Genomic DNA, 103915 nt, shown 5'->3' on the forward strand with positions numbered 1-103915 from the left:
TAACTTATATAAAATATAATTGGAAAGATGAGTACATCAAATGCTATATAATTGTTGTTGTTGATTAGGCAAACATGTTAACTGTATCATCAACTAATAATTAAAAACATTAGCGTTTACAACAAGAAAATATACTTTAAGAGCATCTCCATTGGTGAACCCCTCTTGGGGTTCATCTTTTTAATTTTTAATTATTAAATTTTCATTTTTTTTATTTTGAAAAAAAAAAAAAATAGACCAATCGTGGACCGCCGCGACACGTGGGGCCTACGCTACAGTGATGAACTTCAGGAGAGAGGAGTTCACCGGGAAGAGTTTCGAGGGAGAGAAGTTCATGAGATTTGTTTATTTTAATATTTTTTTTCTTGAAAAATGTGTGAATCCCCCTTAAGAGTTTTCAATGGAGATGCTCTAACAATACTAATACGAATCTCGTGAAATAACACAATTCAGAAAAATCTAAATGATTTTTTATGATACTTATTTTTATTATGTCTTTTATAAATAGATATAAAAAGAAAATGGAAACTCATTATACATATAAATTTTATATATTTGATAGATATTTCGTTTTCATCATTTATTAAAATGCCAATTAGAAAATTTTAACAAGGAAATTTAAATTGAAAAGCCAATTTTAAATTAAAAAGTAAAAAGGAAATTAAAAAGCAATTAGATATTATTCAAGAAAAAAGGAAATAATATTTTTTAATAATGTCGATTATGTCTAATTTATAATTTATAAGATTAATTTTGTAATTGACGACTCTAAAAATTAACCTGATAATGACACACTGAAAACAATAAAAATGATTTCTCAAATAATATTGTACACATAGTTGATAAATTATAATTTTTATCAAAATAAAAAGAACGATGACTTTTTTTAGATAGAATAACTAGATTTTCTATTTGAAATTTGTAAGCTGTATAACATGTCAATTATATATATTTATTAGTATATATATTTTCTAGAAACTTTAACAATACTGGAATCTTATCAGTTATAGAAATGCCACTTAATTATCATTGTTTCTCATAATATCCAGGCTTTCAAATTTGAGTATTACTATCTACAAAATTGTTTACATATATCCCAAAATAGCTATTTTCATTAACTTTCTATTTTAATATATTTTGTTTTGATAAAATGGAAATAAATATTTGATGATAAAATCTAAATCTAATTTGATTGGTATGTATTGGAGGAATATTATTTTACTTTTTCTGATATTTTATATGATAAAATGAAAAATAAAATTACATAAAAATAACCTTTAAATATAAATATGAAAAAAATACTGTCAGATTCGTAGTACCAACAAAATTCTCACAAATTAGTAGTTTACGAACCAAGGACAGTTTAGTCTCTTGCTTGTCGTCAAAACTCAAACTTAAAACCTAATTTACTTTCCTCCAAGAAGGTGCCCCTTGAACTTACATAGCTTCTCATTTCTAGTCTCTCTCAAACTCACTCCTCTCTCTCTCTCTATTTATTTATATAGCATTCTTCCTCATTTTCTCTCCATTTAGACGCACTGCTTCACGTGAAAATGCAGCCGTCCGACATTTCGGCAAAAGTGGCCGAGAAGAAGAAAGAGAAGAAACGGCCAAGTGTATCAGTGTTCAAGCTTTTTTCCTTTGCTGATTCCTACGACTGCGTTCTGATGACTCTTGGATCCATTGGTGCGTGCATTCACGGAGCCTCCGTTCCAGTTTTCTTTATCTTCTTCGGGAAACTCATCAACATCATCGGTCTTGCTTACCTCTTCCCCCAAGAAGCTTCTCACAAAGTCGCCAAGGTCATATCTATATTTTCATAATTATTTATCCAAAACTGTTAAGCTGTTAGGTTTGTTACATTCAAATCCTTCCATCTGCCTAAGAAGTTCGATATGTTATATGCAGTGAGTACTGAGTAGTATTATTTTAGAACTTGGAATGAGTTGATTCGAATCTTATTGACCACACCAGAGTTAAAATGACGATTCACAAAATTCCGGAGAGATTGAGATCTAATAAATCCAAAATTTTAGAAATAAATATGATTCTTTGGGTTCAGTGTATATGAATCTGAAATGGAAGATCAAAATTGGTCAAAAGCTAATTAATTTTATTTGGAAATATATCTCTACTTAATATAATTGGATTGCGAATAGGTAATAATTTTTATAGTAACATTATTATATTACCCCGTTTAATTTGTATTTATTTGACTGTGCAGTACTCGTTGGATTTTGTATATCTGAGTGTGGCAATGCTCTTCTCATCATGGCTAGGTAAAGAACATGACAAAGAATGTATAAAGCAATCATAAGAATAATATTTTTTGAAGATACTATGACTAAGAATAACAATAAAATGAATGCAAACAGAGGTTGCATGTTGGATGCATACGGGAGAGAGACAAGCGGCGAAAATGAGAAAAGCATATCTTCGGTCTATGTTAAGTCAAGACATAAGCTTATTCGACACCGAATCTTCCACCGGAGAAGTCATCTCCGCCATCACCTCCGACATACTTGTCGTCCAAGACGCTCTATCCGAGAAGGTACACTAAACCGAAATCTAATCGGTATCAGTTTGATAACCTTAGTCCGGTTTACGAATATATGATAACCGGTGCAGGTGGGAAATTTCTTGCACTGCATGAGCCGGTTTATAGCTGGTTCTGCAATCGGTTTCGCTAGCGTATGGCAGATAAGTCTTGTGACTCTCTCCATAGTCCCACTCATTGCGGTCGCCGGTGGCATCTACGCTTATGTGAGCACCGGACTCCTCGCTAGTGTCCGTAAATCATACGTCAAAGCCGGCGAGATTGCGGAAGAGGTCGGTAACTTGTACAACAAGAAAACTATATAATGTGATTATTTATTTAAAAATTAATGTCATATAATTTGTTCAAACTCAGGTGATCGGGAATGTGAGGACCGTACAAGCATTCACAGGAGAAGAAAAGGCGGTGAGATCATACGGAGAAGCTCTGAAGAATACTTACACGTACGGGAGAAAAGCCGGTTTAGCCAAAGGACTAGGACTCGGTTCGATGCACTGTGTTCTGTTTCTGTCATGGGCTTTGCTTGTTTGGTTCACAAGCATCATTGTTCACAAGGGCATTGCTAATGGCGGCGAGTCTTTCACGACCATGCTCAACGTCGTCATCGCTGGCTTGTAATATAAAAAGTTATTTCCATTTTGATTGTTTATTCCTCTGTTTTATTGATTACATTCTGTTTTGGTTTTGTGTTAGGTCTCTTGGCCAGGCAGCGCCAGACATCTCCACATTTGTACGAGCGAGAGCTGCAGCGTATCCTATCTTCCAGATGATCGAACGGAACAAGGAGGTGAAAACAGGTCGTAAGCTCGGGAAAGTAGACGGAGAGATTCAGTTCAGGGACGTGACTTTCACATACCCGTCTCGCCCTGACGTGGTGATCTTTGACAAGCTGAACCTCGTGATCCCTGCTGGGAAAGTCGTGGCCCTTGTCGGAGGAAGCGGGTCTGGAAAAAGCACGGTGATATCTCTGATAGAGCGGTTCTACGAGCCTAGCGATGGGGCAGTGTTTCTTGACGGGAACGATATTAGATACCTTGATCTCAAGTGGCTTAGAGGACATATTGGTCTGGTTAATCAAGAGCCTGCCCTGTTTGCAACCACGATTCGTGAGAACATTATGTATGGTAAAGATGACGCGACGGATGAGGAAATCACCCGTGCAGTGACGCTATCGGAAGCTCTTTCATTCATCAACAAACTCCCAGATGGATTGGAAACACAAGTCAGTTGAAAATTAGATAACTTGGAAGACAAGAAACAAACCCTAAACTTTACTTGTTATCCGGTTTTACAGGTGGGAGAGAGAGGTGTTCAGCTATCAGGTGGGCAGAAGCAGAGGATCACGATCTCGAGAGCCATCTTGAAGAATCCATCAATACTGTTACTCGACGAAGCAACAAGCGCACTAGACGCAGAGTCAGAGAAAAGCGTGCAAAAAGCTTTGGACAAAGTGATGGTAGGGAGGACGACGGTTGTGGTGGCTCATAGACTCTCCACCGTAAGAAACGCTGATATCATAGCCGTTGTTCATGGAGGAAACATCATTGAGTCTGGAAGCCACGACGAACTCATCTCTAACCCAGATGGAGCTTACTCTTCTCTCCTACGTATCCAAGAAGCTGCAAACCCTAACTTAAACCACACTCCTAACTTACCACCAGTCAGGTACTAATACTTAAAGTTAAATTTTCCCAAATCCGGACCAATCTCACCATCTCTTTGTTTCGTTTCTACAGTACAGAACCCCTGCTGAAACGAACAATAACAAAGACGAATCTGTCTTCCATGGATCAATCAGGAAACCAACCAGACACAACTAGACAAGGCAAAGTAACATTGGGACGTCTCTACTCTATGATACGTCCTGACTGGAAGTATGGACTATTCGGGTTGTTTGGTTCCTTAGTTGCCGGGTCTCAAATGCCACTATTCGCACTTGGGATCTCCCAGGCTCTAGTTTCTTATTACATGGACTGGGAGACAACTCAAAAAGAAGTGAAGAGAATCTCTATCCTCTTCTGTTGTGCCTCGGTCATTACCGTCATCTCACACGCAATTGAGCATACCACCTTTGGTATCATGGGTGAGCGGCTCACTCTCCGCGTCCGTCAAATGATGTTTTCAGGTATGCACAGAACACAAAACTGCGGTTTCAATCTTATCAGTGCCGGTTCTGGACACATCAAAAATAACCTCAAATTTTAGGAGTTCAAATTGTCAAATTTTTAATAAAAAATATTAACTTCAAACAATTTATATAACTCCCTAAATCTCATATATGTCCATGAATTCTACCATTTCATTGTATTCAAGTTGATCTAATTTTGATTTTTTTTTTTGTATATATAGCGATCCTGAGGAATGAAATTGGATGGTTTGATAAAGTGGATAACACTAGCTCAATGTTAGCGTCGCAGCTTGAAAGTGACAGCACTTTGCTTAGAACAATTGTGGTCGATAGATCAACGATTCTATTGGAGAATTTTGGTCTAGTTGTGACATCATTCATCATTTCTTTTATACTTAACTGGCGTCTCACTCTTGTTGTCTTGGCAACATATCCATTGATCATCAGCGGACATATTAGCGAGGTAAGAAAAGGCAGTTAGTTTTACGCGCGCTTTCTTACTTTCATATTTCAGTAATTTCGTTTTTATATTTTTTGTTGTTGTTATTGTTGTATTTGTTAGAAACTTTTCATGCAAGGCTATGGAGTAAACTTGAATAAAGCGTATGTAAAGGCCAACATGTTGGCCGGAGAGGCTATTAGCAACATTCGAACCGTTGCTGCCTTTTGTGCCGAGGATAAGGTTCTTGAACTTTATTCCAACGAGCTTTTAGAACCGTCGGAACGTTCTTTTAGGCGTGGACAGACAGCTGGGATACTGTACGGCGTCTCTCAGTTCTTCATTTTCTCCTCCTACGGCCTTGCCCTCTGGTATTCATATAAGCAATTCCACAGAGAGAAACTAAGTACATATAATTGATAAGTTAGGTGTATTTACAGGTACGGATCGGTTTTGATGGGGCAAGGATTATCAAGTTTCGAATCGGTGATGAAAACATTCATGGTTTTGATTGTTACTGCGTTAGTGATGGGTGAAGTTTTGGCTCTAGCACCTGATATACTGAAGGGAAACCAGATGGTTGCATCGGTTTTCGAGCTATTGGACCGAAGAAGTCAGGTCGTTGGAGATAAAGGCGAGGAGCTGAGTGATGTGGAAGGCACAATTGAGCTCAAAGGTGTTCATTTCAGTTATCCTTCACGGCCTGATGTGACTATCTTCAGCGATTTCGACCTGATTGTTCCTTGTGGAAAAAGCATGGCGCTGGTGGGACAGAGCGGGTCCGGGAAGAGTTCGGTTCTTTCTCTTATTCTCCGGTTCTATGATCCTACAGCCGGAACAATCATGATAGACGGTGAGTGCCAGCTCTTAACTTAGTTACTTGAGATACAAGAAACTTTGATCATAGGTATCTTGCAACACAAGAAATCTGTTTAAAATCAAAATTGTTACAGGACAAGACATCAAGAAACTGAAACTGAGATCGCTGAGAAGACACGTCGGTCTGGTTCAACAAGAACCGGCTCTTTTTGCAACAACTATCTACGAGAACATCTTGTACGGCAAAGAAGGAGCTCTTGAATCTGAGGTCATGGAAGCAGCTAAGCTTGCAAACGCTCACGAGTTCATCAGCTCTCTCCCGGAAGGCTACACGACACAAGTCGGGGAACGTGGCATTCAGATGTCAGGCGGCCAGAGACAGAGGATCGCTATCGCTAGAGCCGTCCTCAAGAATCCAGCAATTCTGCTACTTGACGAAGCCACAAGCGCCTTGGACGTTGAATCAGAGCGTGTGGTAAGCTTTCTTCTTAGTATTTTTTTAGGGTTTGGATCAAGATTTCTAACAAAGACTTGACTGGTTTATACTAGGTACAACAAGCATTGGATAGGCTAATGAGTAACCGGACCACGGTGGTAGTGGCTCACCGGCTATCGACGATCAAGAACTCAGATATGATAAGTGTGATACAAGAAGGTAAGATCATAGAGCAAGGCAGCCACAACAGTCTCATTGAGAAGGAGAATGGTCCTTACTCTAAACTTATCAATCTTCAGCAGCAGCAAATCTCCTGAATATTATAACTGTATTAATTGTTAGAATCTTGTTCATTTCCTCTTTTCGATCGTACTTTCATTGATGATCTTTCATGATGGTAAGATCATATTCTTCACATTTTATCTATCTTTGTGGGTTTATGTATCTCCAAATAATGAAATGTTCTTAGGCTCACATTAGTCTTCTAATTTGTAGTTTGCTACTTACAATTTTCTGGTTTCCTCATAAAACATAAAATATAATGTTCAAACTTCAAACCCACTGTTCAAATAATAATCTTATGTGTACCAAACATCTAATATTTTACAATACTTATGTAAGTATATACTATATTAGGAACAGAAATATTTATTTGATTAACAACTTATTGGACTGGTAAGAGACTTTGCAGCTACTCTCCTTCCCTGGAAAAGCTGGTGGTTGTTCAGAGTATGACACCTAACTTGTAAACCAACGTTTCAGCTTCACCCATTTTGATTTGTTATAACATATTAAAACTTATTAGTTTTCACTGTAACCATTTCCCATAATCAATTGTTTAACCAAAAAGAATAGAGAGAGAGGGAGAGAGAGAGATTTGTCATTTGTTTTCTCTTTTAATCATAAACTAAACAAGACCTAAATTATGGTTTGTACTTGTAAACTTGAGATCCATTGACTAGCCTCTTATCCACTAAGAAGGTTTGACTTTTCCTGATTTTGTGTTTGACTTTGGACCATAAGTCCTCTCGACAGTGGTCTCCCCTCATGTCTTATGACGCTGTAGCAAGGAACTCTTCATCTTTATGACCAAAGCGAAGACGGCAAAGCACGGTATATGCATCACTGTCACTCCCAAGTACCTGCACAAACATTATGAAACGATCACAATTGTCTTTTTTACTGAAACTTTTATGCGAGACATAGTAGATGTGAAGAGTTTATGAATGTACCATAAGGGTGCGTAGGGTGAAGAAAGACTAAGAAATTGATATGGCCACCTGCACAAAAACATGTATGACAAAAACTCTCTTAAAAACTCTTTATCAGCCTCTAATGAAGAAAATAAAAACACGGTGGAAGAAGTGTGGACCATAAGTTCTTGAAGGCATGGATTATCCATTGGTAAGCCACGTAAATGCAGCTCCAAAGTACAAAGTAAGAGATCCGGAACAGAGGGAACCGCTGGAACAACAGTGAAGAAACAAGATTTTTTTTTTGTTTGTTAGGCTCTAAACAAGAATAGGCAGGAGATTCATTGTATCCGCACACTTTTTCTTTATTGAAGACTTACCAGTGAATTTAGACATGTGTCACCGAGGAGAACTACAGCGTTGAGAGAATGCATACAAACATCTAGCTGAAAATCCAAATAAAGATAATGTTAAGGGGAAAATGATCATTGAAAATGAACCCAAATCAGTCTAGAGAATAGGAATCAAAGGTAGAGCTTACAAAACTCAGCTTGTAACCACTAGTAAAAGGGTAGATAATCGCCCAAAACACGATATCTGTTAACACAACAGCACCAGCACAAGTCTGCCACAACATAAAACTTTGTTAAGTCCTTCTGATGGCATTGTACAGTCTTCACTCTCTGAAGTCTCAAGAAGATGACTTAAGGGAGAGAAAAAGAAGAGACTTACTTGGAACTGGACCTGAAAGACATAAACCCAAAACCCTGCTGCTTCTCGGACGGGTGACTCTGAATGTGCAATGGGAGATTTTGGTAAAGTTCCAGACTCATCACGGGTGATTGGTGGTGGTCTATAAGTGCCTTGTTCTGCATCATGTATGCTTGTATAACTCTCTGTGTTACCACCAGCTTCTTTATTGTAGATGCAGCAACCGTAAATAGATAACAACGAAGCATACTACAGAAAAAAAGGAATCAGGGATTCAATCAGTATATGAAACTAAGACAGTAACCTCAACATGTAAGATATACCCCAAAGTAGAGTGTGACAAGAGTAAACGTCCACCTGTTTCACCAAACCAACAAAAGTTTGAATCTTTTTTCATTCGCTTCAAAGGAAAGATTCAGAAAAGTAAAAGTGAAAAGATTTAAAAACTCTCACTGAGTATAGAAGTAAAATATGCCACTTCCATCACGAACAACATTTGAAACGAGTAGAGTCAGCATTGCAGCAAACGAGAATACTCTAAAGACGAGCAACCAACGAGGGTGGACTCTTTTATGACATGTGGTCCAAGCTTCGTCTTGGAACAACGTCCCAGGGCGTTCTCGTCCTTGTCTTCTTTTGCCTTCGTATCTCCAAATGAGAATCGCTGCTAACACCAATGGAGCTAATAGGATTAATCCGCAGAGGAGAACCCTCCAATTCAACCAGTAGCTTGAGGCTGTTGTATCGGTTGCCATGGTCACGGCCAACAGAGTCCCTAAGATTCCAACACACACACAAAAAAAAGCAAAAGATGAAACCTTTTTTTGAATAGCCACTTCAATTTTTCTAAATCAAAAACATTCCACAAGAAATCATATCGAGCAGATTGTATGTGTATATATATAAAGAGAATTGAATCCTAAGAACACTAGATACCCTTTTGTTCCGATGATTCAGAGACTCTTCGAGATGATTCAGACAAGACTCTCCACCACATGCTCTCAAGTCTAATGAGAAAACCAGAAGAAAAAGAAAAAAATAGCAAAGATCTTTGTCGTATTAGTAGTTGGTTGACATAGGTAGGAAGAGGAAGGTTGGATAACCCTTTTTTTGTCTTCTCGTGCGTCTATCTTTTTAAAGGAATCTCGGAACCGCCCAGACCAATCGCAACTGTTTTGTTACAAGACCGGTTATGTTCGGTTTTAAAACATAAATTAGATCTTGATCCGTACATCCGTGCGAATAGTCATTTTATTTTTAAATAAATGTTTTTAGTGTACAAATAGTAATCTGTATTTTGAAAAATTATCGTATGAAATAATTGTTTCATATGGATCTTTTAAACAAAAATATAGTTTATATTGAGTAATTTTGTTTTGGTTTTTAAACTGTTATAATATGAATTAATCGACCGCAAAAATGTATATTTTTTTTGTATAGATAAAGTGTAGAACACTTGTGCGGTCGTTTGGTCAATTATATATATATATATATATATTTGAATTTAGTGTAGTATATTATATACTCTTCCACATTCAGCATATTTGATTTGCATTAGATTATTATTTATATAAAAGTATACACAAAATTTTGTATTTTTGTATATGCGGTTTGCTTATGTAAATCAACTATTTTTTTTTGTTTTAAGTATGTTGTGTATCAAATGTGGAAACAATACACTTGAGTTATATATATATCACTATTTTATTAATATAAATGTTAAAATAATAAATATTTTTTATTTTAAAAGGATATTTATAAAAAGTATTAATTTACCGAAACAAATACCTTGGATTAATTTACCGAATTAGAATGAAAACTACAATTAGTAAAATTCATCATAGCTACTATATTATAAAACATCATTTAAGGTTATAAATTTGATAAATATAAAATAAAAATATATTTTTTTAAGTTAAGTTGGAACTTTTGCTACACGGAAACTGAATAGCTTATAGGAGATGAAGAGGGATGTGTTAAACAAAAATTATTTGAAACCTAATATTTTTGGATTCTTTGTTTTGGATTCTTTCTCAAACAAAATTGAAATATAGTAACCGAAAACAATGGTATTATCAACTTAAATTAGAAATAAATGCTAAATAGATTTTTAGGAGATTGCGATATCTTTCTAGTTAATATGCTGTTATGTCTTCATTGATATTAATAGTAAATTATTAAATGCTAAAAATAAATGATTGTGTTAAATCAAACATATCTACTATTCATGTTGCCAAACATATCTCATTTCTCCTATTATTCTTGTTTCCAAACATCTCCAATTTGTACTTTAATTTTAATAATATAGACGCTAACTTTCGTTTTCTTCTGTTGGTTCAATCTCATAACAACCATATCACTTAAAACCGGACTAAACCAGGCTTGCGTGTCTAATTTTTTTTAAAGAACTTAGAGCATTATTATCGCTAACTTTTAACTAGACTCTTAGGATAAATATAATTAAAAAAATATAAAAGAAGAAGAAAACCCAAGACTCGCCTCTTACGTAAGGCTTGAAAGGGATGACTCTTACTGGCCACGTGTCAAGAAATGAGAGGACAAAGGAGAGGTGTGTCTTGTCGTCGTCTGGTTCAGTTCTTTCTCTCTTCTTTGCGACGAAAACGGTGATTCTCTCTCCGTGGCTGCTCGACGAAACGTCCACTCATCCTTCCGTCAATCACTTCTACGAACTCTCTTACGTCACGCTTCTCTTCTCCGTGTTCCTCAACAGGTTTCATCTCGCTCTAATCCGATCTTTTTTAGACGGCTCATGTATTATGATTCTCAAGCTCGTATCGTATTTGTTTCTAATGATGATTCGCTATAGTGTATCAGATTGATTTTTTACATAAAATCACGATTGGATTCTATTTGTTGCAGGTTATAGCAGTGAACGGAATATTCCCAGGCCATGCGATTGATATTTGATGTCTCCATTTTTTTTCTTAAAAACCCCCAATTAAGAACTTACCATTTGAGCAAAAAAAATAGGTGTCTCTTAAATACAACCTCTTAACTATAATTAATTACTAAAAATCATTAAGAGACCAATTTAAGCTCTTAGGGTTAATCATGCTCTTAAACCTTTGTTTTTTTTGAAACAGTAAAGAACTTCTGTCTGTTGAGCAAAAATGGAACTTTTTTTCACAAGAATATACAGGAATCACTTTTTATTTTCCACTTATAAATAATAGATATTTGAAATAAAATATCCATAATTCCATTAGTATATTTTGACGTATGAATCTTGGACTGCTTTTTGTTGCCAAATTTCTAACATTATTGGATTTCGTAGTTTTCAATGAGTTTATTATAAATTCAAGATGCTATACTGTACTTATGCTTCACAGATCTTAAGTGTTTTACTCTGGTATCATACATATTCCAACTGAAATTCAGATGCGGATTGAATTGGTTTATTCTTTGTGTTATAGTTTATCTAAGCGATGTAATCACTTGAAGCAAGAAAAACAGCAGCTGAAACGGTAAATAATTCTTTATTAAGGGTTTTCAATTACTAGACTGCATCTAGACAAGCAAGCTTAGAAATAGATCACACAATAAAAGCTTATTTGCGCTTGATCTGATAGAAACTTTTTCACATAAAAGGTCTACATAAAAGCGTGACTAATTCATCTTAGCTTTCTATAAGTAACCTATGTTTCAAGCTTTTTCTACTACATATATCTAGAAGCCTAAAGCAAAGTCTTCACTGTATCCTTCTCGCCAACCTCGGCGATCTCCGAACATATCCACCTGATCAAAAGTCATGTCAAAAAATGAGAAAAAATAACTCTTGTAAAAAAAATCTCTTAAACAATATTATGTCTTCATGTTTGGTAGATATGCTGATTGAGAAATTAATTTGGAATTTATTTACGATTAAATCTTACTTAAGCATGGCCTAGGAGAGACGAAATTCCCATACGTTTCAAAGAAATCCTTATTTTCCCTTTGAAGTCCTCTCCAAACTGCAAACAAAACAAAATCATTTGTGACGTTCTATCAATAAATGTGTCGACTGCCGATATAAAAAACGACGAACATGATCCAAACGTATATCTTGGAAACCTATATCTAAAATATCACCTTCGCTCAAATTTAACCAACCCTTAAAACATTTTGATATGTAGATTGTGTACAAACAAAGTCTATATATGTGTAATGGTTATAAAGACTAACTGGTGAGCGTAACGAGCGGTAGAATGCTTGCGTGTTGGTCTAACGCCTTGATGCATTCGTCACGAGTCATACGGAGTAAAATGCATCTCTCTATCATATTTTGAACCTAACAAAATCGACCACTGGTGTTCAGGATTATTATACCAAATAAAAACCGCATAAACTATGTATGTATATATACGTACCATGCGAATGTATGAATGTGGTTGACAATGGAGACAAGGGAGGTTGTATTGTGATTGGTCATCATGATGAGTACACATTTGAAGATCCTTCTTCTTCTTAGATCTCCAATTGATTCGGGGACAAATCCAAGAAATCTGGAAGAGAATTATGTGAGTTATAACGGAAAGATACAAAACATGAAGATATTTTTTTGTGACAAGATTATGAAGCCTTTAAATATAGATACACATGCATATAAATACGCTGATACACATGTGTGTATATTGGATAGTGTTATTTAATGAGTTATCCAAGAGAAATCCAAGTGAAGGGCTACAAATAGAGGAGAGGATCCAAAGGATAGATTCTCTATCTGTCACTTTTTCAAGTTGATCACAATTTTTTTAAGTTGAGACTTAATTGTCTTTTGACTATGACTTCACAGTTCACTTTTGTTTTTCTTTTCTTACTTTGTAGGAAATATATTATCTAGCAAACCTTAATTAGGGTTTTTGTCAGTTTATTTAATCGGGTAATGTGGATTTCAAAGACTAAATAATCAGGCCAAAAAACTTTTGGCGACTTCTAAACTAATCAAACTGATACTCAAACATGAACCAAACCCATTCAAAACTTATTTTTCATTTGTTGTGGTCGGTCCTACCATATTATTGTAAGAAAATCGAAATATTATCTTTAGATATAGTGGTTATGTGGAATATAGTGCCAACTCCTGGAACAGAAGTGAATGGTTCCTCGTAAACGTTTCCCTTTTGAATTGTGTGGCCAACCAAATGCCACTTGAATCATGCATACACGACAAGTTTGTGTCTAGAGGCAATTTGAAAGTTAAACTAATGAGGTTATCCGCAAATTTAGAAGATTAGTGTTTGAAATTTGGTTCTTGTGAGTTATGACTGATGAGTGTATGTATATGAATTCAATGGGCCTTAAGTCTATACCTACCAACTCTTGTGCAATGGCAGAAACTACTCTCTAATGTTACATGAATTTTGTGTGGCCAACTTAATGCCACATGAGTCATGTATAGACGACAAGTTTGGTATATAGAGACAATTCGAAAGTTGAACTATGAGGTTCTCCGCAAATTTAGAAGATTAGTGTTTGAAATTTGGTTCTTGTGACTTATGACTGTTGAGTGTATGTATGTGAATTCAATGGGCCTTAAGTCTATACCTACCAAGTCTCAACTCTTGTGAAATGGCAGAAACTACTCTCTAATGTTCATGAATTTTGTGTGGTCAACTTAATGACACTTGAGCCATGTATACACGACAAGTTTGGTGTATTGAGGCCACTAGAAAGTTGAACTATGAGGCTCTCCTCAAATTTAGAAGATAAATGTTTGTGATAACTGACGAGTGTGTGTATATGAACTCAATGGGCCATAAGTCTATCTACCAAGTCGTAACTGCTCTCTAGTGTGGAAAATTACGATTCTTTAAGATCCTTCCAAAACCCAACATAATACATTAATATATTTGATCTTCATGATCGCATTAAAATGGCAGTGTTACTGAGTTTAAATATGAGCAGCAGCGATTCAAACATTTCACATGCAAAATAGAAACTACCACCATAAGGATTGGATACGACGAAAATCTTGTGTGTACAGTTGAGCACTGATCAAACATATGGAAAGATTCTCTTAGTATAGTTGTAAACTTGTAATAATATGGAGAAGATATGTACACGAAACTCCATAATAATGGGGAGACTTAGTAATAATAAGATTATTTTTCTTACATCATGTAAGAATGAAGTACTATAGCCGGTCCAGAGCTAGAAAGAAACATAATACTTTTAGAAAATCATGCATCTGCATTTGACTCAAATACGATGTATGCAAATTATCGTCGTAACTTTGAATCAAATTATTTCTAAAATTAATTGAAAAGCTCAAAGGTTTCTTAAATTCCTTTAGTCTTGGTTGGTTCAGTTCAGTTTCTTTGTTACAAGAAGTTCAAGAATTGTATTTAGAGCTGAATAGAGAATCTATGTGTTGAAAGGAAAGCAAAGGTTATGCAATGGAATAACAAATCGTACAAGGCATAACAAATATTTTTGTTTGAAAATAACAATTCTTCAATCAAATATTAGTTGGATATCGTGTAAAACGTTACCAAAAAATAGTACAAATAATAATAAATTGATCGCGTCGGTGTGCTTGCAACCACTAGAAACCTTTAGCTTTTTCTTTTTCAAACACACATCTAAATGATATTCCCACTAAACAAAGGTCGTTTGTACATAACCAAAAGTTTTTTTTTGGTTCAAACATAACCAAAAGTTAAACCACAAATACTACAAAGTACAAATACACAAATCTGAGTTATTTTAAATCAAACCAACCGAATCATAAACCAAAACTAATAAAGCTTTGTAATTTCAATTGTATACTTATTAAAATAGATTAAGGCTAGCAATACAATATTGGTGGATTTAAAAATTTGAAATTTATTAGCTAAAGTGACTACTCTCGTTTCCTTGACGAACCAATGGAAGCTAGCCTGTCCATTACATATTTTTCATAATAATTTCGTATTTTAAATTCCCACCGCTTACTTCCTTTTCCAAATATCCAGATTTTATATTCAAACATTACGATTGATTATTGCAATATTTTAATAAGCTATGGCAATTATTTTCGTCATCAACCAAAAAAAGAAGAACAAATTTTTCCTCCGACAAACCTGGCGTGCGATGGTTTAGTCCGGTCCAAGTTTCCAGAAAGTCATACGGTAACTACCAACTACTACCTCCTTTCCCCGCCAAAAACATACCCGCCATATTTGCCCAACGACCAGGCGCGTGGGTCCCACTCGTAATTAAACGGCTCTTTCTCCTCTTGAATACACCGAGATCACGGCGGACACGTTCTCTCCTTTTGATCTCTTCTTCTTGTTCCGTTACCGTCGCATGATTTTGGGGTTAAATTCGAATGAAAAGACTCAAATAACCCTACAGATTAGTTGACCATCACTCTTCTGGTACCATAATTTTCCCCTACTCTGGAATCCGTGTCCTGACTTTGAACTTGACGTGAAGTTATTTATTCATTATTTTATCTCCATTTTCATACCTCTCTCTGTATATTCGCACTTACATTTCTTATTACTAAAATACAAATATGGTTGCCGAATCATATGTTGAAATAAAATTGAATTTTCCACATGTAATCGTCGTTAAAACATAAAAAGGTTCAATGATTCGATGGTTATATGTGTATTCAATACTTTCATACATTTAAAAAATTAAAAAACAACTGATCGCTGACGTCGTAGTTTATATACATATGGTCTAATTACTAGATACATGTGAAATCATGAAATGATGAGGTTTCTAATACAAGTTTTTATTGCTAGTTTGCGCTTTATATTAATCATGCGGTTTCAATAAGTTATTGCTCTCGTACGCGATCACACAGCTGTGTTTAGATCTAACTTAGCTTGATGACACTAATCATGTTCCATGTTTTTCACCAACAATTTTGAAATATAATCTATCATGTATTAATTTTTTGTCAAACAAATCCAGAATTAAATGTATTGTTATGTGTAGATATTTAGATTTTTAAAAACGCCTTGCTTTTCTACTAGTCGTCAATAAGAAAAGCAACAAGATAAAGTAAAACAACTCAAATTAGCTAATCTCATTATGTCATACTTAATCATAACAAAGTGGTTATGAATACTTATCAACTATGCTTATATTTTAAAAACGTTTAACATTAAAACAATAAATCATAATTTTACGTTTATAAAAGATGACACGTCAAATAACATAACTAAAGAAAATAAGAGATCAATAATCTAATTTAATAACCATTTGTTTTCTTATGGTTATTGGGAGAAACGTATTAAACAAAAAAGGCTGATGGTAATGAATAGGTTTTGTTAAATTGAGTCAAACCTTCCATCTTTAACCAGAAAGAAGGGAAACTGAAAAAGCTGGCTTAATTAGATTATGATGATAACACCAACACAACTCACGAGAGAAGAAAAAGCAGCACCACCGGTTCTTGTTTCTTTGGTGATTTTAATTTACATTTACTTCTTCTATCATCATCATCAACCATTTTTTTTTGTTTTTTCAAAAATTTAAATAAGAAAAATAGTTACTGTATTTTTGTCATTTAAGTAAAATATCGAAACCATTCTTCCACCACTTTCTTCATCAGTTCTGTCCTGCTCCATCCCACCCGCTCTATTACTCATAATAATCCATCATCATTCATTTTTCTTTTGTATTCTTCCCTTCACTTTTCTTTATTCAAAAATATTTTTCTTTTCTTGTGGCTTTAATTTAAGTTGGATTTGTTTTTCTTCTTCTTCTATAGCCGTTTCATCTCAACATAAAATTCTTAAACAAGATCCTCATTCATCGGTTCGTCCCCCTATCGATTTCTTAAACTGTCTATTATCAGTTTAAAATTTATTGTCCTGAGTTATTTGATGAAATAACAGTTTTTTCAACAAGAATCAAGGTTTTTGTTTCTTCCTATATGAGTCATGATGATGATGATTTTGTTTCTTCTTATGCAGGATCTGGAAGGAAACAAAGGATTGCTAAATCTCTGAAAAAGGGTATCATTTTTTTCCTATTTTCCTCTTATTCTACTTCTCTATCTTTTTTGGAAAATTACAATTTAGCTAAAGACTCTGTTTCTGGCTTAAGGATCCTTCTTTGAACTTTTGTATATCTTTCCATGTTCTCACAGATTTACCACAAATCAATAAGCTAATAAATATGCAACTTTGACTATTGACCAAATCAATCTCTCTTATTTTATCTTACTTCATCAGGCAAAACCAAAAGGTTATATATATTGTTCTCTTAGATTGTGTTTGATTATAGATTCAACATCAAAATATTTGATCAAACAACGTCTCCTTTTCATTTCTTTGCTCTGCAAATCTAGTTGGTATATGGAGTCTAAACTTCCAGTTTGTTATATACATATATATGCTTATGGTTCATGTTCTTGATGTTTTAGTAGACTAAATTTGCCAGGTTTATCTTGGCTAATGACTTCTTCCTTAATTGCAGGCTCTTATTACTCTAATTCCACCTAGAGATTCCAAGACTTTACCGTGTCTATTTAGTTTACATTACACATTCACTAAAGAAGAAGATGCTAAGTGGAAACAATGGAAACACCGTACCACCGGTTTTCATGAACGAGAACCAGTTGCAGTACCAAACCAACACTCAATCCAATCAGCTTCACCTTCACGGAACCAGTAAGTTTCTTCTGTTGTAATGTCTTAATCTCAAACTAAAAACATAATTAAACTTGAGAAACCGAGAGTCATGTCTTTCTTTATTATGTGCAGTGGGAGGAGGTGGATGCACTACTGTTGATCCTGTAAACTATTTTGCTAATGATAATAATAATCTCGTTCACATGGCTCGGCCTAACAAAAGAGGGAGGGAAGCAGAAAGCATCAGTAATAACAACAACATCCAAAGGCAACAGCAGCTTCAGATGTCTTTGAACTACAATCATAACAATTACAATGTTCAAGAAGAAGCTCCCAAGGAGAATCTAGTCTCCACTGGTCTTAGACTCTCTTATGACGACGAGGAACGCAACTCTTCCGTGACTTCCGCTAGTGGTAGCATCATGGCTGCTTCTCCATTCTCTCAGTCACTGGATGATAGTCTTCGGATCCACCTCCATAGACAAAAAAATGAGCTTGACCAGTTTTTGAAAATCCAGGTACTGATCATTTCTGTTTTATGTTCTTCTGTCTTTTGCTCTTTTAAGGTTCTCTGTTTTGTAATGTGTATGTTTGGTGTTTTTCAGGCAGCTCAAATGGCGAAAGGAGTGAGAGATATTAAACAGAGACAGACTGCTTATTTTCTGAACGCAATAGAGCAAGGAGTGAGCCTGAAGCTTCAAGAGAAAGATCGGGAGATTGAGTCCATGAACAAGAAGAATAAGGAGCTCGTGGAGAGGATAAAGCAAGTGACGACGGAAGCTCAGAACTGGCACTGCAGAGCAAAGTACAATGAGTCTCTGGTTAATGCCTTGAAGAACAATCTGCAACAAGCAATGTCACACAACAACAACAACAACAACAACAAGAAAGTGATAGCTGGTGCAGATCAAGGTAGAGAAGGGTTTGGAGACAGCGAAATAGATGATGCAGCTTCATCATACATTGACCCAAACAACAACAAGAAGAAGATGGGAAACGAGAGGATGAGATGCAAAATGTGCAATGCGAAGCAAGTATCAGTGTTGCTTGTGCCGTGTAGGCACTTGAGTTTGTGTAAAGAATGTGATGTGTTCACTGGTGTTTGTCCTGTTTGCAGGTCTTTGAAAACTTCTAGCGTTCAGGTTTTCTTTTCCTGAGCTTTTGTGACCAAAAAAAAATGGAGCGAAGGAAAAAAAAAGAAGAAAACAAAAGAGTCCTTTATATAAAATTTTCAACTTATAAAAGTTATTGTTGACTAATATATTATATTGAAAATAGTTTGTATATGAGATGATTCTGCATATGTTTTTGAAGAGAGCCCATGCGGTTACGGAAATAAGCTTATGAAGTTATCTTTCAGCTGATCTTCCTCTTCAGTTGATCTCAAGAACTTTAGCTAAGCTAATAAAAATACTCATTGAGCTACAGTACCAGTTCCCCTTTCTTATCATTGTAAACAGTTTTCCTAAACGGGGGAAACAAAACAAATGTCACCAGTAACGATCTAACTAAAATATTTTAAACAAGTCAGTACATAAGAACCGATGGTGACATGCTAATAACTCACGTTGAAGTTAATGAGCTCAGGTGTCTGAATTAGATTCCACATATATAGCTTCCATGTAGGCTCGGCAGAGGGTCAGGAAATCAATAATTCGCGTGATGCAAAATAAGTCTAGCAGTGTCACATAACTGGACTTGCTAAAGTCTTGAATGTACAAGAGTTAAAATGATACAAAACCTGCCACAGTTCTCTGTCGGTGCAAGGTTTTGTACCAGTAGGAGGCAGAAAAATCTTTTAAAAGGGTAAAATAATAATTAACATATATTATGTGGGTCAATTAACTTTATTTTGCATTATTTCTCCTGTTTCTAAAAAGTATTTATACATGTAAAATTTAATTTATAATCAGAAATCCACAGTTTATTGACCCCTTGTCAACACTGGCTGAAACTGGTCCATTCCAGAAATATAATGTTTGCGGGTAACAGAGTGGTGATTCTTCCAGAACTGAGGTCATCAAAACCTGCCATCATTGCATCAGTTCTCATAAACTACGATAAGCGAGTTGACGATTCCCTGTTCATTCTCAGTGAGAACAATTCCTTCTTTCAGAACAACACAAGCATTGTTAGAGGAGAGTTACATTTTCCTGTCAAAATTCAACAAATATTGATTTAACAAGCCTTATGTTATGGGCTTATTTTTCACTCTTATGTATTCCTTTCGTGGGCTTTTTCTTCTCTTTAAATTTCTAGTATTCCTTATAACAGTCTTTTTTTTAAACTTGGCTTTCCTAAACAGTTTTATTCAATGTTTTGCTTAGAACCGTCAAATGTTTAAGACCGCTGGCGATAGGAAAGAACGACTTACTGTTGTTGTACGCAACTAACACAAGGTTAGTTTGGGCGGATAATAATTCTCGTCGAGAATCATTGGCTGCTTCTATGGTTCAACATAAATATTATACATGTGATATCATCATTGATATTTGTATTTATTTGACATACCGTATATATATGTCTTAAATATGCATTTATAGGTGTAACTCTTAATATAGTTTTAATCATATGGGTCCACATTTTTGTTAAAACATTTCTCTCTCTCCTCTTATGCAAGAGGGAAGTCTTAAGCTTTTTGAAGGTTCCACTTCTCTATTCTTCTTCCTGATTGGTTAAATTTCTTTTTTTTTTAGTCAAGAAAAAAAGAAGTTTAAGAGTCATTTTTAGAGTTACACCTATAAAGATGCTCTCACGCAAATATATGAAGTCTACCATCGAAGTGTCAAGTGGTGATTGGATTGCGTAATGAGAACAAATTGTTTGTGACAAGAGAATGGGGAAAAGACAAATTTTGTCAATATGAATTTATGTAGCAACATAACAGTACATACCCATGATCTCTATGTTAGCTGTAGGCATTATTTTAGAACAGGTTTGTATAATCATCACAATGATTTTGAAAAAAAAAAGTTGACATGACAGTAATTTTTGTTTATATTTCTAGTAAGTTTTTTTACAATATGGTAATAATTTACAGATCATATGTACTATAGTAATAAATAATGTAATAGCAGAACTAGAAATATAATATTATTTTATAATTTTCGAGATATTATTTAATTATATTTTTATAATTCTATAAGTTTTATTTCTAAAAAAAATATTTTCAGAATTATATGCAGTTTTAATTTTCTAATCCCAATACCATCACTTTCTTTTTAATATCTAACTAAATTAAATATCTAACTAATTTTTTTCTTAATTTATGGAATGTGATTTAATATATTGTAATCAAAAGAAATAAAAAAATCTTTCCAGGATTTTTCCTATAATTTAAATATATATATATATATATATATTAAATATAAATTTAAATATCATAAGCAAATAATAAATATAAAAATTAAAAATATATATATTTAATTTTTAAACATCAGGTTCATACATCTATACAGATATGTAAAACTAAATAATATTTTACTATAACACAATTGGATATTTTACATGGACTCGTTTTTTTGACAATTTCCTTTTTTTTTGGGGGAATTTTCAAAAATACCACTTTCAAAGTACCATTATTCATCTTTACCACTACTAAAGACACATTTTCAATAATACATTATTTATTAAAATGGTAAAGACTCTTATATCTTTGTTTTTATATGTTTTTCAAAATTCTAATCCCAAATTCTAATTCATAAACCTCCAATTCTAACCCTAAACCCAAAATCTTCAACTATAAACCCTAAACCCTAAACTATATACCCTAAATTCAATATCCTAAACCCTATACCCTAAAGTCTAAACTATAAACCCTAAATCCTTAACTCTAAACCCTAAATCTTAAACTCTAAACCCTAAACTATATACCTTAAACCCTAAAACATCAAATCTAAACCCTAAATCCTAAACCTTTAAATCTAGATCCTTCATTAAAAGTAGTGGTAAAAGTAGTTAGTGTAAACATGAAAAGTGGTACTATGAAAATGGTATTTTTGGCAATTTCTCTTTTTTTTTTAAATAACTTAGTGCAGTTACCGCAGTTTACTACCTGATCATTTAATTTTAGAGCAACGTTAAGTTCTACTTATTTGCTTATTTTTTCTGGATAATAAAATTAGCCAATAAAAATATGGTTAGATAGCTTTTTTTTTTTTTTTTTTGAGCAAATATGGTTAGATAGCTAAAAAGGAAAAAAGAAACAAAACAAAGTAGAAGGTAGACAAAGGAAGAGAATGACATTAATGTAATTGGCAAGGACGTTTGTATGGAGTTCACGGGGAAGCCAATAAACACAACCAGATCAGAGAAAAAGATTCACGAGGGACTATGCGCTTGAAGACGGCATATATCTAGAAATATATATGTAGAACCTTATAAATTTTGTAAAGCCAAAAGATAAAACAAGAAGTTAACTAATCCAAAATCAAAGAAACAATAGCCACATGAAGGGACTTTGGTAAGGAGACAGAACATATATAACCACGTTTCAGAATTTGATATATCCAGTACACGAAACTAACTATATTGCTCTTGAATTATGTTTAATGATGTAAACAATTGCTTTCAGCCCATTTAAATAACTGAAAAGATAATGTATCCATAAACTGCACTTTTTGGACTAGTGTAGACTTTTTCATAGGTTTGGAAGATCACATATTAGTAAATAAAATTAAATAACATGTTACAAATGTTTAATAAGAATATTAAAGTAAACCATTGTGATGGTCTAATGCACGAGGAAGCCCCTTGTTTGTATAGGTTAGAGATCAATTTTCTTCTAGTGCGAAATTATTAACACTATATAGTTATACTGATATGGATATATTGCTTGCATCTATTTAAATATTCAGTTAAAAGATCTATTCGTGGATTGCACTTTTTCCTATATTCAACTTGGTTTTTTTTTTGCTAAAATATATTCAACTTGGTTAATTTTTTTTTTTTTGAATATTGAAGCTTTCCTTTGAGTAATGCTCAGATATATAATATGAGTATATATATCATCTTGGTCTTGGTTGATACTTGATACAAGATGACGACGATTACTAATTAAAATTTTCGTGTGTTTTAAGCAAAAAATAAAATAAAAGAAGATTTGTGTGTGTTTGTTGTTTATATGGATACTAGATTTTGACCCGCGCTTTCAAAGCGCGGGTTTATGTTTGGTGAAAATTTTATATAATCACATTTATATAATCCATCTTGTATATGTATTTATATAATCCATCTTATATATGTATTTTATATCCAGATTTATGTTCGGTAAAACTATATTATACATGTATTTTTAGGTTTTTAATTTTGAATTAGATATTTTAAATATAAATCAACATAACAGTTTTATAGTTTTGATCGGTGTTTTGAAATTCGATTGAGACCTGCGGTTGAACGGATTACCGGTTGATCAAAGATAAATTCAGTTCGGGTTTAAAAAAACAAAATTTAAAAATCCAATAACAACTACTAAAATCGAAATCCAGTTACCGGTTGAACCAATAAACAATTTTTATTTTTTATAAATAATTTTTGTTAGATAGTTGGGATTATATTTAGGAAAAAGCGGTGTAAAACCAAACCATTAAATAGTTTGAGAAAAAACGATGCAGATTCAAACATGTCCGGTTGGAAAAATATTAAAATGATACAGTATCAAACACATAATAATCACATACCAAAATTGAATTAGGAAACCGGTGGTTAATGACAAACCAAAAACAATTAAAAAGAAACCAATGCAAAATGTCTAAAATGTCATTAATGAATACAAAAAAGCCTCTTTAATAGGGTTAAACAGAGTAAAAATCCAAATGTGCTTGTACTTTAATAGTATAGATATCTGATTTCTCCGATTCCTCTCATTCATATAATGTATAATTACTCGTACTTGTCTATGTGTACTACCATGATTAAACATATATACATAAATGTGCCTGATCTTTTTCTTTTCCAAATGCGTGAATTTAATTAAAAACGTAGAAAACAGGTAACCTTGCGTATATGTATGGTTGGCTTATGTTAGAGATATCAGATATGGTCCGGTCCACAAAATATAAGTTACGCTTAATCAAGAACAGAAAAAAAAAAAATTGGCACGCGACAGAGGATCGCGCTGTGAAGTCAAAGGCATATAATTTTGTTCTTTTTATCCAATAATTACAAAAGTCTCGTGCACCTTAGAGATTCGTCTATTTTATTATAAATCTACTAGATAAATATAAAACAAGATCGATAATGTGTAAAGAAAACAAGATCTATAAACATCCACGTATATACTATTCCTTGATTATCTCTGTTGAGGTAATAACGAATGTAGTACGTACGACTGTTTAACGATGTGTAAGAAGTTTTCGAAGATTATTGTTTCTTACCCTCTCGTAAGTTCGTAACTAAGATAGGCAACATGTTTCTTACATGCTTTGTGTTCTTAAAGATGTGTAAGAGATTAACCGGTATTCTGGTAGTAATCTCTTAGAACTATGTATACTTAAGTTTGATTCATGCTGAAAATTAAATCGTTGTTTGATCAGTTTATTTTTGGATTTCGGTCCAAATGATTAAAATAGTATACATTAACAGATTATTATTAGTTGGAAAATATCAAAATTCGCGACTAAGATGATACGTTTTCAAATTAATTCACTCAGTATCATTAAGTATGTTTCTATCGAATCTTAACAGATAATCAATAAGATTTATTTTAAAACAACGATGTGTAAAAAGCACCAACAAAGATATGCAGGCATGTTTTTTTTTTTTTTTTTTTTTGTAACTGGATATGCAGGCATGTTTTGTCAACCTATAAGTCTTCGATGACATAAACGCAACTTTAGCTTAAGGCTTAGTTTTAGGGCCTGACTGGTGTAACCGCAGCGATTGCGGTTGTGGGAGTTTTACGGGTACGGATGGTTGTGATTTTAAGCGTTTTCTAGAGATTTGTACGACTGGTACAACTGTTAAAAATTGTTGCGTTTGCGAGACTCTTATGACTGGTAAACTACCAAATGCGACATCTGTTAAATAATAATTTAACAATATTTACATTTTATGTAATTATAAAAATATTAAAAATTATAATAATATGATAAATATAAAATTTATATTTATAAAATCATATTATTCAATTTTAAAAATTTATAGAAAATATTTTAGTTTTGAATTTTTATAATATAAATTGAAATATAATATGAATATATTTTACAATTTCTATTATTTCAATTGAAAATTTTTATTGGATATTTTTAGTATTATTTTTATTTATTCTGTTTTTAAAGAAAAAAATTTACCCTCCCGCAACCGCCCGCAACCGCAAACGCTAGTTGGAACCATCTTTTGATTTTAAGAGGTTCGAAGCAGTTTGAAGAGATTTGTAGCGTTTTCTGTGATTGTTTCGAAACACCAACAACTGCTATGAACCGCAAAAGCTGCGTTTGCGGGTGGTAGCGGGAAAACCAGTCAACACCTTAATAAATGATTTGTCTAACGCATTTCTGATTCTTCAGAATTCTTTCCTTAGATTTGATCAAATTATTTGTTTTTGTACTTATTCGTCTCGTGCAACAATGAACAGTTGTGTTTCGATAATTTCAATCATGTTTGCTGAGTAAGTAAAACTGAAACTGTAAGTGCAAAGACGACACAAACAATAGTACTGGAAAAGGTAAATCAGAGAGATAAAATACACAAGCACACACCAATAGCTTTATTAGAATCGCCTTGTAAACCCTATTACAAGTTCTGTTTAATCAGCTTTACACGTCTAGTGTTACACCCTAACACACACCACTGAACAATTTCTAAGCTACCCGTTTATGTCTTTCCACCGTCAAGTACTTCAGCCCCTGCTTCAGCACGATCCAGAACACTTCCAAGCGCTTCTCTCTCTCTATAAGATCAGCCTCTGTGTCTCTATCTCTCTACAGACGACTACATAGCTATCTTATACTAACTCCACGTTTCCGAAACCCTAGTCTCCAAGGAACCACAATATGGACATCTTCCATATCAATAAGTGCAACTTTCCTTTTCTTGGAATGCACTTATTCCTCTTCCCTTAAGTCATAAACTTTCTCTCCAAGTTTATTCTTCTTTGCCTTTTCTTCAAGATACTCTCTTGCTCTCCAAGTCTACACGACTCCAGCTCAGCATCTCGACTCCACATGGTCTTCATCACTCACCATGACGTCTGCTTCAGCAACTACGTCAGCAACTACGTCAGCGACTACTTCAGGGCGGACATCTTTACATCAACAATCTCCCCCTTTTAGCTTTGTGTGCCGGTCAAACACAATCTTCTTCTGGTTTAACAACCACGTTCCCCACCTGGAAACTTTCACGCCAATTGTGCTTTTCTCCCCCACGAGATGTGCACCACACTATGCTTTTCTCCCCCATGAGACAAGCATCATCTACTTCAGGACGTCCATCAATATGCTCTTCTCCCCCATGAGATATGCACTCCTTGGACCCGAACGTCACAACTCTCCCCCTGCTTGATCGCATACTAAGCTAAAACAGATGCTTAGATGTCAAGCCTTACAAACAAACCCGTCTGCTACTCCATGCGTAATCATGATACATCCTTTGCTGCAGCGGAATAGATTACACTTACTGCATCACGATCTGACGCACCTGTCGAGCTACCTCTCGACCCACTTCTGTTGAGGACCATGCTTCCTTCATGCGTCGTCTCCTTGACCATGAGCCTCTTCTCAACCACCCCGAGTGCCCTCTGCACTCGTTGCTATTGTCTTGGAGTGATTTCGCTATCACCCTCCTGAAGATCCTCTCGCATCACTTCCTGACGCACTTCGATCTTCTTCCCCTTTGTGCTACGAACAACTCCTTGTTCTGACTCCATACTTGATGCTTCTTGATCTTCCTCAAGATCACTCCTACCAGAGATGCATCCATCTTTTGATGTCTTTTCCTTGATCTCATCAAGTAAGCCACTCTTGGCTACAGACACCTCTTCAACCCTCTTGGGTTTAGTGAACGTCTTGTTCACCTTCTTGGCCATGTTTCTGCTCTTCTCACGAGCAAAACACTCCACCTTCTTGTGTCCAACCTTCCCACATAACCAACATCACACCCGATGTTCTTTCTTGTTTCGCTTGACACAGTTGCTGATGCACCTATCAGCCTCCTTCTTCGTACCAGCTGCACACCCATGTTTCAGACCCTCCTGTCTGGACTTCATGCTGCTGCACTGATGTACCATTTTCGGCTTGCTACTCACAGCCCCGCGTTGTAGAACTTCCTGCCGTACTCCTTGTCGCACGTCCCGACGTACTTCCTGACAAGCTTCTTTGGCTCCACTTTTTGATGTGCTCCTATGCACGAAATGTGACAGCTCCTTCTGTTGTACTTCTCCAGTAGCAACTTTCTTCACCTTGCTAACCTTCTGCTCAAGAGACTCATATTTCTCATTCACAGCCGCAAGTTCTTCACGAAGTTCTTCAAGCAGCTCGCTCTGTTTCAGAACCATATCCTCTAATCTCAGATTCTGATCCTTGACTCTTAACCACTTGTTTAGCAGCACGTGATACTCCTTATCATCTGTGCTGAGATCTGAACCAGAGGATTCACTAGATCCCTCCTTGCGTGCACCGAATGCAACAAGATTCACCTTTCCATCTTCTTCAGACTCTGAATCATCAGACGACTGCAATTGACTACCTTTACCCTTCCTTGAGTTTGGACATTCACGCCGTGTGTGTCCAACACCTCCACACTCAGAGCACTTGAGCTCTCTTCGTTGTACCAACGGACAGTTAGCCCTTATATGACCAACTCCTTCACACTCATAGCATCTGAGATTTCCTCTCCTTATGCCATTCCCACGATCACCTCCCTGGCGACCATATTGTTTTATCTCCTCAGGGTGATTCATCATCTTTCCAAGATTCCTGACTATCCATCCCAAGGCATCTTCAACCTTCCGAAGTCTATAACCTTCTTTGTCAGCTACAAGGGCTATACTCCCTGGCGTACCTCCTGATGTAGACACCGAGCCACTACCTGTCTCCATCTCTTCCGCCTTCAGCATACCCACTAGCTTGTCAAACTTGAGCTCATCCGTGTTTGCAGTCATATTCAGGACCGCCTTGTGAGCTCCAAACCTCACTGGAAGACAGCGTATCAGCTTCTTCACCAGCTTCTTCTCCTTGTACTTCTTTCCAAGTACACATGTTCCATGCGCCATAGCACTGAGTTTGGCACTGAAGCTCGCCACCGTATCCGCATCTGACCACTTCAGATTCTCAAACTGCGATCCAATATGATCCAGACGTGTCCTCTTAACACTATCATCTCCTTCAAACGAATTCAGCAGGATCTCCCATGCCTCTTTAGCTGAAGTACTCCCCTGAATCAGCTAGAACTGCTCTACTTCAACAGCTCCGAAAATCATCGAAAGCGTCTTTGCATTGAATTTTGATGCATTGCGCTCTACCTCTGACCAATCCTCCTTTGGCTTAGGCTTCTTCCCATCTGCTGTGACTATGGTAGGCTCCTCCCAACCAGTCTCCACAGCTGTCCACGCATCTTCATTGATTCCTCGAATCAACTGCTTCATGCGAGCCTTCCAATGACCATACTGGTCCGCATTCAACATGATTGCCTTCTGCACAGAAATAACCATGTCCATCTTCACCTCTAGGATCACACCAGTAACTTAGGTGACCCGCTCTGATACCACTTGTAAGTGCAAAGACGACACAAACAATAGTACTGGAGAAGGTAAATCAGAGAGACAAAATACACAAGCACACACCAATAGCTTTATTAGAATCGCCTTGTAAACTCTATTACAAGTTCTGCTTAATCAGCTTTACACGTCTAGTGTTACACCCTAACACACGCCACTGAACAATTTCTAAGCTACCCGTTTATGTCTCTCCACCGTCAAGTACTTCAGCTTCTGCTTCAGCACGACCCAGAACACTTTCAAGCGCTTCTCTCTCTCTATAAGATCAGCCTCTGTGTCTCTGTCTCTCTACAGACGACTACATAGCTATCTTATACTAACTCCACGTTTCCGAAACCCTAGTCTCCAAGGAACCACAATATGGACATCTTCCATATCAATAAGTGCAACTTTCGTTTTCTTGGAATGCACTTATTCCTTTTCCCTTAAGTCATAAACTTTCTCTCCAAGTTTATTCTTCTTTGCCTTTTCTTCAAGATACTCTCTTGCTCTCCAAGTCTACACGACTCCAGCTCAGCATCTCGACTTCACATGGTCTTCATCACTCACCATGACGTCTGCTTCAGCAACTACGTCAGCAACTACGTCAGCGACTATTTGAGGGCGGATATCTTTATATCAACAGAAACTAACTGTAATCTCAGTAGAGAAGCCAACGTATGTCTGGTCTCTGAGACTGACTTTTTTTTGTTCAACTGATTTGATTAGAGAGCTTAAAAAGGTTCATGCAAACTAGGCCCAGTATGTTCAAAAGAGAGAGCAGATTTTGCTAGGCTGACTATCTTGGCATTTTATAAGACGTAGCCAAAACGATTTTAACTTTTATGCATATTCGTGTACCGTGAAGGCATGAACTATAATAATAATAAACATTATCGCAATTCGCAACTAGTATTATTGGCAATATTGACCATCGTATTATATAATATCTATTAGCAATCATGTTTGCAAAACATCTTTGGTCTTATGTTCTTTTAATTTAAGAAAGCCTTTTTTTCAAAAAAAAAGAAAAACAATCATGTTTGCACGCAAGATCGTGTTTGAGCAAAAGCAAACACAAAGAGGCGTTTGAAGTTTCCCTAAGAGCATTTTCAGCCTTATTCTATTTATTATTTTAAAATAAAGTTTGAAATAAGAAATGTAAACTTTTTTCTTTGGCATTTTTTTCATCTCGGATTAAAAATGAAACTACTCTATAAATAAAATAATGATTATTTTTATTTGTTATTCTATATTTTAAAGAAATAAAATATAGTTAAAATAAAATCTAATCCCACTAAAAGTTACTTTATTTTAAGAGAAAATTGGGTTTGTTAGATTCGGGTTTATTATGAGCTTCCAACTTAAAATCAATTGGCAATAAGTGGATTAACCCTAACCTTTTATATAGTAGTAGATTAATTCTTATATTTTTGATGTGAGATGTTTCTCATCAATACCTTCCCTCACGCTCAGAAATCTAGCTATGAAGCATAGACAATGTGGAAGTAACATCCATAGATGGCCCAACATCGATATAGTAGTAGTTATAGTAAATTAGGTCAAATAATCTTATCGCTCTAAAACCATTTTAGATTCGAGTTTATTATGGGTTTCTAATTTAAAGTCAATTGGCAATGAGTGAATTTGTCCTAACCATTTATATAGTAGTAGATTAATTCTTATATTTTCGATGTGAGATGTTTCTCATCAATAGGATTAATACATTGGAAACGCTATAGTTTCACAAAAAAAATAATCCATGACAATGTTCAAAGATTACGGTTAACCACCAAGTATAAGACTAAGAAATCCGCTAGCCATTATAATTTAGTTTGTAGAAAATAATACAATGAAGTTATTCGAATATTTGTTTTTTAACCATCAATATCAACGTGTGATCCTTTAAAAAAAGATCAACGTGTGATGATATTTTTTAACAATATTCTCTATTTTGTTATTTATTTAAAACAAAATTAGAAATATTTAGATAGGCAACAGCTTTTTGGCTGTCAAGAAGAGGACTGTCGAATGACTTATATTATATGTGTTCATCACATGAATGCTTTACTATTTTCGTAATAGTAAATTAATATTCCCTCCATTTCATAATAGATGAAATTTTAGGAAGTTTTGATGTTTCAAAATAGATAATATTTTCATTTTTCAATGTGATTTTTTAATTTATCAAAAACTGTGTAACCAACGATATTCTATGTTGTATTTTTTAATTGGTTAAATTGTTTTCAATTTATATTTTAATCATATTTTTAAAACTAAAAAATAATTTTCTTAATAATTGTGCATAACCTAAAACTTCAACTATTTTGGAAGAGAGGGAGTATTCTTTTTTCAGCAAATCAATATTTAGTTACTTATGCATCAGAAAAAGCGTTGTGCGTGCATAGTTACTTATGCATTTTTTTGGTTCTATTAGGACAAAACAACTTCCATTTTTCTAGCTTGTAACAGATGAAGTGAGCAATCTATTGTATTATTCCTCAATTTTAATTTTATTTGACGACGAAGAAATTGTGTAAAACTATGAGCGCACAACGCTTTTTCTGAAATCCCAAAAGATGGTTTATGCTTATCAGTACATGACTGCACAATTGCGTGTGTATATTAGTTCTGCATATTTTTCTACAGTTAGCTCTGTGAATTAATTTATGTGTTTGTTAAGCCGTTTGTAGTTGTTTCGGAAAATATGTAGCTAAAGCCGTTTACGAGAAAACATGGTTTAATATTCGAAAAGTAAAAGATATGCCCGCTTGGATCCTTTATTGAAGATGAACAGAGATGCATCACTCCTGCTGCACTTAAAACCCATATTAGTCACAAATTAGCAAAACAAGAGTTCCATGCTCGCGGGGCCTGCTTCAAATCATATATAGCTTTGTTGAATTTGCAAATGTAATATGGATGTGTTTTGTCTGTGTAACCGGAAGGCTAATGCATATAGATTGTTTCATCAAGCAGGCCATGAAAGAATGCATTCTTTACATCGAGCTGATGTATTGGCCAGCCGTTTGCAAGACTTACGTCGAAGACAGTGCATATAGTGACAGCAATTGAAAATAGTTCAATCAGTGATAGAATGTTCCATTATTCGTTTCAATTGCATAGCAACTAGTTTATTTAAGAGCTAAATGTTTAACCAAAAAATATGAGTACATAATTTTTTTTCATTAAGAATAAACAAATTTGCATAGGGAGTACCTTAAATTTCTGTGCATGGAAGCTTTTCTAAAAAGAAAAAAAAATTGTCCACCGGTAAAAATCCATTATTCATTGATATCTGGAAGATGCAGAACTGCAGACATATCTTATGGTTTATGAAGATTACTTTTTTTAAAAATAAATATGTATTCTTTATATGAAAAAAAAAATGGTGTTTTGAGCTTACTATAAATACGGATCTATTGTAAAATTATTTATTCATATAATAATTAAAAAAAACTTAAAACGTGTATTTGTTTCAATATTTTTTTGCTCTTAGAAGAATTTCTTCGAGGTTAAACTTGTGTTTGCTCATAAAAAAGTATAATTTGTTCTTCTCCGCATTTTCTAGAGCACCATCTCAATTCCAAACCATTGTCCCTTTTCTAATTAACCAAGTTCCATTATTCGTTTCAATTGCATATTTGATTAGAAACCCGTGAAACATTTCAAGTCCATTTTTTCAACTAAAACTATTATTCAATGTTAGACTAGTCTGTAAAAGAATAGCAATTGTTAATATGTGCTCAATCAAGTTTCATCGGAGGAAATACTTATTGAGACATGATGGCGTATCTTCCATATATCTACAATTAAGACACAATTTGTAGGTTTTATGATCAAATTTGTCAGACACAATAATAGCATGTGGCATAATACGTTAGTTTGTCTAAACAACCATACCAATAAGAAAACGACCATACCAGCAAATGTACAATCTGAGCTTTTTCATCAATGCGCTTAACGTATACACTACTATTACTAGTTAGACCCATTACCTGATGGAAGTAAAATGAGAAAACTGTGTAGCTAGCTAATATCAACAGAACGCAGTTAATGTAATGTGAAAACGTTATAGTACTATCTTGCATGAAATTTCATTAAGTGTTGATTTATATAACGACATAAAACCATATTTCACGCCACACCATTTGTATGCGGTTTAATATGAAATTACGACCCAATTACTAACCAATAGTCTGCAGGTTCAAGTAATCTCACACAATTCATTCATATTCACATTTTAAGATATTTCGTCAATTGTCAAACATAGTTACTTTTTTTTCCAAAACATGATTGTTCGTAGAGTGATACAGTATAACTATCTGACTATGTCAATGATTCGGAATATCTGATAAATTTTCGTCAAAATTTTATAAATCATTTTCGAAAATATGTTCCTATTTTTGTTAGTTTTTTTTCTTTTGCAGTTCTTTCAATAAGGTTAGTAATCATCCAATCCATTAAGAAATATGTTTCTTTCATTGCCAACAAAATCTACTACGATTACCATACACTGTAGCGATTTGATATATTAAAAACAATTTTACCATTCACAAGTAATGCCGACAGCTCGTAAATCAAAACAAGAAAAACAGTGCCGACCTCATTTTGTTTCTTCTTTTTTTTTTTTTTTGACCTCATTTTGTTTCAAACTTTACATTATAGTTGTTGTACATATTTTTTTTTTCTTTTGAACACAGTTGTTGTTTTTATATATATATATTTCTTCAAAAAAAAGGTGAGAAGTTATTGTACATATAAATATGAGGACGTAAAGAAAAAAAAGCTTCAGTTACTTTCTGTTTTCCGTGTATGCTCCTTCCGTTAATAGAAGTTTTTTTTCTTGAATAATAAATGAAAATTAATCTATAAGGAATTCAAAATAAAATAAATAAAAACTAAGAAAATAATTAAATAAGTAAATAATAATTGGGCGGATTTGTGAATAGAAAAGCAATGCCCGTGAAGTTGTGCATGTGAGTACCAAAAGAGATGTTAAAATCAGTGTCCCATTGACAATATATAGACCCACTCACGAGTCTCTTTCATTTTATATATTTGATATTTGATATATACATGTTCATATATTTATACATTAACTTCTTATATTACAAATGAGACAGACAAAATTGTTTTAAAAAGTAAATATATATATATATATATATATATGAGACAAATAAAATTCTCAACATACTTTAAATTATGTTATTATCATCCATTTTCCTTTGGTTAACGTTTTAACCACTTCAAATCCTAATTTTTATCGCGTTTAATTTTGTTTACTAGATTTCAGATTTTCGAAAATCTTGTTATTTTATTGGACTTTTATATGCTCTAAGAATTTATATGTTCTATTAGACACATAGTTGTCCCACATCGGTAGTTGAAAGGGATCCTTAGTAATATATAAGGTGAATGTGCCACTCCTCTTATTACCAATTGGTTTTAAGTGTGAAGCCCATCTAGCTTAACATGGTATCAGAGCCCACGATCCACAAAGTCCAACCCGATCCACATCGATCCGTGCCCAAAGCTGGCCCATCGATCCTTGCCCATAAATTCCGAGATTGACGCTCAAAGAGTCATCATCTCGAAGGAGCGTATTAGACACAAAGTGTCCCACATCGGAAGTTGGAACTAATATTCACTAGTATATAAGATAGATAGGTCAATCCACTTATCACCAATTGGTTTTAAGTGTGAAGCCCATCTAGCTTAACATGGTATCAAAGCCCGATCCACACAGTCCAACTCGATCCACATCGATCTGACCCAAAGTTGGTCCATCGATCTTTGCCCGAGCATTCCGAGATTGACGCTTAGAGAACCATCATCTCGAGGGGGCGTATTAGACACATAGTTGTCCCACATCGGTAGTTGAAAGGGATCCTTAGTAATATATAAGGTGAATGTGCCACTCCTCTTATTACCAATTGGTTTTAAGTGTGAAGCCCATCTAGCTTAACATGTTCTTGGCCGAACTCTATACTCTCTAGCATGGTGTTTTTTTATAACATATTTTTTATTCATCTTTCTTCTCCTCTGATAATACATAGCATGGTGGTGTTGTTGATAATGACTGAAATATTAATTACAAGTTACATTCCTATGTATTGTTTTAAATAGTTATTTTTCTACATGACCACTCGAATTTGGACACCACACTATGTGTGAAAATCATATGACAATATTATCGTGCCAATACGACAGATCCAACACATGCCGACGTTACATATACATTATACACGCATGCTTCAATGCTTCTATATATCAAAAGAAAACAATAAGCAAGATCCTATAACAAAATAGACACCACATTTTCAGTATCCACACTTTATGTTGCCCATATACATGTGCTTGTGTATATGTGATTATGTAAAGTCTTGGCCATCCATGTTCGAAACCAAATTAGATGAGCTTTTGACCAACCAATTATATCCACTTGGCGTACATATAGTCACTGGCCAGTATTTACTCCACATGCAATTCAGGTTTTGGCAGTTTGGAATTTTAACCACGGTGAAAATTTCAATTGTACTTTTGGCATATTCGACTCATAACTCCCAAAAATTCACGAGTAACAACTATACATCACTGTCAATATCATCATTATTTTACAAAAATCCAATTAACATCGAACTTTATGTCTTATTATCACATATAGGTAACTTATTATACAGAGTATACTTGGACTTGTTCGTTTATTTAGTAACTTCTGAAAATAAGTTTGCCACTCACAATATAGAAAATAAAGGGATACTATTTGATTAAATTTCGTTTAAATAGCTTAAATATAAAAATTCCATGAGAACCCGTGAGCCTCTCTAGTCTCTACATTCTTGGACTGCTTCCTTATTTAAATCCCCTCAAAAACGTTCAAGTCTCGACTCTCAACTGCAACAAAACACTCTCGTTTAGACAGAGAAAGTGAGAAACAAAACCCACAAAAAAACATGATAATGAGAAAAGCTCTAAGGCTAAGAAGCATCACGATGATGGTGTTAATGGCGGTTTTGGTCTGGTCTGTAACTCTAGAGACCTGCATTGCTAGAAGAGGAAGACATTGGAGACATAACCACCGAAGCTCCTCTGACTTGTCTGATTCCTTGTCAAGCAAGAAACCGAAAAGCCATGGGAACAGTCACCGCAGCTCTCACAATAACAACAACAATCATCACAACAAGTCTAAACCTAAACCGAAGCCGAAGCAGAAAACGCCGCCAAAAGCTGACGACAATAACTCACCAGTGGTTTCACAACCACCACAAGTCCAACCACCGTCTCTTCCGCCGCTAAAGGGATCTCAGGTCTTCAATGTGATGGATTTTGGAGCAAAGGGTGATGGCAAATGTGATGACACTAAGGTAAAAAAAATTAACACCAAATTCATTAGAAAGATTTTTTTTAAAAGCTCATCAATTTCGTAATCCGTACCGCACCGTACATGTTTCAACCCTAGTGTTAGTATTTTATTTGATTTAATTAGAGCATTTAATACTCCGTTTTCATGAGAATTAGAAAAAGTATAAATTACAGTTGAAAGATCATTGAGACAGAACACGAGACAGAGCTAAGAAAAAGGTTTCTCTGTAAAGTTACTTTAGAAAACTTTTAGTAATATTTTTCTTCCTATCGTAAATGTTAAATTGCGCCAAAAGAAAAAGACAAACGAATATAAAGTGAGTGACAACAGAAATAACAGATTACAAAATGGGACCACAAATCACAATAGTGATTAAGGTAATTAAAACAGCGTTTCATCATGTTTGCAGGCGTTTGAAGCGGCTTGGGCAGCGGCTTGCAAAGTAGAGGCGTCGATGATGACTGTACCGCCTGGATACACTTTTCTTGTTGGTCCAATCGCATTCTCTGGTCCTTATTGTCAAGCTAACATTGTGTTCCAGGTGAGAGTTTATCTTTTCAATACTAAAATTGTATCTCTTTGGTTAAAATATCTAAAACGTTATAGTGTTGTTGAAGCTTGATGGTACGATCATAGCTCCAACGGATTCAAAATCATGGGGAAAAGGGTTATTGTGGTGGATTGAGTTCACAAAGCTGAAAGGTATTAAAGTGCAAGGGAAAGGTGTGATTGATGGAAGAGGCTCTGGTTGGTGGCAACAAGACTACCCTTTTACTGATGGTGAAACCGAACTCATTGTTCCCTTGAACAATTCTGTTCACCAAAACCTTCCATTGCCGGTATGCTCATCGTTTTCTCAACCTACTAATTATTAAAAAAAAAGGAAGAATATTCAATTATTCATCCAAGATCAAACCCATTTTCTTTCATATTTGACAGATAAGAAGTGAGCTTGATTGGAAAATGCCAAGTATCAAACCAACGGTGAGCAAGAAAGAAACGAACAAGAGAGTTTTGGCATTAATTGTGAAACTGTAAGCATTGGTTTGTTTTAACTGACTTGTGTTTCTGTTTTATTATAGGCACTGCGATTCTATGGGAGCATTGGCGTGGAAGTGTCTGGTATAACTATCCAAAACAGTCCTCAATGTCACCTTAAATTCGATAACTGCATCGACGTTGAGGTACATGACATGTCCGTTTCTTCACCCGGAGACAGTCCAAACACCGATGGGATTCACCTTCAGAACTCCAGAGATGTCCTCATTCACAGCACAACACTCGCTTGCGGTATGAATCTTGAATTCTTGAATAATACGAATGTTAGACTAATGATGTGTACTCTCTACGTGTGTGTATGTGTGTGTGCAGGAGATGATTGTATCTCCATCCAAACAGGTTGCTCGAATGTATTCGTACACAACGTGAACTGTGGACCAGGTCACGGTATCAGCATCGGTAGTCTCGGTAAAGACAGCACAAAAGCCTGTGTTTCGAACATAACAGTGAGAGATGTGGCGATGCACAACACGATGACAGGGGTCCGGATCAAGACATGGCAAGGAGGAGTAGGATCAGTGAAAGGGATACTCTTCTCAAACATTCAACTCAATGAGGTCCAGCTTCCAATAGTCATAGACCAGTTCTACTGTGACCACAGCAAATGTAAGAACCAGACATCAGCAGTTGCGGTGGAAGGAGTGACATACGAGAGGATCAAAGGCACTTATACCGTGAAACCGGTTCATTTCGCTTGCAGCGATAACTTCCCTTGCGTAGATGTGCAGCTATCTGCGATCGAGCTTAAGCCGGTTCAAGAAAAGTATCATATGTCTGATCCTTTTTGCTGGCAGACGTTTGGTGAGCTCAGCACTCCTACTCTTCCTCCTATTGATTGTTTACAGATTGGGAAGCCTCCGAGAAACAGAGTACAGTCTGATCATGATGTATGTTGATGGATCTTGGAAGTTGTGTGAAACATGTAGATGAATGAATGTATATCTTGTCTAAAAGCCTCTATTACCACTGCTTCATACCAATTACAGTTTAGTTTAAATTGATGTCTTTTCCCTATACTTTTATTGCTATTTAAATGCCTCACTTTATTGATCAGAAGAACCAAGTGATGATAATCCATATTGAGACCAGACAGGGGAAAAGTGCCTATTCCGACCCGAACAATTTCGATCGTGCCAAATACGACCTGAGCAAATGGTCAGTGCCAAATACGACATGAACTTAATTAAAATTCAAAAAACCTACCCGAACTTCTTAAAACGTGCATAAATCAACATTGACTCTAACAGAATTTAGTCAATCGTTAACAAGATAAAACGACGTCGTTTTGATATACAGGAAAAATACCTATTTCGACCCAAACAATTTTGGTGGTGCCAAATACGACCCGAACACATGATCGGTGCCAAACACGACCTGAACTCAGTTATAATAAAAAAAATTACCTGAATTTTTTAAAATGTGCATAAATCTACATTGATTCTAACAGAAATTAGTCAATTGTTAATAAAATAAAACGACGTCGTTTTGATATATATATATATATATAATATATGTTCATTACAGGACTTAAATCCGTGTCGTGGTACCCTTTTAAAAGGGTACATTAACGACTAGACTAAAATAACTTTTGTGATTGTTTATATATATTTTAGTTATTGTGTAATATGTCTAATATATTTTGAACAAGATATCTTAGTGAAAGAAAAGTAAAAGGCCTATTAACATTTTTGAACAAAATTTCAAAATATATAATATTAACTTTGAAAAAAATCCACTTAAGTTTAAAAAATAAAAATAATATATATAAGAAATTTTTATAAATAACTTTAAAATTTTAGGTATATCTAAGATTGTGTAATTATAAATATTTTATTATTTATATTTAGTAAGATATAAGTTTATTAAAGATATGATAAGTAAAAACATGTTATGTATTTATATAAATCAGAAAAAATTATCAGCAAAGTTTTAAAATTGAATACGATGAAGAAAAAATAGTAGTTTATATAAATTTCAAATTTGTAACAATATTTCAAAAAGTTATTTTATCTAGTTGTTAATGTACCTCTTTAAAAAGGTATCACATCATTGTTTAAGTCGTGGAATAAACATATATTAAAAATATATATCAAAACAACATCGTTTTATCTTGTTAACAGTTGACTAATTTATATTAGAGTCAATATAGATTTATGCATATTTTAAAAAGTTCAGGTAATTTTTTTAATTATAATTGAGTTCATGTCGTATTTGGCACCGACCATGTATTCGGATCGTATTTGGCACCACCAAAATTGTTTGGGTCGAAATTAACACATTTCACCGTATATCAAAACGACGTCGTTTTATCTTGTTAATGGTTGACTAACTTCTATTAGAGTCAATATAGATTTAGGCACATTTTAACAAGTTCGGATAAGTTTTTTGAATTAATTAAGTTCAGGTCGTATTTGGCACTGACCGTTTGTTCGGGTTGTATTTGGCACGATCGAAATTGTTCGGGTCGAAATAGGCACTTTTCCCGACCAGACAGAGTTGCATATATATATATTCTGCAATGGTGTAATCAGAAGCCTTTCTGCTTTGACATTGATGAAGAATACACATTACTTAAAACATTGATTATCATAATAATCGCTAAGTACGAAGTTAGTTACCATTTACCAAGATTGTGTGTTTAACAGGGAATGCAAAAGTATTTGGAACCACACAAACATAGAAAACAACAAACTAGCTAGAGACAAACTATAACAAGCACCTAAAGTGATTAATTTGTCTTTGCAGTGGATAAGAAGAGAGCATGACTTGACGTTTCATTCATGAATCAATCATGGAGTGATCTCCGGACGTAGACAACACCGAGAAGTTCAAAACTATGTTACTCATTAATACTAATTTGAAATTCAGACCTATAGTACTCAGTTAGTCGGAAGTTTATATGCATGGAACAACATTTTGTGAACTATTTGTTGAAAGAATTAACGGAAAAGCTTATCATATAATACTTTTAAGAAAGAATAATTTACGCGGCAACCCGACAATGAAGCTGAAGGGTGAATCTTCCAGATATTGGTACTTTTCTTTCCTACAGTTATTTACTGTAAAAATAACAATCAAGTGAATTTTTAGCCTATTTTCTCAGTCATTTTTAGAATTCAATTTGTTGAGATTTAGGAGACTTTCTATTTTTACACCAAAGGAAAAACGCGACAGAAGAAAAAAATTCTCAAGGAAGAAAAAAATCATCAACTAACAAAAACCTGATCATCTCAATTTTATAGAAACTCTCTCCCTATCATCCTTGAGTCACAAGAAACCCTATAAGCTTGTTTTTTTCATCTCTCTTTCGTTAGTTTCCACCAATCTTGTTGATCTCATGAGAGCACATTATTGTATCTGAATGATCTGAAAATAAAATCTGGGATTTTTGCGGGATTTTAGCCGATTTAGATTGGATCTCAAAGTAAACAGATCATTTCTTGTTCTCTACGGAACCTCCTTTAAGAGCAAATTCAAACATGTAAAAAAAGAAAGAAAGAAAGAAATAGAACAAGCAAAGGGTGAATACAACAGATGGACAAAGTCCAGGAACAAGCAGATATTATCGGAAAGAAGATATCTCCGTTTGTTTCTTCACATCAACCAAACCTCGCAGGATTCACTGATCACAAAATCCTTGGCGGTTCCCAAACGACACAGCCTCCAGTAACCTCACCTCCTTCTCCTCCATCCCCGGACAGTGCTGGTGGCGGCTCACAATCATCTCCCCCACCTGTAACTGTTTCTCCTCCACCATCGGATCAACCTCCTGCTACAACTGATCCACCTCCAAAGCCTCCTTCTTCGCCTCCACCTTCTACAACACCACCTCCTTCACCTCCTCAGCCTCAACCTCCGCCTCAGTCCACCACATCCGGAGATTCTCCCGTGGTGATTCCTTCTCCAAAGCCTCAACTTCAACTTCCTCTTCCTGCTCTTCTTCCTCCAACCTCAGTTACTCAGCAACCAGAGGCCAGACCTAACGATAACGGCCAAGAACTACCCAACAACCCTATTTCTCCACCGTCTCCACCTTTAAACCCTTTATCACCGCCGTCCGGTAGCCAAGACTCTCCTCCATTTTCATCTCCATTTCCTCCGGTTATCTCGCTAAACCCTAATCTCCCAAGAAACCCTTCACAACCTTTGGACTCACCTCCCGCAGGAGGATCAAATCGTGTGCCCTCCTCGTCCTCTTCTGTCCCCTCTCCTGCTTCCCTCTCCGGCTCAGACAACAACTCCGGAGGTTCTAATAGACATAATGCAAATATTAGTGGAAATGGTGGCAACAATGAAACTAACTTCACCGAGAAGACATTGATCGGTGTTGGGATCGCAGGTGTCTTGGTCATTATAATCATTGCTGCCATCTTCTTCTTTAGAAGGAAACAAAAGAAATCTTCTTCCCCTCGGTCTAACCAGCAGTATTTGCCACCAGCTAATGTCTCCGTTCATACAGGTAACAAGAATAAATTATGTATAATTAAATTTACTTTTGGTCTGGTTCTTGATTCTTGTTTTCATGTTGTAGATTCTTGATTAATTTCTGTTTTGATATTTCTCTGCCTCCTAATCTTGTTCTTAATCCTTAGTTCCATGTTCATGATTCATGATTCTTGATTTCTTGAATGTTGGTCCATGTCTTTATTTGTGACTTTTTTTCTTGATCTTTACCTTGTTTTGGGCGCAGAGGGATTCATTAACTACAGGCAAAAACCTGGAAATGGGACCAGCTCGGCGCAGAACTCTTCAACGAATACTAACAACAGTTTAGGGAATCAAAAACCAGGTCGAGCAACCCCTGACTCCGCAGTAATAGGGACTTCAAAGATTCCTTTCACCTTTGAGGAGCTAAGCGAGATAACAGAGGGTTTTTGCAAGAGATTTGTCATAGGAGAAGGTGGGTTCGGGTGCGTCTACAAGGGTATCCTTAGCGAGGGAAAGCCAATCGCGATTAAACAGCTAAAATCCATCAGCGCAGAAGGATACAGAGAGTTCAAAGCTGAAGTAGAGATCATAAGCAGAGTGCATCATAGGCACTTGGTGTCTCTTGTGGGTTATTGCATCTGTGAGCAACATAGGTTCCTTATATATGAGTTTGTCCCCAACAATACTTTGGACTACCATTTACATGGTACTTCTTCCACAATGTATTCTCTTTGATTATCTTAATCGATTGTTAATTAACCATTGGTCGTGTGTATTTATTTGCATTATTTCTTAATTACAGTTCGAATAAAGATCTGACATTTGAACTTGTCATCCTAAATAAACCATTTCTTTATGTTTGTTGTCAGGCAAAGACTTACCGGTTTTGGAATGGACTAGAAGAGTGAAGATTGCAATAGGCGCAGCCAAAGGACTTGCTTATCTACATGAAGATTGTGAGTACTCTCCACTACATTTTAATTTATTTTTCTTAGTGAGATGTAAAAATATATATTTTTGGTAGAAAACTATATATATATAACTAACTACTAAGGAACGTATTATTTGGATTTAAATGTTTAGCTTTGTATCAATTTAATAGGTCACCCGAAGATCATCCATAGGGACATCAAATCGTCAAATATTCTATTGGATGATGAATTTGAAGCTCAGGCAAAGTCAATATCTCATGATAATATTGCAGTGTAATTCGTATATTATCATTATGATTTTCGACCGAGCATTTGATATAAGTTACGTACAGGTAGCAGATTTTGGACTTGCCAGACTGAACGATACTGCACAATCCCACATATCGACACGTGTCATGGGCACTTTTGGGTACAGTTTGTTGGGTCAATTCACAAAAGAAAAAGAAAAAAATATTTATTCATCGCGTATAAGATAAGTTTTTACTGAAAGACGTTACAATATAATATTTGCATATGCATGCAGGTATTTAGCGCCAGAATATGCATCAAGCGGGAAACTAACGGACAGATCAGATGTGTTTTCATTTGGAGTTGTGCTACTCGAACTCATCACCGGCCGCAAACCTGTTGACACCTCTCAACCTCTGGGTGAAGAAAGTCTCGTTGAATGGGTATTTTTCATGTACTTGATTTAATAAAATTGGATTTAAAAAAATGGAAATAACGAGATATGAGGGGTTGGCAGGCACGTCCGCGGCTAATCGAGGCCATTGAGAAAGGTGACATCAGCGAAGTAGTGGATCCACGGCTGGAGAAGCATTACATGGAAGAAGAAGTCTATAGGATGATCGAGACGGCAGCTTCTTGTGTTAGGCATTCAGCACTAAAACGACCTCGTATGGTTCAGGTCAGAACTAGATAGAGACGTATTAAATAACTTCGGTTATAACTAAAGAAAAGTGATGCAGAGTATCACTTTCACTTTTTACAAAAAAAAAAAAAAAAAAAACAGGTTGTAAGAGCTCTGGACACGAGAGACAACTTGTCGGATCTTTCAAACGGAGTCAAAGTGGGTCAAAGTACGGTCTACAACTCTGGTCAATACAGTAATGAGATTCGTATGTTCAGAAGAGCCTCTGAAGATTCATCGGATCTCGGTACTAGTAACGGCTACTACAACACAAGCCAAGACTACACGAGCCGTGAACTTGAGAGCCGATCCTTCAACACAAGTCGCCAAACAAACCTGTGAATCAATTTAGCCGAGAAAGTTGTCTTGTTTGTTCTTAACACTGATCATTAGAAACTTTGCGAAGGCCTTAATTTAAAGAAACTCAAAATTCAACACCGAGGTCGAGTTTATAGTCAATCAGTTAAAGTTGGGGAGACATATGGAAACAATCAATTAATCTAAAACATATAAATTTATCACTAAAAAAAAAAGCTTTGTTAAACAGATCTTATAGGTAGCTTGTGGCTCAAGCAAACAAAACATTTGACCTTGTTTTAGTTGGTTATGCACATTTGACCTTGTTTTAGTTGGTTATCATCATCTTGAGCAGCAAATCTCTCAGAATTTCAATTGTAGTTCCATCTTTGTTCGCCTATAAAAAAAATACAAACTTTGATCAGAGATGTCAACAATATTTTGTGACTTACGTTAGGAGGGAAATGAGATGTAATTAAGTTAAACCTTGACATTGAGAACGGTCATGACTGTGAGACCGAGTCTTGTGAAATTGACGTCTATGATCTCAAGTCCACAAGAGTCTACAGCTTCTAATAACCTTTTGAATCCATCTCGTTTATGCTCCTGCTCAACCCGGATCAAGAAACCTCGCTCACCAGTCTCGTACACTTCAAGATTCACCTGAAAGAGAGACCAGAAAAACAAAGCGAGTTATGTGTGACAAGTTGGATTATATAAAATATGATCATAAAGACTCATTAATTCCACAATACCTCGTTGTAAACTTTCTTGTTGAGTCCAGATAAAACTTTTCCAGCTTGTGAATTAGCTACTGCAGATTCTTCCACCTCTGCAGCGATGATTCCTCTGCATTCAACCTCGTTGAATCCTCTCAGCTCACCTTCGAGTTTCTGCTTCTCTACTAGAAGTTGATTGATGTAATCAACCGCATCACTGATAGTTCCAGTTTTGTTCATCTGCATATTAGCACAAAGAAACGATCCCAAATCAACAAGAAAACCTGAAAATGAGTTTTTTTTTTTTCAGGAAGAAAAACCTTTGTAACGTTAGGGACAACGGCTCTTAAAGCATAGATTCTCTGATTGATCCTCTCTCTTCTTTTCCTCTCTGAATGAAGATTCTTCGATTTGAAGTTTTCCTTTGGCGCCATCTTCTTGTTACTACTATCTGGTACGTCCATGGCGTTTTGCATCGCAGCATCATCCTCTACATCCTTGTGCATTAACATAGATTCCTCTGCTCTAGGAATGATCTTAAATGGGAGTGCTTGCTCGGGGAATGGTTCAAAGAAGGCGTTACAACGCGATATGATCAAATCAACCATGCTTTCATCAACCGGTTTCTGAAACAACCAAAAGAAGAGAGGACAACATTGGTATGAAGTTATCACCAAACAATGTGACCGGACCTTCATAGCTAAATGCTAACATATATGTTTTTCTTTACCATTATGAAGGAGAAAAGCTCAACTAGACCATCACGTACTGGGACAAGAACCCTTGTGCTGAATATATCCTACAAAAAAAAAAGAACATCCAGATCAGATTGTTATTATGATCAAATCCAATAGTTGTAATAAAAGAATAAAAGAGTCTTAAACCTGTTTAGATCCTGGAGAAGAATTAACCAACCATTTGGGAGTTTTTGACATGACTACTTCTCCATGAATCCTGTAAAATTTGAAGAAGCTTTCATATCATTTTTTTAAAGCTTAATTATAAGGAAAAGATCTGGAGGTTAATTTGTATTATTGGATGAAAGAAAAACAATACCCGGGATAGAGAGGAACGAAGAGAGGAAAACGAGAGAGAGATTCACAAGCTAAGGTTCTTATATGATGCTTGTTGTCTTCATCTCTGCAAAAAGAGCCCACCTTTTGTGTTGTCTCTTCTTCTTCCTCGTGTTCATGCTTAATGTTCTTATCAATATAACTACCACTGCAGCAGCATCCCACCCACTCAATAAACCTGCGGATTAGAAAACGGAATCAGGGAACCACAGTAGGAGCATACAAAGAAGACATGTAAATATCGAAACAGAGAAACTCGGAAACAGAACAGAAAGCAGAATGGTGGAGAGTGAGGGTAGGTACCTAGAAGGATCATCGCCGAGTTTCCAGATAACGCAAAAGTCCCACTCTCTAGAATCGACGAAAGGTCGAAGAAACTCCTTCACTCTCTCGCCACCTCTCACCATCTCTCTCTCTCTCTAACTCAAAAGAAAAAAAAAACAAAAAAGCCTGCAACTTTTTGTGATACTCTTTTGTTCTTACTTACTTATAAACAGGGGACAAGGAGAGAGAGAGATGTTTTGGCATATACACATGAGGTACTCTCAACGCGAATATTACGATCGTACAAGGACAATAGTATTAAGTAACCGACTTCTTCACTTTTTGAATTAAAACCCCAGAGAAAGAGAAAAGAAGATGAGTTGAATCGTCCGTCGTCTGTACCAATCCAATGACGTATACGACTGACATATGTAGAAAGAGAGAGAAAATGGGTCTTACTCTGACTGTACGGAGATACTTATCATGTGCTCAAATAAAAACGGCCATAAAGGTCCCAAACAAAAAGAAGAAAAGGACTTGTATGGTTTTTTTTGATAGCTACACTTAACAACAACAGAGAAAGGATCAACCTTTTTGTTTTTTTTGTTTCTTACTTGATAAAATCATCCTCTTTACCATTTATTTACGAAGCTTGAGAACTTTAATACTTCAAACAAAAAAAAAGATCTGGCCTTTGATTCTGTTTTTGGTTCTTCAGTAGCACCGAAGGTAACATTATTATATGGTCAATAAAGTAGCAAAGATACACTCGTTTATACAATTAGTATGTACAAGGAAGCAAATTATTCACTTACTAACGTTGCTTAGCTTAATACAAGGTGACTTTGTGTTCATAACCTCAATAAGACAAGACTTTTTTAGATATAAAATATACAGTTCCGGTTAGGTTTATGGTTTATTTATTTGATATCTTTAGCTCACAGTGGATCAAGCTTGATCCTTTTTTTTTTTTTGACTGACAAGGCCACTGAAGGGGTTGTTTTACCTCAGCGCAGATCGAAAATCTCGAACCTAAGGTTGGAGTTCTTGTAGACGTTTGAGCAATGCTCATAAACCGGGTTTCCATCTTCTGGTTCTTTGTGTGGGTGGAATCCTGTCTCCGAGCAGTCTCTCAGTATCTCCATTCCTCCCGGGTCCGTTAGCTTAAATATCCCATGACTTCTGCAAAAGAATCAGTATGAGAGAGTCCATAATTTGACTCCATGGTAATGAGTTAAGATTGGCTTTGGAATCACTCACATACCTGGAGCTATCGGTTGGAGCCACGACGATTGCAAAAGCCTCTGGCACCATTACCTTAAAAAGAACATGACATAAACTGAGAAACTGAATTGTCTCAAACCTTGTAAATATAATATATGCAATAAATACAGAGGAAACAAAAATCATAAATATATTACTGGGAAAACTGGAGTAACCTGATACGAGTAATGGGTATGCAGATCAACTGACGACATGAAACAACCCTGAGAAGGATGAGTCTGTAAAAAAAAGCACGCATATACAAGTCATTATATAGCAAAGCCCAAGAACAAAAGTAGATCAAAACATTGAGGAAGGGAGAAGAGATAAAAATAAATGTGTACATGAATCCATCCAACGGGATAAAGATCTCTTTCGTTTTGTATGGAAAACACATCCACTTCATTCATTGCTTGACACTGCCTCCTCCCCCATTATTTATTAGTACTTAAGCCACCACAATACGAGTAAGAAAGTCTCTAATGTAAGATACACTCACAGAATTAGCAGTTGATTCTTGCTTAGGTATTATCAAAGTGGTCACATAAAAAACTCCCCTTTCCTAAAACAAGCATGAATCCATATGAACTTATTAAAAAATAAAGACTTTTGAACTTGATTAAAAATATATCATCACAAAGACGTAAATCTTACGAGGAAGGCAGCGAGAGTTCCACAAGTCTCGAGGTCCTTCTCAGTGTTCTCTCTCGCAAGCTCAGTGAAATCCTCCATCAACCTCTCTGACTAAACCCACACACAACACAACAAAGAGTTAACCCAATTCTCTAAAATAACGTAATAATCAATTCGATTAAAAAAAAAAGCAAATAAAAATCGTTCCTTTTTGAAGAGGAGAAAGTCTTACTATATGAACATCTCTGAGTATCTTCTTGGGTTGAGACGATTCTCCGTGAAGCTCATCAGGACCAGAGAACAGAACCCGAGATACTTGAGGCGATTTACACGTCGTCCCGCTCTCTACGAAAGAGAGCGAGGGAGATGGAAACGACACCGTTACCATCGAAGCAGACAAAGCATCGAGGGAGATGATGAGTTAGCTATTCCGCTCGCTCGCCTCGGTGGTGAGTGGAAGATGATCAAACAAACGAGGTCATCGTAGTAGAACCAGAATAAACCGGTTTTGAAGGTTTAAGAAACCGGTTCGGATAAATGACAGGGTGTAATTTGTAACATTATTAAAAATCCAAAGGCCAATCTCAAATTTCTACAAAATACAAGGATCAGATTGTTTATACACGTGTCCAGGTCACTTATTTAATAATACGGTTAGGTATTTAATAATATGAATTTTAGACAAAACACGCCGCGTCTTTGTGTTTTTATCATCATCGAACAGATCTGATCGCCCCGAGTCGTCGTCTCTTCTCTCTCGATTCCAACAAAAAAAACGTAAGCTGAGTTCAAAAACCCTATCCCTTTTTTTAATCTTCTTATAGTGAGTTTGATCTTCTCGAATCAGAGTTTTAATGAATGTCTAGGTTTAAAAAAGATTACATTTTTATGTGATTGGCTTTGACCTTAATATCGATATGTTTGGATTGAATAATGATCTATGAGATTAAAGTCCAGTCCAATCCAATCCAATTGCTGTTTGTTTGTTTTCGATCTGAGCAAAGTGTGTTTCTTTGTTTTGAAGAATGGCTGAGGCAACAACAGCTTTGAGGAAGCCTGTGTTCACCAAGGTTAATGAGCTGAGACCAGGAACCAATGGTCACTCTCTGAACGTGAAAGTTGTCAGCACGAAGATGGTGATGCAGAGAGGTGGTGGAGGTCGTCCCAGTGGTCCTCAGGCTCGTCAGATGCGGATTGCTGAGTGTCTTGTTGGTGATGAGACTGGCATCATTATCTTTACTGCCAGAAACGATCAAGGTCAGACAAATACAAATACACATTATTAGATTGCTTATCTTCTCGGTTAGCATTTTCAGTGGGACTTGTTAAATTAAAGAGTGAAAACTCAGATGTTGTGATTCTTTTTTTTTTTTGTATCAGTGGATTTGATGAAAGAAGGCAAGGTTGTGACCCTGCGCAACGCCAAGATCGACATGTACAAGGGATCTATGAGGCTTGCAGTTGATAGATGGGGACGCGTTGAAGTCGCTGAGGAGGATGCCACAGGCATCACCGTCAAGGAAGATAACAATCTTTCCCTCATCGAGTATGAGCTTGTGAACGTTGAAGCTTGATTTAGTTTCAGCCAACTGAAAGAAAGCAGAGTGACTCACAAGACTTATATTCTCTAGTTGTAGAAGCAATAGCATCTCTCTCTCTCTAGTCTCTACTCTGCTTTGAGTTTTTGCTTATCAGAATTTGCAGGTGGGGTTTGTTGCTGGTTTGAGTCTTTTATGTATTATCTGGCTTGCCTCTGATTTACCCTTTCTCGTTTTAAATATAAGGTTGCTGGATCATTCTCATGTTCTAGTTTTGGTTTCTCTCTGTGTTGTCTTTGGATGCTATAAATAAACGTATAAAGACGATATATGTAACGACGAGAACAATAAGTTCTATTTTATTCCTACCAATGAAAGTGCCTCGAGACGACAGTTCAAATTGTTTGTATAGTGACATGTATTAGTATTCGTCAAAAATGTTGGTGGAATATATTGACAATTGGGTTTTGACTAATGACATTTAAGATTGGTTTGCAATAATGATATACATATTTTTCTTAAGTATGAATAGCAGATTTATGGTCAATGAAAAAAAAAAAGAGGCTAGATTCGAGAACTAGTCCTCGTCTATCTAAGTCGTCACCGAGGAGAATACAAAAGCAAGAATCAGAATTGACGAGACTGTGCGCAGCAACGGTGCTAATTCAACATCACCAGATGTTGTTGGGCTCGGATGAAAACAAAGCTGAGAAAAGTAAACCTTGACTTGATCTATTTTTGATTTTATTAAACCCCACAATTAGAGATTGGGAGATGTTAGAATAAAGGTTATATATGGTTTTAATGTCAATATCTCTCATTCTTTCATATATTAATCACTTTATAAGTTCACAATTTTTATTACATAAATCAAACATAAGTTGTAAGTATTATTTTCATACACATATATCAGGCATATTATACTACGATGATCTAGAAAAACATGTTCAGGGACATTTGGGTCCGCCTTTGGAGTTTTTTATATCTCGGTAGCAAGGGCACTGGTCTTTGTTTCCATACGTGCCAGAGGGCACACAACCTTTACACTTTTGGCAACATATATTGCAATCTTTGATGCATAAGTCATGTTGTGATGCCTTTGAGCATCTCACGTTGCACTTTCCACCACATGCTGTGAATTCATTCATCATCACATATAAAAAATTATGTTATAATTTTAGACTAAGTAGATCACCAAATGATAGATTACTTAAAACAATTAACTAAATCAAGTACACTTACACGAATCTGCGGTTGAAAGTACGAACAAAGAAGATGTGAGGATAAGAAAGATTATGGAGAATTGTACAACTACGAGCTTCATCTTCAATTTTTTTGATTAAGATGAAAAAATAAATTTAAGTTTGAAAATTATTAGTAGTGATGACTTGGAGATGATAAAACTATGGCTACAAAAAGAGGATACTTATAGTGAGCTAAAAAACTAAAATTAAATATTTGTTATCTGATGTTTTAGTTTAAATGAATAAATAAAAAACTATAAATGCAGATTTCCTACTTATTGCTTTTATTATTTTCAGTTATATTTCACATACAGGATATAGCATGCATAACTATAAATGCAGATTTCCTACTTATTATGCCTTTATTATTTTCAGTTATATTTCTTGTTAACTAAAAAGATCTAGAGTGAATCATAATTAACAGCATTTATTTATATAACTGTTATTAGAAACAAAATCAGCTATATATATGTTATTCGCTTATAATAGACCATGGAATGAATTAATGCAAAATAATCCAATCATATTTTTTTCTTTTTTGAACATTGTTACATAATTTTTAAATTTTTGTCACATAAGTTTTTTAAAAAAATTCGAGTTTTAGCTCAATTATCCTCTTATAACTGTTTTTATTTAAGTTTTCCATAATTTTCTCTTTAATCCAGAGAACATAAATATTTATAACTTTACTCTCTTAACTTATATATAAATAGTAAAGATAAGTCACCTAAAACAATATTTTGTATCTATTTTACTTATGCTAATTGCGTCTTGGTTGATTTAAATTTTTGTCCGGACGAACCAATATGATTACAGATTACCATGATGAGGAACCAAAGTTCAAATCTATGACTTGTCCAATAGCGACTACTTTCATGTGGTGGTATTCAAACGTTTGAAAAAAAAACACGTGGAAAATGCATACCAAGGAAAAAGTTAGCACTTATTATAGCTGTGTTTAAGAACACGGCTAGATGACAGATGTACAGTCGTTATACAGTCGTTAAATAGCTAGTTCTTTTATTTTCTTTTTGCGGCTAACTTTGTTTTCCATCAATTTTCAAATGTTACACTTTAAACTAAAAATATAAATTTGGACTATCAGTTAGGGCAAAAGTCATTCCAGTATGTGATTTGGGTACTAAAGGCATCTGTATCAATGAGTTATGACATATGTTTTCAACAAAAAAAAAAAAATCAAAGATAATTAAAACAGAAGAGAAGTAAGAAGACGTTAGAAAATATTTTAGCAAAAAAAAAAAAAATGTAAGAAGACGCTCTTGGGAAATAGCTTACAAAACAAATTTTGAGAACTGATTTACCATATGTGTCAACAACATAGTGGTTCAACCATTTAAAAAATTACAAATAATCAAATAAAAAATATTAATATTTTGATTTTTGGAGAGACTTAGACATATTCTACTACTAATGATGTTCTAATGAGTTCATAAAGTTATTTCAGAGAGAAATGTGAAAATAATTTTGGCCGATTTGATTAAGTTAAAATATGCTGAAAAGTCAAGGATGCAGTAAAATTAACAATAAAAATTCTACAAACACAGAATTGGTCGAATGATTTTGGTTATCAAAAACGTGAAAAGAATTAGAAATCACAGATTTAATTCATGTTAGAAGGATCTACTGTGTGAAAAAAAAGGATTTATCTAATCTCTTAAAAGGAATTAATTACATAGTTTGCATGTACAACAATAATTCTTTCTCATTCTATACGCATATACTTTTGTTGTTATTTTCTACATATAGATTTTAGAAGTTCCAGGTCCTTTTCATAAGCAACATCACCAGTGACTTATGTTCAACAATTTTGCCATGATTGGTTTAAGTATTGGCAGTAAGGAATGGGTTGGTGTACCCTTTTCTAGTATGTCGAATAATGAAAGTTGGTGACGTTCAATAACCACAGCTTATGACCGGTGTCTGTATGTTAACTTGGATGATAAATGTGTGCTGATCATGTGCACCTAAGTGGTTGAAGATGGCTGTTTGTCTACTTGGTCTCTTTCAATCGGTATTATAGAAAACAATTTTTCTTTCTTTTTGTCGATTTGTAATATTGCACACTTGCACACGGCATTCATTTCTCTATTAACATAAGCATTGGTTTATCATACCTTCTGATTTATTTTATGCATTTGACAAGTTTTTTTTTTTTTGCAATAGTTTCCTACAAACCCAATACAATAAAACCTAGAGTTAAATGTATAGCAAAAAGTTTGTGCACATGTAAAACTGAATCTATGAAAGCTAGATCATGGTACCAAATACATATGTAAAAAAGATTATGCAGTGTGTAAGCTCACGGGCGCAATTACTAAAGCCATGACTTTCTTAGGTGGGGATATCACTTTCTACTACAATTACGCATCTTGTTCTCACAAAAGTGATAACTACAACTCTCTCTCTCTCTCTCTCTCTCTCTCTCTCTCTCTCTCTCTCTCTCTCTCTCTCTCTCTCTCTCTCTCTCTCTCTCTCTCTCTCTCTCTTCATATATATAGAGAGATCATATGGACTGAAACAAAAAAAAAAGAGAAACATAGTAGCATATATAAAAGCTTAAAAGAAAACAAAATAGAATGGAGAGGGAAAGAGAAATAGGAGAAGGAAGCTCATTGTCGTTGAGGGAAAAACGAAACCTTAGGGAGAAAGGGAGACGAATGCGTATGAAAGATCTCTTCTGCTTACTCTCTTCCCATGTTTCTCCAACTCGTAGGGTTTGATTTTCTCTCTTTCTCTCTCTAGCACATTATACATGGATTATATTCTGTCTGTAGATAGTAGAAATTATTTGATAGATGTATATTTCAGTGGGTTTTGCTATGTTAGTCTATGCTAAAAACTAATATGACACTTCAGTAAATGCCTATAGAATCCATATATGTATTTATGCGACTTAAAAGTGAATGCACATAGCTAGGATTTAAGCTTGTTTTATTTTTTAAGGAACTCGTGCGATATCACACGGGAACTCATTTTATAAAAATTAAAATTTTCATATACACATTCAATCAAAAAATAAAAATTGTTATGTGACTTGTGATTTTTATTGCCACCAGCAGTTACCAGTGCCTCAACTTATAGATCAATCGACATCATACATGATCCAGTTGAAAGAGAAAGTAACGTATTTGAAGGAGAAGAAAAAAACATTGTTAGGAGAAGTCAGGTGTCGCTCTGAAAGATCGTCGTCACTTTTGCCAAAACTCAGTATTCATTCACGGGATTCGATCATAGAGATGAACCTCATTATCAGTGATAACGTGAAAAGATTAGCTCTACATGAGCTTATGAGAGTTTTTGAAGAAGAAGGAGCTCAAGTTATGAGTGCTAATCTCCAGAACTTGAATGATAGGACCGCTTATACAATCATAGCCCAGGTATATGAATGAACACATCTACACACAAGTATGTAGGTATATACATATGCAAGCACATGCATGTGTCACGGCGTATTATTGACTATATAGGATTTTTATTGTCTAAATGAATATTTGCAGGCAATCATATCTCGCATCGGCATTGATCCATCAAGAATAGAAAAGAGAGTAAGGGAGATCATATACTGATATGTTTTAAAAGTGTTAAAGATCCCAAGTCAAATGATAGAAAGAAGCACAAATTTTCAAAGTTCAAATATTGTAATCGAAAATTTTACAATATTCTTAATCCTAGGTTTTGTTTTAAACCTAACTTGCCTGCATACCATATTGTCTACGACTCTACATACATTAATATCCCTAATTAATAAGCTGCCGATGTTTTTATATGAAACTGAAATATGATGCAGTCTAAAATTAGAATAACTATGCTTTATTTTTCTCCTTTTGGCTGATCACATGGAATAACTGTTCAGTATCTACATATCTTAATTGGGTTTAATTTCCAGAGTTCATCAAAAATTTCCCTTGAAATTAATTAGAAACAAAATTTTGATTTATAAAGTCGCTAGGGCCGGATTCTCTTACTATATCCCTTAGTTTTATGCTTGGCATTAATTTGATGTTTTGAGTATAATCAATCTCATAAGACTACTTTTCTAGTAATTCTGAAAACGTGAACTACAATGTAACGATTAAAGTTCGACGTGCACAATATGTCAATACTCAATATATATCCAACATGTATTAATTAGTACCAACTTAGTCAAGAATGGATTACGACAATGTATATTAATTGACTTTACGTGGTCCTGATCAGGTCCGTTGTTGAGTAGGCCTATTTTTCTATACTGCTACTAACAATTTGTGGCGAAATAATAAGACGACTTAGCACTCAGCAAATAAAGTGACCAGACGACTAGAAGATATATATACAAATGAGGAAAGACGACTTACAAATGAGATTCTTCATTTCCTTGCGGCTAACATGTTTTTCATGTTTTTAAATGTTTAAATATTTTTAATTTAGTTCTGGAAACACTCTAGCTTTATTTCTGCGCATTGTGTCGTCGCTATAGTGTTCCAAAAAAACAAGTAAAGTGTCGTGGCTATACATTCATAAATTGGACCAAGTAATATTATGTCAGTTGCGATTCACTGCAACGAGAACGAGAACGTCAACCACGAAGTTGTAGTGACCAACCATACTTTTTTTTTTGTAAAAAGTGACCAACCATACTTTCTGAAAAATTACATCAAACATCATATAAGTTTCCTTATATTTTTTCATCATTTTAAAAATATATAAGGAATTTTCTGTTTATCACATTGCTAGTACTATTACTAGGAAACAATCCCGTGCGTAAACGCTCGGGAATATTGAATTTTTATTTTTTATTTCATATATAATTTTTACTTTATATTTAACTTTGTAATAAATGTTAAAAAGTTAAATTGATCTGTAATATTGTAATTATTTTATAAATAAATAATTATTCGTCAAACATAATACTTATATAATGTATGAATATTAAATAAATTGTGTGATTGAGAAATGTAAAAAAATTAAGTAATGATGTGGCATTATAATATTAAATAATATATTTATCTTCAATTTTTTTTCATTTTCCATATTAGTCTTCTTATTTATTTGGTTGATTCTTTCTTTGCATTTAGATTGTCATATGACATTTTTATATATTTATAGCTATCATTGCTAATTTGTTTTTTCTTGTATAATTAACTTCTGAAGAATTTACCATTGCACTTCCTGAAGCTTCGTGATCACTTACATAAAATTTATTGATAATCTCTTTTATAACATCTTTCATAATATTTTTTGTATGTCTTTAAAATTAAATACCAAAGTTTGCATATTAATCATTAATTAAAAGCATAAAGTTTTTTTTCAATTGTATTGTACTTCTTCCATATTAATTGGATTGGATGCGATTTATGTAACCATTTATCCAACTAAATTAACTTATAATTAAAGGATGTGACTTTCACCATTGACTTGCATGCGATTGCTCAGTTCATAGTATTAATATATAAACTTATTTGTCATTTCTTCATTGGCATAAGGTTGTGAAAAGATTAGGTATGTGTCTATTTGTTTAAGATTGCCTTTTCATTTAAAAGAATTTCAAATGGTCTTTATTTTTTATTAAGTTTTATTCTTAATATTTTCATAAATTTTAAAATTGTGAGTTATCATTCTAAAAATGTGTCATTTCATTCAAAAAAGTAGAACTTAAGAATTTGTATCTTATTTAATCATGAAATTAGTTAGCAGTGATAATTTTGTTTATTTATTAATACTTATAACAAACTGTTAAGAAACTTATAATTTTTTCATATATTTTATTTTTCCTCAATATGATAATAGACAAAAAATTATAACCAGTGATAGAAAATGTCTTTCAACGTCAAATATACACCTCTTTATAATTGCTGTTTTAAAATCTATAATAATTGTAATGCATTATAAATAAGGAAATGACAAAAGTAACATCATTATATAATTAACAATAGTTATAGATAAGAAAAAGTGAAAAGTCACAACAAAAGTTTAATAGAAAAGAAAATCTATCACCACTTTCATATTTATTTCTAACTTTCCTAAATTTTTTGCTAGTATATTATTTTCATCGAGCCTTTTTATTAGAGATGATAAAATTTGTGTATCTGTTGAGTTTGTTCCTTCTCAATTCATGATTTAAAGTCTATTTTTTATTTTTTTAGATGTGTCAAATACAATAAAAAAAAGTGATTCACTCATCCCCCAACGCAGTCCCAAGCATTTTTCTTTGTTTTGAAAACTCTGTTCCTTGAAATAAAATAACAAACACTGGATTGATTTATTTCCCTATAAATGAAACAATCTGTGAAATCGGATTAAATTCTAAAGATTAATACATGCACGAAAGAAGAACAACAATGGTGACGAACTGTACGAGAGAAAAATTCATACAGCAAAATATTGGATAACGATGATGGAATAATCAAAGGGATAAGACTGACAATAGAATATGTAAACGGATGAGAAATCTGAAACTTGCATATATAGATGGACTATAGAGCAGACTCCAAAAAGGTGTAATTGCTGAGACGCGTTGAATCTGAAAGGAAGCAAATGTGATGTCCTTTGCGAAGAGGGGGATGTAGAAGGGGTGCATTGTTCATAGAATCTTTGGTTGAAAACGTCTAGGAAAACAAATCCGCGCGAATGACAGTTAAATTCTCTACTAAAACTAAACTGTCTGATATTCATAGAATATATATATCATCTTTTAATTTTCATTTGAATAGTGAATATATTAGTTTAAAATAATAAAATCAATATCATAAGAAAAAATATGCAAAATGTATGTAATAAATTAACTATAAATTGACTAATGAATTTAAAGAAAATAGATATACATGTTTATCAAGAATATCGAGTTGAGACGCTGTAAAAGACTGGCCGAGACAAGAAGCTCATGCTCAGTATCAGGAATATCAATCTTTTATATTGAATCAAAGATTTGTGTAAATAAAAAAATATCTGAGATTTGAGTAAATCTTAAAAAAATTTGTTACAAGTTTAATGAGGATGTGAAGAAAATTTAGAGCTTTTGAAAAAATGTTTTCAATTTTAATTATTTACTTAAATAATATCTTACTTTTAAATTACTATAATTTAAAAATTTAATCATTTATGAAATATATAAAATAAATTTATAAATCGATTTTTCAAATAATTTTTATTTAATTTTTCATTTCGAACATTTTAATTTTCCTTTTAAGAATGTGAAGCAAATTCTTTGCCTTTCTTAAAAAAAAAACTCAAATACCATCACAGCAAGTGGTTCACTGACACCTTTTAAAAAACTCAAAAACTCAAATACCATCATACCTTTTTAAAAACTGCAATCTATTCACTGACACCTATGAACATCACATCACTGCGTTAGGAAATTTTCGTCAAATCAAACACATATCTACATCAAGTAGTTATAACAGAATTACTAATGCAGTATCAATTACGGGAGTTCAATTTAAAATTCATTTTAAAATACAGATTTTCATAGGTAAGAAAGGAATGTGATTAGAGAAAGACATACATATGCTCCGGTAGCCTTCCGATCCTAAAACAGCAAAGCTTTAAGAGACGAAGCTTCCAAATTGTTGTTGTAGTTGAACCTCGACATCAGATGACATGATCTATGCTTGATATCTTATTTTCTCGACTTTGCTCTTCAGTTCCGTTGATGGCAGCATCATCAGCGCCAAAACTTTCTTCTTCTTCTTCTTGCTTTTCTCTCTGATCAATTTTATAATGTTGGTTTCTCGTCGTAAACGGTGACGGCGGTGGTGGTTTAGATTCTCGGCGAGATCTATTTGAAATCAATTGTGGCTGTCGAAATGGCCAGTTAGTGCAGATCATAACGATGAACCAATGCTTTTCCTTAGAAATTAAATTAAGCTTTCTCAGAACAACACACAACAACTCAAACCACCACATCAATATATTAATCAGTTTAAAAGGTGTATCCTTCCGTTATCAAAAGAGGTCACTAGAAAAGATGCGTCGTTCTGTTATCAAAAGACACCGTAAAAAGGTGCGTCGATCAGAGAAAAGGAACATTTGTTAAAACAGTTGGATAACGTCAGACTTAGTGATTAAAGAAAACCATGTCCGACAGATTAAGTGCAGAGACAAAATTCAACCGTTAGATAGATTTTTTATTTTCCTATAAAAAAATAATGATGTCATAGGAGAACAAAACAGGTTTGCTATTATATATAGATTCTATAATAAATAACTATTTAAGTAAAAAATAAAAAAAATAATTTTATGTTTTTGAATTATACCTTTTCAAATTCGAACTTTTTATAAAAAAAAATATAATTCCTTTTCAAATTTTCATTTTGAAATTTGGAAATATTTTTTTTAATTATTTATTTATATATTTGTTAGAATCCTAAACTATATATTCCAAAAACCTTATATCACTTTTTAAATCTAAACCTTAAATCTATATTAGTTAATTATAGGATTATAAATATATTTTTCTCTCTTTAAAAAATGAAGATAAATTGATTAAGATAAACACGAAAAATAAAATTAGAAATGTGGTATTTTGGTAATTTTTCTTTCTCAAAATCTTTTGAGTAACCAGGAACCGTAGTTAATTATGTTGCGATTGGATCATGAATCCCACTCTTAAAATAATAATTAAATCAATGACATAAAATTTAGGAAAAAATTGGAAAATTAACCTTAAATGAGATTATATTTTGAAAACGGGAAAATCGCATAAAAACCTTCAAAGTGTCACTTACTCACACTTTAAACCTTGAAGTTTTTTCACTAACACTTTTAACCTCGGAAGTGACATTTGTGTCATAAAAAACCCCCAAACTAAAAAGTTTACCTGTTTAACAGGTAAAAAGGTGATTTGTCAAAATATTTTTCGAAAAAAATATTTATTTAATTCATAAAATAAATAAAAATTAAAGAAAAATATAAAATTAAATAAAAATTCATAAAATTAAATAAAAATTCAGAAAATTAAATAAAAATTCAAAAAATGAAATAAAAATTCAGAAAATTAAATAATAATTCAAAAAATAAATAAAAATTCAGAAAATTAAATTAAAATTTCAAACAATTAAATTAAAATTCAGAAAATTAAATAAAAATTCATAAAATTAAAACTTAGATTGCTAGACTATCCACCTAGGGTCTAAGTTCCCTTAATTTTACGGCAATTTTCAAGAAATTTTCATTCCTTTCCTACGAAAAATTAAAACCTTGACAAAATTTTCTAAGTCGGACGTATCTTAGTCTCGTTAATGATCCGAGATTGTCTCTTCTTCCTTCTTCTTCTCCTCTTGTCTTCTGACCTGAGTTTCAAATTTCGTAACATTAGTTTTTACGAGAAGTAGTGTGTATTTCGTCGAAGGCTTTTTGCGAGTAGTAATTTATCAAAAGTTTATTACGCGTTTAGGAATGGCCACTTTCGATTCAATGTCAAAGGACTTCAAAAAGTCAGATACTGAATTTCATATGAATTGGTTTTCGAGAAAATACGGACGAAAATATCGGAATTAGTTATTTATTTATTTGAAACTTATTTAACTTCTGATATTTATTTAGTTTTATGATTATTTTTAATTTTCTGAATTTTATTTTATTTTTATATTTTTACTATTTTTTGAATTTTATTTTATGTTTATGATTTTTTACTAATTTTTTGAATTTCTATTTAATTTTATGAATTTTATTTAATTTTCTGAATTTTTATTTGATTTTTTGATTTTTGAATTTTTATTTAATTTTATGAATTTAAATTTAATTTTATGAATTTTTATTTATTTTTCTGATTTTTATTAATATTTATTTATTTTATAAATTAAATAAATATTTTTTGGAAAAAAAACCGACACATCACAATTTTTACCTGTTAAACAGGTCACTTTTTAAGTTTGGAGGTTTTTTATGACAGAAATGTCACTTCTGAAGTTTAAAGTGTTAGTGAAAAAACTTTAAGGTTTAAAGTGTGACTAATTGACACTTTCAGGGTTTTTTATGCGATTTTCCCTTTTGAAAACTAAACTATATTTTATTTTTAAAAAATGATATCTATATTACTTGTTTGATATAGTCAAAAGTGTAGAACAAACGCGAATTAACTTCGAAAAAAAACAAAACAAATTGGGCACATATTTGTTTAGGATTTTTTTATTATTGCGTGAATAAATAATTTTATAAACTTTTAAACATGTATTTATAGCTGCCTCAAAAACTTCAATTTCCTTTTTTCTATATGAATACTTATTTATTTAGAAAGAAATAAATTTCATATGTCCTATCCAACAAATGCTGGACTTTTACTGGTTCACGGAAATTTTAGACACATCCAGATGCAACAAAAATCAAATAGTATGTATTCTTTATTTAACGGAAATCATAATCCATTCCAAACCCATACGATCTGGCCGATCCTATCAAGCAGCAGCGATTTGGTCGTGGGATCTTTACATCGGCGTGTCCAAGAAATTAGATAATTTTCTGTCATATTGATCTCCAGTGAACTTTTGGATCGTTCCATGCAAACTTCAATTCTTGATCCTACAATTAGTGACTAAACAGCGTCTCGGTGAGTGATGTCGGATATACGGCCAAAAACTGCTCGTTGTTATAAATATTGTAGTGATGTCCATATGGAAAGTTCTAGATATACTTGTTCCCCACTCCAAGTTAAGCTTTGTCTCCAAGCTATTGTATCCTATATAAGGAGATCATTATTCATGGAATAAGACAGACCAATTCCTCTCTTCTCTTATCTTCTCTTCTTTATTTACAACACGTTATCAGCACGAGACTCTAAACCCTAGCTAAAATCCAGCGACCACAAAAACCTTAATTTCAGCCGCAACTTTAAACCGTCATATCTCCCTAACCGTAAGGATCCAGACGGCGAGTAATATATCAAATTGAAGCTCTTGACGAGACGAATCCAGCGCCGCAGACCACGCATCAATCCGACTCCAGACGCGCCGTCACCTCCCAGTGCAAGCCGCGCCGTCAAAGATCATCCAAAACCCTAATAGCCGCCAACTCCTTATCTCTCTTAATTTCGATTTCTATTGTTCTTAGATCTCATACTAATCCAACTTTGAAACTTTCATTGTTGATTATTTAAGGTTTCTAAAAGAGGAACCAAGGAGAAAAGATCGGCAAAGATTAAGGTAAGATCTCAAGAACCCTAATCTTTACTTGTGGTTCAAGCAATTCGGATTTCAAACTTCTCTTCATCTAAATTCCGATTTAAAAAATTTTGTGATTTGATTTGGTTGATTTTAGTTCTTGTTTATTTTAAAATCAAAACCCTAAATCCTTAATAGTTTTACATGACTTTAGTTTTGTATGGACAACAAGTGATACCCCTTTAAGGATGACACGCTATATGTCCAAACAAAATTTAAGGTCAATGTTTAACCTAATCCTAAAAACAGATTTGAATTTTAAACCCTAATCCTTAAAGTTTAAATCTGATTTTAAGAAACCCTAAACCCTAAAATATAAAGCATGTGATTACATGACTTTCGTTTTGTATGGACAACAAGTGATACCCCTTTAAGGATGACACGCTATATGTCCAAACAAAACATAAGTTTAATGTTTTCCACATTTTTTGGTCGATGATGCACACCATAGTGTGGCTAGACCATGATTTTTCTTTTAAGTCAATGATGCATACCATTAGGTATGACTAGACCATATGAAGTAAAGGTCGATGATACGTACTCTTAAGTACGATTAGACCATAAAATAAAATCAATGGTCGATGATGTTCACCCTCAGGTGCAACTAGATTTTTCACCCGTGATTCACGGTGATCATCCACGATGATCCGCGTTGATCTATGATTCATGATGATCCGCGATGATCTACGATGATCAGTGATCCACGGTGATCCTCGATGATCCACAGTGATCCACAATCACCGGTGATGGATGATGCGCACCACAGTGCAGCTAAATCACGATCTGTTTTATTTGGTCGAGGAAGTGTACCGAATGGTACTACTAGACCATTAAACCGCATGGGGCGATGTAGCATACCATATGGTATGGCTAGACCATGCACTCGTCCATCCCACTATTTTCAAGGGATTTATAAATCAAATAAGTTGATTAAAAGATGGATGAGTTATGAGAAAGTAAATTTCTAAAGAGAATGCAAACTGGCCGTATGACCCTCTTATTTGTTTGCTGGCAATGTGATTTAATTGTGTAATAGCCGAATGGCATTGGTCACACAAGCCATATGACTTTATTGTTTACATACTGGCCGAGTGCCTTTTATTTCTTGGATAGCCAATGGCATCAGAAATTGTATGTACTAACACAAATCATTTTGATATGATTCAGATGTCGAGACTCCATCACTCGGATTACCCAGCCCTTGATCTCAATGGAGACAATTACCTTGATTGGGCGATGAACACTTCAGCCGATTTAAAGTCTAAAGGACTTGGGAAGTGTATCAAACACGGCAATGATACCCTTGCATATGAAAGGCGTAGAGCTGTTTTGATAATGAGAAAGCATCTCGTGAAGGATCTGTATGATGAGTGCAGTTACATCAACGATCCTTACGATCTCTGGTCGAGATTGAACACCATGTTCTTCGAGCCATTACTAGATGAGTCCATGAAAGAATGGAAGGCTCTGAGGTTCCAGGATTATGAATCCATGGATGACTATCACTTTGATCTTATGAGAATCACCTATAGTCTTAAACTATGTGGTGAAGTGATAACAAACTATGACTTGTTAAGCAAGACTCGTGACACGATCCATTCAAAGGAAGTGTTGTTATCACAGAAGGCTAAAGGTTTCACAACCTATTACGACCTTCTCTCATACCTTTCAGCTCTTGAGGAAAAGAAGCACAAAAGGAAAGTCAACCTCGACAAACTCGACTATGTTATGGAGATAAGTGCCGAGTATCAATGTGAGATGATATACGGTGATGCTGAAGAAGCTAAGAAAAGAAAATTCGGGTGGACTCATATAGATGATGATATTGGTTTATTCATTGAATAGAGAACCAAATGTGAGCCACGTCCAAGATGTTATTATGGACTGGCCGGCTATTGTTTAAGCCTTTTGACATTCTGATTTCATACTTATGATTTGGTGTTTTCTTTTAAATATAATTTGTCATTCAAATTTCATAGCATTAATAAAAGTTTTTCTTTTATCTTGATTGATTTGCTTGAAAAATATTTTTGATTGACAAATGAGAATGAAAACTCGAGAAGAGTATGTCTAGACCACCACGCCTAAGGCATGGCCTTAAGAGGCACAAAATTTATCACCTAAGACCCAGTGAGAGAGACCCAAAATCCCCACTGGCCGTGGACAAGGATACCACAATAACCGTGGTTGTAGATCCAATCATGGTCGAGGAGGGAGTAAAGGTCGAAATGGCATTACAAGCCACATCAAAATGGTTTCAATAATAAACCAATGGGCAAAGTAAAGAAAAAGGAAATGTTCCTTTAGCTAATGAAAATCGCCAAAGGCATACATATAAAAGAGGTCGAGACTACATTCTCCCTACTGATCTAATACTATGCTAAGGATCAGTGTGATAAGGCATAAAAACCTAGGTAACCAGTAAGGTTCACCAACAAATTTATACACTTTATGGCATGACCGGATTAGCCATCCTGGTCTGAACTTGATTAATAAGGCACAAAGAGTTATCCCATAAGATCTCACGTTGTGAAACATGTACACAAGGGAAACTCAGTAGGCTTCATTGTTCCAAGCAACACGAAAGTATAATCTGATCATGAGGATAGTGAGAACAAAACCCGTGATCATGACCAGACCACAAATTCGTGTATCATGGTCTAAAACCATGCTGACCGTCCAAGCATTACGTTTAAGTGAGGACAAACAAACGTACTTTATAGCATGTTCATGAGGGGGAGAATAAACACTCCGTGTGGTCCATGACCATACTATAAAACCCGAACATGATAAGCTTGGCTGAAGGCCATAAGGCATTATAGTTTGGCCGTATAAGGCATAACCTATAAGGTTGAGACTTCAAAAGTCTATAAGCTTGGGTACACCACAAGAATACATGTATGAAAGATAAGATACATCAGGCCATATAAAGTGAGCATAGATATTCCCGTCTAAAGATGATAAAGGGTCATAATCCAGATATAGACCATCCTAAGATTTTATGAATAAACCACCACATACCTATGTGCCATCTAGGATGGAATACCTCATCTAAGGATGAGATGAAAATCGGGAATATATGTTGGATAAGAGAACATGATCTTTCTCCCACGAATTCAATGAGACCATGAGCCAAACAAAGGTGATCATATTGTGGCCAAGGTACGCGGATTACATACAAGATGAATCCGACTATCCAACATCATGGAGAAAGCTATAAGCTGGTAAATAGAAAGTGAAAGTGGAATGGTTTTAACCATCCAAGTCTTGGCAAAGATCCTCGGACCAGATATATATGTACTGGACGTCCATAAACAAAGAAAGAATGATAGCCAGACAGACCCGAAAGAATGACTAAGTCATACCAGCTTAGCACCACTATATAAATGTCCTAGTAGAGACATAATCAAGTTGCTGTAAAAGTCTATAGAAGATAGACCAGAATGTTCCATATATAATGAACCACGGATAGAAAAGTTAAGGTGCTCATAATGATAGATCCGGGTTCATGAAAGAGAAACCATACTAGACAATGAGATAAGACCGGCCGGTCCTAAGGTACAGGTATCATACAATGTAGCCTTGCAAACTACAAAGTATTCAATGATCCTGATAATAATAAAATCTCAATCGATTGTATCATGTCTAGAACGCGATAGAACGCGATGGAACATTATATAAGGTGTCGACACATACACACACTCATAAGTGATAAAGAGAAAGCACTTGAGCATAAGAGATATGCGAGGATCACTAACCCACGTAAGAGTACTCATAGAATGAGACGTGGAGTTAAACCCAAAGAATGTATGAGATGGGCGTATTGGCCAAATACATAAGTGAGACGCCATCTAACCAGTGAACAGATGAGTCTTGTGAGGAAAAGAAAATCGTGAGCAGTAGAACATGAAAGTACAGACAAGTGGTCGTACATGTTGCTACATAAAGCATTCAATGGAATGGCTTGATCACACAAGGATACTCACAGGGACTAAGGAACAAGGAAATAAATTCCTAATGTGGTGAATGCTACTACCCAATATCGAAATCTGGACATCTAAGAAAGATGTAGTAGACATTGGATATCTCACTGGATATAAAGGTAATATAAGATACCTTGAAAGATGAGAAAGAAGTTCTCATAGAACAACATCGTTCCTGCGTTGTTCATGGACTAAAATGCAGCTGCATGCGTGTATGTACACACGATATGATAAGACTAAGTGATGCTTAGTAGAAAGTTCTATAAGAACGTTTCTGATCAGTCCATATAGTAGTCAATATATTCCTTGTGTTTATACTTAAAGAAAGGATGATTAAGATGATTGATTCTTGGAAAGGCTATGAAGAGACTACGATGATCTATAGTAGAGATCATTAGCCGTATATGAAGGTTGGAATCTATGATCCAACATACCAAGAATAGATTGATCAAATGGTCTGAGAATCCATCAGATTCACGACCAAAGGGAACCATACCGACTAGGATCATATCCGACCTAGTTCGACCTTAATCATCATTGGTCCCGACCAATCCATCCCGTCCAGCTTGTTCCGACCAGTTCCTCTAGGTCTTAAATCCGACCTAAACCATCCAAGTGAGAGGAACGTCCTATTGACCAAAAAGTGGCTTAGTTTTGATTAAACTTCAAACTATAACACAATAGCCACTTCATGAACAGACCGTGGACATATACTAAAAGTTCATAAAGAGTTTTGGTCAAAGGATATGAATAAGATATATAGTGGACAAGAACATAATCCGGATGGATTATGGATGATGTCATGATCCGGACAGATCATGGACATACAAAGACATTCATGGTCGAATTTATCTAAGAGATAAACCATATGATCCGAATGGACCATGAATATCATGAAAGCATTTTGTTGATGCAGGTTACCAGTCCGATCCACACAGTGCTAAGTCCCAAACCGGCTATGTTTTCACATATGGAGGCACGACCATTTCATGGAGATCAGTCAAGCAGACTATATCAGCCACATCATCCAATCACTCGGATATATTGGCGATCCATGAATCAAGCAGAGAGTATGTCTGATTGAGACTCATGACACACCATATTCGGACAGTATGTGGGATCACAGATGGTAAAGACGAGCCGACCGTTCTTTACGAAGACAATGCGGCCTGCATAGCTCAGCTCAAAGATGGTTACATCAAGGGTGACAAGACTAAGCATGTTCTCCCCAAGTTCTTCTTCACCCACGATCTTCAGAAAGAAGGAGAGGTCAAGGTACTCTAAGTCAGATCCAACGAGAACTCAGCCGACCTCTTCACTTAGGCATTACCAACATGCACGCTCAGGAAGCTTATGCAGCAGATTGGTATGCGATCACTGAGAAGCCTTCAGTGATGTTCACTTCAGGGGAAGTAATGCGGCTGTACTCTTTTTCCTATCCATGGCTTCCCGTTTTTACCACATTGGGTTTTTGGGTTTACCATGGAAAGGTTTTAACGAGGCAGTATTCCAAACGCATTACAAACTCTAGACGGTTATGGCATTACAATCTCGGTTTTTAACGAGGCAGCATCTACGACGTTTTGAAAGCACTTCGACATATTGGACATCAAGGGGAAGTGTTATAAATATTGTAGTGATGTCCATATGGAAAGTCCTAGATATACTTGTTCCCCACTCCAAGTTAAGCTTTGTCTCCAAGCTATTGTATCCTATATAAGGAGATCATTATTCATGGAATAAGACAGACCAATTCCTCTCTTCTCTTATCTTCTCTTCTTTATTTACAACACTCGTCCTTTTATGTTGAATAATCTTTAGCTTTTCTAGCGGACCTGTGATCGGATAATAATTATGTGCACCGTATTTATTGAACATGGAATTGAATTGTTGTAGTGTCCCTTTCTCTATGTATTGGTAATAGGAAAATAATTTTTCTTTTATATGTGTCTTTTTTTTTGCTTGAATTTGTTTTATATATATGTCGACTGAATGAAGTAGAAGAAAAACTATATACACTTTCTAGCCATTGAAATGGTCTTTGAAATAATTTTGTACAAAATATATACTTTCTAGCATCTCATCACTGAACCAAAACTTATATAGTTTAAGTACTTAGATAAAAAAATCACCATGTAGTCAGGGTCCTAGAAATGTCTCCAACCATATATTTTACTTTACCGGATAAATAATCTATTTTCGGAAACTTTAGTATCTCGAACGTCTAAGAATGAAAATTACTAAAGTAAAAAGTAAAATTTACTTAGAAGGAAAGAAAAATTAAGCACGTTATAAGTAGTGTGTAAGCTCATGGACGCAATTACAAGTACCATGAATTTCTTTGAAAAACATCACTTTCCTTTAAAGTTTCGCAGCTCTTTCTATCAAAATTGAGATTTGTGACTCTCATCTGTCGCTCTCTCTATCTTTATGTATAAAAAGAGTGATGAGATGGATTTCAGAAGAGAGAAACATAGTAACATAATAAGAGCTTAAAGAAAGAAAAAAATGAGGAGGCAGAGGGGAAGAGAGATAGGAGAAGGAAGCTCAATGTCGTGGAAGGAACAACGAAACCTCAGAGAGAAAGAGCGACGAATGCGCATGAAACATCTCTTCTTTATGCTCTCCTCTCATGTTTCTCCCACTCATAGGGTCTGTTTCTCTCTCTCTCTCCCTCTCTCTCACTAATATCACTCTCTCTTTGTATAGTGCACCGTATATAGTTAAAGACAACCACTAGAAGAAAATAGTTTATTTCATCAAAAAATGGTCGTAAATTGTTATAAACAATAAAAATGTGTTCTTCAGGTTTAGAGTGCCAGGAAAAAATTCCATCGGTAATTCGTCAATAAAAATGTTTTATTGTAGTGTAATTATAAATCTTAACCACATTCATAAAAAAAAATCGGAAGTAATATTAACTTATGATTTTTGGTTGGCTCTAACAGTTATCAGTGCCTCAACTTATAGACCATTCGGCATCATACATGATCCAATTAAAAGAGAAGGTAAACAATTTGAGGGAGAAGAAACAGACTTTATTAGGGGAAGTCGAGAATCACTCTGAAGGGTCGACGTCCTTTAATCTGCCGAAACTCAGTATCTATTCGCAGGGTTCGATCATAAAAATGAATCTGATTATGGATCTGAACATAAAAAGAGTAATGCTGCATGAGCTTGTAAGTGTTTTTGAAGAAGAAGGAGCTCAAGTTATGAGTGCTAATCTTCAGAACTTGAATGATAGTATCACTTACACAATCACAGCTCAGGTACGTATTAGCACGCATCCACTCATATATGTACAAATACAAGCACATGCGTGTGTCAGTGTCACGTGCTTTTGATAATAGTTTTTGATTATGCATGTACGTAATCGCCTAAATGAATATTTGCAGGCCATCATATGTCGGATCGGCATCGATCCATCAAGGATAGAAGAAAGACTAAGGGATATCATCTTTTGATAAACTTTTTGAAGCATAATTATATTCCGAATTATTAGTTTAGGCGCAATATTTTTAGGGCGTGCTTTTACGGTTTTACCAATGTATAAGTTTCTTTTAAACAAGAGATGAGTATGTTTTAATTTGTTTTTGAGTTCTGTTATGTTAGCACGCGTAAGTGATTTTCTAAATTAAATTGGTTGATGATATAATTATTTCCTTAATGCATATTTTCGTTTGAGTACTTTGTATATCTATATCGACATAAAATTATTAAATAACACGATTCCTCCAAAAAGGGCTATTAGACAAGGACTGCTTGTCTAGTAAAAACTGATGTTTACGCATACATCATACATCTTAAAATACATGAAAATATTATGAATAAAATGTTATCAGATTTTCCTCTATGTGTGTACTAATATTTGTATTTCATAAATATGCAAACCACATGTTTGTTTAGTTTAATAAATATTTTTGGTCAAACAAAAATACTCCCTCCATTTCATAAAATTACATATTCTAGAGAAATTTTTTATTTCAGAAAGATCTATTATTACATTTTCAATGTGTTTTTTGTTTACTAATTGCAAACTTAAAAAAGTTAATTTAACTTATTAGATTTTTATTAGCTTAAAATTATGGAAAAAGAATAATCACAGAAAATTATGCGTATATAAATGAGATTATTATGTTTTACTAGAACCAATCTCCGCGCTACGCGCGGATAAGTGTTGTTTAAGTGCCGATTATGATAGTTGATATTTCTTGTTTGGAATGATTGTAATATTATTATAATGTTCGACCAAAATAATTTTAGAATATTTGGCAAAAAAAAATTGACGATAGTTTTTTGGTAACCTTTTGTTATGGTTTATTGACGAAGTTATATTTGAATGGAGCTTAATGTTCAACGCTTAATTACTATAAGTAAGTTTATTTTAAGGGTTATTTGTAAAATAACCAAAAAAAATTAAAATTAGTTTTTAAGAGAGAGATAGGAAGAGATAAGGGGAGAGAGAATGATATTTTGTTAGTTTATGAATTTTGGTTTTTTAGTTAGTGGGTACAATTTCTCTTTATTTTATTCCTCTTTCTAAAATTTCCGATTATGTCAATTGTGTTATTGGAATAAAATTGTGTCGCTAGTATTAAAGCGAGTAATAATTTGCATTTAATTATTAAGGAATATGGTTAGAATTCATTGTACACTTAAGATAAGTGTTTTTTTTAATAATTATATGTTTTTGGATTGTGAATTGTTACCACGATGATCTGGTATTTTAAATTTTAATTTGGACAAATAAATTATGTATACAAAAATAAATATACAAATGAATACATAGAATTAATAATAATTTTTAAAAACCCCAAAAAACTTGCAAGTGTGAAAGGTTTGTGAGGATGGATTTTAAAACTCATATTTTCTCAATTTGCCAGTTCAACTCAAATTTTAACAATATAGTAATGTTAAGTGAAGAGTTAATCTTCATCTGATTGTGTGTTTACGTTGTCTGATCATAAAATTTGATTCTTTCGGTTTTGATGACTGAGATTATGCTTAATCATCACTCATGCATTTAACAAACTTGGTGATTTTCTATGTGCATTCAATAAATAATAAATTGATATATATATATGAGCTAATGTGTAAGAACTTATACTATGTTAGTGACAAATATATTTTTGATATATTCTGGATAAAATTTGCTAGTGATTTAATATTGAATTAACTTTATTGTGACAAATATATTTTTAAATATTTCGCAAAAAAAAATTAAAATTAGTAAGTTTATTTTAAGGGTTATTTGTAAAATAACCAAAAAAAAATTAAAATTAGTTTTTAAGAGAGAGATAGGAAGAGATAAGGGGAGAGAGAATGATATTTTTGTTAGTTTATGAATTTTGGTTTTTTAGTTAGTGGGTGCAATTTCTCTTTATTTTATTTCTCTTTCTAAAATTTCCGATTATGTCAATTGTGTTGTTGGAATAAAATTGTGTCGCTAGTATTAAAGCGAGTAATAATTTGCATTTAATTATTAAGGAATATGGTTAGAATTCATTGTACACTTAAGATGAGTGTTTTTTTAATAATTATATGTTTTTGGATTGTGAATTGTTACCACGATGATCTGGTATTTTAAATTTTAATTTGGACAAATAAATTATGTATACAAAAATAAATATACAAATGAAAACATAGAATTAATAATAATTTTAAAAACCTTAAAAAACTTGCAAGTGTGAAAGGTTTGTACGGATGGATTTTAAAACTCATATTTTCTCAATTTGCCAGTTCATCTCAAATTTTAACAATATAGTAATGTTAAGTGAAGAGTTAATCTTCATCTGATTGTGTGTTTACGTTGTCTGATCATAAAATTTGATTCTTTCAGTTTTGATGACTGAGATTATGCTTAATTATCACTCGTGCATTTAACAAACTTGGTGATTTTCTATGTGCATTCAATAAATAATAAATTAATATATATATATATATGAGCTAATGTGTAAGAACTTATACTATGTTAGTGACAAATATATTTTTGATATATTCTGGATAAAATTTGCTAGTGATTTAATATTGAATTAACTTTATTGTGTCAAATATATTTTTGAATATTTCGCAATTTAATAGTTTTTATTTAGATTGTTTTCATATTTAGTTTCTAAATATTATTTTAAATATCTATTTCTATTAGCTACGTAGTTAATTAATTATTTTCTAAAAATTAAAGAGCATTAAAACTACCAAATCAACAATCAATCTTTTGTATTTCTTAACAAAAAAAAACAAAGAACAAATGTCATCTTGCAGGGATGAGGATATCACAATCCTCGACCAGTATCGAGTTTGCATCGATGGGATGCACACCATCAAACCCTTTAACACCTCTGTGTTCTTTGGTATAGTTAAGCAAGCTCTCGATATCAATACCATCCTTGTTCTTGATAGCTCCGGTAATGTCACTCACCGCAACTATCTTCCCACCTTGCTCACTTATCAGCTTTGCCGCCCATGACCCTACATTCCCAAACCCCTATAGAACCAAATACACTCGATCAAGAACCTTCTCTAACTCGCAAGGAGCTGTAATAAAAAACAAAAAAAAAGAAACTTCACCTGGATGACAAAACGTTGCACTGAGATGCTCTTGCCGTGCTCGTCAAGCAAAGATTCGGTTCCAAACATCACTCCTCTTCCAGTAGCTGCGTCTCTCCCGAGTGATCCACCAAGATCCTGCTCAAAAGATCATTACCATTCAGTGAATTAACAAAACAAAACCATGATTACAGCTACTTACAATGGGTTATCCAGTGACAACTGCAGGAGAGTAACCATGGAACTTAGAGTATTCATCAAGAATCCAAGCCATTGTCTACAAATTCACCAAGAAACAAAAAAAAAAAATTTAAAGATGACTAAAAGAAAGTAAAAAAAAAAACTTGATGAAAACGTTTAAAGAACCCGAGGACCAGTGCCCATATCAGGAGCTGGAACATCTGTGCGAATCCCAATGAGATCATGAATCTTCTGAGTGAAGACTCTAGTCAGTCTCTCAAGTTCGGAGACGCTGAGCTTGCTCGGATCACAACCAATCCCTCCTTTGGCTCCTCCGTACGGAATCTTAGACACTGCTGTTTTCCATGTCATGAGCTGAGCCAATGCGTTCATGTTAGAATAAGAACCCAAGAGCAAAGAAACTCTGCCTGAGTATATGAGAATGAGTTAATGTATGTTTCCAACTTGCTGTGCCGCATGAGAGTATGAAAAGTGTATAGATTTTATTTCACCTGCAGAGGATTGTTGAGAATGTATGCGTTTAGATCAGTAACTGCTACAGTCTCAAGTTACTGAACACCATCATACTTGAAACCATTTCCAGGGACGATTTCGGTCAACTCCACCTAAGCTGCGGTGTTTGATGTATTGATTTAATTAGCAATTATTTAAGGAGTTATTTTTTTTGGAAAACTGTATTGAGAGACACTTACTCAATGTACAGTTGATAACAGAACACAAAACCATGTCAAGAGACTAACTAACCTATCTCAACTGTTTAGCTATAACAGGGACACGTACCTGAAACTGTTCGAAGTAGTTTAGCACTACATTGTGCTCTCCAAATAACTTCACCTTTCATTGGCTTCTCTAAATCAATAATTAGCTCCAGTAATATAATCTTTCTGCAGCCGTTGGGAACTATAATTGCGATTTTTTCTCTTTATATTGCGAGATTAGCCTTCTTAAACAGCATCTGGTTCACCAAAAGATCACACGGGGTTAAACATAAAGCAACAAAGGATTTATGCCAGGCAAGGCTTTGATACCAGGCAAGGCTTTGATTCCACTAACTCATTTTATCCTTGAAACGAAAATCAATGTTTTTAATCAAGAAAACGACTTTATATTGCCTTTGGCCTTGATAACGTTACCTGAATATGGTTCTTCTTGCCCTGTGATGACCCTGAGCTAGCTTCAAACCTGAGGAAACCGCAGAAGAACAGTGATGCCCCGTGATGATCCTGAGCTAGCTTCACACCTGAGGAAACCACAGAAGCGCCACTGCTCAAGTTCTTTCTGGTTCGTTTCTTATCGGAATCTTGTTGGAAAAATGGTTTTGAGATGAGTAAAGCATACCTTTTTATAACTTGAGATGGATCTAATAAGATGATGAATCTGTGACTGGTAGATTGCTGGATCCGTAGGAAGAAGATGAAACATCTCGATCGAAACCCTAGAGTGGGGTAGCAGAGAAAAAAAAACAGGATTCAAAACAGAGAAAATATAAAGGCCAAGAGTGTAAACATGTTAGGCGAGACAGTACCGTAGCTGTAGCTTCTTCTGTTTTTCAATGGAGGTTTTCGATTATGGTTGATTGACGATCAGACGGAGCGTTTAATATAGAAGAAGAAAGAGGGGAGGTGGACCAAAACCATTTAAGAAGACTTTAAAGCTTAATAGATTGATTTCACAGACAATAGTCTATGAAACGGATGGAAGAAGAAGATGAACAGGTCTCACCATTGGAGAGAGCACGCGAGAGAGAAACGGCGGTTAGGGTATCCTCAAAAAAGTGAAGTGAGCTAATGGGCTAACGGGCTGTGACAAAAAACCAACTTCGAAGCCCATCCGAACTTTCGGTTCAAGCCCACCAGACGCAAGACAGTGACGACGTGGAGGTCTCCTGGTTTCTGATTGGTTGGAATTAAACTGATGATGTGGACACAGTATCCTTTGAGGTTATTCACCTTTTAATATAGTATATTGATTAATATGTGTAAAAATTTTAAAATATGTAAAGATAATCACAAACAAGTAATTGGTTTTAATTCAAATTTTATTTTAGAAGAGCCAGAAAAATGTAAAGGAAAAAGATAAATAAAACGTATAGGGTTGGGTTTGGCTTCTTTAGAAACGACAAACTAGTAGAGCTGAAATAAGAACAGTTTAATTTGTATCTATTCAGCCTGTATCTATTCTATGAGTTTTGATGAATAAGAACATCTTTGACCTCATTCAACGAGAAGCAAAAGAAAACACACATTTCACCACGTTTGATCTCACCACCGTCGAGGCGTCAACGGAAGAAACCTTAAGTGTTGCTTTCGGTTTTATTCGGTTTGACTTGTTATTATTTCAAATAGGGTCCGTAGTATTTTATCTTGGTTGCTGTTATGTATCCAAATAGGGTCCCTTGTTATCATTTCAAATAGTATATTGATATGTGATGAGAAATAGCCATGTAAAAGTATATGGCAAAAGTCAACAATCGAGTAAGACTAAGGGACGTAAATGTTTAAACACAATACTAGCGGGGTAAATGTGGAAACCAAACAAACATTAGGGTTTTATCTCCAAAGTTTCACTAAATTGCAATAAAAGGCAATTTCGAAACCCTTAAAAAGAGACTCTTCAGAACAGTGGCGCCTGCAAATCGCGAGAGAGAGATGGATCTGATTCAATCATACGACGGAGAAGCCGTCTCTTCCCCGGAATCTTCACCTCCCCGTATGCTAAAGGCGAAATCCTCGGCGCCGGAGGTAGACGACACGGCGCTCGCTCTCACGGTGTCCAACGCGGACCAATCGAGATCGAACCCGATCAACCCGACGCAGCACGCCGTGGTGTTCAACCCAACCTACGAGCAGCTCTGGGCCCCGATCTACGGCCCGGCCCATCCCTACGCGAAAGACGGGATCGCCCAGGGGATGCGGAACCACAAGCTAGGGTTCGTGGAGGACGCCTCGATCGGTTCCTTCGTCTTCGACGAGCAGTACAGCACTTTCCAGAAGTACGGCTACGCGGCGGATCCCTCCGGTACGAACTACGTCGGCGACGCGGAGGCGCTGAGGCAGAACGAGGGCGTTTCGGTTTACAACATCAAGCAGAGCGACCAGAAGAGGAGGAAGCTTGAGGAGGGGGAGAAGAAACCGGGGGAGGAGATCGAGGCGGAGGCTGAGAATCCGGCGACGGAGGCGTGGCTTTTGAAGAACAGGAAGAGTCCTTGGTCGAGGAAGAAGGAGGTTGTTCAAGGGGAGCTGACTGAGGAGCAGAAGAAGTACGCGGAGGACCACGCCAAGAAGAAGGAAGAGAAGAGCCAACAAGGTGAAGCTAAAGGAGAGCCTTACACGGATAAGAGCACATTCCATGGGAAGGAGGATAAAGATTATCAAGGGAGGTCGTGGATCGAAGCTCCCAAGGACGCAAAGGCGAACAACGACCATTGCTACATCCCTAAGCGTTTGGTTCATACGTGGAGCGGTCACACGAAAGGTGTTTCCGCTATTAGGTTCTTCCCAAAGCATGGGCATTTGCTTCTCTCTGCAGGTATGGATTGCAAGGTCAAGATTTGGGATGTGTATAACTCTGGGAAGTGTATGAGGACTTACATGGGTCACGGTAAAGCCGTGAGGGATATTTGTTTCTCTAATGATGGGACTAAGTTCTTGACTGCTGGGTATGATAAGAATATTAAGTATTGGGACACGGAGACTGGGCAGGTTATATCGACTTTCTCGACCGGGAAGATTCCGTATGTGGTTAAGCTGAACCCTGATGATGACAAGCAGAACATTTTGTTGGCGGGGATGAGCGATAAGAAGATTGTGCAGTGGGATATTAACTCCGGGGAGATTACTCAAGAGTATGATCAGCATTTGGGTGCGGTTAATACGATCACGTTTGTGGATAATAACAGAAGGTTTGTTACGTCGAGTGATGATAAGTCTCTCCGTGTGTGGGAGTTTGGGATACCGGTGGTTATCAAGTATATTAGTGAGCCTCATATGCACTCCATGCCTGCCATTTCTGTTCACCCGAATGGGAAGTGGCTTGCGGCACAGAGTTTGGACAACCAGATTCTGATCTACGGTACCAGGGAGAGGTTTCAGCTGAATAAGAAGAAGCGGTTTGCAGGGCACATTGTCGCCGGTTATGCATGCCAGGTTAATTTCTCGCCGGATGGACGGTTTGTAATGTCGGGAGATGGTGAGGGTAAGTGTTGGTTTTGGGACTGGAAGAGCTGCAGAGTGTTCAAGACTCTTAAATGTCACAACGGAGTATGCATTGGAGCCGAGTGGCATCCTCTGGAACAGAGCAAAGTTGCAACTTGTGGCTGGGACGGCTTGATTAAGTACTGGTAAGTAATCTTCTTCCAATCTACTTTGTTATATTGTCATGGTTATGGGTAAATTAAATGTAGCAAAGATAGAGTTTTTCGTTTGACTAGTGTATGTCTTAAAAGCATGGATCCCATTAGTACATGTTGCATCATAGTGGGTCATGATTTTGGGCTTGGGCAGAGAAATAAACAAGTTTCTCTGCTTTTATTCTAACTTTGTGTATTTACAAGGAAATATCTCTATGTTCCATGTTTACCAGCCATGTAACCAGCATGCCCCTAAATAATTCATTACAGTTTGGTGCTGATGTTTTGCTGTGCGCATTTGCAGGGACTAAGACAAGAGTCTTGTCACGAAACAGAGGCATCAAGGAGAAAGAAGTAGTAATGACGGATGGTCTAGCCTCGGATATACAGAATGCTCTGCATCTTTGGGATACAAAGTCCCTTTTTTTTTTTTGAGTTTCGCTTTCCTCTGTTTTTTAGATTCTTCAGTGTTGTAACGCTCTCTGTTTAATGGATGGTGTAGTCTGTAGAGGGACGACCAAAACAAATTTCAAATGCTTTGACTGTATCTTATAAAGATAGCATCTCAGACTTGAATATTCGCAGAATCTGTGTTATTTCCACATGCATCCTTCTTTTTACATATTTGACGCTTTCATGACAACGATGGATTGATTTCTTATTTTATTTTTAAATTAAACATTAAAGGTATTTCGATGGTTTTACGCAAGGAAAGGTAATGAGTTTTACCTTCCTTTCATCCCATATCCACAACTCCTTGTGGTTTGCCTCTTGCTCCTTCGATAACAAGCTTCATGAAGAGCGAATATTATAGGAGAATGGCAAACAATAGTATAAGCCCCGACCATATCAAACTGTGTCCGGACACCAAACAGAGTATGTACTGTCAACTTCTCTGTGGTCTTGTCCAGAGAGATGAGGTTGTAAGTGTGGGTGCTGTGTTCGCTTCTGTCTTGGTTCAAGTTATCCATTTTCTTCAAAATTACTAGAAAGAGTTGGCCAGTAACATCAGATGTGGCCATGTCAGCGAGTGGATCACCGACCTTAGTTGTAGACACACTCTCTCTACCATCCTCGCTGAGCCAAATCCATAATTGGCAGTTTTAATCGAAAACGTGTGCGGAAAAGAATCTTGGCAAGGTATAATTTCACAGCTGTGGCCTAAAGCCAAATGCATTGAAGCTACTGTTACAGGAAGTATGGCTCAATACATCCCAGCATTGGAGTTCTACTCTAACAATGAACTGCCTCTAGTCTCTAAAGTTTATGCATCTTCTGAAGCATTTTTCGGGTTAAATTTGGAACCTCTATGCAAACCACAACATGTGTCCTACACATTTCTAACAAACATGTCATACTTTGAGTTCATAGATGTTGATGACGATGGGGGCACCGCTGGGGAGATTGTTGATCTTGTGAATGTGAAGTTGGGTCACTACTATGAGCCCTTGGTCACAAACTTTTCCGGTAAGACCGTAAGAGTCCTTTTAAAATGTAATTAAACTGAAATTACATATATTTTTGGTTTTAGCTAATGTTTTTTTTTAATGTTGTTTGTTAGGGTTACACAGATGTAGAGCGGGAGATGTATTACAGGTCACTGGATTTTACAATACGGCACCTCAGTTCAGATTCGTACGTAGAAACAGTACGGTTCTAAGTGTCTATGTAGAGTCAACGACTGAAGAAGAACTGTTAGAGGCATTGGCTCGTGCGACTGTCGTTCTTGAATCTTCGGATTTAATGTTGACGGGGTTCAAATGCTATGCCGATATCTCCACTGTGCCGGGTCACTACGTTATTTATATGGAACTCAGAGCAAAAGTCAACTATAATAGCAGCACTGATGTTCTTCTACAACAACTTGATAACAAGGTATTGGTGGAATGTTGTTGCGCCATGGAGCAATCATTGAATGGTGCTTATAGGCTCTTCAGAAGCGAAGATGAACATATTGGAGCACTAGAGCTAAGAGTGGTGCAACAAGGAACGTTTGATTCTCTCATGGAGTTTTTTTGTCTCCCGAGGTGCTTCTGTATCTCAGTACAAGACACCTATGTGCATAAACTCTGCTGAGGCTTTAAAGATTCTTGAAGACAAGGTTCTTGCTTGCTTCTTTAGCGACAATTCCCCTTCTATCTGATCCAGATATACTATCTGTTTGGATATGATGATGACTACCACCAAAAACAATTAGTTTACAAGGTTTATATGCGTAGAAACTTTTTGTGTGGTTTTACTGTCTTTGGTGTGTTTTGAGTGTAATATATTTAAATGTTTTGTTTGGTCATGTATTGTATCTTCTCGTCTTTTTCGCTAACAGTTTGGTGTGTTATCATATAAATAAATAAATAAAACCGTCCGTTTTCTTAATACATTCCGATCACGGAATGCACTCCTAGTTCTTCTTGCAAACCTTTGAAGAAAAGACTTGCAAGGAAATGATATGTGAAGAAAGCCTAATTAGAGCATTGATCAATCTTGGCACGAAACCGGGAGTTTCTGTACAATACAGCTTTAATATGTTTGCTTACTCTCACGGAATAGCTCAACTACTTTTTTTCCAGATTTTGATCCTCAAAGCCAGAGCCGGACCTGTAACACAGGGGGGCCCCATTCAGAAAAAAAAAATTGATCAAAAGAAGTGTTTGATAAGAAAGAAATTCAAACGTTTTTGGACTGAGTTAAACAGATGATGACTTATTTATTTTTGTTTTAGTGTTACTTAAAGATTATCTAAATCCTAAGAACATGCATGCGGTTCATATTTGGTTCTCTCATGATTTAAAATATAAAAAAATAAATAGAAAGTAAATGCAAATGAAAAAGAGAAAGAAGAACCATATGTCATATTCTAAAGGTACAAAAATGAAATTTCGAACTCAGATTGAAAGATTTTTTCATAGAAACCTTTATTACATTAGTTATTCTATTATCCAGACCACTTTAAATCAAATTTAAATAATAAAATAGCCGTTCGTTGTTAAAAAAACAATTGGTTATAAGGACAACCTTATCCTGTGGTTTTTTAAAATAAGTTTTCTGACAATTAATTTTAATACTTTAAAGAAATTATTTGTTTTATTAAAGTTTGTATTTTAATAGAGTACATCAATGAATGGGATTTTTTCTTTTCTTTTCTTTCCTATTTTTTCTTGACAATTAATTATTTTTATTAGTTAGATATTTACTAAAAATTGATGTTGACCTTGCTTTAAAAAAACTCAAGTCTCTCCATGAGAGAATTTTTCTCATGTGTCAACCTTCAATTACTCTAATTATTTAAAAGATAAATAAATATAATTATATAACTAAATCACAATATTTTATTTTTGTTGAGAGATTCAATTGTCATATACCATTACTGATGCTCTTAACAAGCTAAACATCACATTACATTAATATTTTTATTTTTCTTTTGTTGATTTTTTAATCTTTTTCATTTAATTATGTATATTAATAAAAATTAAAATTAGAGTCCCCGTAAAAATGGGGTCTCCATAAAAATGGGATCCCCATTGAAATGTTTTAATGCATGGGCACAACCCCGACTCTGCTCAAAACCTAGCCTTCATTAGGTTTGACCCACTTCTTGTGAATCTGGAGTTAGGAAACAAGACAACAATTTGTGTTAAAAAAAAAGTATATCTTGACATTGAATAAGGCCGTTAGTGTTGCTCAAAAAAAAAGAAAAAAAAATGAATAAGGGCCGTTGGCAGATATCGAAATCTTGTTTATATATTAAACTAGCGTTCTTTGAATCGATCCACGCGTAGTCCAGTCAGGCTTGTCCAAACTATATACTTTTCTAACCTCAAACAAACAAACAAAAAATAGATTTCCACGCTTAACAATTGCATCTTGTATAAAGAAACCCCCGGGGTTGGTGAATCAGACATCTAAACATAACAAATATGAGTCTAGGCTGTGATCTCACTGTTCTAGAAGAGCTAACCTCAAATGCGAAGCAGATACAAGACGATGTATTGACCAAGATACTCAAAGCTAACGCAAACACAGAGTATCTCCGACGTTTTCTCCAGGGGAGCTCTGATAAAGAGCTGTTCAAGAAGAACGTACCGGTGGTGAGCTATGAAGATCTTAAGCCTTATATCGATCGTGTTGCAAATGGAGAACCCTCGGATGTCATTTCCGGTGAACCTATTACTGCGTTTTTCCTAAGGTATACACCATTTATCATTGAATAACAAGAGTTTTTCTTGTTTACATAATTAAAGATTTGATGAATTTAAAGAGTTAATTAAATGGTTATTTTAGCTCTGGAACTTCGAGTGGGAATCAAAAGATATTTCCTGCGAACAACATCTTCCTTGAGAATATTCAAATTTTCTATACCCTAGGCTCACTCGTTATGTCCAAGTAAATATCCACATGCATATCCTTCTTTTATATAAATGACGGTTTACCTAACAACGATACATTGATATTTTTTTTTTCATTTTTGATTAATAATAAAGGCATTTCGATGGTCTTAAGCAAGGAAAGGTGATTAGGTTTACGTTCATCCACCCGATATCCACAACTCCTTGTGGTTTGCCTCTTGCTCCTGCGGTAACAAGCTTCACAAAGAGTGAATATTATAGGAGCCTGGCCAAAAATAGTCCAAGCCCCGACCAGATCATACTGTGTCCGGACACCAAACAGAGTATGTACTGTCAACTTCTCTGTGGTCTTGTCCAGAGAGATGAGGTTGTAACCGTTGGTGCTGTGTTCGCTTCTGTCTTGGTTCAAGTTATCCATTTTCTTGAAAATTACTGGAAAGAGTTCGCCAGTAACATCAGATGTGGCCATGTCAGCGAGTGGATCAACGACCTTAGCTGTCGAGACTCCGTCTCTACCATCCTTGTTGAGCCAAATCCTGAACTAGCTGATCTGATCGAAAACGAGTGCGGACAAAAATCTTGGCAAGGTATAGTTTCACGACTTTGGCCTAAAGCCAAATGCATTGATGCTATTGTTACAGGAACTATGTCTCAATACATCCCAGCACTGGAGTTTTACTCTAATAATAAACTGCCTCTAGTCTCTAAAGCTTATGCATCGTCCGAAGCATATTTCGGTTTAAATTTGGAACCTCTATGCAAACCGCAGCATGTGTCCTACACATTTCTACCAAACATGTCGTACTTCGAGTTCATAGATGTTGATGACGATGGGGGCACTGCTGGGGAGATTGTTGATCTTGTGAATGTGAAGTTGGGTCACTACTACGAGCCCTTGGTCACAAACTATTCCGGTAGAGTCCCTTTCATTTGTTTTTTTTTTTCCAAAATAGCTTTCGTTTGTATTTATTATTATTAACTAAATCGAAACTATATTTTTTTTTGTTTAAGTGCTAATGTTGTTAGCATATGATTGTGTTTGTTAGGTTTACACAGATGTAGAGTGGGGGATGTATTACAGGTCACTGGGTTTTACAATATGGCACCTCAGTTCAGATTCGTACGTAGAAAAAATACGGTTCTAAGCGTCTATGTAGAGCCAACGACTGAAGATGATGTATTAAAGGCGTTGGCTCGTGCGACTAGCGTTCTTGAATCTTCGAATTTAATGTTGGCGGGTTTCACATGCTATGCTGATATCTCCACTGTACCGGGTCACTACGTTATTTACTTGGAGTTCAGAGCAAAAGTCAACAAGACCACTAGTGTTCTACCTCTTGATAACAAGGTATTGGTGGAATGTTGTTGTGTCATGGAGGAATCATTGAATGGTGCTTATAGGCTCTTCAGAAGCGATAATGAACATATTGGAGCACTAGAGCTAAGAGTGGTGCAACAAGGAACGTTTGATTCTCTCATGGAGTTCTTTGTCTCCCGTGGTTCTTCTGTATCACAGTACAAGACACCTATGTGCTTAAAATCTGCCGAGGCGTTAAAGGTTCTAGAAGACAAGGTCCTTGCTCGGTTCTTCAGCGACAAGTCCCCTCCTATCTGATCACCTACTTGAAGAAAAATGAAGCAGCAAAGTTATTAGGTGAGTGTGGTTTAAGTTACTAAGTGCGGAGAATTGTGTGGTTTTACTACGAGTGTTATATTTTTAAATCTATGATTGGAGCGTTACATCTTCTCTTCTTTTTTTACTAAATAATAATTTGGTGTGTTATCATACTAAATAAAACCGCTTCATTTCTTAATATATTCTGATTATGGCATGCGTTCATAATTCATCTTTTCAAGCTTTTGAAGAGAAAACCTTTCCTAAGGCAATGATCTGTGATGAAAGCACTAATTAAAGAACATTGATCAATGTGTTCAAATAGAAAGAAAATGCTAGTATGACAAAAAAAAAGATAAACAAATCAGAAATCGTTTTCCATGCTTGACGATCTAATTTTTTTGCAATTCTATATAACTCCCCCATCTCTATATTTCAAGAATCTCTATTATAAAGGTTAATTTGTTTGAGTGTATACCTATATAACCTTATTTTTAACTGTAAATATAAAAACAAAAAGTAACATTCTTCTATATTTTTTCCCATAATAGAAAAAAATCTATTAAATTATATTTTAGAGTAATTTACTTTTATAATAGAGATCTTGAAAAAAAACATAAATGTATTTATTGGAAATGCTCTAAAGAATCGGTGAATCACACATCTAATAATAGAAGTTTTTTACATTAAATAAATCGAAAATCGTCTTCCACATGTTTTTTTGCAAGTCTTCCACGTTTTTCATTTTAGAAACTTTTTGTATCTGTACGTTTACAAATAATCAAGGAGACTTGCAGATTACCGTAAACTAATAGCCTTCATTGAATCGATCAATGGCAAGCCTGGCTTGTACAAACTCTACCAATAGTTTTTTTATCATTAAACAAATCAAAATCATTTTAAACGCTAGACAATTTAAAATCCTTTGCATTCTGTACAAATAACCTCCTAGGAGTGTTTCAAAAAGAAAAACCTTCTAGGGAATTGGTAAATCACACATCTAAAAAGATTAAATATGAGTCGTATAGGCTGTGACCTAGAAGAGCTAACATCAAATGCGAAGCAAATACAAGACGATGTATTGACAAAGATACTCAAAGCTAACGCAAACACAGAGTACCTCAGACGTTTTCTCCAGGGGAGCACCGACAAAGAGCTGTTTAAGAAGAACGTACCGGTGGTGAGCTATGAAGATGTTAAGCCTTATATCGATCGTGTTGCAAATGGAGAACCCTCTGATATCATTTCTGGGAACCACATCACTGCGTTTTTCCGAAGGTTTACATTCGCCATCTTAACATTGAATAATAAGACAAGACGTTGTAGCCCATGGTTAGGACGGGTCCCCGCCTGCACCCAGGTAGGGGGTTCGATCCACGCCGGAGGGAACTACCTTGCAACGCTCTTGTCACCCACACGGATATGGGCCATGCTTTCGGCCCATTTGAAAAACTGGAAGGGGCGTCTATCCGTGGGCATTCCTTCCCCTTGGGGATTAGTCTGGGCCTTCTGGGCCTGGGATACCTCCAGGTTAAACAAAAAAAAACATTGAATAATAAGAATTTCTTATGTGTTAAAGAAAAGAGAAAAAGAGATTTCATTCAAAAAAAGAAAAGAAAAAGCGAGTTTCTTATATTAAGATTAAGCACAAAAAAGAGTTCCTTATATTTACATAAATATTTTAATGAATCAAAATAGTTATATATGTGTTGTATTCAATGGGTTATTTTAGCTCTGGAACTTCAGGTGGGAATCAAAAGATATTTCCAGCGACCAGCATCTTATCTGAGAATATTCAAATCCTCTTTACAATAACCTCGGCCATTATGTACAAGTAATTTCCACATGCATCCTTCTTTTATATATTTGACGCTTTCATGACAACGAAACGATGGATTAAAATCCTTTTTTAATTAATATTAAAGGTGTTTCGATGGTTTTAAGCAAGGAAAGGTGATAAGGTTTACCTTCACTCATCCGATATCCACAACTCCTTGTGGTTTGCCTCTTGCTCCTTTGATAACAAGCTTCACAAAGAGTGCCTGCTACAAGAGCCTGGCAAAAAATAGTCCAAGCCCCGACCAGGTCATACTGTGTCCGGACACCAAACAGAGTATGTACTGTCAACTTCTCTGTGGTCTTGTTCAGAGAGATGAGGTTGTAAGCGTTGGTGCTATGTTCGCTTCTGTCTTGGTTCAAGTTATCCATTTTCTTGAAATTTACTGGAAAGAGTTGGCCAGTAACATCAGATGTGGCCATGTCAGCGAGTGGATCACCGACCTTAGTTGTCGAGACTCCGTCTCTACAATCCTTGTTGAGCCAAATCCTAAACTGGCAGATCTAATCGAAAACGAATGCGGACAAAAATCTTGGCAAGGTATAGTTTCACGACTTTGGCCTAAAGCCAAATGCATTGAAGCTATTGTTACAGGAACTATGGCTCAATATATCCCAGCATTGGAGTTCTACTCTAATAATGAACTGCCTCTAGTCTCTAAAGTTTATGCATCTTCTGAAGCATTTTTCGGTGTAAATTTGGAACCTCTAAGCAAACCACAACATGTGTCCTACACATTTCTACCAAACATGTCATACTTCGAGTTCATAGATGTTAATGTCGATGGAGGAACCACGGGCGAGATTGTTGATCTTGTGAATCTGAAGTTAGGTCGCTACTATGAGATATTGGTCACAAACTTTTCCGGTAAGAGTCTTTTTAAATTGTAAGTAAATCGAAATGAATTATATTTTTGAAAAATAATCTAGGATAACCCTAAATTTTTTTATCATAAAGATAGCATCCAACATCAAAATAACCAAAATGTCTCATTAAATAGATAAATATACATTTATACTCATATGATTAATTAATCTAAACTTATGGCTTATAATTAAGAGATAGGATTTTGGGAGTGAAGTTAATTTTTTTAAAAAAATATTTTGAATTTCAAAAAGAAATTTGAAAAAATCAATTTTAAAAAGAATAATAAAAAATTAAATTTAAAAACATATAATTCGAAACTATAAAAATATTATTTTATATATTTAGGGTGTAAATTTTTTTGACTCTTAGGTAAAATTTATTTTGGACATTTTTCTCTTTGGAGCTCTTTTTGTAACAAAAACTTTTTAAAAAATCTATACTAGAGAACCACCCTATATTCTTATTTGAGCTAATGTTCATGTTTGTGTTTGTTAGGTTTACACAGATGTAGAGTGGGGGATGTTTTACAGGTCACTGGGTTTTACAATATGGCACCTCAGCTCAGATTCGTACGTAGAAAAGATACGGTTCTAAGCGTCTATGTAGAGTCAACGACCGAAGAAGATCTATTAAAGGCGTTGGCTCGTGCCACTGTCGTTCTTGAATCTTCGGATTTAATGTACACGGGTTTCACATCCTATGCAGATGTGTCCACTGTACCGGGTCACTACGTTGTTTATATGGAACTCAGAGCAAAAGTCGACTATAATAGCAGCACTGATGTTCTTTTACAACTTGATAACAAGGTATTGGTGGAATGTTGCTGCGCCATGGAGCAATCATTTAATGGTGCTTATAGGCTCTTCAGAAGCAAAGATGAACATATTGGAGCACTAGAGCTTAGAGTGGTGCAACAAGGAACGTTTGATTCTCTAATGAAGTTTTTTCTCTCCCGAGGTGCTTCCTTAGCTCAGTACAAGACACCTATGTGCATAAACTCTGTTGAGGCTCTAAAGACACTCGAAGACAAGGTTCTTGCTCGCTTCTTCAGCGACAAATCTCCTCCTGTCTGATCACCTACTTTGAAGAATAATGAAGCAGCAAGTGTGGTTTATGTGCGGATAATTGTTTGGTTTTGCTTTGTTTTGAGAGTTGCATTTTTTTTTTAAATCTATGCTTGGAGCATTACATATTCTCAACTTTTTTTAAATAATAATTTAATGTGTTATCATTCATAATAAATAAAACCGTTCAATTCTTTATATATTCGTGATTATGGGATGCATTATACGGAAATGATTTGTGAAAAAAGCCTACTTAGAGAGCATTGATCTGTTGACAAAAAAAAAGGAGAGCATTGATCACCGAGCGTTATGTATGGCATGAATCATGGAGGTTCTGTTCTGTACAGCTTTAATCTATTTGATTACACTCTCACCGAATAGCTCAATAAGTTTGTTCCATATTTTAATCCTCAAAGCGGAGGCTTCACTTGGTTTAAACCACTCCTTATGAATCTGGAGGTGGAAAACAAGACAAGAGTTTGTGTTAACAACAGAAGTGTTTAGAAGAGAAGAGGGATGTATATAATAAAGAGAGAGACGTACCATCCCCAAATCCTGCAGTTTCAACCTCTGAGGAGCATCTTCGATGAACCGTTGTATGAAAAAGAGCACAAACAGACCACAGTCGAAATCATTCTTTTGCTGCGGAACCTGTTGAAAAGGTGACATGATATATAAGTTTAAGATGAATACTACAATTTATTTTTAAAGACTAGTAAAAAAAAAAAATACTAGCCTTCACTTCAGCTTCGTTGATTCTATCTGGAAGGTCTCTCCATATCTTCTCTGAGATTGGTAAATCCGGTAGAGAAGCATCTTGATTCAGGTAACTCCATTCCTCTATCAGAAACCTAATCAAAAACCACAATTGAGAAAAAACAAAAAGAATCTAGTCAAAGATGGTCATAACACTGAGAATATGTATGCAATGATTCATCTGGTCTCTCACCTTTTGACGTTATTTAAAATTGATCTTGTTGGGTGAAATCCCAATGAATCCAAGTGAAGTATAGTCAAACCAGATTCGTCCTCCTTGTCTGGGATGCAAATGATTACTAAACTCCAGTGTCGACTGAAACATACAAGAGAACAGACTAAGATTAAATGACTGATCATCATGTTATAAAGATGCAACCATGGGAGTAACAATAGAAAACAGTCAGGGAATTACTTACTCCTCGTGAATTGGTATAAATATATATGATTTACGGAATAGATCAAAACCTTTCCACCACCGTCTCAACCTAACAAAAGATGCTTCCTTGTCGTTACCCTAATTATATTGAAAGGACAAGACAAAGAGACCGCATGAGTATAGCCAAAAAGAAATAGTATATCACAAGAAGTATCATCGGATGCTCTTAATTCTTGTCGCAGTTGAACATAAAATATTTAGATTCAACCATCTATGGTCAAACAAAGAAACTTAAGGACAATAGAAAACCACCTTGTATGAGACAGCTTCTATGAGCTTCTTGTAAAAAAATGTGTTAAAGAAATGGCAATCAGCAGCTGTTTGATTCGCTGCAAACACCTGGTGCTGCAGGAACCTAGCCAAACAAAAGGGAGAATAATCACACACAACAAAAAAAAAAGTAATAGCACAAGACAGATTCCGTCACTCAAAAGTCACCTGATGTAGAAATTAATAACTGGAGATGTAAGACATTCACGAGGTGAAAGGCATTTAAGATCATCAATAGACACTTGAACAAGGTCTGGGTCATCCCTTGATATTGATAAAAAAAAAAATATAACAATGTCAGTGAGTGAACCTACACCAATTACATGAAAGCTTTTTCACTAACCTTGATGGATAGCAAATATCTCCTGGTAACCTGCAAGATATCACTACAACTAAGTTACTTCCAACAAGAATCACATTCACTTGATGAAGGCAAAACAGAAACAACTCTTTTTTACCCTTCAGGAAGTTCAAGTGCTTCCTCTACTACCACCACTGGAGACTCAGGTTCCTCTTCATCCAAATTTATTACTTTATCATCATCTAATGTCTACAGCAAAAGAAGTGTCAGAATAGACGCGAAGGTCGATTTATATTGAATAATGTACAAAATATATGGAATAAGATGAGATACCTTCCTGCGGCTTGACCTCTGCGATAGAGATGCTTTACAACTCAACTCCCTGTGTGAGGAAGAGCTAAACACGTTAATACACTAAGTTCTCTTCAGAACAATCGCTTTGTTTTGAAAAGACATGTAAAAAAAACAATCTAGAACTTGAAGAGACATGTAAAACAATCTATGAAGCAGTAGCATAGAGGAAAGATATGGACCTAGGAGTATCATAGCCAACGACGCCGTCTTCATCATCATCATCATCATCATCATCATCGACGAGCAAATAAGGGGAAGAAGATTCCTTTGGCTTTCTTTTTCTATTTCCAAAAGCTTCTTCGTGTTTGCGATTCCCTTTTGGGTCCTTAAATCCAGAATAAAAGTTTGTTTCACCGATCAGAGACTTGCCGCTTAGTCTTGGCAACGACCGCCACCCATTGCTTTGCTTTGTTGTCGTCTCTACACCACTATCCTTTCGTTTCCAGCTTTCACGTCCCAAATCTTGACTCTCTTCGTTAAATAGTTTCACTGGTCGTGCCTCCACCTGTTAAAACAAAAGATGATTATCAAGTGTGAAGCAGCAACGGGGAATGTAAAAAAAAAAAAAAGAGTATCATACTTTGAGATTGATACTAAAATGAGCAGAAAACGGTGACCGAGAGACTTCTTTCGATCCTGTCGCTGTATTCGCTTGCTTAAACACATCTTTAACAAACATTACATGTTAGAATTAAACTTTAGCACTCCTCACCAACATTAACAGGGTCAGAAAAAAATAAAAATAAAAAAAAACCTGAGCTTTTTGGCTGAACGAGAATCTGACATTCGTCAGTATCCTGACAAAACCAGTGAAAGTGACATCAGACTTCTTTAATTAATAAAAGACAGAACACTAATGGTTACACAAACACAACAGGTTTCAACTTTTGAGTCACTAAGACGCAATTGCCAAGTGAAAAGAACAAACCGATTTGGCGCGGCGAAAGAACCTTCGCTGCTTCTCGTACTCGAGGTTTCCGATCCTGGACCGGATTCTCTCGCCGTTGTCCGGCAACCTGTCACCGAAAGAAGAGAGGAGCGATCTCTGGCGCTTGAGATGATCGTCGAGCTCGCTATCCTTGAGGGTTTTCACGCAGACGGCGGAATCATCGCCGCCGCCGGAGGAGAAAGCAGGCTCGCGCGGCGGAGTTTTGTCGCCGACGATCTCCAAGTCGGGGACGACTTCCTCGTCGACCAGAACATTGTCCCAGTCTATGTTGAAGCCCTTCGTCGGGGGCGTCTCCACGCGATCTAACTCGATTACTTTTTGCCTCTTCATCTCTTCTTCTCTTCTTCTCATCCAATTGAAAAGAAAAAAAGAGAAAAAAAACCCTTGTTTTTTAGATAGGCACTTCGGTCGGAATCTCTCGGTTACTCTTTTGGATCACTCTCTATATACTTCGATTCTCAAACGTTTTCGTATGAAAAAGGAAAAATATTAACACGAACAAAAAACGAAGAGTATGGGCTTTACCGCGAAGAAACAATTGGCACAAAAAAGCCCAAATTCTCTTCTTTTTTTACAAACTTACCAAAAAAAAAAACAAATTACACACTTAATAATATTTATAAATATATTATTAATTTAAAGATCAACAAAATAATTTATCGTCATACACTTTCAAAATCAATAACAAATTTAGCATAAATATATATATATATATATATATATACATATATTAGAAATAATCATGTTGTGTAATTATTGTAAAATTTATTAATATACAATTTTAGTTGTTTTAAAAAAATAAAAATTTTCATTAGTTATTAAGATCTTAAATTATGTTTATTCAAAACATAGCTAAATTATAAGCTCGATAAATATACGTTCAGAAATTTATTTATTTAAAAATAATATTAATTTAGATAATAATATAATAAACATGATTTTTGTCAAAAAATGTTTTCTTAATGTTTTTATTATAATTAATTTATGTTTAATGGTTAATCATATAAAAATAATTATTCATTAAAGATAACATTATATTTAGCCATCCTAACTCTTAATGTGATAGCTCCGTTGCAAAAAATCACTTCACAATATTAGTTTGGATAATAATATAATAGACATGATTTTTTTGTCAAAAATGTTTTGTTAATTTTTTATTATAATTAATTCATGTTTAATGGTTAATAATATAAAAACTGTATAAAATTAATTATTCATTAAACATAACATTATATTGTATTTAACTAATCTAACTTTTAATGTAATAGTTTTGTTGCGAAAAAGTCACTTCGCAAATAAATAGTATAGATTTTATATATTCATTGGTAGGTGCACAAAAAAATCATTGGTAAATTAAAATTATTGAAATGTGATGATAATTTGAGCGATTGCCCTCCAATTTGCCTCGTTGAAAATAACTTTTGTTTGAGAACTCATTTATTTCCAGTAAAAAATATAATAATTACATTATGGACATAGCTTCTTTTGAAAAACCAGAAGCTCATTACAATCCACATTAGCTCTTTCGATTTTTAAACACACATGAGCTTATATATATATACTGAACCGTTTATGTAAGAAAAAATAAATAATTTAAACCATTTAATCTACATATTTGAATTCTTTTGGTAAATAACCCTTTCAAATACTCAAGAGTTATATACCAAAAAAAAAAATCACCATGCGTGGATGAACCGTCCTCTTTGAAGACTCGGTTCAACCGAACCGGTTCTCCTCTCCTGGTACTCATGAATCATTCTGATAAGCGCGCTAGCCTTCTTGCTCCCTCCATACTCGCCGTTACTTATCACCGTGTAAAGCGATCCCATGACCACCGAGTTCTTCACAAGAACCCCGACGACGTCGCTCCCCGCGTTAAGACACAGGTTCAGAACCAGAGCGACGCAGTGCTGTCTCACCGCCGTCGAAACATCCGACGAGGACAGGATCTTCACCGCGAGTTTCAAACCGCCGCGACGGATCACCCCGATCGTCCCGTCGGGATACTCCGCCAGCTTCGCCAGCGTCGCCAAGCAATCCCCCGCGAGCTCTCCTCCGGTCTCCTCGTCTCTCAGGAGATCGATAAGAGCCGGGACGGCTCCCGCAGCGAGGACGCGCCAGTGGTTCTCGGATTGCATCAGCAGACCCATCACCGCGAGCAACGCGGTGCGTTTCGCCGAGTCGCCGTACTCGTCGTCGCGGCCTTTGACAATCTTCATCAGTCCGGGAATCGCGTCTGCGTTTTCACCGATGAGTAAGCTGTAGTCTTCGACGGAAGAGAGATAGAACAGAGCAGACGCAGCGTATAACCTCGTCTCTGTTTTAGCTCGTCCGTTGAGAATCTCCACGATGAGCCCTACCCCTTCTCCTCCTGCGATCTCGGATTTTCCGGCGACGTGTTTCGAGAGATTCAGAAGTCCAGCCATCGCGCTCTCTTGAACCCTCGAGTCTTCTGACGTTAAAAGATTTAAAAGCGGACTCACGCAGCCAGCTTCGACCAGACAAGATCTATTAAAACTACCCGTCTTGGTCAGAACGCGAATCTCTCTGAGAGCTCTGTAAACCGCCTCTTCGTCGCCGCCGTTTGTCAGCTCCGAAGCGAGGAACCTCGCGATGAGTCTTCCTGCTCCTCTCGCGGCCAGACTATCCGGCGCCACGTCACCGTGACTCTTTCTTTTCCGACCGTTGATCGCCAAAACGACGCCGTTTGCTCGGCAGTGCTTTTGGATCACGTGACTCACGGAGACGTTGTCGACCAACTCGGTACTGGTCAGAATCTTTCCGGTTTTGGGGCACGTGATGTTCCCGGATCCGAACCATTTTGTGATGGAGCTCCGATCATACGTGTGCCCTGTCTCTATGACCACAGGATCGGTCATAATCTCTAGAGAAATCGGGCAGAGAAGATCCTCAGCTTTTAATCCGCGTATCAACTCTTCATCATGAACATGGTCATCACGATGATGATGATGATGATGATGATGATGATCACTCTCGATACGTCGAAGTATCACGCATCTGCAGTAGCATATGAACCCTATCAAGCCGCTGAGAAGCTCGACTCTAGCGTTACTATTATTCTTCTTCTTATTATTATTCTCTAACCGCTCCGCCTCTATCTCTTCTCCGAGGAAGTTGATTTCTTTGACGCAATCTCCCCATGTTCGGATCCCAACGTCATCTAAGATCCGGTTTATCTCATCCGGATCGGGGATGACTCTGCTCTCGAACAGAGCAAGGACTCCATCAACGGAAGCTATGACCTTTTTATCGTCCGAGTCGTGTCGGACTACGTGTTTACGGGCTTGTTGCACCACTAGGTCAATCAGCTCGTTGACTTCGCTCGGTAAGTCAAAGGAGGAGACGGGAAACGTGCTGAGGCTAGTGGAGATGGATAGAGTCAGGACCCGAAGGTGATCCGAGACTTGATCTGAGCTCATGAGCATATGTATTCTAGCTCCGTCTCTTGTGGAGTCTTCTAGAAGGAACTTGAGCTTCTGGAAGATGACGTGGATTTCCGAGAGGCTCGAGACGGCGGCAGGGTGGGGAAAGTAGCGTCTTGGAGTCTTGATTCGGATCCGGATCTCTTCCAAGAAGATAGCTAGGTTTTGGATCTGCCTGATGGTTTTTTGGAAGCTTCGTTTATTGGTGGAGAAGTGTTTTTCCTTGAACGCGAGGATGTCGCCGGCGAGCTGAATCAGTGAGTCGAGAAGCGTGGTTACGGAGATTGATTTGCATGGTTGGACCGCCGGAAATGTCAGGATCCGGCGATATGACCCGGTCTTCGTGTGGATCATATTTCAATGACTTGTGATTCAATTTTTTGTTTTTGGATGTTTGTGTCTGTTTCGACTTTAGATCGGGAAAGTAGGCGAAAATATATAACCAGTTGGCAAGTGTTTGGACTATTTAGACGCGTGGCTATTTATTACTGGGTGTTTTTCTTGGAAACCCTGACCACTGACAGTGCGCCACGTGAGATCCATCATAAACGAGGAACAGGTTGCTTCGTAGATCGGTTTATGTGAACTGAGAGATTGACACGTGGTCATCGAGTGTGTGAGGATCCACGTGATCGTGAAGTTACGTGCATGGAGGCTGCCGACAAATTGTACGACCCATGTGTAAGGAGGACTTAAGAGTTAGGATATTTCCTCCTTCAATTTTTCATTATTTTCATAACCTATTCTCTTTTATCAAACCGGTATTAAAGATTAATTTGTCTTTATGTTTACGGTAACCGATGCCATCTTATCTGATAACTCGTATGATTTGATATTAAAAACATGACGTTTACATGAATATAATCTCTATATTTATAAGTTTTCTTCTCCCTCTCCATTGTTTACTCTTTTCACAAGGCAAATGTGCAAACTTAGATGTATGTTTTGTACCCTTTTTGAACTGTGGAAGACGTTATTAATGTTCGTAGTCCTCTACGCAAAGATAATCATTAACCATTACTCATTAGTTTTGGCATTGCCCGTTACAAATTCGAATGATTGCCTATTTGTGGAAGTTTCCTCACCTTCGTTTTCCAATTTAATGATTGATGGCCATAGTATTTAGTTTTGGAATCTTATTACCCGAGAGTGAAGATGCTTTAAATATGGACATGTTCAGGTAGTCTTTAATTTATCAGTCATGGGTTGTCAATTGTTAGTTGTTATAATACTTGGGGAACAATGGCCGGTTGCGTTCAGGACCTAACTTTTAAAAAAAAAAAATATCTGAGTCAAAAGTCAACCGTTAATCAATTATGGATTCGTTTTGTTTTCTGTATATTATTTGTCACTCCTATTCATTTAGAGCAAAACTGTATATAATAACACGAAGTCACGAACGAATTATTCAGAGGAAAAGTCAACCGATAGTAACAATATCGGTTATTTATTTTGTTGAGCATCTACTTGGAACTATCATGGGAACATCATTATTTCATGCCAATTCGTCCTGGCTGTCTCATCGATTTGGCTCCATTTCTTTCTTTTGTTCTCCTGACCCCAAAAAAGAAGAGGCCAGTTATAATAAGAATCAAACTGAACCGATTCTAATCAAATTGAGGGTTTGTGAACCGATACAACCGATTTATTCAAGATGTACCGAGTTAGTTATGGGCAATCGTTACACTCCACATGTTCAAGATAATCTACTGAACCATACATGAATCAAACTAGGAAAACAGCTGATGAGGCCAAGCGATTTGTATAAGAACAGAGCTAACAGAATACCGAAATCTGCAAAATTCAGAGTTTTACAAAGACAATCTATCATCTGATACATGAGTACTGAACTATGTTTTGATGATTTGAGGTTCGGGTGGTGTTACTAATCAGTGCCAGTCCATTCCTTCCAATCCTTGTCTACATGATCCTGAGCCCATTTGATAGCTGCACGTGCGGCTTGTGGACCTCCAGGCAGTTCCCTTTCATTGAGTGTATCAGCCATGTCGATGAAAGGTATGACCAAAAGTGTTCCAGGTCCTCCATACTCGCTGCGCAAGAACGTCTCGAAGATCTGTCAAGAACCACAATGGCGCAAAAGAGAATGCTTAAAGAGTTTTGATAAGAAATACAAACAGCCTTAGAAACCAATAACACATAACGAACTTATGACATTTGATATCTCTCACCAATACCAAACCATTTAATGGAAAGTTCTGGATTCCGAGGTGCTAATTGGTAAAATAAAAAATAAAAAACATTCACACTTTTTTTTAATGAGATGTCTAGATAGGTTTGAACACAAAACCGCTCCTAAACACGAAAGGAGATGTAGAATCATACAGCATCATTGCAAAGGACCATTTCCTAACCATGCAATGCATATTCAGTTGACTCCAAAAAACGATTAGATTGTAGTTCAGACAATAATCAAAAAAAAAAATTTTGAAGCATGGCCATTCTCCTAATCTCTGTGTACATATGTAGTCAGTCAACATGTCAAGAAAAATCATAAGCTAAGATTTTTTTTTTAAAAGACACCACTTTTGAGTTTCACGAACGGGTTTCAAACACCACAAGTCAAAGATAAATCTCACATTGGTGTATGAAATGAAAGTGGGAACATTGGCAGATACCTCAGTGCAAACTCCCACAATCTCATCAACAGAGTCTTCAAAAAGATCCCTCTTTGATAGTTTCTTTGTCATATGGTCCTTGAATTTCTTAGTCTCCTGTATCACACATCATTCATACATAAAGCAACCAGAATTTGAGTATGAACAGAGATGGGAGAAGGGGGTTAAGTTAGCTCACAGCTTCGGCGAATTCGGGAATTGGATCCGGGAACTTGTACTCCGCAGCTCTGCATAAGAACCCTCTCCGTGGCAAAGAAGAAAGAGAAAAGTTTGTGGATTTGGCTGTCAAACGCCGGTGAAGAAACTGGGTCGGTTTGATTGCGCACGAACTCCCGGCTTGTGAAGAAAGATTGAAGATTGTTGGAAGAGCACAACGGATTGATGAATGGAATTGAAGCCGAGTAGAGAAGAGAGCCGCGTCCATTTTGCACACTTCCGCTTCACTCTCGAAACCTTATCTTTTTACTCTGTTCAGCTGAGGGGTTTAAGCGGAGGTTTCGATTTGAGCATGGAAAAAGTTAGAGGGTTAAATAAGAAAGCAAAAGAAAATATATCAGCAAAGTTCAGGGGTGAAAATGTAAGAAACTAAAAGATATGAGGGAAAAAGGATAAAAGATCCTGTTCAAGTAAGTTGTCGTGACCCCTGATGCTTTCTAGACATATATAAACAAGCCTTACTTTCACCGTCTTTCCGATGTGGGACTTTTAGTTCCCCCACTTCCCTGCTAACCGCATGACACGTGTAGTTACTTAGTTAGTGACTTAATTCAAAACCTGACTCATAACCAGAAACAAATTCTAATCCGTAGACAAACCAGATTAAAACTCTAGATCAATAAGTTTTCTTAACCACCCGGTATATCTGTTGGACTTCCATGAAATTTCTTTGAATCTTTATAGCCGTGAACCATATCATCAAAGGAACAAAATTTTATCTCCCGCTTGAAGGCACTCAAATAGCTCCATAAAGAATGTAACAACTAAAAGTGCAAAACTACAGAGGGACAAATCTTCACTTCAATGTCTCTATCTCTCTCTAGAAGAAAATCTCTACTTTCTTTTCAGTCATCTCAAGAACATGGTCTCTAGCGCACGTGAGAGCACTCTGGATTCAAATAAAGAACAAAAGCCTCAGCAACCAGAATCTTTTAACAAGGAGATATATGTTGTTACCTGTCCAAACTTGGTGATGAAGTTGTTCCCCCGGTTAATAGATGTAACCGTGACATCTTCATTAGCTTTTAGAGCTTGAGCAATGGCGAATGCTCCATCATCCTTCACATGAAGCGAATAACAAGATTCTTCAAGCTTACAAGGTTTATATATGAAGACACAGTGCTGAAGAACAAAGTTAGTTTCGTTTTTTACCCGTATTTCATTGAATCCTAGATCCACCGATGTCAGAGCTTCATTAACCACTTTTAAACTCCGAGCTAAGCAGGAAGCGCCCTGACATATAATAATAACGCATCAATTATGAAAAGATGACCTTGGTAGATACATATATATGCAAAACAAACTGAGATATAAAATGTCTGCACTGACTAACCTCATCTCTAAGTCCATTTGCCCGCAAGTCCAAAACGGATATCGTGTTGTTATATCTCAGCATGTCTGCAACGTACTCAGCACCCTTAGCCGCTATCTGCACGACATGTGAATGAAAGCCAACAGTGATATAATATTAACAAAATAAACAAAAGAAACATTTATTTCATATATCAGAGAGTTAAGGGCAGAGGCTTTACCTGGCACCAACCAAGCTTGAGCGTCTTTATATTTCCATGGAACTTGAGAATTTCGGATAGTGCTTTAGCTCCGTCGGGTCCTATGGGATTATAACCAACCTCTAACTGAGGAAATAATGAATGAGACTGTCACTGTCATAATCTTCCATGTTATTAAGTAAAAAATGAGAAAGATTTTGATGTGCACTGACCGTCGTAAGAATCGAATTATCTTTCAGAGCTTGAGCTTGAGCTATAGCATTAACTCCCTATGCGTGAATGTTATTTCCACCCTAATTTATAAAAAAATGCGTTAACATTCATAATACTTAGGGAGACTGGAGAAGAAGATGTCACTTCTCACAATGTCAATTGTTGCAATTGAACGGTTTTGCTTCAGAGCATCTGCAACCTTCTCAGCTCCCTGAACCCATTGAAAATCATTAGTATAGGTAACCGGGTGATATAAAATGGATGTGTAATAGTATATACCTCATCGCCTATATCATTCATGTAAAGGTTCAACCAAACCAAGCTCTTGCTTCTCTTGATGTACTCTGCTACATAGAAGGCGCCCTTTGCGGTGATGGAGTTGTTACCGAGGTCAAGCAGAGTCAGCTTCCCTGAACACAAGTAGAGGTAAGAAAGAGTTAACCTTTGACATATAATGAGTGTTTTTAATTGACACAGCTGGAAGAAAAAAAAACCTTTGTGGGAAGATAGACCAGCCATCAAAGCACGAATCCCTTCATCTCCGATCGAGTTTCCATGCAAATGAAGTTCCTGCAGCGTAGAATGACCAGACCAAGGGCTAAAATGGATTACCTCTTTTGCTGGTAAAGATTCCACACTTAACTACTAAATGTTTCTCTTAACATCCAAATGGTATACATAGAAAGAGACATGAGGAGTATTTGTACCCGTAAAGACTTGTTACCCTCAAGCCCTTTAGCTAAAGCATTGGCACCCAAAGCACCACCATAGTTTCCACTGAAACAGATCATCCATAAAATCAGCAAGTCAAGGGTATAAAATATCGAAAAAATTAAATAAATCACATGAGACACAGAAAAATCCATCTATGAAATACTCACTTGAGATGCAAATTTCGTATTGTATTGTTCTCGAGAAGAGCACTAGCAAGACTTGTGAATCCCTACCTCCATTTCAAAGAAAGGGGAGAAGAACACACAACAGATTCAATTCATAAACCTCGATGCTTAGTTTTGCGATATGAAGCCCTTGAACTGAACAGAAAAAGAAAAAACTTACAGAATAGTCAATCATGTTATTGTTTAGCTCAATAACCCTCAAGGTTGAGTTTCTCTTCAACAACTCTGCAATGTCTTTCGCACCCTGCACAGAAACACTGGAAGTAGTTCAGAGCATGAACTAATTAAAAGTGTTGTGGACTAACTAAGGAGTTTGAAGATCATGTAAACTACAACATCTGCTTAGACAAACCTCGTCTCCTAAATCAGTGCTGTTCAGCTGAAGTATCTCGATGCTAGAATTTTCCATCAACGTAGCACATAAAGTCTGTCATTACAAGATAAAAGAAGAAAACTACATCACAGAACGAAATGTACACCTAAAAAGAGTAAGCTCTGTGTGATCTTTTGGAGCTTAAATGCTAGTATTTACACCAACCTTAACTCCTTCATCACCGATAGGGTTTCCAGAGAGGTTAAGAACCTTCAACATAATATTTGACTGAAGAACACCATCAAAGGCTTTAACTCCTGCAGCTGTAATTCCATTTGCAGAAAAACTGACGTCCTCTAAAGTCTGAAACCACCAACCATCATATTGGGAGTATGGTTAGTCATTCATTCAACAACATAAGACGATCATGACGCTAATGAAGTTGGCAGATAACAAGAGCGTTTAACCTGATTGTACCCAAGGCTTTCAGCCAGAAAGAATAATCCTTCATCTCCAAAGTTGCATCCTGCAACATAAATAATACTCAAAAGGTGAGCTACATCAAGTATCATTCAAACCAAATCTAAAAAAATGTAATAATAGATTAGATTATTCAATGCAAGACCTGACATGTCAACAGTTCTGAAGGCTCTGAGTTCTTTAGCGAACTCATTAAGCCTCTGCTTGGCCTCCCTATCAACCTTCGCAGCAAACCCTTGTAACAGATTGGTACCAGCACCGATAGACCATTTCACTCCCTGTGTAGAAGAAGACTTGCCTTCTCCTCCAGCAGGAGAAGAAGTCTTTGGAGAAGACTTTGGGGACATGAACTTCTCAACCACTTTCCACAAAACTGCCAGCTGAATAAAACAAATTAGTAGATGCCTCCATTCATTTTCTCACCTCACCATGGGACCATTAAAGAAAACAAAAAACTTTCTATGCTCCACACAATCTGCGTACCGAAAGTGACGACAACGAATGAGCCAACGGGCAAGACGGAAGAAGCAATCTGCTGCACTTTATGTTGGAGATAATCATGAAGTTAACTTGGTTAACAAGTTAAAGTAATTCCTTTTAGGAATAGGTTTATAAAAGATAAGTCCTAAGAGTTTAGGATAATGTGTTTCCTATATAAGTAGATGCAAGAGTGTTGCATACCTTAAGAGTTTAAGGGTTTGTGATTTGGAGAACTTAAGTTTTGGGAAGTTTCTTAAGTTAATAAAGAAGAGTTTCTTTATATTTGAGTTCATAAAACAGAGCATTAGACTTATATTTGGTATCAGAGCAAGATCAAAAAGATGGGGGATCTAACCGTTGCTACAACAAAGAAGGAAGGAGGATCATCCTCCATTAAGTGTCCAATGTTGACAGCAACGAATTACACCGTATGGAAAATACGGATGAAGCTTCTACTCAACGTTCACGAAGTATGGGAGGTCATCGAGACAGAATCTGAAGATAAAAAGAAAAATTTTATGGCAACCGCTCTTATCTGTCAATCGATTCCAGAGGCAATGATCTTACAAGTTGGGAGCCTAACTTCTGCAAAGAAAGTATGGGACGCGATTAAGACTCGTCATGTGGGAGCAGAGAGGGTTCGAGAAGCTCGACTCCATACTTTGATGCTTGAGTTTGATAGGATGAGGATGAAGGAAACAGACAAAGTGGATGACTTTGTCGGCAAACTTACAGAAGTATCTTCAAAAGCAGCTGCACTGGGAGAAACCATGGAAGAAACAAAACTAGTCAAGAAGCTCTTGGGAAGCTTACCGCGCAAGAAGTTTATTTTTATGGTTGCTTCCCTTGAGCAACAACTAGATTTGAAAACTGCAGGCTTCGAAGATGTCATTGGACGACTGAAAGCATACGAAGAACGAGTAAGTAACGATGAAGAAGATGTGCAGGAAGATCAGAGTAAGCTCATGTACTCTAATACAGAGTCACAGAACAGAGACTATAATGGAGGACGTGGTCGTGGTCGTAACTACAGCAGAGGAAGAGGACGAGGAAGAAATCAATGGGACAGTCGAGATAGCAGGACGTACTGGGAAAGTAGAGACACATCAAAGGTTATGTGTTTCAGATGTGATAAATTGGGTCACTATGCAGCAACATGTCCGGATCGTTTGCTTAAATTGCAAGAAATATCAGAGAATAAGGATGGAGATGAAACGCACGAGGCTGATAAACTCATGGTACATGAGTTAGTTTATCTCAATGAGAAGAATGTAAGGCCAAAAGAGTTCGAATCAAGCAACGATGGAAACAGAGTATGGTACTTAGACAATGGAGCCAGCAACCACATGACTGGGAACCTTGAGTATTTTAAATCGTTAGATGATACAGTCACTGGAAAGGTCCGTTTCGGAGATGATTCGAGGATAGATATCAAAGGGAAAGGATCTATTCTATTCATAAGTCAAGATGGAAAGAGAAAGATACTTGCGGACGTTTACTTCATCCCAGAACTCAAAAGCAATATCATAAGCCTTGGACAAGCTACAGAGTCTGGTTGTGATGTAAGAATGAAAGAGAATTACCTTACCCTACATGACAAAGACGGCAATCTTATTGTGAAGGCACCAAGGTCAAGAAATCGCTTGTACAAAGTGGTGATGGAAATAGAAGAACAGAAGTGTTTAAAAGCAACGACTACGGATGAAACTTCAAGATGGCACGCACGCCTTGGTCACCTTGGAACTGATCCTATGAAGAAGATGATCAAGCTGCAACTAGTTACAGGTCTTCCCGAGTTAAAGATAGAGAAGGAAACATGCTCATCGTGTTTAAAAGCAAAACAAATAAGACAACCATTCCCAACGACTACAACATATCGAGCATCCAAAGTACTAGAGTTAGTACATGGAGACCTTTGCGGACCAATAACGCCATCGACGGCGGGTAGAAAAAGGTACATATTTGTACTCATTGATGATTACTCCCGATATATGTGGTCTATACTCTTGATGGAGAAGTCGGAAGCATTCGAGAAATTCAAGATATTTAAGAAGGTAGTAGAACATGAAACCGGAACAACTATCAAAACTCTAAGAACAGATCGAGGTGGAGAATTCACAAGCTTAGAGTTTCGGAGATTTTGCGATGAAGCAGGAATACAGAGGCATCTTACAGCTCCGTATACGCCACAACAGAACGGAGTCGTAGAAAGGCGTAATAGAACTTTGATGGAGATGACAAGGAGTATCTTGTCTCACATGGAAGTACCAAATTATCTATGGGGAGAGGCAGTGAGACATTCGACTTATCTCATCAACAGAATAGCAACAAAGACACTGGAATCTCAAACACCATATGAAGCGTACAAAGGAAGAAAACCAAACATCAAACACCTTCGTATATTTGGATGCATCGCACACGCCAAGATAGAACCAGTAAACTTGAGGAAACTTGATAACAGGTCTCGTACTCTCGTACACCTTGGAACTGAGCCAGGATCTAAAGCATATCGGCTATTTGATCCCACACACCAAAAGGTCGTCGTCAGCCGAGATGTCGTGTTCGAAGAAGAGAAAAAATGGGAGTGGAATAAGACACGAAAGGAGGAAGTCGAGAAATCTGGCAGTTTTAAGGTTATATTTGGCGAGTTCGGGAATCAAGGTCTAGAAGAAAATACAGATAATGCATTGACTGGTGAAGAGACAGTTGAAGATGAAACAGAGGACATCAAAGAAGAAACAGAGTCGGGAGAAGAAACAGAGGAGGTAGAACCGCGAAGGTCAAACAGGATCAGTAAGAAACCGGCATATCTTGATGACTACATATGTCTTGCTGAAGAGGAAGGAGAACGTCTGCTATTACTAATAAATGAGGAGCCTTGCGATTTCAGAACAGCAATGGAGGAAAAGGTGTGGCGTGACGCATGTGAAGAGGAAATCAAGAGCATTGTGAAAAATAAGACTTGGGATCTTGTTGTTCTTCCACCAGGAGCAAAAGCCATCGGACTAAAGTGGATTTTCAAAATTAAAAGAAACGCAGATGGAAGTATTAATAAGCACAAGTCAAGGCTAGTAGCTAAAGGATATATTCAGCGCCATGGCATCGACTTTGAAGAAGTCTTCGCCCCAGTTGCGCGCATTGAAACTGTGCGATTCATCATTGCTCTAGCAGCATCAAGTGAATGGGAAATCCATCACTTAGACGTCAAAACCGCGTTTCTACACGGAGACCTAAAAGAAACCGTATATGTTAAGCAACCGGAAGGATTTGAAATCAAAGGAGAAGAAGATAAGGTGTACAAATTGAATAAAGCTCTATATGGACTGAGACAAGCTCCAAGAGCTTGGAATGAGAAGCTCAACAAGGTTCTAGAGACTTTAAAGTTTAAGAGATGCACTAAAGAACCGGCGCTGTATCGAAAGGAAGAGAAAAACGATGTGTTGCTTGTCGCCGTATACGTCGATGATCTTCTAATAACAGGGTCTAACCGTGGTATGATAGTTGGATTCAAGAGAGAGATGTCAAGCAACTTCGAGATGAGTGATCTTGGACTGTTAACCTACTACCTCGGTATAGAAGTACTACAAGAAAAGGGGAGAATAACTTTGAACCAGGAGAGATATGCAAAGAAAATACTTAGTGAAGCTAGTATGGATGAATGTAACGCTACACAGACTCCTATGGAGTTCGGGTTGAAGCTATCAAATGCAGAAAACGAAGATAGCATTGATGAAGGAGACTACAGACGGAAGATAGGGTGCCTGCGATATCTACTCCACACTCGTCCGGACCTTGCCTTCAGTGTCGGACTCCTTAGTAGGTATATGCACAACCCGAAAACCTCTCATGGAATAGCTTTGAAACAGGTGTTAAGGTATCTAAAGGGAACAACAAGCTTAGGCCTCGTGTACACAGCGTCCGGAATGATGAAGTTAGAAGGTTACAGTGACTCAAGTCACAACATCGATGATGATGATGGAAGAAGCACTACAGGTCACGTGTTTTATCTCAACAACTGTCCAATCACCTGGTGCTCACAGAAACAAGAGACGGTAGCTTTGTCATCTTGTGAGGCTGAGTTCATGGCTGCAACCGAAGCTGCAAAACAAGCCATATGGCTTCAGGAGCTGTTAGAAGAAGCAACCGGACAACACAGTGATCGGGTGGTGATATGGCTAGACAACAAATCAGCCATAGCTCTCACCAAGAATCCAGTCTTTCATGGCCGAAGTAAACACATACACAAGCGATACCACTTTATCCGTGAGTGTATCGAGAAGGAGTTAGTCGACGTCAAGCATATCCCGGGAGCAGAACAAAAGGCTGACATTCTCACTAAAGCATTAGGAAGAATCAAGTTCAAGGAAATGAAGTCACTGGTGGGTATTCAAGACATTCAAGAAGTTAACTTCAAGATTAAGGGG

The 103915-nt window shown here is 35.8% G+C and overlaps 20 protein-coding genes and 2 pseudogenes across 24 annotated transcripts; 12 read left to right on the plus strand and 10 right to left on the minus strand.

Moving 5' to 3' along the window:
* Positions 1-1553: 1553 nt before the first annotated feature.
* Positions 1554-6833, plus strand: LOC108843381 (ABC transporter B family member 10). Its single transcript, XM_056989468.1, is given in 12 exon segments — positions 1554-1802; positions 2225-2279; positions 2376-2551; positions 2629-2829; positions 2912-3171; positions 3251-4222; positions 4294-4682; positions 4907-5148; positions 5248-5495; positions 5565-5977; positions 6078-6418; positions 6493-6833. Coding segments are annotated over 12 exon segments (3750 nt in total). The 3' UTR covers positions 6697-6833.
* Positions 6834-7177: 344 nt separating this feature from the next.
* On the minus strand, positions 7178-9429 carry LOC108839498 (uncharacterized). Its single transcript, XM_057006716.1, has 9 exons — positions 9220-9429; positions 8737-9058; positions 8607-8640; positions 8305-8532; positions 8114-8197; positions 7953-8018; positions 7752-7843; positions 7612-7659; positions 7178-7521 (listed from the first exon to the last, which is right to left on the minus strand). Exons 1-9 carry the CDS (start codon positions 9278-9280, stop codon positions 7425-7427), a joined length of 1032 nt encoding a protein of 343 aa, XP_056862696.1. The 5' UTR covers positions 9281-9429; the 3' UTR covers positions 7178-7424.
* Positions 9430-11761: 2332 nt separating this feature from the next.
* Positions 11762-12869, minus strand: LOC108852526 (uncharacterized). The gene is made up of 4 exons (XM_018626034.2): positions 12651-12869; positions 12466-12571; positions 12177-12254; positions 11762-12039 (listed from the first exon to the last, which is right to left on the minus strand). The coding sequence occupies exons 1-4, from the start codon at positions 12726-12728 to the stop codon at positions 11993-11995; spliced, it is 309 nt and encodes a 102-aa protein (XP_018481536.1). The 5' UTR covers positions 12729-12869; the 3' UTR covers positions 11762-11992.
* Positions 12870-15328: 2459 nt separating this feature from the next.
* LOC108809873 (BOI-related E3 ubiquitin-protein ligase 1) lies at positions 15329-19156 on the plus strand. Of its 2 annotated transcripts, none has more exons than XM_057006723.1 (5): positions 15329-15641; positions 17196-17237; positions 17701-17894; positions 17988-18373; positions 18461-19156. In XM_057006723.1, exons 3-5 carry the CDS (start codon positions 17786-17788, stop codon positions 19010-19012), a joined length of 1047 nt encoding a protein of 348 aa, XP_056862703.1. In that variant the 5' UTR covers positions 15329-15641; positions 17196-17237; positions 17701-17785; the 3' UTR covers positions 19013-19156. The 2 variants fall into 2 exon arrangements, with proteins under 2 accessions (XP_056862703.1, XP_018437515.1); XM_018582013.2 differs by lacking the exon at positions 15329-15641 and adding an exon at positions 16805-17037.
* A 16236-nt stretch (positions 19157-35392) lies between these two features.
* On the plus strand, positions 35393-38020 carry LOC108815076 (polygalacturonase At1g48100). The gene is made up of 6 exons (XM_018587739.2): positions 35393-35912; positions 36321-36452; positions 36529-36750; positions 36851-36895; positions 36994-37201; positions 37283-38020. Exons 1-6 carry the CDS (start codon positions 35502-35504, stop codon positions 37864-37866), a joined length of 1602 nt encoding a protein of 533 aa, XP_018443241.2. The 5' UTR covers positions 35393-35501; the 3' UTR covers positions 37867-38020.
* A 2197-nt stretch (positions 38021-40217) lies between these two features.
* On the plus strand, positions 40218-43582 carry LOC108843357 (putative proline-rich receptor-like protein kinase PERK11). Its single transcript, XM_018616543.2, has 8 exons — positions 40218-41429; positions 41661-42104; positions 42268-42354; positions 42501-42571; positions 42663-42739; positions 42854-43001; positions 43076-43237; positions 43343-43582. Exons 1-8 carry the CDS (start codon positions 40505-40507, stop codon positions 43580-43582), a joined length of 2154 nt encoding a protein of 717 aa, XP_018472045.1. The 5' UTR covers positions 40218-40504.
* Positions 43583-43645: 63 nt separating this feature from the next.
* On the minus strand, positions 43646-46179 carry LOC108805249 (transcription factor bHLH90). The gene is made up of 8 exons (XM_018577282.2): positions 45633-46179; positions 45313-45507; positions 45141-45210; positions 44987-45055; positions 44577-44882; positions 44293-44496; positions 44024-44200; positions 43646-43934 (listed from the first exon to the last, which is right to left on the minus strand). Exons 1-8 carry the CDS (start codon positions 45734-45736, stop codon positions 43866-43868), a joined length of 1194 nt encoding a protein of 397 aa, XP_018432784.2. The 5' UTR covers positions 45737-46179; the 3' UTR covers positions 43646-43865.
* A 166-nt stretch (positions 46180-46345) lies between these two features.
* Positions 46346-47978, minus strand: LOC108805341 (AMSH-like ubiquitin thioesterase 2). 2 transcript variants are annotated; one of them, XM_057006735.1, is made up of 7 exons: positions 47722-47978; positions 47511-47600; positions 47356-47418; positions 47201-47275; positions 47033-47095; positions 46858-46910; positions 46346-46772 (listed from the first exon to the last, which is right to left on the minus strand). In XM_057006735.1, exons 1-7 carry the CDS (start codon positions 47875-47877, stop codon positions 46601-46603), a joined length of 672 nt encoding a protein of 223 aa, XP_056862715.1. In that variant the 5' UTR covers positions 47878-47978; the 3' UTR covers positions 46346-46600. The 2 variants fall into 2 exon arrangements, with proteins under 2 accessions (XP_056862715.1, XP_018432898.2); XM_018577396.2 differs by having other exon boundaries at positions 46346-46775; positions 47722-47977.
* Positions 47979-48131: 153 nt separating this feature from the next.
* LOC108840446 (uncharacterized protein At4g28440-like) lies at positions 48132-49395 on the plus strand. The gene is made up of 3 exons (XM_018613276.2): positions 48132-48266; positions 48514-48746; positions 48870-49395. Exons 2-3 carry the CDS (start codon positions 48515-48517, stop codon positions 49061-49063), a joined length of 426 nt encoding a protein of 141 aa, XP_018468778.2. The 5' UTR covers positions 48132-48266; position 48514; the 3' UTR covers positions 49064-49395.
* Positions 49396-49974: 579 nt separating this feature from the next.
* LOC108859323 (gibberellin-regulated protein 8) lies at positions 49975-50351 on the minus strand. The gene is made up of 2 exons (XM_018633217.2): positions 50270-50351; positions 49975-50159 (listed from the first exon to the last, which is right to left on the minus strand). Exons 1-2 carry the CDS (start codon positions 50349-50351, stop codon positions 49975-49977), a joined length of 267 nt encoding a protein of 88 aa, XP_018488719.2.
* A 2517-nt stretch (positions 50352-52868) lies between these two features.
* On the plus strand, positions 52869-53858 carry LOC108859946 (transcription factor bHLH167-like). 2 transcript variants are annotated; one of them, XM_018633850.1, is made up of 3 exons: positions 52869-53006; positions 53352-53669; positions 53790-53858. In XM_018633850.1, the coding sequence occupies exons 1-3, from the start codon at positions 52869-52871 to the stop codon at positions 53856-53858; spliced, it is 525 nt and encodes a 174-aa protein (XP_018489352.1). The 2 variants fall into 2 exon arrangements, with proteins under 2 accessions (XP_018489352.1, XP_056854969.1); XM_056998989.1 differs by having other exon boundaries at positions 52987-53001.
* Positions 53859-60971: 7113 nt separating this feature from the next.
* On the plus strand, positions 60972-63433 carry LOC130510439 (uncharacterized). Its single transcript, XM_057006741.1, has 2 exons — positions 60972-61409; positions 62595-63433. Exon 2 carries the CDS (start codon positions 62595-62597, stop codon positions 63270-63272), a length of 678 nt encoding a protein of 225 aa, XP_056862721.1. The 5' UTR covers positions 60972-61409; the 3' UTR covers positions 63273-63433.
* Positions 63434-67730: 4297 nt separating this feature from the next.
* LOC108857688 (transcription factor bHLH168) lies at positions 67731-69083 on the plus strand. Its single transcript, XM_018631708.2, has 3 exons — positions 67731-68062; positions 68359-68679; positions 68806-69083. Exons 1-3 carry the CDS (start codon positions 67919-67921, stop codon positions 68872-68874), a joined length of 534 nt encoding a protein of 177 aa, XP_018487210.1. The 5' UTR covers positions 67731-67918; the 3' UTR covers positions 68875-69083.
* A 2488-nt stretch (positions 69084-71571) lies between these two features.
* LOC108838678 (glutamate dehydrogenase 1-like) lies at positions 71572-74078 on the minus strand (annotated as a pseudogene).
* A 678-nt stretch (positions 74079-74756) lies between these two features.
* Positions 74757-77129, plus strand: LOC108810111 (uncharacterized). Of its 2 annotated transcripts, XM_018582246.2 has the most exons (2): positions 74757-76496; positions 76810-77129. In XM_018582246.2, exons 1-2 carry the CDS (start codon positions 74806-74808, stop codon positions 76814-76816), a joined length of 1698 nt encoding a protein of 565 aa, XP_018437748.1. In that variant the 5' UTR covers positions 74757-74805; the 3' UTR covers positions 76817-77129. The 2 variants fall into 2 exon arrangements, with proteins under 2 accessions (XP_018437748.1, XP_018437755.1); XM_018582253.2 differs by lacking the exon at positions 76810-77129 and having other exon boundaries at positions 74757-76500.
* Positions 77130-77243: 114 nt separating this feature from the next.
* LOC108843349 (4-substituted benzoates-glutamate ligase GH3.12-like) lies at positions 77244-78827 on the plus strand (annotated as a pseudogene).
* A 1289-nt stretch (positions 78828-80116) lies between these two features.
* LOC130497823 (4-substituted benzoates-glutamate ligase GH3.12-like) lies at positions 80117-82585 on the plus strand. The gene is made up of 4 exons (XM_056991064.1): positions 80117-80688; positions 80784-80885; positions 80984-81762; positions 81895-82585. The coding sequence occupies exons 1-4, from the start codon at positions 80420-80422 to the stop codon at positions 82461-82463; spliced, it is 1719 nt and encodes a 572-aa protein (XP_056847044.1). The 5' UTR covers positions 80117-80419; the 3' UTR covers positions 82464-82585.
* Positions 82586-83441: 856 nt separating this feature from the next.
* Positions 83442-86450, plus strand: LOC130510442 (4-substituted benzoates-glutamate ligase GH3.12-like). The gene is made up of 4 exons (XM_057006764.1): positions 83442-83741; positions 84196-84297; positions 84389-85167; positions 85663-86450. The coding sequence occupies exons 1-4, from the start codon at positions 83479-83481 to the stop codon at positions 86238-86240; spliced, it is 1722 nt and encodes a 573-aa protein (XP_056862744.1). The 5' UTR covers positions 83442-83478; the 3' UTR covers positions 86241-86450.
* A 50-nt stretch (positions 86451-86500) lies between these two features.
* On the minus strand, positions 86501-89743 carry LOC130510441 (ubiquitin-like-specific protease 1C). The gene is made up of 14 exons (XM_057006756.1): positions 89280-89743; positions 89106-89148; positions 88932-89017; positions 88531-88856; positions 88331-88379; positions 88155-88246; positions 88040-88069; positions 87865-87960; positions 87679-87781; positions 87407-87504; positions 87181-87303; positions 86968-87082; positions 86775-86882; positions 86501-86684 (listed from the first exon to the last, which is right to left on the minus strand). The coding sequence occupies exons 1-14, from the start codon at positions 89649-89651 to the stop codon at positions 86586-86588; spliced, it is 1740 nt and encodes a 579-aa protein (XP_056862736.1). The 5' UTR covers positions 89652-89743; the 3' UTR covers positions 86501-86585.
* A 972-nt stretch (positions 89744-90715) lies between these two features.
* On the minus strand, positions 90716-93168 carry LOC108812852 (U-box domain-containing protein 18). The gene has a single exon (XM_018585232.2). It carries the CDS (start codon positions 93095-93097, stop codon positions 90977-90979), a length of 2121 nt encoding a protein of 706 aa, XP_018440734.1. The 5' UTR covers positions 93098-93168; the 3' UTR covers positions 90716-90976.
* A 1321-nt stretch (positions 93169-94489) lies between these two features.
* Positions 94490-96147, minus strand: LOC130510447 (protein PLASTID REDOX INSENSITIVE 2, chloroplastic). The gene is made up of 3 exons (XM_057006768.1): positions 95558-96147; positions 95380-95475; positions 94490-94817 (listed from the first exon to the last, which is right to left on the minus strand). The coding sequence occupies exons 1-3, from the start codon at positions 95801-95803 to the stop codon at positions 94629-94631; spliced, it is 531 nt and encodes a 176-aa protein (XP_056862748.1). The 5' UTR covers positions 95804-96147; the 3' UTR covers positions 94490-94628.
* Positions 96148-96291: 144 nt separating this feature from the next.
* LOC108809948 (uncharacterized) lies at positions 96292-99796 on the minus strand. The gene is given in 18 exon segments (XM_056987464.1): positions 96292-96484; positions 96553-96654; positions 96748-96828; positions 96929-97024; positions 97128-97232; positions 97319-97399; positions 97471-97530; positions 97599-97729; positions 97814-97889; positions 98027-98096; positions 98201-98262; positions 98379-98462; positions 98571-98645; positions 98757-98894; positions 98999-99057; positions 99157-99384; positions 99495-99551; positions 99790-99796. Coding segments are annotated over 18 exon segments (1581 nt in total). The 3' UTR covers positions 96292-96415.
* Between the last annotated feature and the right edge of the window lie 4119 nt (positions 99797-103915).

This window comes from Raphanus sativus, chromosome 1, assembly GCF_000801105.2.
Source record: "Raphanus sativus cultivar WK10039 chromosome 1, ASM80110v3, whole genome shotgun sequence".
Classification (NCBI taxonomy): domain Eukaryota; kingdom Viridiplantae; phylum Streptophyta; class Magnoliopsida; order Brassicales; family Brassicaceae; genus Raphanus; species Raphanus sativus.

Coding starts and splice junctions, on each gene's coding strand:
- LOC108839498 (XM_057006716.1), bottom strand. CDS start 9,280: ATGTGGTGGAGAGTCTTGTCTGAATCATCTCGAAGAGTCTCTGAATCA. Junction 8,198..8,304: donor TCTTTCAGGTCCAGTTCCAA/GTAAGTCTCTTC, acceptor ATGTTGTGGCAG/ACTTGTGCTGGTGCTGTTGT. Junction 7,522..7,611: donor TCACCCTACGCACCCTTATG/GTACATTCATAA, acceptor ATGTTTGTGCAG/GTACTTGGGAGTGACAGTGA.
- LOC108852526 (XM_018626034.2), bottom strand. CDS start 12,728: ATGTGTACTCATCATGATGACCAATCACAATACAACCTCCCTTGTCTC. Junction 12,572..12,650: donor CACATTCATACATTCGCATG/GTACGTATATAT, acceptor CGATTTTGTTAG/GTTCAAAATATGATAGAGAG. Junction 12,255..12,465: donor ACCGCTCGTTACGCTCACCA/GTTAGTCTTTAT, acceptor TTTTGTTTGCAG/TTTGGAGAGGACTTCAAAGG.
- LOC108809873 (XM_057006723.1), top strand. CDS start 17,786: ATGCTAAGTGGAAACAATGGAAACACCGTACCACCGGTTTTCATGAAC. Junction 17,895..17,987: donor GCTTCACCTTCACGGAACCA/GTAAGTTTCTTC, acceptor TATTATGTGCAG/TGGGAGGAGGTGGATGCACT. Junction 18,374..18,460: donor ACCAGTTTTTGAAAATCCAG/GTACTGATCATT, acceptor GGTGTTTTTCAG/GCAGCTCAAATGGCGAAAGG.
- LOC108815076 (XM_018587739.2), top strand. CDS start 35,502: ATGATAATGAGAAAAGCTCTAAGGCTAAGAAGCATCACGATGATGGTG. Junction 36,751..36,850: donor ACCAAAACCTTCCATTGCCG/GTATGCTCATCG, acceptor CATATTTGACAG/ATAAGAAGTGAGCTTGATTG. Junction 36,896..36,993: donor TGCCAAGTATCAAACCAACG/GTGAGCAAGAAA, acceptor GTTTTATTATAG/GCACTGCGATTCTATGGGAG.
- LOC108843357 (XM_018616543.2), top strand. CDS start 40,505: ATGGACAAAGTCCAGGAACAAGCAGATATTATCGGAAAGAAGATATCT. Junction 41,430..41,660: donor TAATGTCTCCGTTCATACAG/GTAACAAGAATA, acceptor TTTTGGGCGCAG/AGGGATTCATTAACTACAGG. Junction 42,740..42,853: donor CGTGTCATGGGCACTTTTGG/GTACAGTTTGTT, acceptor ATATGCATGCAG/GTATTTAGCGCCAGAATATG.
- LOC108805249 (XM_018577282.2), bottom strand. CDS start 45,736: ATGGTGAGAGGTGGCGAGAGAGTGAAGGAGTTTCTTCGACCTTTCGTC. Junction 45,508..45,632: donor CTCGGCGATGATCCTTCTAG/GTACCTACCCTC, acceptor TCTAATCCGCAG/GTTTATTGAGTGGGTGGGAT. Junction 43,935..44,023: donor TGACCGTTCTCAATGTCAAG/GTTTAACTTAAT, acceptor TTTTTTTTATAG/GCGAACAAAGATGGAACTAC.
- LOC108805341 (XM_018577396.2), bottom strand. CDS start 47,877: ATGGTAACGGTGTCGTTTCCATCTCCCTCGCTCTCTTTCGTAGAGAGC. Junction 47,276..47,355: donor AAGAATCAACTGCTAATTCT/GTGAGTGTATCT, acceptor GGGAGGAGGCAG/TGTCAAGCAATGAATGAAGT. Junction 46,776..46,857: donor GCTCCAACCGATAGCTCCAG/GTATGTGAGTGA, acceptor ATTCTTTTGCAG/AAGTCATGGGATATTTAAGC.
- LOC108840446 (XM_018613276.2), top strand. CDS start 48,515: ATGGCTGAGGCAACAACAGCTTTGAGGAAGCCTGTGTTCACCAAGGTT. Junction 48,747..48,869: donor TACTGCCAGAAACGATCAAG/GTCAGACAAATA, acceptor TTTTTGTATCAG/TGGATTTGATGAAAGAAGGC.
- LOC108859323 (XM_018633217.2), bottom strand. CDS start 50,351: ATGAAGCTCGTAGTTGTACAATTCTCCATAATCTTTCTTATCCTCACA. Junction 50,160..50,269: donor ACTTTCAACCGCAGATTCGT/GTAAGTGTACTT, acceptor ATGAATTCACAG/CATGTGGTGGAAAGTGCAAC.
- LOC108859946 (XM_018633850.1), top strand. CDS start 52,869: ATGGAGAGGGAAAGAGAAATAGGAGAAGGAAGCTCATTGTCGTTGAGG. Junction 53,007..53,351: donor ATGTTTCTCCAACTCGTAGG/GTTTGATTTTCT, acceptor TGCCACCAGCAG/TTACCAGTGCCTCAACTTAT. Junction 53,670..53,789: donor CTTATACAATCATAGCCCAG/GTATATGAATGA, acceptor GAATATTTGCAG/GCAATCATATCTCGCATCGG.
- LOC130510439 (XM_057006741.1), top strand. CDS start 62,595: ATGTCGAGACTCCATCACTCGGATTACCCAGCCCTTGATCTCAATGGA.
- LOC108857688 (XM_018631708.2), top strand. CDS start 67,919: ATGAGGAGGCAGAGGGGAAGAGAGATAGGAGAAGGAAGCTCAATGTCG. Junction 68,063..68,358: donor ATGTTTCTCCCACTCATAGG/GTCTGTTTCTCT, acceptor TGGCTCTAACAG/TTATCAGTGCCTCAACTTAT. Junction 68,680..68,805: donor CTTACACAATCACAGCTCAG/GTACGTATTAGC, acceptor GAATATTTGCAG/GCCATCATATGTCGGATCGG.
- LOC108810111 (XM_018582246.2), top strand. CDS start 74,806: ATGGATCTGATTCAATCATACGACGGAGAAGCCGTCTCTTCCCCGGAA.
- LOC130497823 (XM_056991064.1), top strand. CDS start 80,420: ATGAGTCTAGGCTGTGATCTCACTGTTCTAGAAGAGCTAACCTCAAAT. Junction 80,689..80,783: donor ATTACTGCGTTTTTCCTAAG/GTATACACCATT, acceptor TGGTTATTTTAG/CTCTGGAACTTCGAGTGGGA. Junction 80,886..80,983: donor GGCTCACTCGTTATGTCCAA/GTAAATATCCAC, acceptor TTAATAATAAAG/GCATTTCGATGGTCTTAAGC.
- LOC130510442 (XM_057006764.1), top strand. CDS start 83,479: ATGAGTCGTATAGGCTGTGACCTAGAAGAGCTAACATCAAATGCGAAG. Junction 83,742..84,195: donor ATCACTGCGTTTTTCCGAAG/GTTTACATTCGC, acceptor GGGTTATTTTAG/CTCTGGAACTTCAGGTGGGA. Junction 84,298..84,388: donor ACCTCGGCCATTATGTACAA/GTAATTTCCACA, acceptor TTAATATTAAAG/GTGTTTCGATGGTTTTAAGC.
- LOC130510441 (XM_057006756.1), bottom strand. CDS start 89,651: ATGAGAAGAAGAGAAGAAGAGATGAAGAGGCAAAAAGTAATCGAGTTA. Junction 88,247..88,330: donor AGAGGTCAAGCCGCAGGAAG/GTATCTCATCTT, acceptor CTTTTGCTGTAG/ACATTAGATGATGATAAAGT. Junction 87,782..87,864: donor GTTATTAATTTCTACATCAG/GTGACTTTTGAG, acceptor TTGTTTGGCTAG/GTTCCTGCAGCACCAGGTGT.
- LOC108812852 (XM_018585232.2), bottom strand. CDS start 93,097: ATGATCCACACGAAGACCGGGTCATATCGCCGGATCCTGACATTTCCG.
- LOC130510447 (XM_057006768.1), bottom strand. CDS start 95,803: ATGGACGCGGCTCTCTTCTCTACTCGGCTTCAATTCCATTCATCAATC. Junction 95,476..95,557: donor TTCCCGAATTCGCCGAAGCT/GTGAGCTAACTT, acceptor TGTGTGATACAG/GAGACTAAGAAATTCAAGGA. Junction 94,818..95,379: donor TTGTGGGAGTTTGCACTGAG/GTATCTGCCAAT, acceptor GGTTCTTGACAG/ATCTTCGAGACGTTCTTGCG.